The following is a 118,467-nucleotide window of genomic DNA, read 5'->3' on the forward strand; positions in this document are numbered from 1 at the left end:
GGCAGATAAACGAATAAATACTTAATGACACCTCAGTTATTGACCTCTTCTTCTCTTTTTTGTGGCTAGGAAGTACATTTACAGCTCAGTTACTGACTTCTTTTCTGTCTCTTTGTGGCTGGAGAATACGTTTATTGTTTGAAATTCAGGATATTTCTCGCTCCGAATCTTTCAAGACCAAAAGACAGTTAAACTGTTGGGGTACGGAATGCTAAACTGAGACCTAAAGCTGTTCCCCTTAGTAATGGGGTCTCTTTTTTTTAATTTTATTTTATTTATGGGATCCCTGGGTGGCTCAGCGGTTTGATGCCTGCCTTCAGCCCAGGGAGTAATCCTGGAGACCTGGGATCGAGTCCCACGTCGGGCTCCCTGCATGGAGCCTGCTTCTCCCTCTGCCTGTGTCTCTGCCTCTCTTTCTCTCTGTGTCTCTCATGAATAAATAAAATTTAAATCTTAATATATTTTTTAAAAAGGCAAAGGCATCTTACCCATAACTCTTAAAGCTTCTACATTTTTCAAAATTCAAGTTACAAAGTTTCAACAATTCTTTGTAATGGAAGTGCTTTGTTTGCTACAAACAATCCAGAAGACAGAATGTCCTGCTTCTAAGGGCTCCCTCGGGTCACCTAGGGTGGGTTTGAATCCGTCACCTTCTCCTGCTCCGAAGCAACCTGCCCCTCAGATGCTGGCACAGCGGGGACTGCTCCCCAGCACCCTCTAGTACCTTTGTCTCCCCACCACCCTTACCCCCTCCCAAGACCCCAGCACTGCTCCCCTCGGGGCTCTGCTTGGAGGGACTGTAGCCATGTCTCCAGTACCCCCAGCGCCTGGCGGAGCATGGGGCCATTCCCACATTGCAGAATCGGTGATTTGTGGCTCACTGAGTGGACGGACAGATGGCAGGAAGACCAGGACTCATGAGACCAAGGGACCTCCTGGCTGGGTGACAGGGACCAGAGTGGTCCACGTGTAAATGCATTTAAGTTCTTGCTGTCTCCCATCCAAGTACTAACCAGGCCCAACCCTGCTCAGCTGCTGCAGTCAGATGAGATTGGATCCCGCGCATTCAGGGTGGTATGGCTGTGGGCTAGATTCTTTCTGTCTGGGACCCAAAAATGTGGCTTCAGCATGGGAGCTGCCACCGGGAGCTAGAGACAAAGCACAGAGCACCCTGGAATGGATCGGGGAGGCGAGGAGGCGCGGGGCAGAGCAGAGGTCATGTCCTGGGAAAGACGCTAACACCCTGAGGTCAGGGAGACCGTGGGGGACCCCCGAAGGACTGTAAGGCAGGGGCTTCCCCTGGAACTCCCCCCACACTTACCATTCAGGTAACTCTCTGGGTCGAGCACCCTGCTAGGGGCCACGGTGACCCCAGGGACCACAGACGAGTGCCTCGCACACGACCCCCATGCAGAGGAGGCCGTGGGTGGGCAACTCTTCAGGCAAATCACAGGGCAGGTTGCAGGGAGGTCCAGGGAGGTCCTGGACTCGTCCAGGACGTGAAAATAGACTTCCCACCGGGGCCAGGCAGGCAGAGAAGGAAGGGGAGAGTGAACCAGGCACTCTGGCTGGAGACCACGGGGACCCCCAGTAGGGCACAGGGGCAGGGCAGCTCCAGGGGCACCCACCAGTCCCAGGCCATTCTTGGGTTGTTCCATTTGGCCTCTGAGGAGGGGTTGGCCTCTGGGCAGCCCCCAGGCGGGGCACATGTGGTGGGGCACACATGGCTGACCCATTCCGATGGCTAAGGAAGGACAGCTTGGTGACATCGGCAGGCTGGCCACAGTCTGCGAGAGTTGTTTCTAAGTCCCCTTCCTCCATGCACATCACGGGCTGGTGCAGGGCCGCCCACCTCTGAGGGAACTGATCACATGGGAGGTCAGATCTGCTCCTCTCCTACTTGGGGCTCCTTGGGGGGCTGGGCCTGTGTTGAGACCCTTCCCAGGGCCCCGCTGGGGTTCCCCCTCAGCTCTGCCCAGTCCCTCACTCCAGTTTCGTTCCTCCAGGAAACATTACTGAGCCCCTGCTGCAAAGCACAGCTGTGGGGCTGGAGGTTCAGCAGTGGACAGACCAGCAGCAGCAGTACCTGCTCTCGAGGTGCTTATGTTCTATTCTACCGAGAGGAGACAAACTGCAAATAGTCACGCCGAACAGCACGGAGCAGCTGCTGGTGAGCCTACAAAGCAGGGTGAGGTGGGGAGCAGGGTAGGCCTGATGGAGAGACATGGGGCCAGGAGGGGAGCTGTCAGACAGGATTTCCCACGCCTTGGAAGACAGATCAGCACCCTGACCGTTAGCACTGGCCAGGGCCCGGAGCGCGAGTTCTGTCTCTTCCTGGAGGTCGTAAGGGGGACCGTACATGAGGCTGAGAGGCCGCCTATCCCTGGCAGACAGGAACTGTGAAAACATGAGCAGGTCAGGGACAGGGGGTCACAGGGGCTGCTGGGTGGTCACAGAGGTAGTTGGATAAAAGGGCAGCTGGGGTGGTCACAGGTGCAGGTGAACATAGGGGCAGCTGGGTGGTCACAAGGGGCAGCTGGTGGCCAAGGGGCAGGTGGACACAGGGGCAGCTGGTTGGTCACAGTTCCTGGGCAGAAAGGGAGCTAGTGCAAAGCCAGGGGCCCTCACTACGCCACCTGGTCCCATGCAGGACCTTGCTCCTCCACGCCTCTCCAGGTAGCAGGGCCCCCACCAGCCTTCTGAGACCGGGTGCCCTGAACCCACTGTGCTGGTGGACAAATCCCCTGAACATTTCCCAACAGCATGGTTTTCCCCTCCTGTTTCAATTTCTTCTCATCTTCTGGAATGTCAACCTTCTGTGGTTTCTTCTTCCGTTAAGGGCTCCTCGCCAGGGCTCCCTGCTCTCCCCACTTCTCTCCCTGCAGCCACATCCATCCCTGGGCGCCCCCGCCCACCTGAATCTCTCTAGCCCTGGACCGTGAGCTCCAGCCCCAGGCATCCAGCTGCTTGCCCTCTTACAGGCACTCCTCACTCAACGTTCCAGTATTTACCAGACCGTGAATTCCTTTAAAGAAACACCTCGAAAAATGGGTTATTTCCCCAATGCCTGCTATTTTGCTTCTCCAACGTAAGCATTTAATAAACCTCAAATGACTCCTCTCTTGGCAACAGGCCCTGCCATTTGGGGGATTATCTAGAGTTCCCAGCTCTCAGCTCAACCAAAGCCCCACCTCCAGAGAACAGCAAGCGGTAAGGACAGTGACAGGAGGTCATGGCCTGGGCCAGGCAGCCAGCCATTCCTGGGGAAAAGCAGACTCAGAGGCTGCTCCCCGGTGAGGCCCCACCAGCCTTTGGGCAAGGGGCCCCGAAAACAAAGCATTCACAACTACCTGGCAGCCCAGGCCTGGACAGCAGGCCAAAGGGCATTCCCAGAAGTCAGGGCAGCCTGACCTCCCACCCCACCCACGGCTACTGCACACAGTCACCCTCACCACCCTCCACCTAGACCACTGCACATTTCCTGTACTGTCCCCTCAGGCTCCAGCTCTCCTCCTGCCAAGCCCATGGAAGACAGAGCCAGTCACTTCTCTCCACGAGGCTCAACTTTAAAGGAACCCTTGTCACCTGGAGAACAAAACCCAAACTCCTGAGCACAGCCTCCTGGCACCCCACGGACCTCCTGCTTGGGGCCACACCCACCCCAGTTCCAGCCCTGGACTGAAGTCACCTGCAGAGCCAAGCTCTCCTGGAGTTGCAACCACCCCGTCTGCTGAGCCACACTTTCTCTGCCACACAGGAGCCCAAGGACAACCATCTCTTGATCCCTATGAAACACCCCCATGCAAGTACATGCTAGCCCTCCAGCTCTGTGTCCTGCAAAAACGTAATACACGGGGCGCCCGGGGAGGGGGGGGGCTCTGTTGGTGAAGAGTCTGCCTTTGGCTCAGGTCATGATCCCAGGTCCTGGGATCGAGTCCCACATCAAGCTCCCTGCTCAGCGAGGAGTCTGCTTCTCCCTGATAGTGTGCATGCACGCACGATCTCTCTCACTCTCTCTCTCAAATAAATAAAATCCTTAAAACAAACCAACAAAAAAATGTAATACATGTCTAGACTCAAGCTGCTTACAGGGATCTTCAACAATGTCTGGAGCATACCCCAATCTTCTCCACAATAATCCTGATCATCACCCCCTGGGGAAGGATTATCAACTGCTTGGAGAATTTAACCAACCGTCCTGACACCTGGTCAACACTCTACCTTGACTGCTGAAGAGCTCGCTGAGTTCAGGTGCTCCCCACCCCATCTGCACAGCTAGCAATCCAGAAACCCAGAGGGGCTGGTCTGCACAGCCCTGTCTGGAACTGTGGACCCGTTCTGGCTCCCACCAATGATCTGTCCCAGGGTCAGGCCAAAACATGCTCTCATCACCCACTCTTCTGACCAGACCCTGGAACATACCATGACCACAATAAGGAAGTGCGCACGGGCAGGTAAGCGGAAGAGAACACGAGGTCGAGAAACAGACCCAAACACACTCAGAAATTCAGAATGGAACAAAGCTGATGCTTCAAATCAGGAAAAGATGGGTTCTTTAATACATGATATTTGGAGGGCAGCCTGGGTGGCTCAGAGGTTTAGCACTGCCTTCAGCCCAGGGCGTGATCCTGGAGACCCAGGATCAAGTCCCACATCGGGCTCCCTACATGGAATCTGCTTCTCCTTCTGCCTGTGTCTCTGCCTCTCTCTCTCTCTCTCTCTCTCTGTGTCTCTTATAAATAAACTCTTTTTAAAAAAATAAAAATAAATGACATTTGGACAAAACAGTAAAGTCAAATCTGTATCTCATGCTTTATGTCAGGAAAAATTCTAAACAGTTAAAGACTCACGTATAAAACTAAAACCATGAAGGAAAAAAAAAAGGGATGCCTGGGTGGCTCAGTGGGTGATCGTCTGCCTTTGGCTCAGGGCGTGACCCCCGGAGTTCCGGGATTGAATCCCACATCAAGTCCCGCATCGAACCTGCTTCTCCCTCTGCCTGTGTCTCTGCCTCTCTCTGTCTCTCATGAATGAATGAATGAATGCATGAATGAATGAATGAATGAATGAATAAACAAACAAACCCATGAAGAGGTGCCTACGGGGTTCAGTTGGTTGGCTGTCTGCCTTCGGCTCAGATCATGATCTCAGCGTCCTGGGATCAAGTCCCTGTGGAACAGGGAGCCTGCTTCTCCCTCTCCCCCATGCTCATCCTCTCTCACTCTCTGTCTCTCTCTGTCTCCAGCATGGCAGGAGCTACTAAATGAGGATAAAGACAGAAACAAACTGCCAGGAAGGAACTGCAAGTCTTGGAGACACAGGGCAAACCTCCTGACATATGAGCTAGGACACAACAGCTTACCCAGCCCAGCACGCAGATGTGGCCAAGAACAGGAAACCCAGAGACCGGAGTCCCTGGATGGAGGCTCACACTTTCTCCTAAGAGAAATGTCAATGCAGAGCACATGTGGGGGCAGGTCTGGGGCGAACTCTGAGACAACACTCCAAGTGAGGACTCGGAGACTCTGTTTCTAGCCATTGATCCCACTGGCAAATACTTGTGTGCACACGTCATCTGTACACATGTACCCGCCTCCTTGTTTTGTGGCAGCAAAAGCTAGGGAATGGACCTGGAGATTCGTCAGCCAGGGACCGGTTACAGACAGGATGGTGTATGCCCCCCACAGGCAGCGCCAGGAGACTCTGACCCAATACAGAATCACCTGCAAACTCTGTGGACTCTACCCTCAAACAGCACCCAGATTTCAACTACTTCTGTGCTGCCCGCCCCCATAGCCTGGCGTTGCTGCTCCCCGCCTGACCCTCCCTGGTGGCCACTTCCCCAGAATGGTCAGATGCTGGTCAAACAGAACTCCTACCAAAGGGGAGCCCCCATGCATAGCTGCTGGGAACACAAGCTGGTGCCGCCACTCTGGAAAGCTGAAAGTAGAGCTACCCTGTGATCCAGCCATTGCACTACTGGGTATTTACCCCAAACATACAGATGTAGGGATCTGAAGGGGAACCTGCACCCCAGTGTTCACAGCAGCCGTGTCCACAATAGCCAGACCGTGGGAGGAGCCACGATGTCCATCGACAGATGATGAATAAATGCTATGTACCTATAATACACAATGGAATTGTACCCAGTCACCAGAAAGAATGAAATCTTGCCATTTGCAATGATGTGGATGGAACCAGAAGGTATTATGCTGAGCAAAATATGTCCAGAGAAGGACAATTATCATATGATCTCACACATGTGGAGAATTTAAGAAACAAAACAGAGATCACAGAAGAGAGGGAAAAATAAAACAGGACGATGTCAGAGAGGGAGACAAACCATTAAAGACTCTTAATCATAGTAAGCAAACTGAGGGTCGCTGGAAGGGAGGTGATGGGGGGACGGGGCCACTGGGGATAGGCATGAAGGAGGGCACGTGATGCAACGAGCACTAGGAGTCATACATATAAGACTGATGAATCATCACTGACCTCCACCTCTGAAACCAATAATACACTATATATTGTTAGTTAAACTGAACTTAAAATAAAAATTAAACAAACCCCCAAAACTCCTATAATGTGGTCTGCCCCAACCCTCTGGGCCGCCCCCCTCACTGCCTGGCTCCTGCCCCAGCCTTCCTCCTTCCACCTTTGACCCCACCCTTTTCCACCCCACAGCCTCCCCGCTGGCTCCTTCCACACCCCAAGGATGCTCCCCCCACATCAAGACCTCCTTCCTGCTGCACCACTGCCTGGGAAACTCCCCCTGCAGACCCTTCTGTCACCTCCTTCAGGCCCTTACTCAGTGTCACCTCCTCGGGGAGACGCCCTCAACCATCCTACTTATAAAACACATGCGTACATGGATGTGGTCACATGGTAGGCACGTGGGCGCGCTTTACGGAAGTCCTTCCACTTTCATGGTCTGAAAATTCCCATCGAGCATTGGGAACACACCCACACACACCTATTCTCCTTGGCCCCCGCCCCATACTCGCACTCGGCACCAGCTCACGTTGTGCCAGATTACTGTCTGTCCCCTGCCCCACAGCACCTAGAACCAAAGCCCCACTGGGGGGACAGGGGATGAGAGGTCTGAGATTTGTTCACTGTTCTACCTCCAGCTCATGAAAACTGCCATCAAGGTACCAGCACCAAACCCTGGTCTCAACATTGTGCCCTAACTGCGCAGAGGCAACCATGGGGGGAAACAGGGGCCGCCCTCGCTCCCTCTGTAGGCCCTCCATCCTGTCCTGTGACCTAGGAGTAGCACTTCCAAAATGCACACTAAGGAGAGCACAGGGCCTACCAGGCCACCAGTGTGCAGCGTCTGACCAACAAGCAAATCCTGTGACTTGACAAAGTGGACTCATCCTAAGTGACAGCGCACCACTGTCTGTGTGAATGCCCAGGTCATACGGGCACTGCCTCCCTGCGGAGGCCTCCACACTGCACACTGGCAGACACACAGGGACGGGAAGTCTTTCCAACCAACCCCTTGCCCTCCTTAGTGCTGAACCATGTGGCTGTGTTATCTATGCAAAACACAAGGCAATCATGCAGTTTCTGTTCCAGCTGCTTCCTCAGGATCAGCACCAACTCTATCCACATACACTTTCTAGAATTTAGGCTGCACCTTTGTCCCTCTAGTGGTCCTTTTTATTGTTGTTAAGATTTTATTTATTTATTCACAAGAGACATAGAGAGGCAGAGACACAGGCAGAAGGAGAAGCAGGCTCCCTGCGGGGAGCCCAATGGGGGACTTGATCCCAGGACCCTGGGGTCAGGCCCTGAGCGGAAGGCAGATTCTCAACCACTAAGCCACTGTGAGGGGGCCTTCCCCCCACAAAGCGGTCCTGAAGCCGCAAGGGGCCCTCTGCATCTGAAATAACTCTTGAACACAGATAAAAAAATAGTAATAGTAAGATAAACAGCTACTAAAGACATCTGAAGAATAGGTAGGGAAATTTGAACATCACAGTCTATACATACTATTACTGACATGCTTTTCTTAGGTTTGATGGTGGTACGGTGATTGTGTAGAAAAACGTTCTTAATCTCAGGAGATGACGTTGAAGGATTCAGAGGGGAAAGGCCAGGTCTGTAGCGGACTCTTACATGATCCCACAAAAGAACAAATGTGGACAGGCACGAACATGCTGATTACGGGCAGAGATGCAGGTGCGTGTACAAATGCACGTGTCTAAACATGACAGTAGGGGATCCCTGGGTGGCGCAGGGGAACCCTGGGTGGTGCAGAGGTTTAGCGCCTGCCTTTGGCCCAGGGCGCGATCCTGGAGACCCAGGATCGAATCCCACGTCAGGCTCCCGGTGCATGGAGCCTGCTTCTCCCTCTGCCTATGTCTCTGCCTCTCTCTCTCTCTCTCTGTGTGACTATCATAAATAAATAAAAATTAAAAAAAAAATAAAAATAAAAAAATAAACATGACAATTACACAGAGATAAACACCAAGAAGGAAAAACGTTTGCAACTGTTGAGTCTACCCAAAGGTCACACACACTTCTTCCAGCCTTTCTGCAGGTTTGGAGTTCCTCAAGATACCAAGTCGGCAGAGAAGTTTTTTTAAACTTAAGTAAGTTGCCAAAAACTTGCTCCAATGTCACTAAAGAGGCCCTTCAGGATACACACACCTGGGAAACAGTGCTGCCCTTTCTGCAATTCCAAGGCACTTGACTACTGCAGCCGGAGTGCAACACCCCGCGGCGCCGACACCCTCCCCACACACGCACCCCCGGGCCCCGCACACACAAACTGCACGACAAGGCTGAGGGTAAATGTGTTCACGGGGACCAGACTGGTTGGGCCTCAGCCACATCTCAGTGCGGGGAGGAGAGCCCGGGTGAGCTTCTCAAGCTCCTGCAAGGTGTGGACACGGTCACTGGAAGGCCCAGCCCTGGAAGAGGGCGCAAATCACAGAGGTCAAGAACCAGGCTCCTCCATATCTTTCACGTTTCTCTAAATTCCATCACAACCAGCCTGAGCTCCTGGACCAAGGGGGTCGGTGTGTGTGCATAAGCACACGTGTGTACACCCTCACTCACTGGGACACGCGGCGCTCTGACCTCTCACACATTCCCACACATGGACCACACCCTGACAAGTGGCACCAAAAGGCCTTCCTTGCTGTCTTCACCACCCAAGCAGCCTGGCACGTGGAGCACCAGCAAGAGCAGACAGCCCACAGGGGGAAAGCCTGGTCTGAGCCTGCAGAGCGAGGGTGCACAGTCTGCCACCCCTAGGTGAGCGGATCCCCTTGTGGATGACGGAGACCCCAGGATGCCATGCACACACACGGGGAGCGCCATGGGTACCTTGTAAAGCCCGGCAGCTGGCAGGGCTTCTGGCCAGGGACGCACTTGTGCAAAAGGCAGAAGCAGCAGGTGTTATCCCAGGACATAACTTTATTGGAAACCGGGAGGGGGGGCGCCGGAGAGGACTAGGAATCAGGCTCTGTGGCCGGTGGTGGCTTGTCGTCATCAGGGGGACAATCGATGAAGTCAGCCAGCATGGCAGCCGTGTCATCCTGCTCCTTTCAGAGACAAAGACGTAAGGTTGGAAACAGGCACACGCACCGGACAGGCAGGCTGGGGACAGCTTGGCAGCTGCAGCCCACCCCACCTTCCCACCCAAGCTGCGCCCCCTGTCCCCCACCTTCTCCTGCAGGGCTGCCGTCTCTGCCTCCACCTCGGCCTCCACGTCTTCTGCCGCAGGCGTCTCCTGGGGGACTGGCACTTTGTCCCCCCCACTCTCAGTCCCCTCTTCCAGCAGAGTTGGGGGAGCTGGGGGCTCTTCTTCAATAAGCTCCTGAGGCGGCGGCACGGCTGGGGGGCTCCCCACCTCCCGCGGCCCCTCCCCCTGGGGGGGGAGGACCTCGGGGGCCAGCGTGGGGGCAGCCTCGGCCCCGGGCTCTTCCTCCGCTGCCGGCTCCTCTACCTCCAGCAGCAGCCCGGTCTCCCCTGGGGGCTCAGGCTGCATCTTGGGGGACTGGGCGGGGGGCAGGGCAGGGGGCGGGCTTGGGGGTGGAGGCCCGCCTTCCTCTGCTGCCCCTGCTGCTGGACCAAATGCCACCTCCTCCAGCTCATCCAGCTCTTCTTCCTCCTCCTCATCCTCCTCCTCCTCCTCCTCCTCCAGCTCCCCTTCCTCTTCCTCAAACTCCTCCTCAAACTCCTCTTCTTCCTCCTCTTCCTCCTCAAAATACTCTTCCTCCTCCTCTTCTTCCTCAAAATCTTCCTCCTCCTCTTCCTCCTCCTCCTCCTCCTCCTCCTCTTCCTCCTCCTCCTCCTCCTCCTCCTCCTCATCACTGCTGTTGATGTTAATAACCGTCAGGTCTTCCTCCAGGGCAGGGGGTCCTCCTCCACCAGGAGTCGCCTCGGGTACCAACTGCGGCGGCGGCAGGGCCACAGGGCCCGGCACAGGGGGAGGAGGTGGGGGGGGGAGGGGCCCCGGGGCCACAGGAAGCTCCTCAGGCTCCTCCTTGGCTGGCACAGGAGGGGAGGCCACTGGTGGCCCGGCTGGAGCCACGGGGGGTGGCGTAGTGCCTGAGGGCGGTGGGGGTGGCAGGGGCGGCAGCCCCTCGGGCACAATCACCACACTGTCATCAGAGTCGCTTTCCAAGGAGATCTCCACATCAGATGCCTCCTCCTTATCGTAGTGGACGAAGGCTGGCCTGGGCACTCTGCCCCCAAAAGTTTCATCTGGAGGGATAGCGGGGGGAGGAGTGCCACTAGGGGCAAGGACAGGGTCTTCATTTGAGCCTGCCCGGTGGTTCTCAGGACCAGGGATGAGCCGGGGGGGTACAGACACCAGGCCCGGGACAGAGAGGCCCAAGTGGTTGGCTGTGGCTGGAGGTCCAGGGCGTGTCGGGGCCATGGGGCCTGCTGGGGGCATGGGGCCCGCTGGGGGCATGGGCCCCACCGAGGGCATGGGGCCCACGGAGGGCATGGGGCCCGCCGAGGGCATGGGGCCGGGGGGATGGAAGGGAGGGGCCCTGAATGGAGATGGGGCCTCAGGAGGGGGAGCTGGGGCAGGCGTGGGGCAGGCGGGGCCCATGGAGCGCAGGGAAGGAACCCGGGGGTGGGTCAGGGCAGCACAGGTCACCAGTGCTTCTGAGCAGAATGACGACACCTAAGGCAAACACAAGGGCAAGTGTGAGTGTCAGACACGAGGGACTGCAAACTCCAGAGGTGGGCGTAGGCCCAGGGAGCAGTTACCTCGAGGCTGTCCTCTAGCTGGCCGAGGGAGAAGGCTTGCAGGGCACAGGCGAGGGGAGGCGGGCAGCGGGGGGAAGGTGCCAGCAGCAGAGCCAGCAGCAGGCGGTAGAGCTCCTGGCGGCAGCGCGAGCTGGTATACGGGGAGCTGCCTAGGACCTCGCCCTGCTGGACCCCCATGACCAGGGGCAGCACCAGGTCATGCAGCCTCTGTAAAGGACATGGCGTGCACACCTAGAGACATCGCCTGGATGACCAGACCCTCCTGCAGGACCAGCTCCCAGGACCAAACACCCCCTCTCTGGGGGCGGCCCCCACGTAGAGCAGTGCCCCCATCTCCACTGACCCTGTGAGTCTCCTCCTTGATGAGAGGCCCACACATGAGGATGGTCCGGCTGAGTCCTGGGGAAGGAGAGGAGTGTCTGAACGGCAGGCAGACAGAGCTTGGGAGCTCACACCTCAGGCTGGGCCTCAGCTCCACCTGACCCAGGAAAGTCCCCGGACTCCACCATACGGAACAGGGACCACGGGAGCACCTCTGGTGCCCGCGGCCGGGGCCCAATGTGAGACAAGATGAAAGAACACACTGTACATGTGCCCTATGGATTCAGGGATGGGGGCAGACCGTAAAACCCACAAGAGCCAAAAGGAAAGTGCTTGAGGAAGGAAGCCACAGGAGCTGACTCTCCTGACCTCGGAGGAGGCCCTACAAGCGGCCAAAATGGGAGAACAGACGCTCCACCAGGCAGCCCCCGCTGTCCCCAGCTGCCACGCACACAGGAAATGCAGACAACACACAGACGACACAGGCCAAGCTGAACAGGACCCTGCAGAGCCAGCGGAAGGGCCTGGAACCCCGCTGAAGGCAGGACCCCCACTCCCCAGCCCCAGAGCTTGGCTCCCCCTCAACCACACCTGGGGCCGCTCCCACCTCTCAGTGCAGCTGTGCACACATCACTGTTGGCGTTACTGTCTCCTTTCCGGTGGCTGGGTGGGGCCATGGCCTCCCCGACGTCTAGCTTCAGCTTCTTGGGAGCGCTGGGCTTCCCTGTCTGCAGACCTCCGTCCGGGCTCCCCCGCGGGCTGCGCAGCTGGTGGCAGAGGGAAATGTGAGTGACGGGGACAGATACAGAGGTCAGTGGCGCTTGGGGCAGCAGGCCTGCTCCAGCGAGGGTTGCTGGGGGACAGTCCTGGGCCAGGAGCACTCACCTTCAGAGTGTCAGCCGGCGGGGAGATATCACTGAGCAGGTGGGACAGCAGCGCCTCACCTGAGGACCCCCCCTGAAGCATTCCGGCCGAGGCCCCGCACACCTGCACCCACAGCTCCAACACAGCATATACCTTGGTCCGCACAGTGCTGTGGGGACGGGACAGGAAGGGAGCAGCCCATCAGGGGGGTGCTGCAGGCTGGGTCCTCCTCAGGGCCCCCAATCCACCCTCCATCACAGTCACCTGTAAGGCCTCTCCTGGCCTGGAGCGAGGGTGTCCCTGCCAAGGTTCCAGGCATTGAGGACCTGGGGAAGCAGGCGGCTGATCAAGGCCCCAAAGCGCAAGAGGCGGCTTCGACACCTGGGGGGAGAAGACAGAACAGTGACCCCCACTCCCGGCACATCCTCATCCCTTCACTCCACCCTGCCCCCTCTTACTCACGCAAGGATGAGCGCGGAGAGCAGGTCCAAGGCATCAAGGTGGATGGACGGCAGAAGCAGCAGCCGCAGGGGACCATCTCCAAGCAAGCTCTGCAGGAAGACATAGTGGGAATAAGGGACGGGGAAGAAAGGGAGCCATGGACGAACACGGACACGGAGCAGGTGTGTGAGACCAAACACACATACGCTCAGATGGCCCGACAACCAACCAGACCAGACCCCATCTTCCATCACGGACCCTGGGGAGGATGATGGGAAGCACAGCCAAACCCCTCGGCAGCAACCCAGCTAGGCCCCAGGTCCCCCCTCCCCTGGGGAAGCATCTGCCAGGTGTGCTTCAGAAGACCATGAGCAAATCTGCTCCCAGGGGCACATGTATTGGGACAGCCTCAGGGAGCCCCAGGACAGCCTCGGGGGGTACCCTGTATCTCCCACACTGCTCTCCTCCCCCCCAAGGGTCTGAGAAGGGGCAGAGAACAGAGCATAAGTGCCACTTACAATGTTCTTGGCGCTGATGCTGAGGGTCCGGCAGATGACATCCAGGATTTCCTGCACGGGGACGGACACGGGAGCCCCAAACTCAGAGCTAGAGAAGAAGAGCAAAGAGACCGTCAGCGCAGGCTCCCTGATGTGACCCCACAGCCCCCTGGCTCCTGCCCAATGAGGAGGACACCCTAAGCCCATCCTCCCCTGCCATAGGCCCTCCGCTCCCTTTGGCACTCACTCACACACCTGAGCATGAGCCCCAGGCAGCGGGCCAGTCCAGAGAATCGCTGCCGGAGCCGGAGAAGGACATGGGTGTCCCCATCCTCTGAGGGTGTAAGCAGCACCTCCACCCCAGGACCCTCGTACTGCACAGGGGCTGCATGTAAACACAGACACGAGGTACTCCCAGGCCCTTCATCCACCCACTTCTTCTTCCTTGTGGGAAGGGACCCCCCAGGACCCCCTCCCACCTACTGCCTGCTGGCCCAGCTCCTACCTGTCTCTGCTCCCTCGTACAGGGCACCCAGGAGGCTGTGCAGAGAGGCCAGCAGGCTGTGCAGCTCCTGCTCCCAGCTCTCCGTGTGCTTCAGACCCTGGGAGAAGCCGGCCCCTAGAGACGGCAGCCTGGAGTAACACTCGCAGGCCAACTGTAGAATAATGGTCCCCACTGGTCAGACAGGACTCCAGTACAGCCCCTGGGCTCCCCCCGCCCCATGTGCCCACGCACCAAGAAAGAGAGCTCAAAGGGGAGCAGAAAGGAAAGCGCGGCAGAAGGACAGGCAGAAGGACAGACGGGAGCTGGAGGCAGGAGTCATGCTGTGTGGATCTTGCGCATGAAAACGGGAGGAAGTGGCAACACAGAACAGAAGCACCAGCTCAGACCCCCAGACTCTCCACCTCCCTTTTCCCTTTACCTGCTGGAGCTGAGGGCTCAGGGCATCCACCCGGGACAGGAAAAATGAGGCCAGCTTGCCCTGAGTCAGGAAAAAGAGGGGAAGGAGCTATGGGTCAGCCGCAGGGGCCAGAGAAGAACAGCCCTGTCCGCAGACAGCAGCAGAAACCCAGCTGTCCGGGCTTCTGCTGCTGTGGCCCTTCTCTTCCTGTGGATGCAGTAGGCATGGCCCCCAAGGGGCTCCAGGTCCAGGAGCACGCAGGCTGCACACCAGCCCTCAGCCTCAGCCTGCTTCCCCGTTCGGCCCCAAAGACGCTGGGCTCCCTCCTGCCCATTTCTGCAAAATAACAGTCCTCTCCCTGCAGCCAGGAGGACAGAGCACTGGAAAGCAGCAACCGTCCCCCTCATCACAACCCGGCCGGCTTTGACAGGCCGAAGGTCTGAGCAGGAAGTGAAGCACCAGACAGGGATGCGAGGGCAGGACCAGGTCACCACAGATCAGAGCACCAGCCTGTCCACGGGCAAACACACACTTGGCGGAGCCACGGGTCACGTGGGGCTAGAATGAGAGGGGCCCGTGAACGTGGAAGGGAAATAAATGGTTCTAGCGCTTCACTAACCTGGAAGGGAAACACGGCGTTTCTCTGGACTATAAACGAGGACAGAGGCCACAGCAGTAGTGCCAGCCTCCCTGTCAGCCACCGGGAGAAACCACATGTTTGCAACTCATTAGTTTTAACAGGCATCCCAAAGCATGGGCCTCACACAGCACCGACCTGAAACTCCAGGAGCCACTGCACACACAACCTTGTCGCCTGCTGCGTTACCATGGAGCACGTGCAGCTCCACCACAACCATTTGAACATACACTGCAAGCAGCATCACTTTCCCTTGCAATCCCAGTTTGTGGACCCAAAAGCACTCTAGGAAGGAGCCCGCTGGACTGACGCATGTCAGAAGGCTGAAGGGGAGGCAAAGGAAGAGCGGACAGGACCCCAGCTCCAGGGGATGTAGGAGTGCATCGAGGGACGTGGGAAGTGAGCCAGAGGGGGTGCTTCTGGGTGGGAGGCAGGGTGGGCAGCAAAGCAGGGCTGAGGGTGGGGACCCACACCGTCAGGAGCACACAGAGGCTTCTGCAGTCCCAGCCCAGAAAGCACTGACTCGTGGAGGCATCTCACATGCAGGGGTGAACTTGCAGAGGGACTGTGGGCCGAGGCATAAGGCCCATGACAGGTGCTTCCAGAGAAGCTCCCGGGCCTCCCTCCCACCTGCCCTGTGGGGGGAAATGCGTGGGGTTTCCCACTTCACCCTTGAGGATCGCTGACCCCCCAGCCAAGTGCCACTCTAGCCAATCCCAAGGTGCAAGGGGGGGACCACTTCCCAGAGGACCAGGAGGGCATTTTCAAATCCAATGTGCAAGTGTTCGGAACACCTCAACCCAAAAACAGTCACGGCCCACAGGTGTCCTGATCACCTGCTTCCCTAAGGAAGACGTCTCCTAGAGAGCCGCCTAAGGCCCAAGTACAGGGTCCCCCTCTGCTCCCGCTCCCCAAAGTCTGCAGCGCAAACTTGAGCATGGCCCGGAGCACAGGTCTGCCCCCAGGGCCCAAGGCACCCCAAAGCAAGGGCTCATGCATGCAAACACATGTACACCCACATGGCCACAGAGCACAACACGGTGTCTTGCTCCGTGGAGTTCCTCGTCCACTCGGCAAGGGTGGAGCCTCTGCAGGACTGACTTCATAGCCCTGGAGCTCTGCAGCGCATCATTCGAGAGGAGGAAGACCACCACTGTCCCGAAGCTTCAGGGACAAGCCACACAGACACTGCAGTTGACACCTAGCAGTTCCCTCAGTCCCGGCTGCACAATCCACCAGATCCGCGCCACCCCAGAGCCTGTACGGATTTGCACCAACATGCTGGCAGCTGACAAAGCCCAAGCAGCGGACGGAGCGAAGCCCTCCAGAGGATGCTCTATTCTCAGCAAGGAAAAGGCATGTGTGCCCTGCACCAACACCTCCAAGTCCTGCTGTCAGCCTTGGAAGGGCCCTCAAAATTCTGGCCCAAACTTCACGAAGCCCCAGTCTGGGCAGAGGCGGTGACTCAGATGGATTCCCATCAGCGCTAACTGGGGACCTCAGTGTCCTCGACTCTCCAAATCCTGCCCAGGTCATGACACCATTTGCCCCTGTGCCTCACAGGCAGGGACTGAGGAGTGTGGGCAGACACAGAGAAGCCCACGGGGACCTGAGCCAACGCAGAGCCCTGCAGGAAGACCTCTTCCTCTGACCACAGACGGCTCAGGGACAGAGATGCAGTCTGTGTAGCCCCAGCAGCTCACTGGTTTGAGAAGAACAGTGGATTCTACTAAACTTACTAAAACTTAAACCCTGCACTTAAAACCATACCCTTACTCAACTGGAGTAAAATCTGAGTTGTTCCAATGGCCTCCTTGACAAAACCTTGCCCTGAACCTGAAGGTTCTACCTGTCGTTTGCATATTCCAGTGACTACACAGACCAACAAGGACCCGACCCCATGTGCACCAAAGAACAGCGTGCACTCCAGGCTGTTCTAGTATCTGCGGGACCCACCACTCAAGTCCCCGCAGACATGGCTCCCAGGTCCCAGCACGTCCGCCCGTGGGGCTCCATGTCTGGCTCTTGCTCCTCTGGCCAAAGACAAGCGATCAGAACTAGCATCTGTGTGGCAACCGTGTGACATCCGCATGGCATCTGCGTGGCATCCGTGTGGTAGCCCTTCGGCTCATCCAGGCTACATTCTTAAGAGATTCTAGGGAGTCCGGTTTAGTGGGAGGAACACAGGCTTGAGGGGCAAACAGACCCAGGCCACTTTAGAACCTAAGTCGTGGCTTTAGAACCACTGGGTCCGTGAGCTGGGGTAAAGGGAGTGACGCTGCTCTGGGCCTGTGTCCTCCTTAGTTCACTGACATCAAGTCCCCAGAACCCCCGTGACAATAAAGTGAGATGCCAGGTCTGAGACCCTCTGCTCGGTGCCCGGGCGCACAGTGGGTCCCTCCTGACCATCGTTCTCTTTCCCTTTCATCTACTGTCTTGACTTGATCACAGAACCGCGTGACCTACTTTCCACACACCTGGGATGGCAAGCTCCCCTTTAAATCGTCGCTCTGACAGTCACCAGCACACACAAGAAGTTACAGATTCGCCACAGATTCCCACCCTCCACAGCTTCGGTGCTCCCAGCCCAGCCCACCAGTCTGTCAAACAGCAACGATCACCTACAGAACCCCAGGGTTCGCAGGTCCTCGCTGGCACCCAGTTACACCGCCAACAATGCGCCGGTTCCCAAGGGCTCTCTGTGACTACACGTCCTGGAACAAGAAGCTCTACCCCCCTCGCTGACCTCCCCTCTAGCCTGACCACCTGCACCCTGCCCATGCTGACCGGAGACAGCTTCTCAGTACAGCCACCTCGTGCGGGTTATGATGGACAGAGTCTAGTCAGGAATACACACTGACAGGGAAGAAGTAAGTCAAGAAGGCTTCCTGGAGGAAACTACGAGGGCTTTAGAAACAGAGTAAAGCAGGACAAGGACGGCAGGCAAACGGGCAGAAAGGGAAGAGGTCCTGGGTTAAAAGCCCAAGCTTTGGCATTGCACATAGGTTCCAACTTTCACCGATCTCAGGTAAGTCCTTTTATTTATTGGTGAGCATGAAGTGAGGGTGCGTGTAAGTCCTACAACAAGGTGGCACTATCACACCCACGCAAACAGGTGGCTGTGCGCTGGGCAGAGGGCTGCTGGGGGGGGGGGGGGCGCCCACGGGGTCAGAGGTAAGACAGCTACCAAGGCCCCCACCCCCAACAGGAGGAGGAGATCCTGTGAACACTTACCTTGAGAGACCCACAAGCCCGAGGAAAGTAGGTCATGCAGGCCTTCATTCCCTCCAGCGCCGACAGCTCACACTATGGGCCAAGCAGAGCGTGAGGCCACAGCACCAAGGCCGAGGCGGAGAGCCCCTACCCCCACCATCCCTCGGCCCTTCCCCCGCCCCAGTCCAACAGAGGGGAAGCACTGGGGGCCCAGGAGAGTCTCACCTCTGGCCTGAGGCCCAGCAGGGAGGTAAGAAGGCCGGGGAGGTGATTCATGGAGATGTCCCGGAAGAGCGTAGGCAGCTGGGCTGCATACCGGAGCAAGTCTCTGAGCACGGCCACAGCCAGCTCCATTGTGGGGGGCGGGTCCTGGGACTGAAACAACACCTGTGAGGCCAACCTCGCCTCTGGGGTCACCAAGAGAAGGCAGCACAAGACTCAGAGCCACATGGGGCTTTTGAGAAACGCCACAGTTCATGTCACCGCTGCCCACAAATCCACTAAGCAAAGTGCACCAGCCAGGCTGGGTGCCTAAAGAAGCATGTCTGTGGACACAAAGAACATGTGTCTATATCTGAGTATCACAGGTACTTGGGTGTCCTGAAATCTGTTCAGAAAGGAAAGAAACAAAGCCATGCCTTTCAGATGTGACTATCTGACTACTCAGAGGATGTCAAGCCCCTGATGCTCCCGTGCCGTGGCCCCTGGAGGAATGCAGAACAGCACTTCTCACCCTGAAAAAGCCTCAGCCACAATGCAACTGCCCAGGTCACCAAGCTGACCTCTGCCCGCATCAGACCCACCCTGGACTCTCGGAGAAAAATACGATTTGGACTTAGAAATCTGAGGTCCCTGGAAAATCGCCATGTACTACAGAAAACAGTCCGCACATACCTCCTGCTGGACCAGAGGCCGTGTGGTGATGAAACAAGCAAGAAAGTGAGAAACTGCCCAGGATCCCCACCGCATCCATGTGCAGTCAGTGGAGGGGCGGGCGCCCCTCCACTCACACCTCCCCCACCACGGCCACTGTCACACACATACATACACACACACACACATACACCAGAAGCCCAGGGACAGGCAAGGGTCCCCGCCCAATCTGGAACCCCACCTTAGCTCTCTCCCTGCGGATCCCCTGCTTGAGCACTCATTCTCAAGTGAATGATTAAAATCTTCAAAGAAGAGACACCTGAGTGGCTCAGCAGTTAAGCATCTGCCTTTGGCTCAGGTTGTAATCCTGGGGTCCTGGGATCAAGTCCCTCATCCGGCTTCCCGTGGGGAGCCTGCTTCTCCTTCTGCCTGTGTCTCTGCCCCTCTCTCTGTGCCTCTTATGAATAAATAAATCAAGAAAATCTTTAAAAACAAAAACAAAAAAAGAGCCACCTTCCATGAATTCTGTGTTCCAAGAATAAAAACCAAGCTCCTTCACACGTCACACATGGTTTGGTCCCCACCTCTGCCCTTCCCCTCCACTCACATCTCATTAACCCCACCTAGCCACACCAGCTTGCTTATAATTCTCCGAATGGGGCAAACTCCCCTCAGGGCTTTTGCACACTTAGAACACGTCCTTAGCCCAATCTACCCTGAAAAGCCTGAACCACCGGCTCTGCTCATAAAACTACCCACAACAGCCCAGCATGGCTCCCATTCTCTGGGACATGTTCTGAGAATAGTGTCCTTTACCTTCACAATACTGGCTGCAGGGCATCTCACACTCACTGTGCATTCTTATTCTATTTGTAAAGAGGCTCCATGCCCAGCCTGGGGCTGGAACTCACGACTCAGGTTGCGAGGCACACAGCCTGAGCTGCGCCAGGTGCCTCATCTTACAATCATTCAAGCCAAGTCTCTTCCACTAGTTTGATCAGCAAACTGTATAGTCTGTGGGTGCCTGTTTTTGCATGGCCCACAAGCTAGAAATGAGGTTTATATTTTTAAAAGGTTGGAAAAGAAAAAAAAAAGAAACAAAATGCAACAGAAACCGTACATGGTTTGCAAAGCCTAAAACATTACCTATCTGCATCCCCGAGCTGGACCCACTGAACCCTGGAGCTGCTGGATACCTGACGCTAACAAAACACTGCGTTGTCAACTGCACTTCAACAATAAAAAGACAGGATAGAAAACTACCTTCGATTATCTTGACGGGGAAATAAAAGGAGCCATATGGAGATGACACGCAAAATAACTCACCATCAGCAGCATAATTCAGGGAATTTCTGAATAGAGAGAATTCTGATCACATTGAGGCCCTGGGTACCTACTCAGTGTAACCATCTGAGAAAGTTTTCAGTAGCTCAAAAATTCAGAAGCTGACTAAAACTGGCTGAGAGTTGTTAATGTATGTGAATAAAGGACAAGAAACTGCAAGAGCAACATGGATAATTATAATGCTCCAATTGCAGGGAAACAGAAACAGAAGCTCTATTACAAAGAAAAACAACTTTATACAACCCGCTGCCACATAAGTATGATTCACTGATCAGCTCTGAATGTCTTCTGAAAATACGAATACCAGCTACCTGGAGTAAACCACTAGGGAATGGTTTATGTGATGTATCTCTGAATAAGATTGTTTGTTTTTAATTTGCTACCTGCAAACATTTACTTCGTGTAAAGTTCCCCAACCCATGCGCTCGGCACCATATGAGCAGGGTCCACAGCCCCTTGACCATTGTTCCCCTGATAGCTCAGAACATTCTTACTGAAGAACTAAGTGGGGAGGTCAGCAGAGGATTTAAGAGTTAAAAAAAAAAAAAAAAAGTTAAAAGAAAAAGAAAGAAATGGCAAAAAAGATAATAAATATAAGCACCTGGAAAAAGGAACTTTTGAGATGTTGCTTGTTTGAAAAAGCTAGCAAGGAAGTGAAATCAGTCAGTGGTTGCAGTATGAGAAAGGTCAAATAACCCTCAGGATAAAAATATCAAGAAGTTTAAAACAGTGTTTGCATCTGAAGCTCACGTTCCCTGTGGTCAGGATGTGGCCTCTCATGACCCTGTCCTCAGAACTCCATGTCCAGAACATCCAGGACAAGCCGGGGTGTGGGGGCAAGGCAAGAATCCCTAAGCCCTACCTGCAGGACCTGCTGAATGCTCCGAAGCCAGGAGACACAGTGCTGCTGGAACATCTCCGTGGGGCTCTCCCCCACCAGCAGGGACAGCAGACACAGGCCCTCAAACCTGATAAGAGAGCAGCAAGTGATAGCACAGTGGCAGCCCCGCTCCAGAGAAAGCTGGACACTACTCTGGTACTCTCCCTGGGTGGGAGCAGAAGCTACCTCCACATCCTCAGTGTGTTCTAACGCCCAAAGTGCCTGGAGGGCTCGGCGTGAGTTGTGGGCAGCAAGGAAAGGGGTGATCCCAAGTGGGACAACTCAAGGGCTCACCCCAACACACCCCATGGAAACAAAACCGTCCAATCCCTGAACCAAGAAGTCTCTCGAGTGCCCGGGGTGCTGACATGGATGGATGGACAGAGGGACAGCCCACTTCTTAAGGAAACTTCCCCCTGGAGAAAAAAGAGGCTTCAAGACTCACCGAGTTTTGATGGAACCGAGCCGCGCATTGCTGAGCCCCACCAACGCTCCGACGGCGGACAGGTTCTGATGGAGAAGACAGGGGAGGAGTCGAGTCAGGACTAGGATCTAAGGAAGGGCCATTCCCTGAAGCCTCTGCTGGAGTAACACCCCCGTGGGGCCTGAGGCTCTGTTTTCAGCAGCTGACATGTGCCTCAGGCTTTCCTCCAGGCCCATCCTCCTGACCCTTCAGCCCACCTTCCACCCACCATGTTAGTGCCACCTGGAGGACAGCCCAACTCATCTCAGCGGCCAGACAGCACCCAACACAGAGCAGATAGCATACGTGCTCACTGGACAGACGCAGACCTTACCTGTCACCCTCTTCCTTCACCCCCAGACCCTCCTTGTCCTGTTCATGGCTTCCAAGAGCTCCAGTCGATGCCAATACAGCCCCAGTCAGCCAGAGCCTCCTCCTCTCCCAATCTGGGGGCCCCGGGACAGGTTTCCTCCTCGGCCCTCCCACGAGGGAGCCCTCCATCCCCCGAGAGGCCACATCCTCCCATGGCCCCTGGACCTCCCTAAACGTGCTCATCACTCCTTCTCCCAACAAACACATTATGCACGGGGTCAAATGAAGGAACCCAGGGCTGGATAAAATAAAAAAGATCCCTGCTCTCGTGAAGGGAAACGTTTATCCACTGACTCAATGTTTATTCAGCATTTACTTCACATGGGACATTGTTTTAGGTGCCAGGGAGCCTGCATTCTACGTAAAGGAGACAGACAATAAACAAAGGGCCAAACACACAGTACGTTGCACGGTGCTAAGTGCCACGGGGTGGACTAAAGCAAACTCGCGAAGCAAAGGAGGGAGGTTGTATTTCATGGGGAAGGGCCACCAAAGCCCTCCCTCAAAGGGCCATTTGAGCAGTGACAGCAAGACACATTCCTCTCTGCATGCCCTGTCGATGGGAATGTAAGATGGCACAGCCACCATGGAATGGTCTGGCAGCTCCTCCAAAGGTCATCTGGTCACCACACGACCCAGTGCTTCCACTCCTGAATACACGCCCAAGAGAACTGAAAATCTGTGTTCTCACAAGGACATACATGGAGCTTCACGGCATTATCCCCAACAGCCAAAACGTAGAAACAATCTGAGTACCCACCAACCGGTGAAGGAAAAACAAAATACAAGGGCACCTGGGGAAGGGTTCAGTGGGTGAAGAGTCTGCCTTCCACTCAGGTCATGATCCCAGGGTCCTGGGATTGAGCCCCCACATCAGGCTCCCTGCTCAGCAGGGAGCCCGCTTCTCCAGCCACCTGCCACTCTGCCTACTTGTGCTCTGTCAAATGGATAGGGTCTTTTTAAAAAAAAACTCTTTAAGGGCGCTTGCTTGGGTGCCTCAGTGGTTGAACGTCTGTCTTCAGCTCAGGGTGTGACCCCGGGGCCCTGGGATCGAGTCCCACATTGGGTTCCCCACAGGAAGCCTGCTTCTCCCTCTGCCTGTGTCTCTCCCTCTCTCTCTGTGTGTCTCTTTCATGATTAAAAAAAAAAAAAAAACTTTAAAAATACTAATAACAAAGATAAGCCAGATTGGTCATAGTGACAGTTGCACTACTCTGCAGATATGCTAAAGAACAGCAAGGAGGCAAACCATCGCTAGAGAAGAAGGAGCGAGAGGCCGAGGGAGGTCCCAGGCACAAGGCCAGAGCCCTCAGAGTCGTGTGAGCAACGGGTGACTTGTACTCTTTATAAGATAAAGGCCATGGAGGAAAGAGAACTGGGCAGAGAAGTGATATTATCTAACTTAAATTGTTTTAAATTCACCCACAACACTTGAGCCGCTTGCTGGGAGGTGGATGCAGCCAGGAGGAAGCCAGGGGATGGGTGCTGCTGCTTCACCTGCGTGGTGATGCTGGGCACACAGAGCATCAAATTCAGGATCTGTCCTGAAGGTACAGCCCACGGGATGTGGTAATAAACAGAAAATGGCGGGGAAATCCAGAGAAGAGGGAAAGATAATTCCAAGATTTAAATCAGAGCCTAGCTGTATAGGTGTGAGGGAAGGAGATTGTACATATATACATATCTAACTGAAACAAATAAATACATCATTTGAATATGGTATAAGAAAGGGCAGCGAGGGGCACCTGGGTGGCTCAGTCAGTGAAGCCTTCTGCCTTCGGCTCAGGTCATGCTCTCGGGGTCCTGGGATTGAGCCCCACATCAAGCCCTGCACAGCATCATGGAGCCCTGCTTCTCCCTCCCCTGCTCCCACTCCCCCTGCTGGTGCGGTCTCTGTCAAATAAAATCTTTAAAGGGTTAAAAAAAAAAAAAGGAAAGACAGGAAGGACAGCTAATCATAGGTGGTTTGGAAAGGTTTCCCAAAGGCAGTAACAAATAAGCACAGAACTGAAAAGATTTTTGTGAGAAGCAAGGAAGCAGTACAAGGAAGGATCCCAAACAGAAAACAGTAAGTGTAAAGGCCTGAAACCAAGAAAGCCCAGCTACTGAAGGATTTTTAAAATAAGGCAAACGGAATAGAATTTTACTTTAAAAAGCTTACTCCAGCTGCTGTGCCAGAACCGGGAGACAAGTCAGGAGACCTGCTATAGCCCACTCCAGAAACTGTGAATGGATCCAGTCTCACAGTGGAATTAGAGCTTACAGTACCTGCAGGAAAGCAAGTTGGTGATTCAGCCTAAACAGGTAGCCTAATCAACGGATCTATTTGTGTTTCCAATAAGCTCCAAGCCTATTTACTTACTTTCATTCCTCATCTCCACTAGCCCAGAAATTCTCCAAGGGAAAAAAGATTATGCCTTAGTGTCTACCTAGAAGCAAGACACAACAGCTAATGCACAACAGACACTCAACAAGTGTTTGAATGAAATGTTTGGAGAAGTTAAGAAAGCTCTCCAGATGGTACCATGTACAAAGGATCCAATATGAGAAACACTAGCAAGAAAAAAGGGAGGATGGGGCACCTGGGTGGCTCAGTGAGCATCTGCCTTTGGCTCAGGTCATGATCTCAGAGTCGTGGGATTGAGCCCCACATTGAGCTCCCTGATCAAAAGGAAGTCTATTTCTCCCTCTCCCTCCACCTGCTGTCCCCCCTGCCTGTGCTCTCTCTCATTCTCTAATAAATAAATAAAATATTTTTTAAAAAGGATATGCCCCCAAAATGTGGCACAGGCAATATTAAAGGGGGAGTCTAGTTTCCCACATCACCTTTAGCTTTGCTCAGAATTCTACTAGGCTTAGGCACTTGAAGGAAAAAACTAAGACATTAAGTTCATGAGCTTGCCTTGAGGAAAGAGGGAAAACTTGAAAGGGATGAGAGAAACCACACCAGTACGGGCAGAATAGACAGTACTTCAGAAATACCTAAACCCATGTGCATTAAGAGAGGAGGATTAGGAAAAAAAAAAAATGCATAATCAGCTCCCGCTTCCCAAAATGGGCTGAGATAGCAGAGGTACCATTCCATCACCCTCAATAGTGAGAAGTAATGTCAGTATCAACCATGAGACTGTCCCTGATAAATCTGGGGCTAAGATCAGAGAATTGCCCAGCAGGTTGGGACAACCCTCTTCCTGGAAGGAAGCACAGCACTGGGAAGGTCCCGGTAACAAGGACTGGACAAAGATCTCATGTATATGGATATTGAAGGATGGGTAAAATTGGGGGGGGGGGGACTTCAGGGGGGGAGGGTTAGGAGAGGAAGCAGAGAGGAGCTATTAAAAGAGCACCCACCCTTAGACAACATAATGTGGCACTGGCCATGTGTTCTTACAATCAGTGATTTCCCCTGGGAGCGGGGGAGGGGGGAGGGGAAGGATATGGAAAGGGGCAGGCAGATCTGAAAGCTACATGGATGATAAAATCAACAGGGCATACCAGAGCAAGAACATGTTTAGGATGACATCTGAGGAGAGCCCAGTGGCTCAGTAGGTTGAGCATCTGCCTTCAGCTCAGGTCATGATCCCAGGGTCCTGGGATCAAGTCCTGCATCGGGCTCCCTGCTCAGCGGGGAGTCTGCTTCTTCCTCTCCCTCTCCCTCTGTCCCTCCCCACTGCCCGTTCTCTAACTAAATAAACAACATCTCAATAAATAAATAAATAAATGAATGAATGAATGAATGAATGACATCTGGGTTTCTAGTTTGCACAACTGAAGGGATGCTGGATTCTTCTCCCAGCATATAACCCAAACGGCCCCTCCTAAGCCAGTCTACGAAGCCGTGCATGACGGTGCACGGCGCTCCGACCCCAGCAGCCTCGCCACGTCTGAGCCCCACACGCAATGCCCTTCTTGTCAGTTCCTTCCTACCACAGACCCTTCTCACATGAGCTTGTCCCGTTTCCCTCCCTAGCCAACCCTTACCCGCCCGGAGAAAGTGGGGGCGAGGAGGGGCGGGTGTGTCTCAGCTTCATCTCCAGTGCCTCAAGAAGACCTCTGCAATCCTCCAGGTCAGGACTGGCGTCCCTACGGCGCGATTCTCAGGGTTTCAAGACATCGCGCTCACCGCCATCGCAATCGTGAGCGGAGCGCCCGGGAATGAGCCTCGGTAACAGCTCAGCCAGTAGTTGTCGCCTATGTCCATCCACTCAGTCGAAACAATCCCCACAGCGGACACGCGAGGTGGGGGAGGGGAGGGGGGACCGTCCACCCAGGGAGCGGCGGGGCCTGGACTCGAACCCACTCCTGCGTGACTACCAAGAGCCTGGCGGCGGAGAAACTAGCACCTCCCCCCGCCCTGGGTTTCCGCCCGCGCGATGAATGGGGTCCAGACCCACACGGGGTCCGGGGGAAGCCCCAGCTCTCCCCGCCCCACGACCCCGCCCCCCGCCCTCCCCGCACGGCCCAGGGCACACCGGCCGCACTCACCTGGGCCCCGCCCACCGTCCCATGCAGCCGCAGAAGGCACATGAGCCCGGGCAAGTGCGGGGCCGAGCGCACCGGGGGATGCACGGGCGCCACGGCACTCCCCGCGCGCGGCTGCAGCAACCCGGACACGCTCTCCAGCAGCAGCAGGCGGAGACGCGGGCCCGAGCCCACCGCCGACAGACCCCCGGCCCCGCCGGGAACCCCGGCCGCGGAGCCCGCCGAGGGCCCACTCAGAACGGCTGCCGCCATCTTCACCCGGGCTCCGGCAGCGGCGTGGCGCGATGACGCAAACGCACCGCGACGGGCGCCTGCTGGGGAGGGGGCGTGAGGAGGGGGCCTCGGCCCTGCGCACTGGGAGGCGGGAGGCGGGGCTCCGGGCGCGGGCGGGAGGGAGCATGCGCGGGCGGGCGGTGCAGCACGTGGGCGGGACAAAAGGCGCCCGCGGCGGCGGGTTTGGTCTCGCGTCCGCGCTTCGGGCGGTATGTGCGTGGAGACCGGCTGCTCGGCCCGGACAGCCCGGCCTGTGCTCCCCAGCTCTCCCCCGGCGCGGGGCCGTCTCTCCCGCCCGGACTGTGCACACACCCGCGGGCACGTGGGACGGGGGCGGGCGCGGCTCCGGCCTGTGCACCGCCGCGTCTCCGCGCTCCTCTTGGAAGCTGCAGCCCGCGCGGGGCATGCACGCTGCACGCCTGCGGTTGCTCCACTGGATCACATAACCTGGACTGTCCTCCAGCACCGCGCTCTGCGTACCTCGGTGCACAGGGATGATCTGATCATTTGAGCTGGAGGAAAGTCCAGTCTGAGGATCACCCCTGTCAATGCCTCTCTGCCTACCCCTCTGTCTAGTCCGTCTTCAAGTCCTAAAGGCGTTAACCCCGTAAGGCTCTTTTTTTCTCCATTTCCCATGACCCTGTGGTCCTGGCCAGCATTCTCGCTTCTGGCCTCTCATAATGGCCTCTTCATATGGCTTCCCTCTTGGCCTTGTGTCGTCCCTTCTCTGCAAAGCAACCAGAGTGGTCTTTACAAGTGTAAGTCACTTCTTGTCACTCGCTTAAAGCTTTTCAGTGGCCTCTCCAAATATATGAATGAAGTCCCAACTTTTTGCCTTGGCTGCTAGGATCCGGGTGATCTGACAATAGGCAGCTCTCTGACCTGGACATGTACTCTCAGGCTCCTTGTTTTTCCCTGTCCTTGAGCCAAAATAGCCTTCTTTCTATCCAACAGCAAGCCCATCCCTACCGCAGAACCTTTGCATACGCTGCTGCTTCTGCCTGGAGACATTATTCTTTTATTCTCTGTGATTGATACCCTCTTGCCATCCTTTAAGAGGGCTCCTTATGGGCAGCCCGGGTGGCTCAGCGGTTTAGCGCCACCTTCGGCCCATGTCGGGCTTCCTGCATGGAGCCTGCTTTTCCCTCTGCCTGTGTCTCTGCCTCTCTCTCTGTGTCTTTCATAAATAAATAAAAAATCTTAAAAAAAAGTGGGGATAATCATAAAACCTTAATGCATAGGGCTGTATTAAGTAAATTGATATTTGTAAAGTGCCCGGAGCAATGTTTGGCACATGGTAAATACTCTAAAGTGCAAACCCTGGCATTTGATGTCTTAGGAGGCTTTTCCTAACCTCCAGGATTATAAAAATATTTTCCTGTTTTTTTTCTAATGCTTTTATCGTTGTATTCCATGCGTTTAGATCCTTAACCCATCTGGAATTTATTTTAAGGCATGAGATATGGAAACAACTTTTTTCTCCCAAATGAATAGCCAGCTGTCTCACCCCAGTTTAGTGAATATGCCATTCTTCCTTCATTGACTTGAATGCTATCCTGTGAGTCTATATCTGGACTCCCTATTTCACTGCTCTATCTAGTATTATCGCACCAATAACATAATTTTAATTAGTGTAACATAAATTACCAGTTAAGACAAATGCTTGCTTTATTCTTATTTATCAGAATTTTTCTGGCTATCCTTGTAAGTTGATTCTTCTGATTGGTTAGAATCCAATTCCTCTCCCCCGAAAAAGTCCCATTGTTATTTATTTTTAAGGACTAGTCAGGTGCAGTAGTGAGGATGGGGGAAAGAGTAGAAAGGAGTTCGATCTGTAACTGTGAACTATCACTTGAGATAACCTACTACCTTGGACCAGCCTCCCATTGCTACTTTGATATGGTGCTAAAATTATAGACAATTTGCAGAGAAATAACATCTTAATTTGTTTTAAAGATTTTATTTATTTATTTGACAGGGAGAGAGAGAGAATGTGCACACAGGGGAAGCAACAGGCAGAGGGAGAGGGAGAAGCAGGCTCCCCGTGGACTAGGGAGCCCAATGTAGGACTTGATCCCGGGACTCTGAGATCATGACCTGAGCCGAAGGCAGATGCTTAACCAACTGAGCCCCCAGGCGCCTGAAACATCTTTATAATGATGGTTTTTCCCACCTAGTATTTGGTGTACCTCTTTCATTCTTTCTAGCCTTCTTCAACATCTTCCTAAAATTGTCTTTATATTAGCTTCTTTTAACACATAGCATTCATGCCACACAGATCACTACCTTTCGGTTCCAAAATCACATTAGATATGTAGCAAGGTGTATCTCATTACCTTCTGGTCATGACCCTTTGACATCGTGATTCATGAGTCTAAAAGAAATGCATGATCAAAAGCTTGAAAGGGATGAAGGGTGAGCTTAAGAGGTGGTGACAGAACTGCCTCTGTTTGAACGTTAAAGATTATCCCAGAGACTGTCATTTTTTGGCAAATGGAACAGTGGGGGGATAAATGTGAAGTTAGTTCATTTGGGTGGGAAAGACGTGCAAGAAGGAGAAATACCTTAGCTCCTTAAGTCCAGAAATGTCAGGCACCCATCATCCTCTCCCCATCCCATCCACTCTGCCCTAGAAATGGCTCCTTCGCCTGGCCTCTCTTCTCCTCTTTAGTTTTAGCCTCGACAGCCTTGCCCCACTCTCTCCACCGTCCACATTGCCCAGGATTATCCTCCTGAAGGAGAAATCTCACTGTGCCATTCTTTAACTGGATCCACACATCCTGCTCCGCAGAAGACCTTGTCCCTTCACCTGCTATGCGGAATCCTTCACACCCTGTTCCAGTCCCCCTCTCCACCTCACCTCTCCTGCGGTGGAACCCCACAAACTCTTCGGAAGAGGACACGACTTGCCTTTCTGTGGCTTTGCAATACATTTTCTCAACCTCTGGCCACCCTTAGAAATATTGTCCTCAAATGTCTCCTCTTCTGGACTGCGTACCCTCCCTCCGCCCTTGCCCCAGTTAAGCGCTGGTAGTTGCTTTGCCTTCTGGGTTATACCTCCACTTTAGTGTTCTTGGGATCATAAGACCTGTTTTATGTGTCTCCCAAAGTGTCCTAGAAAGCAGGGGCCCTGGGAATTCGTGTCTGTGTCCCTATCGCCTAGAACAGTGACTAACACGAAATAGGCATGGATGCATGGATAGATGGACGGATGCACGCATAGACGGGAGCATAGGTGCATGGACGGATGCCGGCTGTGATGAGAGCAGATGGAAGAGATGGGTAGTCAGAGAACACAGGCAAGCAACCCTGCAGATGTGGGACAGACAGCAGAGGGAGCTGACACACCACAGTAAGGAAGCGGACGGACGAGCCGACGGAGGCTGAGAGCCTTGAGGTGAGCGGCGCGCGCGCCGGAGCGAGCATCACGCAGCTGGGGCTCCTCCCCCACGTGTGCATCCCCGCATCCTTCTCCCCACACCGCGCCGGGGCTCCTTCCACCGCTTCCACCGCCCGCGTAGCCCCCACTGCCTCCGAGAAAGCAAACAAAGGGGAGGGGACCCCCGAGGCGCCCTGGCCGCAGGGAGCCAATCACCGGGCCCTCGCCCTCCCGGCGGGCGGGCACCTCGGTTCCGGGGAGCCCAATCGGTTCCCGCCGGGGGCGTGGAGGGGCGGAGAGATGGGCGGGCAGAGCGGGCACCGGGGACCGCGCGCGCCGGAGGGACCCCTTGGGAGCGCGGGGCGGGGCCGCGGCGGGGCGGGCACGGGGGCGGAGCCAGTCGGCGCGGCGCGCGCGGTCTGGGCTGACGCATCGGGCCCCGGTTCCCCCGGTTCGGAGGGGGCTCGAGGGGCGGGGGAGGGAGCGAGCGCGGAGGGCGCGCGTGCGCAGTGGCGCGGGGAGGAGCAGGCACCCGGCGGCAGGCGGGGAGGCTGCGAGCAGCCGCGAACCGGGCGGGCGCGCGCACCATGGGGGAGAAACCGGGCACCAGGTAAGGGAGGTGGGGCCCCGCGGCGGGACGTGGGCGGCGGCGCGGGGCGGGGGCCGGGGCGGTCCTGGGACCAGGACACCGGGGGAGAGGACCGGGGGGCCGGGTCCCCGGGGGGACAGCCATCTGGGGCCGCGCGCGTCGGTCCTCGAGGATAATGAGGGGGACGCATGTGGGGCCCTTGCAGACGGCGAGGGCTGGAGGGGAGCAGGAAAGCGGCGTCTGGGTTCCCGCAGGGATGTGGGGGCCGGACAACCGAGTTCTCCGGTGTAGGCTGCGATGCAGGGGCGGAGGAAGGAGGAGCAGGTGGCCGCCCCGAGGGGTCGGGTATGGAAGGCTGGATGCTGGGAGGGGATCCCCCCTAGACTCGTGCCGAGCTGCGGGAGAGCCTCCTGGCCAATACCCCACAGGCGGTCGGGCTGTCCCAAGGGCCAGGTGGCTCTGCTTCCAAACTTCTGCCTTCCCCCAGGTTGCTAGGAGCAACAGCTTCATCTTGGGGGAGCAGAGTGCATGACGACCCCCCACCTCCATTCGGGGCCTTACCCCTCTTCCCGGAGGTGAGGGGAGACAGTATCTGCCCTGGGCACGCCATCCACTCCCCGGATGTTTTCTGTGCAATCGAGGCTCCTTCCTTCCACTGATACCCTGAGTTCTCTTTTTTGGTCTCTAGCAAAATCCACTTCCTGTTGTGGGCCAACACCCCCAGGGGGATAGTGGGTGAATGCCTGAGTCCCTGGGGAGCAGGAGCAAAGGAGGAAAAGATTGGGGCACTATGCCTTTATCCAGAAGGCATCAGGAACTGGGCCCTGGTCCCCAGACGCCTCTTTTTCTGCAAAACATTATCCTATCAGCCCCACCGCTCCCCACCCATAGAATAGGAGAACCCAGGTTTCTGAGCCTCAAGTCGAGTCATATCAGAAAGAGATGATCAGAGGCAGGACTGCTGGCCTGGATTAGGGCTTATAACACCCCCAAGAAAGGGGAAGTTGCTGAGTTGAGGGAGGCCCCCAATTTCCGTTATGTGGTTCAGGGAGGAGGATGGATGGACCAGAGGGGTACTGCTGACTTGGCATAATTCCTGCCACCCCCATCTAATTCTGGGCCACAGGAAATGGAGAGAACGTCTGCTGCTTCCAGCCCCCTCACTAGGCACCTCTGGGCACCCCCACACTCTGCCTCCTTGGCCAGCTGAGGCTCCTAAGAGCAGGTCACCCTGCAGCTGCTCCGGGGCAGTTACCCCAAAACTATAGTCCAGTGACTTTCTTCCTAATAGGAGAAACCCTGGGAAAAAAGGAAAACTAGAAGCAAAAGGGAAAGAGAGCTGGATGAAGCCATAGCTGTTCGCCCCCAGCTTGGGACAAGAGGTGGTGCTCATTGTAGCTGCCATCATTACCAACGTTTACTCTGCTTCATTAGGTTGGGATACCTGGGGACCCCCATACCCTTTGCCTCATGACCTTTGGACAGCCTGGCCTTCTGGGAAGAAGCAGCAAGTGAAGTTGTTAGAGCAGAACTGGTGGGGAGCGGGGGGCGGGGGGGGGGGCTGGAGGAAGGATGGCCTAGTTGGCAGGACCTCACTGTCTACTATCCGAGGACTCTGCCCTGTGATGGCCACTGAGGTATAGCGGATTGGGATGGGGAAGGTCCGACCTGCAGGTGGCCAGAACATAGGGGTCACCAGACACTTGCCTACCCTCTCAGCAGTGGGTAGAGCCCAAGCTGAGATTGTTTCAGCTCCAAGGCTGGGTGTTGGGGCAGGGAGTGGGGGCAGGGAGCTCTGGCAATTAAACAAGTTTAATGCCGATTGCAGAGACAGGAGAATATGAAGTTTTAGCGATAAAGAGCATGGGCTCAGAGCCACATTGCCTCTGGTCATCTGAGTCCCACCATTTACACCCTCTGGGGTCTTATGCTCAATCCTTCAGTCCTCCATGCCTTGGTTCCCTCACTTGGAAACTAGGAACATTGGGACCTCCGTCATTGGGTCGCTGAGAATATTAAATGAGATAATACACACGAAGCTCTTGAAACAGTGCTGAGCACGGGGCATTCACCCAACAAATGCCAGCCAATGTCATCATCTCTATCGTCCGGTTGCATGGCAGTGGCAGCCCGCCCCCAGGCAGTGTGCTGGGGGTGCTTAACTGAATAAAGCTTCTAATGAAGCATCGTCTACCTAGTGAGGCAGATGTTCAGATGATCCACAGCTCACAGCCTGTGCATGTTGTCACACCACCAGGAAAACACGAGGCAGTGTAACAGGAACACCCCTTCCTCCCCCAAAAAAGGAGTAACCAGGGTCCGGGCTGGATTTGCTTTCTAAAGGAGGTGATATCTGAGCTCAGCCTTCAAAGACAAGGAGGCTCGGAGGCCGCTGGGATCAGGGATGGGGACAGTTGGAGGTTAATGGAGTAGGGTCACACGTAAGTAGTGCCTACAAGTAGAAACCATTTCAGGGGCAAAAGCAGGGCCATTGCCTTTCTGGGTACTCCAGCCATCTTTGGAGCTGGAGACCGGAGAAGATGGAAGCAGGGCCAGGTCTGAGACAGACACTCCTACAACCTGCCCATTCAGGCCCCCTGGGGGGTGGGGGTTGCACTCTGAGAAGAGCCTGGGTGGTTCCTGCCATTGCCGTAGGAGGAGGGGAGCTAGTAAGGGTGGAACGGGGGCAGGGGTGCCCTTGCTGTGTTGGGAATATTGAGGACATGTGGTGTCCTTCCTCTGGGAAGAAGTGGGAGGGGTAGGGCTGGCAAGGCCCCACAGGCTGCAGACAGAACCCGGGGTGAGCCCTGCCATTCAGGGCAGCACGGGGGTCCCCGGTGTGGGGGTCCCTGCCGAGTCTGAGGGACGCAGTGGGGTTTCCCTTTCTGTTTTGTTAGGGTCTTCAAGAAGTCAAGCCCTAACTGCAAGGTGAGTCTCCCAGGCTGCTTTTCCTCTCTGGGCCCCTGCAAGGCCCAGCCTGCCCCTAGCCAATCCCCAACCCCTGGCTCCCCACTTCCTGTGACAGCTAAGAGCTGACTTCCTTCCCTCCTGAAGCCCCTTGCCACAAAGGCCGCTCAACCTGAGCCAGCCACGGGGCTGGGTGGGGAAGGTCTGTGTCCCTCGGCAAGATGCAGGGGGAGGGGCCAGGAGCCCTAGGCTGTACCCCTTTGAGGAGCCAGCTTTCCCAGGGCTGGGAAGGGTCAGCAGCTCCCCAGGCTATGGCCTGCGTCTCCCAGAGCCCCTGGAGGGGAGCCAGCAAGGCCATACCCTGCTCTCTAGCTGACCTACCTGTGGCCTGTCCCACCACTACCCCGCCCCACCACTCATACACACTTCACACTTGCCTGACTTATGGGCAGAGGTGTGAAGAGCTTCAAGGTTGGGGACCCTGGGAAACTCCACTGTTCTGCCCTTCTGAGCCCGCTGGGAGGAGACCCCAAGGATACTTCAGCCTGGAAGGACTAGGGGCAGGGCAGGCACCCTGAAGGGCTCTGATGCCCCTCAACCTCCCACCCTATCTTCCCTGTGCCCCTCTGTACCCTTAGCTCACTGTGTACTTGGGCAAGCGGGACTTTGTGGATCACCTGGACAAAGTAGATCCTGTGGGTAAGTGTGCCCAGAAAGCAGCAGCAGGTGCCCTGGGAGGAGGAGAGGCTCCTGGGCCCAGGGATAGTGGGGAGGCCCTGGCAGGAAACGAGCTCATGTGTTCCCCTCCCAGATGGCGTGGTGCTCGTGGACCCAGACTACTTGAAGGATCGCAAAGGTACTGGCCAGGTGGAGGGGGCCTGGGGAGGTGGGGTGCGCTGGCACTGACACGACCCCGGGGACATGGAGGGCCAATCCCAGACATGGAGAGTCGACTCCAGGGACACAGAGGGCAGGGACAGAAGGGGAAGTGGGTTTGGGCAGCTTTGATGCTGCTAGGGGCTGGGGGGCTGGGGCTAAGGGTCCTGACCGCCCCCCCTTGCCCTCCCTCTTAGTGTTTGTGACCCTCACCTGCGCCTTCCGCTATGGCCGCGAGGACCTGGATGTGCTGGGCCTGTCCTTCCGCAAAGACCTGTTCATTGCCACCTACCAGGCCTTCCCCCCCGGGCCCAACCCACCCCAGCCCCCCACTCGCCTGCAGGACCGGCTGCTGAGGAAGCTGGGCCAGCATGCCCACCCATTTTTCTTCACAGTGAGGATGCTCCTCACCCTGTACAGGGCAAGGGGTCTAGGGCTGAGCTTGGGGGGTGGGCACCTGTCACAGATGGATCTGGAAGAAACAGTGAGGACCCCCCTGCCCTGTCACTTCAGGGTCACCCAGCACCCTTGTCTCTGCATCCTCCCTGGGGTCCCCCCTTCCTTCTTCCTCTCTCACCCCCCCCCCCCGCCTCCTTTTCCAGACTCTTAGTTGGGATTGGGAGAAATTTTGGTGGCGGGGGGCTCTTGGGAAGAACTGAAGCCTCCCCTTGCCTCCACCACAGATACCCCAGAACCTGCCCTGCTCTGTCACCCTGCAGCCGGGCCCAGAGGACACGGGGAAGGTAGGGCAGGGATGGCTCTGAGGGCTCAGGACAGCACAGGGCCCAGCGGGAGCTGGGGATACCCCGGGAAGGGGCTGTTGGGGAGCAGCCTGGGCAGGACAGGGGATCCTGGACCCCGGGGCCGGGGGTGACCTTGCACAGACAGGAACAGTGCCCTGCCCAGTAGACTGGGTGTCGGGGGCAGGGGCAGAGGACGGAGCCCCCAGCCCTGTGTGCCTCACACCAGACTGCAATGGGGCAAGAACCCCCCACCCCCACCCCCGAGGCAAGGCGAGGGAAGAGGGAAGGAAGGGTGTGGTGGTGTCAGGAGCCTTGTGTAAGATGTGACCTTTTCTCCCTCCCAGGCCTGTGGAGTAGACTTTGAGATCCGAGCCTTCTGTGCCAAATCTCTAGAAGAGAAAAGCCACAAAAGGTGAGGGGATGTGAGTTCCCCTGTGGTCTGACCCTTCCCTCCCCGCTCCCCGGAGCCCCAGGCACCCCCGCCCCTCCATCAGACCAGCAGTGGGGGTCTGGGTATCTAAGGACCGGCCCCTCCCTCCCCTCCTCCCCACCCCCAGGAACTCTGTGCGGCTGGTGATTCGAAAGGTGCAATTTGCCCCGGAGAAACCCGGCCCCCAGCCATCAGCAGAAACCACACGCCACTTCCTCATGTCTGACCGGTCCCTGCATCTAGAGGCTTCCCTGGACAAAGAGGTGGGGTGCAGGAGGGTGGCACAGGTGCCGCAGCGTGCATAGCCCCCTGGCCGAGGCCTGAAGCTGGCTGCCAGGACCCCGGGTGTCTGTGTGTGGGGCAGGCGGGAGGAACGCTGATCATGAGGCTGGTGCCAGCAGACAGCACTAACTGGACCCTTCCCCTCAAAAGCTGTACTACCACGGGGAGCCCCTCAACGTCAACGTCCACGTCACCAACAACTCCACCAAGACCATCAAGAAAATCAAAGTCTCCGGTAAGCGGGGTGACAGAAGGGGAATTGAGGGGGGTTTTGGGGGTGCCCATGTGGCTCCTGGTCATGTTGGCCCCAGGGACACACCCCAGAATTAGATGCAGCCTGGGGTGGTGGGGGTGGGTCCCAGCGGGGCAGCAGCCTGAGCTTCCTGCACGGGTGCTTCACCACCCCCTCACCCCACAGTGAGACAGTATGCTGACATCTGCCTCTTCAGCACTGCCCAGTATAAGTGTCCTGTGGCTCAGATCGAACAAGAGTGAGTAGCAGGATGGCCAGAGCCCCACCTTAGGGCAGGACCATAGGCAGGGGTGGGGGGTGATGGGGTGAGGATGGAATGAACCCACTCTACCTACAAGGAAGGGGATTCCCTCCATCAGCAGGTGGCTCTGAGCACATCCTACTCCTCATACCTGCAGCCCAAACACAAAAGGGTGGGTGGTAGTGGAGAAGCCGCTGGGGGTGGGCATCTGGCCCCTCCTAGAGCCTCGTTCTCTTGCCCCCACCCCCCAGTGACCAGGTGTCACCCAGTTCCACATTCTGCAAGGTGTACACCATCACCCCGCTGCTCAGTGACAACCGGGAGAAGCGCGGTCTTGCCCTGGACGGGAAGCTCAAGCATGAAGACACCAACTTGGCGTCCAGCACCATGTGAGACCAGGCTGGGTGGGGGCGGGGGTGTGGGTGGGGTTTGGGGCGTCCCCCCTCTGCAGCCTAGGGCGTACATGCCCCTTCAGGGCCGGCTGCGTGTCAGGCTGTGTCCTGGGTGCCGGGGCTTGATCGGGGAACAGAGCAGGTGGAGCTTCTAGGCAGGGAAGACAGATAAGGGATGAGTGCTGAGAAGCAGCAGGTTAGAGATGGGAGATAGTAGGGGGCAGGGAGCGGGCAGGGTGCAGCCACTGTAAATAAAGTGGCTGGGGGAGGCATGAATTCTGAGTGGGGACCCAGAGTAAGTAGGTCACGTGGACACACAAGGAAAGCTCGTTGTGGGCAGAGGGATCTGCAAGCACAGAGACTTAGAGGTGGCCCAGGCCCAGCCAAGTAGAGAGGCATGGTGCCAGTGTGCCTGTGGGCAGGAGTGTCAGGCCTGGGCCCCCCCATCCCCACCGGTGCCATCATGCACAGTGCACACAGCAGAGTGCATACAGCAGGCCCGAGGCCCACGTGGAGGCCCAACCTCCAGAAAGCAGGGGGTGTGGCTGGGGGAGTTGAAAGCAAGACGGTGCAGGGCCCTGGGGTCACAAGGATGTCTGCTTTTATGAGACATGAGAAGCCACAAGCTGGTCCTGCTGAGAGGGGTGCACTGGGGTGCTCGGCTGGGAGAACAGCATAGCCTGCGCTGCTGGCTGGAGCACTGGGGTTGGGGGTCGGGGGTCAAGGGTCAGCCACCCAGAACCTGACAGGAGCCCTCAGGGGTGGGTGAGGGCATAGGCAGTGGGCTGCAGTCTAGCTCCTCCCCTGATTGCAGCGTGAAGGAGGGGGCCAACAAGGAGGTGCTGGGTATCCTGGTGTCCTACAGGGTCAAGGTGAAGCTGGTGGTGTCTCGAGGCGGGTGAGTGTGGTGGGGGAACTGTGGGGGGTGTGGTGGCCTGCCCGGGGCGTGGGAGTGTTGGCCCTTCATGCTGTCCCCCCTCCAGGGACGTCTCTGTGGAGCTGCCGTTTGTCCTCATGCACCCCAAGCCCCACGACCACATCACCCTCCCCAGGCTCCAGACAGGTAAGCACGGCGCTCCCCCACCCCCAGCCAGAAGAGCACCCCCCCAGCTGGGGGAGCACAGCTGGTCCTTCCAGCACCCACCCACCCCTTCCCTCTCCTCACCTCAGCTGCTCCTGACACAGACGCCCCTGTGGACACCAACCTCATTGAATTTGATACCAAGTAAGAGACCCCCCCACACTTTGTGACCTTTGAGCTCTGGACAGGGAATCCCCTCAGCCCTCACACCTGCCCTCACCCTCCTCTCCTCCCCCGGGGCACCAGATCCAGACCATTAGCATCCCTCAGGAGGCTGCCTGTCCTGTCCCTTCTTGCCCCCGCACCCAGCCAGGCTGCTGACCGCCCCCTGGCTCCGGGAGGGGCGCAGGGCGCCCAGAGGGGTTCTGGAGCCCTCACTTATTCCCTCCTGTCCATCCGCCCAATGTCAAGCTACGCCACGGACGATGATATCGTGTTCGAGGACTTTGCCCGGCTTCGGCTGAAGGGGATGAAGGATGAGGACTACGAGGACCAGTTCTGCTAGGAGGAGGGCTCAGGTGCTGCTGGGAGAGGGGGGTCCCCGCCTCTGCCCTCCCTCCACGCAGCAGCCTCCCCACCCCCCCAGCCGCCCCCAGACATGCACTGGACCCATCTCCGTGGAACGTGGGCATTACTTTTTCAACTCCAGCTGTGCCTCCCCAACTAACCAACCCCCCCCAGTGGGTGGCAGGCTGTGTTCACACCTACGTTTGTGGAGGGGGCTGCGAAAGAGACAGGAGGGAAGGTGGGGAGAAGGAAGCCCCATGTGCACCGTCACAGCAACAGCTTCCCTTCCCTTCCAGAGGACACCCTTCTGGGGGGGCAAGGCCACTTCTTTGTTTCTGAGCATAAAGAAGAAAATAAACCTTGGAATAGGCACGCGCATCCATGTCTCCTGTGCGGTGCTTGAGGAGCGGACAGTTGCTCATCTGCGGCTGTTCCCTTGGGGCTGAGTGCCCGGCAGGGGGAAGGACAGTGGGCCACCGGGCCCACAGGCTGGCCGTTGGTATCCCAACGCACGGGCTGTCTGTGTGGTCTAGGGGAACCCGGAAATGGAGTTCGCCCAGTCCACACTCCAGGGTGTGGCCTGCTAAAGCCACGGTGTCCCCGTGTGCATTTGCAGGGGAAACAGGAAGGCACAGCACTGTCCCTGGGAGCTGGGCAGGGCGGACACATGCGACCCGGTGGTGACCTGCCATGGCCGTGTGCCTGTGTTCACAGTGCCTTATGGATGCTGCAGCCACCCGATCCCGGGGCTTACTGGATGGAACCCGCGTGACATCCTGTGGGGCCTGGTGTCATCATTTCTGCCATGGAAGCCAAGGCTTGGGGCGCCTGGGGGCGCTCAGTCTGTGAAACAGCTGCCGTTGGCTCAGGTCATGAGCCAGGGTCCTGGGATCGAGCCCCACATCAGGCTCCCCACTGGATGGGCAGCCTGCTTCTCCCTCTTCAACACTTGTGCTCTCCTGCTCTCCCTCTCTCTTAAATAAATATTAAAAAAAAAAAAAAAGCAGCAGCAGCAGCAGCCCAGGCTCTGGGCAGCCCCAGGGAGTCACACCACTGAGAGCAAGTCCCAGAAGCAGCACCCTACCACCCTCCCCTGACATTCCTCAGGCACTCTCTAAACCCCAGGCTGGGCCAAGGGGGTGAGCGACACCCCACTGCCCTGCTCACCCCCCCAACCCACCCCCTCTCCCACCTCCCAGCCTTTCTCTCCTGATTCTCGTAAGGCTCATTCAGCCACTCTGCCAACAGCCTCGCTGCCGAGTCCCTGTGATGTGCCAGGTGCAGCAGAGGGATATGTGGTGGTGACCAAAGCCACCATTCACCACCCTTCTCTAGTGACTTAATTACAGGATCCATGCTCCAGAGGGGACATGCAGGAGCAATGAGAATACACGACCTACTGGAGAGCTCTGACCAAGCCTGGGGTTTGGGAAGGATCTCCCCAGAGGGAGGGAGCACCCTTTGCACAGAGAACCGGCAGACGAGCACAGGTTGGAACATTCTGGGCACTGCCAGCATTGCAGTAATTCCCGTGAGCCTGCTCCTTGACCTCTGCACTCCCAGCCCCTGGAGCTCAGCACTGCTTTGGGTGAACCCTCAGGGAGACACCATAAAGACGCACAGCCCAAGCTCTACCTCCTTCCGATCCCCCGGGGTCAGGAAGATCCACCAGTCTGCACCTCGAATTAGCACACAACTTGAGAAACAATGTCTTTTTTTTTTTTTTTTTAGCTTTTTATGCTTTTAATGTTTTTATGAAGGTCAAACATGCACAGGGCATGAAGAAAGAAATCCAAACTGCCTACAATAAACAGTGAAAAGAAGGCTCCCTCCTGCCTCCCATTCGTCATTCCCAGAGGCAACCACTATCAGCAGTCCCTGGAGTAGTCTCCCAAAGATATTGTTTGTTTTAAAGATTTTATTTATTTATTCATGAGAGACGCAGAGAGAGAGACGCAGAGACACAGACAAGGGAGAAGCAGGCTCCCTGTGGGGAGCCCGATGAGGGACTCAATCCCAGGACCCCGGGGTCATGCCCTGAGCCGAAGGCAGATGCTCACCCGCTGAGCCACCCAGGGGTCCCTGGATGTCATTTATTTTTACCAGTCTCCTGCCGACACACACGAAGTGAAGGAGGTCAGCTCTTCCATGAATGCAGGCACCAGTACAATAAGGATCCCCCAAGATAGGTCTTTTTTGCACACGTGAGCTGGGTCTATAGGACAAGCTCTTACAAGCAGACTTGCTGGGTCAGACAGTGAGACAGAATCTTTAGGATCCTGCCAATCAAGCAGGTGAAATATGGTATCATCTGAGTTTTAATTTGCATTTGATTATAAGTGAAAATAAAACCTGATTTATCAAAAAAAAAAAGGAGGGACACCTGGGTGGCTCAGTGGTTGAGCACTTTGGCTAAGATCGTGCCTTTGGCTCAGATCATGATCCTGGGGTCCTGGGATCAGTCCCACATCAGGCTCCCCACAGGGAGCCTGCTTCTCCCTCTGTCTGAGTCTCTGCCTCTCTCTGTGTGTCTCTCATGAATAAATAAATTTTTTTTGTTTTTTTTAATAAATAAATCTTTAAAAAAAAACAAACCTGATTTATCGGGGTACCTTTTTTTTTTAATGTATTCTCAGTGCTCTTTATACACTAAAGAAATGAGCTCTTTGTCATATATTTTGCAAATATTTTTCCTGGTTTGTCATTGTCTTTTTTTGTTTGTTTGTTTTATTTATTTATGATAGTCACAGAGAGAGAGAGAGAGAGAGGCAGAGACATAGGCAGAGGGAGAAGCAGGCTCCATGCACCGGGAGCCCAATGTGGGATTCGATCCCGGGTCTCCAGGATCGCACCCTGGGCCAAAGGCAGGCGCCAAACCGCTGCACCACCCAGGGATCCCTGTCATTGTCTTTTGAATTTGTTTCTAGGTTCGTATTTTTGGGTGCTTTTTTTTTTTTTTTTTTTTGGTTTAATATGGAGGTAAAATTCACATAACATAAAATTAACCATCTTAAACTGTACAGTTTAGTAGTTTAATGGCATTTAATACATCCACAATGTTGCTAAGCCATCACCTCTAGTTGCAAAGCATTTTGCTCTTGATATTTTTTTAAAGACTATTTATTTATTTGAAAGAGAGAGAGAGAGCACACAAGCAGGGGGAGGGATAGAGGGAGAGGGAGAAGCAGATCCCCACTAAACAGGGAGCCTGACATAGGACTCGATCCCAGGACCCAGGGATCATCACCTGAGCTGAAGGCAGATACTTAACCGACCCAGGTGCCCCGTTTCCGATATTTTTAATAATTCACTTTTTAAACTTTAAGGTACACAATCACAGTCACTTTTTTCAAAGTTTTTTTTTAAGATTTTATTTATTTGAGAGAGAGGACGCACAAGCGGGGAGAAGAGCAGAGGGAGAGGGAGAAGCAGGCTCCCCACTGAGCAGGGAGTCCAATGCAGGACTTGATCCCAAGACCCCTGGATCATGACCTGAGCCAAAGGGAGATGCTTAATCGACCCAGGTGCCTCTGCTCCTGATATTTTTCATAATTCACTTTTTAAGTTTTAAGGTAGACAATCACAATCACTCTTTTAACGGCTTCTTGGAGTATTTTTTTCTCCAAGCTCTTGGCCCTTCTGTTCCCTCGCAATCTGGCGCTTCTTTTTCCTTCCAGACTGAACTTGGAGCCCGCCCTACCCAATACAACCCCATCCGCTAGCTCAACTGCTCCTCCTGACAAACACCTGCTGTCAACCCCCAGCCCAGGCTCCGTCCCATTGCCCCCAGCCCACACCGCTCCAGCACAGGGCTAGCGAGTGCCGCCAGACTAAAACCACGGAATGCAACTGCACATAGCACACATTAGTTCACTCAACAAATACTTCTTGATACATCTGAGGTGCCAACCCCGTGCTGGGCGCTTGGAGACACGTTTGGGGCCACTGCCAACATACAGTCAGCTGGGCCCTTGATTCCCCAATGAGCCTCTGTCCCTCCCTACGCTCCTGGTCACCTCCCTCACTACATATTCCCAACCTTCCTCACACTCACGGTGATTTCTGAGCCTCACAGAGATCAGGCTGCCAGGGATGGTGATGTACAAACACCTGCATGGATCTGGGTTCTCTACAACCAAGGCCAAGCCGCCTTCTCCTATTCAGAGCTCACTCCTCCACCTCAGCTCAGACCTGTCCCCTCCTACCTCCTCTGAGACCTCAATTCATCAAACCACGCCCCCGACTTTGACCTCTACCTCCTTCTCTCTACTCGTTCTTCCTCCACAGCATGTAAACCCACACAAGTCTCTTCTGTCCAAGGAAGGAAGGAAACCAAACAGAAGACACTCCTCCACTCTCGGGCCTCTTCCTCATGAAGTAAATCTCTATCCATTTCTTCTCCACCGTTTCACCGTTTCAGAGTTGTCTACGCACAGAGTTGAAGGAGCCAGGGACAGTCACAAGGCCTATAGCCTATCCCTCTCCAGCTCAGTTCTCCGTAGAGGCAACCATTTTCACCTCCTTTGGATGCTTCTTCTGGTATTTACCTCCATGCCCCTGAACAACGATGTTCCAGATTTTTGTTCTAAGCATCCCCAGCGCCCCACCATTCAAGCTGAAGACTGAGTCCCTTCTGCCCCTCTCTGCCACAGTGGAACATGCACCATCCTGCCCCAGCATCCCATGCTCCCAAGAAAGTTGTATCAATGGGGGGTGAGGTCAATATTCAATATTTGCACTTTGCTGCCTACACATGACATATCCAGTTGTCACGCGGTATATGGATGACCTCTTGCACAAGGCCATCTTCCCTGAATAGCTGTCATTTTAGGAATCTGCTTATTCCCTGAGTTGCTCACTAATTCTGCCCTGTACTCTTCTCTGAAAGTCTATATATCCTCTCTATACCCTCAAAACGAAACAGATGTTCATCACTTACGTCTCTGTAAAGCTATCTCTCCAGAAGCCTTCTAGAACCACCCCATTCTGAACTGGGTGCTCCTCCTGCCTGCCACACTGGCGCGGCCTTCACCTGGTGTTCTCTCATTCGTCCCTTGCAGTGTTGAAGGCCTTACTCAGATTCTGTATCCTACATCTTCCTCTTCTGGGTCTACTCCTAGTAACCTCCTGAGAAAGGGAACTTGAGAGAGAAATCTGAGACCTCTGTACGTATCAAAATGTCTTTATTCCACCTCCATCTTAGCTGTTGTGAGAGTCCACGTCTCCCCTAAAATCTCTTCTTCCACGGCGCAAGACCAGGAGCTGGCCACCTAGGTAAAGACTGGGTTTCCTAGAACCCCAGAGTTGGGTGAGACCATATGACTGTTTCCTTCCATGGAATGAGAGTAGAAATTATCTGGGGGACACCTGGGTGGCTCAGTGGTTGAGCACCTGCCTTTGGCTCAGGGTGTGATCCTGCAGTCTCAGGATCGAGTCCCACATCAGGCTTCCTGCTTGGAGCCTGCTTCTCCCTCTGCCTACATCTCTGCCTCTCTCTTCTGTGTCTCTCATGAATAAATAAATAAAATCTTAAAAAAAAAAAAAAAAGAAATTATCTGGGCCACTTCCTGGTCACCTGAGCCAGGTGAGCCTCCTCCACATTTCCTCTTCATCCTTGCCGCCGCCTGCCTCTGACCCAGGAATGGTAGCAACCCAGTTTTGACAGGACGGACAGCACTGCCCCAGAGCAGCGGTCTTCAGATTTCACTGTGCAGACAGATCACCTGAGGATCTTCAAACACAGATACTGATTCAGAAGATGTGCTTGGGGCCTGCGACTCTGTAGTTCTAGTGAGCTTCTAGGTAATGTCAATGCTGCTGGCCTGCAGACCACACTCTTGAGTACAAGACCCTACAGGCTGGCAAAGCTGCACTTTTAGCCTTGATCTTCGTATGACCTGTGGAACATGCTGAACTACCCACGCTGGGCTGTTTTTTGGGAAAAAAAAAAAATTAAGTTCTATGTTATTGAATCGTTGCATTTTTAGCCTTCATCCTAGCACCACTGGGGTATAGAATTCCAGATTAGAACAACTTAGTAAATAAACTTTCATTTAATCCCTATTTTCTCGTTTTAGTTCTAAGCTTTTTTTTTTTTTTTTTTTTTTTAATTAATTTAAGTAATCTCTACACCCAACATGGGGCTTGAACTCACTACCCGGAGATCAAGAGTCACATGCCCTTCTGACTGGGCCAGCCAGCTACCCCTAATCTCTGTTTTCAATACAACTGTGCCCAGTGGGGCAGGGGCAGGTGGGGAGGGCCTTCCATGCCAAAGGCCCTGTTTTCCACCTTCAACAACAACAACAACAAAACCTCCAGTATTTGATGGGTTGGAGCTGAGTGGTTGTACAGAGATATATACAGCAAAGGAGAAAATCTGGGGAAGGGGTATCTATTTCAAATAATCCTCCTCATTTTAGTATCACCTACATCCCAGTTGTACACGATGCCACTAAATTAAGAGTAAATCATGTTGCTTTGAAGCTTTCTCCACTGCTGGCTTAATGACCACTTCACTGCTAAATCAGTCACCACTTTCCCTCTGTCTTCCAGCTTCTACTTAATTTTGCTATTAATTCCTATCCCTGGAACACCTGGGTTGCTCAGTGGTTGGCCATCTGCCTTTGGCTCAGGTTGTGATCCCAGGACTGGAGATGGAGTCCCACATCGGGCTCCTTGCAGGGGGCCTGCTTCTCCTCCCTCTGCCTGTGTGTCTCTGCCTCTCTTTCTGTGTCTCTCATAGATAAATAAATAAAATATTTTTTAAAAATTCCTCTCTCTCTCTGACCCCTTAATAAAAATTCCCTTGCTGTTACTTTATTAGGATTTTAAAAAGGAGTGAAGTTCCATGCGAGGTCCCTCACACTGAACTCAAAGTCTCCATTCATCTGCTATCCCTGAGCCAACCAGCTTCATTCCCAATCTTCCAGAGGCTGTCCCCCTCCCCCGCCAAAGGTACACCTGGCCATAACACACTTCTTGTTATGAAGATCCTTCAAGGGTTCCCAAGGGCTTCGGGAGCAAAGTCCAAATGACTTAGCTGGGAAGCCCCTTGCTGATCTGGCTCCAACTCCATCAAGCCGCTGCCACATTGCACTGGCGGCTCCCGTCAAACTGGCTCCCTGGCTGCACCGGCGCTGCACCAGGCACCCCCTTCCTCAGCACCATGCACCCGCTGGGGCCGACCCCCTCTTCCACTGCAGCCTCTCGTCCACCTGATGATCCCTAAGCTCGTCTCCAGCAACGCTTATCCCCTCCACCCCCGCTCCAATCCTCTCTCTGGGCTCCCGGAGGGCCACCTCGCTGTCACGTGACAGTCCATCCCATTCATCCCGCAGCCCCAGACCCCACCTGTACCAGGCAACCAGAAAGGGAAAGGGGGAAGGCTGAAAGGAGCCAGCTCCTGTGAACAAGCTGCAAAGCCTGGGTGTCAGCGGGGCTCCCGCCCGCGGGGGGAATCGCTGGGGCGATGAACAAGGCGACACTCACCGGGTCAGGCCTCCCCAGGCCCCGACGGACGGCGGAGCGGGCCGGGCAAGCAGAGCATCCCAGAGCTCCCACCATCATCCCCCAGCACCAGCAGCCGCGCGGGCGCTTCTCGTAGAAGAAACCAAATACAGACGCGCCCCCACCCGCCACCCCCGCTCCGGGAATGTCGCGAAGGCTGCGGGCTGAGGGACCTCGGGCGGGGAAGCCAGGCTTCACGACCGCCTCTTACCACAGTTGGTCGCGAGGTGGCGGTGGCGGTGGCGGCGCAAACCGGGGAGTGCGCACAACACCCTGGGAGTTTGTAGTCCCCCCGCCCCCCGCCAGGCGAGACCGCGCCGAGCATCCTGGGAATTGTAGTCGCAGCCCGAGCACGCCCTGCGCAGGCGCACACCGACAGCCGTTTCCGGGCTCCCGCGTCGCGTCTCGCCGAGGAGAAAAGCCCGTGGAGGGCTCACCGAACGACGATGGCTACCTACAGCCTGGCGAACGAGAGGCTCCGCGCCCTGGAGGACATCGAACGGGAAATCGGCGCCATTCTGCAGAACGCAGGTTCGGGACGCGACGGCTGGCGGCGGGGAGCGAGGCGGGGCAGGGCTGCACCTGTGCCTGCCGCCGCCCCTCAGCAGGGATGAGAGGGCCCCCCCCAGAGGGACTCCCCCAGGTGGCCGCGGTGGGGGGTGGGGCAGGCAGCACGGCTCGCTCCGGCTAGCGCCGGCCCTGTCTCCTCCCCCGCAGGGACCGTGATCCTGGAGCTGTCCAAGGAGAAGACCAACGAGCGGCTCCTGGACCGGCAGGCGGCGGCCTTCACGGCGTCTGTGCAGCACGTGGAGGCGGAGCTGTCGGCTCAGATCCGCTACCTCACCCAGGTGTGTACGTGGTGGGGTGCTGGCCCCCTCCCGCTCTCCGCCCCTGCCCTGGCCGCCGACACCGCGGGCACCCCAGACCCCACCCTCTATCCCATCCCCCCATCCTACCCCCCTCCCAGCCAGCCAGCCAGCCAGCCAGCCGAGACCCGGGACTGGGTGACCCTTCCAGACCCAGCTTCTCCTTCCTGAAGGAAATACTTAAAGGTGGCCCTGCCCAATTCACTGGTAAGCGCTACGAGAGCCGCTGGACAGGGAAGCCCTGGGAAAGAATCTGTGAACCCTGCCAAAGCCACAAGAGTTTGCACTCAAGACACTTGACCTGACCTTGGGGCCCTGAAGTGGCAACGCCCTAAGAAAAGGGACAAGGTTCAGAGGGTTCTGGAGTCTTTTTTTATAACAGCAACCGCCCTGCATTAAGTTTTTACAATGTGTCAGAGATTGCAACAAGTCTAGGAAGTAGTTACTGTTGCCCACACTTGATAGATGAGGTTAACAAGTGAAGTGATTTACTCTAGGTCAGCCAGCCACCTCCCCAGCCTTAAAGGCTTCACACCCAGGGAAGAAATGAGATGGGAAAGCCGCTACTTGGCTGGGGAGATGGGGAAGGGAAGGGGTGCCTCACTGACCCATCTGAATATCCTGTAGGTGGCCACGGGGCAGCCCCACGAGGGCTCCAGCTACTCTTCCAGAAAGGACTGTCAGATGGCCCTGAAGCGAGTGGACTATGCTCGCCTCAAGCTCAGTGATGTGGCCCGAACCTGTGAGCAGATGCTGGAAAACTAGGCCAACCTAGCAAGAACTTGGAGACCACCACCGGCACTCTGGACAAAACCTGGAGACCTGTACAGTGGGCAGTAGGGGCTGCCACACACGTGCCCTACTGGACTGAGTATGCAAGGGCTGAATGGCAGAAAGTGGGAACGGAGAATCTTGTGAGACCAAGCCTGCCCACAGTGATGCCCTGGCTCCTCCAGCAGGGTGCTCTGCTCACCACAAAACTGCTGACAAGTTCAGGCAGAGGGGAGATTCAGACACCAATCTTACTTCCTCAAACCTTTCATGTCCCTACCCCAGGCTTCTTCAGACTGGACTAATGGAGGCACGTTCTTTTTCATTGAAAGAGACAAAACCAGAACTAGGGGCTTTAATAATAAAAACAACAGCAATGAAAGCAAGGAGCTCAGACTCTCACTGGAACATATGTGGGTGATATGAACAGGGATTGAGGAAATAAAACCCAAGTGCATGGCACCTGCTGAGGAACGGTGGGAAGGCCCACCCCCGCACTGTGGGGGTGGAAGGAGGAAGCAGGAGAGGCCTGAGGCTGGGGAGGAACAGCTGGTGTGTGATGAGAGACTGGGACTAGGGGGCAGTGGGATCCTCAGCAGAGAAGCTGAAGCCAGGAACCATGGTAAGGGGCAAGGGCATGAGGGCAATGTCTGCAGAAAAAAGAGCCAATAATTATAAAAATAATCTTTAGTAATAAAATGCACATAAAGAATTCCTCTAAGGTATTACATTAAAAGGTAGACTTTACAGGATAGCATAGAAAATAAAAGACCAGGAAAGCTCCACAAGAGGGCACTGGCTGGTTATTTGTATGTTAAACATCAGATAGCTACAGAGTGCCTATTAAGTGCCAGAGATTATTCTAAATTATACAGGACTGAATAAATCACAATGTGTACCCTCACAGGCTTCCGCTCTTAGCTCACACATTGGAGTCTGATGCCACGGGTGTGTAATGAAGCTGCAGATCTGAAAAAGATATGGAAATTAATATACCAGCTCTGAGATTAAGGAAAGCTGGGGGAATAGCTTGAACTGAGGAATTAGACCCCAAAACATTAACCATAGGACTTAGAACATTAGGTGCTCAATACAGATTTGTGAAATAAATGAATGGCCCCCACCGTCCTCCTCTGGTTCATCTCCCACTAGCCTACCCCAGCCACCATCCTGATGTTGCTCCAAGCCCTGCCCAGCTTTGAAGGTCAAGGACAGGTCCCTGGGCCTGAGATGGCTTCCCTCCCTCCTTCCCTATTCCGTAAATGTCTCTAACTGACTCTTATCTCATTGCCTATGGCCCACGGTGTAGACCGCCTTCATATTTGTCTGCCTGGGGTAGGTTTCGACACTCGGGAGCTACTGGGGGCAGGATCCCTGCCAAGGAGGCTATGGTCCCTGGAAAAGAGGGGCCCAGAGGCCCAGCTCACCTGGAGGGTGCTGCAGTGACTGCTCCCTCCTCTTGCAAAGAACATATAGGAGGACTCCGGTGAGAATGAAAATGATGCCCAGGAGGGACAGCACAGGCACCATGGCTGATGTCCCAGCCGTAGGCTCCACTCTTTTAATCTGCTGCTTCTGGCTCTCCCCAGCCTCAGACCCAGTCCTAAGACTGTGGCCCACAGTAGATGTAGCGATTTCACTGGTATGGGTGAGCTTTTTCTCCAAAGATAGTGTCCCTGCTGGAAACACGGGCTGCCTGGTGGACTGCAAGGCAGTTGGCAGGTATGTAGACCGCCAGGCGGGTGGCAGGTATGTCTGAGCAGGGGAGCCCATGTCTAAAGGCGCCCTTTCTGTGGGCTCAGGAACCTGGGTGCTGAGGGGAGGTAACTGCTCCTGGGGGGCCACACTTCTGGAATCAGCAGAGCCACATTCTGGAGAAACAAGAAGTAAGGAATCAGAGCTAAGAGCTGAGGATACAGGGGATCCCTGGGTGGCTCAGTGGTTTAGCACCTGCCTTGGGCCCAGCCCAGGGCGTGATGCTGGAGTCCAGGGATCAAGTCCCACATCGGGCTCCATTCATGAAGCTTGCTTCTCCCTCTGCCTGTGTCTCTGCCTCTCTCTCTGTCTCTCATGAATAAATAAATAAAATATTCAAAAAAAAAAAAAAAAGAAAGAAAGAAAGAAATGAGCTGAGGATGCAAAGTGAAAAAGTAGTTGAAGGGTAGTGGGTCTAGGTCACAGCTTAAGGCCCTGAAAAGGAAGGCAGACACAGGGGTGGGGGGTGGAAAAGGAAGTAAGCTGAATTCGACAGGGAAGTGCTGGGATAGGCTTGTGTCCAGAGCTGGCTCTGCTTCCGAGCAGTCTCATGCACAACCTTGTCCCTTGTCTCTTGACCCCACTCCCTGAGACACTTTGCTTTCAGCTATAAAGCAGGATTTTAGTACCGAGGGCCACGGTAGCTAGAAGGATGGAGTGCAATCCTGTAGGCAGGCCTTTCTGTAGCCCACGGAACAGTATGCACACCAGGGATGCTCCAACAAGACAACTTCAGCTGCAACGTGTTAGAACATTTTGTGTTTTAACGGTTGTGTATTTATTTTAGGAGAAAAATACAGCCGGCGCCTCAAATCTGTGGCTTCACAGATGTTATTGCTTAGGACAAGCTGCTAGTTAAGTTTTTCCAAAACCGGCTTGTGTACACATAAGAACTTAACTCGTTTCACTGTACGTGAATTTTACCTCAAAAGAGAAAAATCAACAATAAAGTGCTGATTTCTACTTAACAATACACAGTCTGAGATGTGTGAGGATGAAGTATGGTCGAGCCTGCAACTAATTTGGAAATACATCAGAAAATAAGGTGGGGCGCCCTGATCTGAGGGTTCTGGGATCCAGCCCCACATCGGGCTCCCTGCTCAGCAGTGAGTCTACTACTTCTCCCCCTCCCTCTGCTCTTCCCCTTCTCATGCACTCTTCTCTCTCTCTCAAATAAATAAAATCTTTTTTTAAAAAAAAAAAAAGGCGGATTGATGATGGATAGAAACATAGATGGGCGTGAACTAAAACGAATATAGTCAGCATGCTGTAAACTTGATATTGTAAAACACACGCATTTGCTGTGTTCTCTGCCTACTACACACATTACATAAAATATAAACATTAAAAAGCCAAAAAGCGTGGAATCTAGGTGGTGGGCCTACAGATGTTCACTGCACTGGTCTTTCAACTTTTGTGTATGTCTTTAGATCACCACAGTCAAACACCAGAAAACAAAAGCAGTGCCTTGGTTTCACGAAAAATATTAAGGAAATAAGAGCACAGGTAACAGGATGGATTGGCCAAAATCATGACAGTGATGGTGAATGACACGGGGCCAACAGGGACCTAAGGGGCTTTGGCTGGCACCAGCTACAAGAGGAATGCCAGGTGTCATTGGGAGGGGGCCCCTGCCCTGAAGACAGACCTCAGGCAGGAGAGGGAAAGCCAGTACCTTTACGATCCAAGCAGCTCATCAACTGTTGAACCCACGGATCCTTGCTGCCGCCACACACGCTCCGCATTCGTAGCTGAAACCTAAGAAGGAAGACTTGGGATTTTGACTCTTTCCTCATTCCAAAGACCTGAAGTCACTGCCAAAAGCAAGCAGGGCCCTTTCTGCCCAGACTGGGGAATTCCCAGGTGGTTGGGACAGGGAAACAAGGGCATGGAGAATTAGGGGGAAGGTAACCCTGAGAGGGGGCCAGGTGCCCCCAGGAGCTCCGGGTGAACCAGTGAGGTCCTGGAGGCCCCAGCAGCGCCGCCCTCCCGGTGCTCCGTGAGCTCACCTGACGTAGGAATTACAGCGCTGATAGACTCGCAGATGTTTTCGGAGATGAGCCATGAGCTCCGCGGTCGGAGGGGAGCCGGAAGAAATCGCTTTGTCGCAGTAACAACTGCCAGTGACGCTGCCCTCGTTGCCATCGCCTGGCAAGGGTACCGGCGGTCAGCGCCAGATCCCAGCTCGAGGGGCTCCCCAGCGTCACCGCGCCTCCTCCTCGGATCCCGGATCTGACCCCCAGACCCACAGGGCGCTCCCACACACACGCCCGGACCCGGGTGCCCCTAGCCTGTCCCCTACCCCGGGGGGACCCCGGCTCCGCCCCCTGCTCCACACTACCCCGCGGCCCTTGGCGCCCCGGTCCCCCATTCCACTCCTCGACTGGGGCCCTGGACGAACCTGGCCGAGTCAGCAGCGCCAGCGCGGCAAGCAGCACGAGGGGCCCGGCCCCCATGTCGGGGGCCAGGCCGGACCGCAGCGCGGCGTCCAGCTGCTCCCTCCCGGGCCCGCCGGGACGCCGGGCAGCCGCGGCCGTCGGGGTGCGAGGGTGGGGGGTGCGGCGCGAGCTGGAGGCGCCCTCCTCCCGAGCTCTCACCTTCCGAACCGACAGCGCGGTCGGTACTGCGGGCCTCGCGGCAGCTGCCCCCCACCGCCACCGCCGCGGGGAAAGTCCCGGAGGCGGGGCCCCGCGCCCCCGCGCCCCCGTCCCCCGCGCCCCCGCGCCGAGGGAGCGGCCGGGAAGGAGCGCGCAAAGGCAACACGAGCTCGGCCCCGCTCGGGGATGCCCGCCCAGCCGCCCCAGGTCAGGCGGCCCGCCCGCCGCCACCGCTCCTCCCGCCCTCCGCCGCCACCACCTCCCAGGGCGCTTTCGCTTCCCCGCCGGGCGCCGGCACTGGGTCACATGCCGGGTGAGAACCGCGGGAAAGTCCGTGAGCCCCCGACGGGGGCGGGGTCTCGGCGGGGGGCGGGGCGCGGGCTCCCGCGGCCCTGACGTCACGCCCACCCACCCCCATCCCCCCGGAGCCCCGAGGTATTTACCTTCGAAAAGTGGTGGCGGCTGCAGGTACCGGAGAGGCGGAGCGGCCGGGAGGGACTGGGTCCACGGGGACTCCCCGCCGAACCGGTCCAAGGCGAGGGGATGCCCCCGCTCCGGTTCCCTCCTCGCACATCCCGCAGACGGATCCAAAGTAATCCCCGCTCGCCAAACCCTTCCCCGTGGGATTAGCCCTCCAAATCTATCCACAATTCAGACCTTACTCTTGAGGGTTTGAGCCTCGGATTCTGAGCCCCAAATACCATCTCACTCCCGACTACTCATCTGAAACCCTGCTCTCCCACTTCCATGCCTGCCCCAGTTCTCAACCTGAACTCCCACCCTGAGCCCCGGAAAAGTAGTCTCAGCTCCTCACACTCATCCAGAGGCCCCACGTTAGTGAACCTCAAACCCACACCCTCCCCATTTGGTGACCCAGCCCCGAACCCCCCCATTGCCCTCTGCCTTACCATACACCCCTTCCTCTGCTTAGTCTGGGCCCAGACCCCGTGCCCCTGAAGACATGGAGTTTGTGTCTGGATACAGAGATGAGTTCCTTGATTTCGCTGCCCTCCTGTTTGGCTGGTTCCGAAAGTTCGCTGCAGAGCGCGGGGCTGTGGGGGCCAGCCTTGAGAGCCGCTGGCGCCAGCTGGAGGCTCAGATCAGAAGACTGCCCCAGGACCCTGCCCTTTGGGTGCTCCATGTATTGCCCAACCGTAGTGTAGGCATCAGCCTGGGGCAAGGGGCAGAGCCGGGCCCTGCACCAGGCCTGGGTGCTGCCTGCTTCCTGGGAGACGAGCCCCCACTGCACCTGCGAGACCTAAGCCCCTATGTCAGCTTTGTCAGCCTGGAGGAAGGGGAGGAAGCAGAGGAGGAGGAGGAAGAGGAAGAGAATAGAGAGGAGGAGGGTACAGGTGTGGAGAAGGTAGATCCGGAGGAGGATGGGGAGCCGGGCCCCACCAGCAGGGAGTCCCCCCAGGAAGCAAACCCTCCAGGGGAGACCGAGGAGGCTGAGCAGGAGGCAGGAGGCAGAGGCAGCGAGGAAGGCTGCCGAGAGGACAAGGCTGAGGAAGAAGCGGGCCCTGACAGGAGGAAGGGGCGGAGAAGCGGTAAGATCCTGGGGCTGCCCTGTCTGACCCCTGCCTAGACATTCTCCCCTTTGGAAGACCTCCTCTACCATGCAGCCCGGCCAGGAGTCACCAGTGGGTGGCCTGCTGGCCAAGCTGGCCCAAAAGGTGTTTTCATTGACTCGCAGTGGTTTTTGTTTTTCAAACTTTGAGCCAACATTTATACAATGAAAGAAAAAAAAAAAAAGATTCCAGAAGTCAAAGGAAAACTTTCAAGTTCCAGCAGCAGGCCAACACTTCTGTGTGGCGCAGGTGGCAGCACCGTGTAGCAAGTATCCTCTTTCCATGAGGCATCCCCTCTCTACCCGTTCCCCTCTGTTCATTTAGTTGACCCGCCTAACTCCTGTAGGCATGATTTTCATACCTTTGACTCTGCCCATCTTTGCCACTCCCCACCTCTGACTTTCCTTCCCCAGAGGCTGCCCCCCTGCACCTTTCCTGCCTCTTACTGGTGACGGATGAACATGGCACCATCTTGGGCATTGACCTGCTAATGGATGGAACCCAGGGGAGTGCATGCAAGGGCTCAGGGACAGAGAACCTGGCCCCTCGCGCCTATGCCCTCCTCTGCCACAGCATGGCCTGCCCCATGGGCTCCGGAGACCCTCGAAAGCCCCGACAGCTTACTGTGGGAGACGCCCAACTGCATCGGTACAGAAATCTGGTATCTGAGGTTGGGGACACCTAGGGGTCTGGACTCCAGAGCCCACCAGACTGACACTGCCTCCACCCCCATTCAGAGAGTTGGAGAGTCTGGTCCCAAAGCTGGGAGTGAAGTTAGCCAAGACACCTATGCGGACGTGGGGTCCCCGGCCGGGCTTCACATTTGCCTCCCTCCAGGCTCAAACCTGCCATGTTTGTCACAGGCACAGCTTTGAAGTGAAGCTGACACCTTGGTGAGCTGCCTGAAAGGTGGGGGGGGGGGGAGAAGGAAGGAGACCCCAACAGTCAGGGCAAGCTGAGAAAGCTGGTTGGCGAAGGTGGGTGGGGTGGGGTGGGGCTACCAGACAGGTGTTAGAGACCTGGGAGTCAGAGGAGGAAGAAAGCAAGCTGTTAGGAGCAGAGTATAGAGAAAAACAGACTGAACGATACATGGGCAGTGGCGGGGCAGACAAACAGCAGACGGAAGACCTACAGAGATTAATCCTGGGTGCCCACCACCCCTGTGACCCCAGCCCCCAGTGTAGTGCCGTCTTGTACTGTGGAGAGGCCTGTCTCCGGGCCGACTGGCGGCGATGCCCAGATGATGTGAGCCATCAATTTTGGTGTCCAAGGCTTGCAGCCTTCATGGAGCGGGCTGGAGAACTGGCAACCCTGCCTTTTACCTACACTGCAGGTACCACAGGAGATGGGAATGGGGGAGAAAGTGAAACCAGGTGTTGGGGGCTGCAGGCCAGGTTCTGGGCCTGCAGGAGACATGTCTGGGGCTGGATCCCAGGTGTAATGCCTGGATGCTGGGGATTTAGGGCTGGGGGCCCAAGTCCTGGGGCTGCACACCGGATCTGGAGCTGAGGATTGCATGTCTGCGCCCCTGAAAGAGCCCAGGGGGTGCAGGAGCAGGGGTGCAGGCGCTTGCTGCCCAGCTGCACCAGGAACTGGTGACCAGAAACAAATCATGAATTGTTACAAAGATTCTGTGGGCTCAGTGCCCGCTACGCTGTAGACACTCAGAAATATTCATTCTCTCCAGGCCTAGAATCAGGTTCAGACCCAGGGGCCATGAGAGAAACTGAGATGATCTATATCTGGGGTCCTAGCCCCCAGACCCTCCTCAAACCCTCCCTTCCTCCTTCCCCAGAAGTGACCAGTGAAAGCTTCAACAAGGAGGCCTTTCTGGCCTCACGGGGCCTCACTCGTGGCTACTGGACCCAGCTCAGCATGCTGATTCCAGGCCCTGGCACCCCCAGGCACCCCCGGGCCAGCACACCAGCCCTCAGCCTTCTTCTCAGTGGTTTGTGGGGCCTCTCTTCAGGCATGGGCCCCTCAGCCTAGAGAGAAGGATGGGGGAGAAAACAGTTGTCTGGGTCCTAGGTCACACCTCCACCCTATACACCCAACTCTACCACCACCACCACCAGAGCCATTTCAGGCCTTGCCCCAGTTCTCAAAGAAGTCACCCCTGCCCACCCCGTCCAAAAGCCCCATCTACAGGGAACCTCCCATTCCTCTTGCTGTAGCTTCAGGGAATACAGCTCCTTTGGGAGGAAGAGGGGGTTGGGCCGGGTAACACCATGTTACCCATGATCCCTGACACCATGATCCTCTTCTTTCATCCTTTCAGGAGATCCCTATCAGCTTCTCCAGGGAGATGGGCCTGCCCTCATGCCTCCTGTGCCCCCAGATCCACCCAGGGGCCTCTTTGGTGAGCTGGAGGGGCCCTTCAAGAGCTAGCAGACAGGGTTGGAGGGCCAGCAGTCTGAATGGCTGTGACGAAGGGATGCTATTAGACAGGACAGGGCTGAGATCCAGGCCCGCTCAGTCCCCCAGTAACCCACTCTCCCCAGGCTCGTGGCAGGATTACTACACGTGGAGAGGCCTCAGCTTGGACTCCCCCATGGCTGTGCTTCTCACCTACCCATTGACCGTGTACTACGTCATCACCCACCTGGTGCCCCAGTCCTGTAAGGAGAGCAGAGCAGGGGGAGATGTGCTGGGGACATAGTGGTGGGAGGTGGGCGGGGGGCCACAGGGGGATAAGAGGAAGGAGGGGAGGCCCTCTTCTTAAGTGGCCAGCTTCTCACCCAGTCCCTGAGCTCAACATCCAGAACAAGCAGTCACTAAAAATCCACGTGGTGGAGGCCGGGAAGGAGTTTGATCTAGTCATGGTGTTTTGGGTAAGTCCCTCCAGGACAGAAGTGGCACTTGGGTGTGGAGATGGACGTGTTGGGGGGGTACCTGAGCTGTCCTCTCTGTCCTTCAGGAGCTCCTGGTCTTGCTCCCGCACATGGCCCTGGAGCTGCAGTTTGTGGGTGACGGCCTGCCCCTTGACAGTGACCAGCAGCATTTTACCCTGCAAAGGGTGAGGACTGGGGGCTGCCCTCCTACCTCCTGCTCTCCCCTGTCTTGCCTTCCGCATGGCCCAGTCCCCTAACTTCCAGCCATCTCTCCTCTCTGCTCCTGGCTTCCTAGGATGGCCCAGAGGTTTCTGTTCGTCCTGGTTCCGGAGTGTCTGCGCGGCTCAGCTCCGGGACTAAGGAGAAGGGGGGCCGCAGGGACCTGCAGATCAAGGTGTCCGCTAGGCCCTACCACCTGCTCCAGGGGCCCAAGCCTGACCTGGTCATCGGTAAGAGTTGGGGGTAGGAGTGTGGGGACTGGGACAAGGCCACCCGCGACCTTCTGTCCACTCCCCCTCTGTCTGCAGGATTTAACTCCGGCTTCGGTCTCAAGGACACTTGGCTGAGCTCGCTGCCCCGGCTGCAGGTGGGGGATGGCCCAAAAGGGACCCGTTCTCCCCTCCTGCCTCGAACCTGCTTTGCCCCCTTCATCCCATCCTTTGCTCCAGACCCGGGGCGTGCCCCGGGGCCCCCCAGACCCCGTGTGTCTGTCTGCGCCCCTGGCGCCTGGGGAGGGGCTGGGCGGAGAGTCAGAGGCCCCGCCCGCTGCAGTCCCTCCGAGTGCCGGCCTTCTTCACCGAGAGCAGCGAGTACGGCTGTGTGATGGACGACCAGACCATGGCGGTGGCCACGGGCGGGGGCACCAGCCCCCCGCGGCCCAACCCCTTCCGCTCCCCCTTTCGCCTCCGAGCGGCCGACAACTGCATGCCCTGGTAAGGCCCGGGGCCCGCGCGGGGTCCTCCGCCCTCCGGGTAGCCCTCTCACTCCGCCGACCCCTTGCCCCCCTCCGCGGGTCTCGAACGCGCGCACACACAGCCGACGGGATCCAGCTCCCGGGACCCGGGCCGGCCGGCCCCCGCCGAGCCCCGCCCATCAGCCCCGCCCCCAGCCCCCGCCCCTGACGACGCCCCGCCTCCTCAGGTACTGCAACGCCTTCATCTTCCACCTGGTGTACAAGCCCCCGCAGGGCAGCGGAGCCCGCCCGGCGCCCGGCCCAGCGCCCCCGGCCCCGACCCCCGCCGCGCCCCCCGCCCCCGCCCGCCGGCGCCGCGGGGAAAAGAAACCCGGGCGGGGGTCCCGCCGGCGCAGGTGAGGGCCCAGGGTGGCCGCCCAGCCCTCCCCAGCACGCCCTCGGAGGGAGAACTGAAACGCGCAGGGCCAGGGGGAGGCGGGTTGGCGGAACTCGCAGAGGTAAATAAAAGTACTTGTTTGAAACCACTGAGTCACGAGCCCTCTGGTTATACGCCCGTACCCGGGTCATTAAACGTGGAGCGGAGAGGAGGATTTGGGGCTGACTCCTTTTCCTCCAGCTCCTGTCAGCCCCTCCCCGGCTGTCCCGTCTTCCGTGCGGCTCCGACCCTCTCTGATGACCCTAAACTCCTGGTGCATGTGTGTAAGTCATCGTAGGCCTCAGTAGGGCAGCCTGGGTGGCTCAGGTCATGAAACCCGGGGTCCTGGGATGGAGCTCAGTAGGGCAGCCTGGGTGGCTCAGGTCATGAAACCCAGGGTCCTGGGATGGAGCCCCACCTCCGGCTCCTGGCTCAGCCTGCTTGTGAGTGCTCTCTCTCTCTCTCTCTGTCAAATAAGTCAATAAAAACTTTAAAAATAAAAACTGGAGGCCCCAGTAACCCTCATGGACTCACGCCAAGGCAAAGCAAGACCCAGAAGCAGACAGAGGCTTCTCCTTACGAGGATGCACACAAGCTCCTAGGGATGCACAAACCATGGTTTAGGGGGCCGCGGAAGGCCCCAAGCCACCCAACCGTGGGCCATCCTTGTCTCCACCTTCCACCTCTCCTTTCTCATACTTCTGCTGAGTCATGCTGCTCAAGTCACTTGGATCCGCCAGTTCATGTCCACTCTCACTGCCCACTCTCCATTTCAAGCAGAGAATTCCTTCTACCACGTTGCCGTCCTGCCTAAATCCCTCGGGTTACTTTGTTCCACTCTTAAAATCCCGAGTATGGGCTGGGCATAAGTGACTCAGTTAGCTAAGTCTAGAAACGGAAAAGCAGTGAAGAAACTTGGCAGACACCACCTTACCCAAAGGATCAAGGTTAATGAGATTAAGTCACGTCACGTTGACATCATGCACTCTCTGATGCGTGGTGATGAGAAAGCCGCCTCACCCTTGTATTCTTCCCCCAAATCCATAACCTCGGTGTGATCGTGAGGACACATCCGATAAGTCCCTACTGTGGGACAGTCTACCGTGCTTCTTCCGAAGTGTCAAAGTCACAGAAGGCAAAAAAGGACCAAGAAATTGTGACAGACTAGAAGGGCTCCGGAGACAGGACACCTATGAGGTGGTCTCCTGGATTGGATCCTGGGGCAGGAAAAGGACATTCGTGGAAAAACTTGGAGGAATCCAAATAAAATCTACAGAGTTTAGCTGATGGTATTTGTGTCGATGTTAATGTCTTCGTTTTGATAAAGATGCAGCGTTAGAAGAAGTTGGGGGAAGGGTATATGGGCATACTGCGTAACTTGACCAGGAATCTAAAACTATTTTGGGGCACCTGGGTGGCTTCCTGGTTGAGTATCTGCCTTTGGCTCAGGGTGTGATCCCAGGGTCCTGGCATCAAGTCCCACATCAAGGGGAGTCTGTTTCTCCCTCTCGCTCTGCCCATCTTCTTGTTCATGCTCTTTCTCTTTCTCTTTCTCTTTCTCTTTCTCTTTCTCTCTCTTTCTCTTTTTCTCTTTCTCAAATAGAAGAATCTCCTTAGTGAAAAGGATGATGGGAGAGTGTCTTGGGTTATTAATCATAAACCCTTCCAACCTTATCTGAGTTGATGCCAGTGAGGTCACCCTCACTATTTAACTTGATGATAAGGGCTGTTGGCTAGTAATGGTATGAGTAGAGTGCTAGAACCCTTACCCCACCCAGCAGCCCCTGGAGAGGGGCCAGGGGAGCTAGTAACCAAGTTAATCACCAGGATTTAATCAATCACTCCTACATAACAGAAGCTCCACAAAAACCCCTAACCAATGGGGTTCAGAGCATGCCTGTGCTGGGGAGCCTACTGAGGTAGTGCTTGGGGGTACGGCCAGATGGCATGGGGGCTCTCCCTGCCTACCCCTCACGCCTTTGCCACGTGCATCTCTTCCGTCTGCCTGTCCCTGAGTTGCACCGCTTGTAATCAATCAGTAATAGGAAACTGTTTTCCCGAGTTCCATGAGCTGTTCTGGCAAATTATTGAACCTGAGGAGGGGATTGTGGGAAGCCTCAATTTATAGTCAGTTGGTCAGAAGTACGGGAGGCCCCAGGGCTCAAGACTGGCTTCTGAAGTGGGGGTGGCCCTGGGGGGATTAAGCTCCCTCCAGGGACTCCTCGGTGCCAGACTTGTAGAGAGTAGGACACAGAGTGAAAAGCTCCACTGGCAAAGCAATTTCCCAGCCCATCCCCCCATCCTCCCACCACTCCACCCAAGTATCTGGGCAGTTGGAGCACCTGTTGGTGTGGGGAAATACACACACACACACACACACACACATACACACACCTTTGGTGTCAGAAGTGCTCAGAGTAATAACAGCTAAAGTATGGGTCAGAAGTGTCTATGCTGACCTTGGCTCACACAAAGATGTGGTTTGGGAAGAGACAGGAGGAAGGGTAGAGAATGAGGGACCTTTCCTTTCTGGGCGGCCCATGGTCACTCCTGGTGTGAACAGCAGCGGTACCTCGCGCTTAACCCACTTACCAAAGCTAAAGTCACCCATGGAATTCAGAACCGGACCCAACTCCCAGGGAGCTGGTCCCCTGGCTGTGCAAGGAAATGCAAACTAATAAGAAAAAAGGGGAAAACATCCCATCCCTTGGTTATGGTCCCTAATAGCTAAAATGAAATTTAAAATTTATTTTTTTTAGAGATTTTATTTATTTATTCATGAGAGATACAGAGAGAGAGAGAGGCAGAGGGAGAAGCAGGCTCCATGCAGGGAGCCCGACGTTGGAGTCGATCCCAGGTCTCCAGGATCACACCCCGGGCTGCAGGCGGCGCTAAACCGCTGCGCCACCGGGGCTGCCTGAAACTTAAAATTTAAAAGGAATTCTGGGGACGCCTAGAGGCTTAGCGGTTGAGCGTCTGCCTTGGGCTCAGGGTGTGATCTTGGGGTTTCAGGATCGAGTCCCACATCGGTCTCCCCACAGGGAGCCTGCTTCTCCCTCTGCCTGTGTCTCTGCCTCTCTGTCTGTGTCTCTCATGAATAAATAAATAAAATCTTAAAGGAAAAAAAAAAAGACCGTAAGAGCGACTAATTTAAGGGCAACATCCTTGGCGTTAAACGCTGCAGGATTGGAGAGCGTGTCTGGGTTGAGGAAGGACCCACAGCTCCCTCTTAAACAACAACAATCCAGCCACACAGGATGTTATTCCTAGGGAATAACCCTGAAGCCATCCAGAGGCCACCAAGAGTCACCTCATTAGCACACACTCAGTGGAAAAAGCCTGATGTGAATAACCTAAGACCCTCTTCTCTCCCATATCACACGGGAAATTCCAAAATGTTGAGAAGCACAACCCAGAACGGGGACAAAGAGCAAATACATATTATTGTGTCACAAGATCACACCCACAGCTTTTTTCTGGGGGGTTCAAGAGCACATAGCGGGGGATCCCTGGGTGGCGCAGCGGTTTGGCGCCTGCCTTTGGCCCAGGGCGCGATCCTGGGGACCCGGGATCGAATCCCACGTCGTGCTCCCGGTACATGGAGCCTGCTTCTCCCTCTGCCTATGTCTCTGCTTCTCTCTCTCTCTCTGTGTGACTATCATAAATAAAAATTTAAAAAAAAGAAAAAAAGAGTACATAGCGGAAAGTTGGGCGTCTCCCTCCTGTGCATCTATGACTATTAAGGGCTCGTAAAAAAGGTAACCACCATGCCAATATCGTGTCCAACAAAATTAGGATGTAAATAAATAAAATACCCAGTTCACAGTCCAATTTCTTTGATAATCTCAATGACGGCTTTTACAGCTGATTTATTTCAAGGAATAAACAAGGTCCTCATTTGGCTTTGGCCGCTGTGTCCCTTCAGGGTTTTTTTGTTTTTTATTCTGTGATAGAATTTCCTCCCTTTTCTTTCTTTTTTTGTTGTCATGCCCCTGATTGGATGACAAATGGCATCTTCCTCTTGTAGCATCTTCCTCATTCTGGATCTGGCCAAAGCTTCCTGGGGATGTTTTTTCCCCGAATGTCCTCGTTTATCTTCCTTGGTTCCTGTAAGCCGGCGGTTACATGTCGCTGGGCAGGCCCTTCTGCGGTGGCCTGTGCGGGCCTCGGCCGCGGGGGGCTGGTCTCATGCTACTTTCCACCTCCTTTCTACCCTCCAGCCAGATGCCTCCAAACAGACGCTGTTCTCTCTCATCATGAAACTTCCCCATTTTCTTGCTCAACCACCAATGACGCCTCTTCAGCCTACACATCACTTCCTTAGGAAAGGAGAAGCTCCCTGACTCCCTGATAAGGAGGGACTGGCCCCCACCCCCACCGGAGGAGCCTCCTAAGACCCCAAGGCCATAAAAGGGAAGCCCAGGTCCCCCGCGAATTAAGGGGAAATAGCATTTTTTACCACTCCCTTGGCCAGAAAATAACCTTTCCCTGAATTCCTGTCATCTGCCTCATTCAAAGTAGGAAAGGATATGGTTATCTGTGAGCCGCAGGCACACTTGAGGATTCGTGTGCTCACTTGGTCTAGTGGGGTTGCTCGTTTGGCTGCTATGAGGATGCAGCACTTGTGTAAGAAGAATGTTTAATTTACAAACTGCTGTCTCTAATAATTCACTTACGAACTATTGCTTGGATGCCAGTGAGGCTCTAGGTAGTACTTTCAAGATGTGATAGGGGGAAAACAGACTTACAGTCTGCCCCAAGGAGGGGTCAATACACTGTGGCCTCCAGCCAAAACCAGCCCACCACCTGTTTTCTGTTTTCCCCAGCACAGCAAGCCAAGACCAAAAGGAGAAGATGTTGTGATGTGAGAATGACATGAAATGCAAATGGTGGTGTCCATAAATTTACATTGAAATAGGCCCACAGCTGTTTACTTATGTATTGTCTGTGGCTACTTTCTTGATACAAACAGCAGGGTTCTGAATAGTGTGCTCATAACAGAAACCATAGGGCCCTGCAAAGCCTGAAATATATCCGCTAACAGGCTCTTGGTAGAAAGTAAGTACTCTGACTCTGGCCCTCTTGTTAGGGCAAGAGTTTATTTCTCTCTCTCTCTCTTTTTTTTAAGATTTTATCTTATTTATTTGAGAGAGAGAGATCACGAGTGTGGGGGGGGAGCAGAGAGAGAAGCAGACCCCCTGTTGAGCAGGGAGCCTGAATCAGGACTCCATCCCAGGAGCCCAGGGTCACGCCCTGAGCCAAAGGCAGATGCTCAACTACTGAGCCACCCAGATGGCCCTAAACATTCTTTTTTCAATGAAATAGAATAGATTAAAAATATTAGGGATATCACATGTCATAACAGTCAGTACTATTTTGTGAGACAATTGGTTCACTTATATCTACCATATATGTTTGTAAATGTGTGTGTGTGCGCACGTGCACTGCATCTGCAGTATCCCTTACCGTAGACCACGGTCAAAATATCTGAAAGTCACAGGTTTGGAGGGAGGCCAGGAAGACATGGAGAAGTCACTGGAAAGTTCTAGTCCAATTAGTTCCACAGTTTATGTGATGCTGAAAAGTTGCAGATTCTAGGACGCCTGGGTGGCTCAGTGGTTGGGTGTCTGCCTTTGGCTCAGAGTGTGATCCCGGGGTCCTGGGATCGAGTCCCACATCAGGCTCCCTGCAGGAAGCCTGCTTCTCCCTCTGCCTGTGTCTCTGCCTCTGTGTGTGTCTCTCAGGAATAAATAAATAAAATCTTAAAAAAACAAAACAAACAAACAAAAAAAAAACCTGGCCTTGGATGAAGCCAGCTCGCCCCTCGGCTCTTCCCCTCCACAAGCTTCACCAGTGCTGGTGGCGAGACCACTCGACGGTGGCAAGTATGAGAACTAGAGTGTGCCAGGCCTAACTAAGTACCAGTCCCAGCCGCGTGGTCTCAAGCAAGTTACTTGGTCTCTCTGAGCCATTCACACTCATTCCGCCAACCCTTGCAGAGTGCCTGCCTTACAATGGCGGTGCCCTGCCGTGCCCCCCATGAGGGTTGTATAAGACAAATTATGACACGTCTGTGGCCCCAACCCTGACCAATCCTAAGTGCTCAATTGGGTGGTATTTGTGCTTCATGTTTTGCCATGACCTATGCTCCCTGTTTGTTTATAATCATCTGAGTTTACAATTGGAATTTTCTCATTGAACAAAAAATTATTTAGGACTCGGTAAGGGGGCACCTGGCTGGCTCAGTCAGAAGAGCGAGCGACTCTTGATCTCGGAGTCCTGGTTTGAGCACCGTGTTGTATGTAGAGATTACTAAAATAATAATAATAATAATAATAATAATAATAATAATAATAAACAACTTTTTAAAAGTATTTAGGACCGTTTGGGGGTTCTTATTTTTTTATTTTTTTATTTATGATAGTCACACAGAGAGAGAGAGAGAGAGGCAGAGACATAGGCAGAAGGAGAAGCAGGCTCCATGCACCGGGAGCCCGACGTGGGCTTCGATCCCGGGTCTCCAGGATCGCGCCCTGGGCCAAAGGCAGGCGCCAAACCGCTGCGCCACCCAGGGATCCCGAGGGGTTCTTATTTTTAAGAATTTATTTATTTATATAAGATAGAGTGAATGATAGAGAGGAGAGAGCAGATGAGCAGAGGCAGAGGGAGAGGGAGAAGCAGGCTTCCCACAAAGCAGGGAGCCCAATGTGGGAGCTCAATCCCAGGACCCCAGGATCATGACCTGAGCCGAAGGCAGATGCTTCACCCACTGAGTCCCCAGGCCCCTGTTTTGGGGTTCTTAAAGGCTTGGGTTTTGTTACTTAAACATTTGGGAGTTTCAGGTTTCTTGCACTGTGGATAGGAGAATGTGGCCAGTACAATTTCAGGTTTGAGGAACTTGGTATTTCTTTCAGAGCCTAATATTTGATTCATATTTGTTACTGATTCGTTGCCATTGAAGAGGGTGTGGTCTCCATTTATGAGATACAAAGGTCAATAAATATCAGCTGCATACAAGCTCCAGGATGAAGCCTCGAAGTTCGCTGCTATCTTCCCAGGATCCGGCAGCAGGCCTGGGGCACATCATACACATTCAATAAATATTTGTCGAATGAGTGGCTAATTAATAAATCAACCCTATTATCACTTAGATCCTCAATACCTTTGTACCTTTGCGTATCTTTTTCCTACTTTCTCCACTAAAGGCTGCTGAGTTACACCCACAGTTCCCCATCCTATTATATTTCTGACAGCTTCCCAGGTCATCTCTAACTATTTTGGCTGTATATGTCTTTATACGTTTCCTACAGTATGACCTGTGCCTGAAGCCTTAGGGCTATGACATAATAATTGTGAATATGCCCCATCCCGACTTAAAAAGACCCTTTGATAAAACACTATCTGTACAATGTGGTTTAATTTTGTTACACAGGGACGCTTGGAGAGCTCAGTGGTTGAGTGTCTGCCTTCGGCTCAGGGTCAGGGCATGACCCCGGGGTCCTGGGATTGAGTCCCACATCAGGCTTCCCACAGGGAGCCTCCTTCTCCTTCTGCCTGTGTCTCTCTGCCTCTCTGTGTCTCTCATGAATAAATAAACAAAATCTTAAAAAAAAAAAAAAGCCATTCTGTTATGCATTTGTTATTTTGAAGTAACAACACAGTAATAAAAATCCAAAAGGTAGAAAAAGAGCCTTTTCACGAAAGGCAAAGTGTGAGTCCCCTTCCCCTCTCGTGTCCCATCACCCTGCCCCTCCCCCAGGCCAACGCCACTGACACAATTTGGCCAATTAGTTCCATATGAAAATATTAATTTTCTTTTTTATGGAGGAGTTTAAAATACTTACAGGGAGGAGATCCCTGGGTGGCTCAGTGGTTTAGCGCCTGCCTTCAGCCCACCCAGTGTGTGGTCCTGAGGTCCTGGGATAAAGTCCCACATCGAGCTCCCTGCATGGATCCTGTTTTTCCCTCTGCCTGTCTCTCTCTCTCTCTCTCATGAATGAATAAATAAAATCTTTAAAAAAAGAATACTTACAGGGATTGTTTTAACCTATGTGTTTCACATAACGAGTGACCTTGTTTTATGCTTTCTGTTTTTCCCCTGTGCTTTATCTTCTCCGTGAATTGAGTTTGCTTTGCTTCCATCTCCTCCGGTGCTCTGGAAGGCACACACCTCATTTCGTGTTTCTCTAATGTCTTCCTTTAAAATTTTAAAAGCATTTTTTAAAGATTTTATTTATTTATTTGAGAGAGAGAGAGAGAGAGAGCATGAGCAAGGAGAGGGGCAGAGGGAGAGGGAGAAGCAGGTTCCCTGCTGAACAGGGAGCCCACAATGGGGCTCGATCCCAGGACCCTGAGATCATGACCTGAGCCAAAGACAGACACTCAACCCACTGAGCCCCCCAGGTGTCACCTTAAGAGCATTTTAAACTTATATCTCTTGGTGCAAAGTTAAGAATAAAATAATGCGCCATGAGTCTCCCCAATTACAAAATCAAGAAATTAAACATATTGTCTTCCTGCCCTCCCCAGATAATGTTGATAAAATTCAGATGCATGTGGCCATTATTATTTCGAATGCAGCCCCACAGTTGTCAGGAAGGTTTTCACACCTGTGAGGGCCCAACTGCGACTCCTGAAAAGTCGCATGTGAAAGTCCCAGCCCCCAGGACCTCAAAACGTGGCCGTATCCAGAGGTGGGGTTTTTACCCAAGATAGAGGTCATTCATCCACAGTGACTGATGTACTTGTAAAAAGGGGGAATTTGGACACAGACGCGTACAGAGGAAAGATCACTCGAAGACACGGGAGAAGGACCCCAGAAGAAGAAGACTCAGAGGAAACCAGCCCTGCTGACCCCTCTCGACGCCGGCCTTCGGGCCTCCAGAGCAGTGAGAGTAAATTTCTGCTGTTGAAGCCCTCAAATCCAGGGTATTTTGTTAGGGTGGCCCCCGTGGATGAGTATGTGGCCCCGAACAACCAGCCAGAGGGGACCCCCAGGAGGGGCCTGAGTGTCCTGCCTTCCCAGCTAGGCTGCCACCTGCTGGCAGCTCTTCCCGCTGCTCGGTGGCCCCCAAATTGGGATGGGATCCACCCCCCCTCAGATGGCACTGAGCCAGGAGTGACCCCGAAATGAAGATACAAAGGTCTATGCAGCCCCATTTATACGCGGTTTTTTTTTTCAATAAATACAGTACAGAGCGTATTTTTCTTACGGTTTTCTTAATCATGTGTTCTCTTACTTTCTTGTAAGAATACAGTGTAGAATATAGAAAATATATACTCATGCACTGTGTCATTTCTTACCTGGACTGTGACAGCCTCCCGACACCTGGTCTCGCTGCATGCACCTTCCCCTCAACAATCTGTGCTCAGGACACCGCTGAAATGGTCTCTTTAAAAATAAATAGAATTGAGACCCTGGGTGGCTCAGCGGTTTAGCGCCTGCCTTTGGCCCAGGGTGCGATCCTGGAGTCCCGGGATCGAGTCCCACATCAGGCTTCCCATAGGGAGCCTGCTTCTCCCTCTGCCTGTGTCTCTGCCTCTCTGTCTTTCATAAATAAATAAATAAATAAATAAATAAATAAATAAATAAATAAAATCTTTAAAAATAAATAGAATCGGGGGCCCCTGGAGGGCTCTGTCGGTGAAACATCTGTCTTTTAGAAAGAAAAAGAGGGGATCCCTGGGTGGCTCAGCGGTTTAGCGCCTGCCTTTGGCCCAGGGCGTGATCCTGGAGTCCCGGGATCGAGTCCCACGTCCGCTCCCGGCATGGAGCCTGCTTCTCCCTCTGCCTGTGTCTCTGCCTCTGTGTGTGTGTGTGTGTGTGTGTGTCTCTATGAATAAATAAATAAATAAAATCTTATTAAAAAATGGAAAGAAAAAGAAAGAAAACATAGGTCCAAGCACGTGGAGGTTCATGGGTGGCCAAAATTCGGTGGCACCCAGGATGCCCCGTAGCAAGTGCTTGGATAAATAAGCCATGGTCCATCCAGACAATTGTTTAGGACTAAAAAGAAATGAGCTTTCAACCCACAAAAAGATGCACGTGAGACTGATGTGCGTGATGCTATGCGAAAGAAGCCAAACTGAAAAGGCCACGCGCTCCATGACTCCAGCCCCAGGATGGATTGGAAAAGGTAAGACTCTGGGGCTGTAAAAAGGGCCATGTGTGCTGGGGGGTCAGGGGAGGGGAGAGGGATGGATGGACTGAGAAGAATGGGTATTTGGGGCAGTGAAATTATCCTGTGTGACGCTCTCACGGCGGATCCATGTCACGATTCACATTTGTCAAAACTCTAGAGTAAACCCCGCAGTGAACTACGGCCTGGGGTGATAATGACAGGTTTTGTGGGTTCGCTGATTGTAACATGTGTATCACTCTGCTGTGGATAGTGTAAACAGTGGGGGAGGCCCTGGCAGTGTATGGCAACACTCTATACTTTCCACTCAATTTAGTGACCCTAAAACTGGTCCAGAAAAGAAGTCTGGTTTTCATTTTTTTATTTTTTAAAGATTTTATTTATTTGTTCATGAGAAACACAGAGAGAGAGGCAAAGACACAGGCAATGGGAGAAGCAGGCTCCCCATGGGGAGCCCGATGCGGGACTTGATCCCAGGACCCCGGGGTCACATCCTGAGCTGAAGGCAGATGCTCAACCGTTGAGCCACCCAGGTGCCCCTCAGATGTGTCTTCTACAAATATTTTCTCCCAATCCATGGCTTTATCTTCTCATTCTCCTGGCGGTGTCTCCTGCAGACCACAAGCTTTTCACATTAATGAAGCCCAGCCTATCAATTACTTCTCTATGAATCATGCTTGAAGATTAGTTTCACCTTTGGACGTTTTGATTACCTGAACCAATGAATTCCCTTCTGACTTCAGTAGAGTTGGGTTTTCTTTTACTTCATATTTATTGCCTCAAAATAGAACTCTGGACAGAGTAGACAATAAACAATGGACGTTTTTACTACTATTGTCAGAGTAATTTTTAGAATTTCTCTTTAAAAGGCTTTTTTGGGCGCCTGGGTATTCAGACCATTAAGCGTCTGCCTTTGGCTCAGGTCATGATCTCAGGGTCCCAGGATCGAGCCCCACATTGGGCTCCCTGTTCAGCAGAGGAGTCTGTGTCTCCCTCTCCCTCTGCTTGTCAGCCCTGCTCATGCTCTCTCTCTCTCTCAAATAAATAGACTCTTTAAAAAAAAAAAAAGGCTTTTGATTTTGAAACTGACGTTCAATTTCATGACTAAATTTACAAAAATTAGAGTTATGTCTAGACTTTCCCATTGGGGCTTTTTCCTTCACTACATCTCTTGGTGACATAAAATATTTTTAGAAAGATTTTTAAAAGGAGAAGAAGAGAGACACCGTGGTATTTCAAACCCAAGCATTCTCAGAAATGTGATTCTTTTGCCCTTTACACATGCGAAAAAACACCTCAGATACTCATACAATAATCGGGATATGGGGCAGCCCCGGTGGCGCAGCGGTTTAGCGCCGCCTGCAGCCCGGGGTGTGATCCTGGAGACCCGGGATTGGGTCGCGCGTGGGGTTCCCTGCATGGGGCCTGCTTCTCTCTCTGCCTCTCTCTCTATGTCTCTATGAATAAATAAATAAAATCTTAAAAAATATAATAATCAGGATATGGTGCTTGTTTTTGGTTTTTTGGTTTTGGGGTGGGTTTTTTTGGGGGGAGGTGGGTTTTTTGTTTTGTTTGTTTGTTTGTTTGTTTGTTTGGCTTTCAGAACCATAGACGCTGCTCTGAATGCCACAGAGAAATCTCGGAGCTGGACCGACTTTTGTTCCTCTCTAGGTGACCTTTACTTCTGCATAGACGTATCGTGGAATGACAAGGCTCTTCAGGATGAATCTAGGTTCAGTTTGCTTTTGACATTTTACCTGGGATATGGTGTGCCTTTCAACCAGCAGAGGCAGGAGCACCCACGGCAGACTATGGACCGTGGCATCTCAGCCACCTGGCTCCTTATGTGGCATCGCAGTTCCAACCTCTTCCCCATGGCTGCTCCTTTCTCTCAACCTTTAGACCTTTCCTGCCTATGAGGGATTTCTGGGGCTCATCCCCCTACACTCTTCTCTCACCCTCGGCCCCCTGGCAGCCCCATTCTCCCCGATTCCCCTCTGTGCATTTTGAGGTTCTGTGCAATTCTTCTTTTTTCTCCCCCAAATACATGATGGCCCTTTCCTCCTTTCTTACAATCCTCTGCTCCTACTTCCAGGAGATTCTAGTGAAAATCTTCCTGAAGATCCCACCCAAATCCTACTGTCCTTATTTCTCCAGCATGTGTTTCCTTCTCTCCATCTTCAGGATGATGAGCCCTTTCTCTCGGTTTGCAGAAAACTTTCCAAATCCCTATGATTTTTTTTGTTTTTTTACTTAATTAATTTTTTAAAAAATATTTCATTTATTTATTCATGAGAGACACACAGAGAGAGAGAGAGAGAGAGAGAGAGGCAGAGACAAAGGCAGAGGGAGAAGCAGGCTCCATGCAAAGAGCCTGACGTAGGACTTGATCCCGGGTCCCCAGGATCAGGCCCTGGGCTGAAGGCAGTGCTAAACTGCTGAGCCACCCAGGCTGCCCTGTTTTTTTCTAAAGTGTATTATTTTTTAAATAATTGTGCTTTTAAGTTTATAATTAAAATTTTTTAATGTTTATTTTTTAGTTTATTATTTTGTAAAGATTTTATTTATTTATTTTTATTTTTTTAAGATTTATTTTCTTTATTCATTCAGAGACCGAAGAGAGAGGCAGAGACACAGGCAGAGCGAGAAGCAGGCTCCATGCAGGGAGCCCGACTCGATCCTGGATCTCCAGGATCACACCCCAGGCCGCAGGAGGCGCTAAACCGCTGCGCCACCGGGGCTGCCCAAGATTTTATTTATTTATTTGAGAGAGAGAAAGAGCCCAAGTAGGCCGGGGGGGCAGAAGGAGAGGATCTCAAGCAGATTCCCTACTGAGTATGGAGCACAATGCGGGGCTCAATCTCATGACCTGTGAGATCACAACCAGAGCTGAAACACAAGAGTCAGACACTCAACTGACTGAGCCACCCGGGCACCTCTAAAGTTTATTATTATTATTTTTTAGTAACCTCTGAGCCAGCATGGAGCTTAAACTCACAACCCTGAGACCAAGAGTCGTGTGCTCCCCAGGCTGCCTCAGCCAGGTAACCCCTCATTATTTCAGGCACATCCAATTGTATAAATGCAACATAAGGAACACCTGTGGCCCACCCCACACATACTTCTTTGTCTCTTTACTCGCCTAAAACGCAACAGCACCACTCAGACTCTGCATCCCGCTCTGCCCACCGGGATGGGGTTGAGTCCCCTCTCGGGGCCATCAGTGTGACCTGACGTTGCTCTGACAGTGACCATCACTTCTTCTGTGAGCTATAAAGCCCAGCATGGGAAACTGCACCGAACCCCCTCAGAGGGCCTTGCAGGGATGGAAGGCAGCCCAAGGCTTCTCAGAAGGAGACAGGTGACAAGTGAAAAGACACTCCTGCAAAGCTCACAGGATTTAGGATCCACCTTCTAAAACACAAGAGAAGGGATCCCTGGGTGGCGCAGCAGTTTGGCACCTGCCTTTGGCCCAGGGCGCGATCCTGGAGACCCGGGATCGAATCCCACGTCGGGCTTCCAGTGCATGGAGCCTGCTTCTCCCTCTGCGTGTGTGTGACTATCGTAGATAATTTTTTTTTTAATTTAAAAAAATAAAAATAAAATAAAACACGAGAGAAGGGGCTGCCTGGGTGGCTCAGCAGTTTAACGCTGCCTTTAGCCCAGGGCCAGATCCTGAAGACCCAGGATCTAGTCCCACGTCGGGCTCCCTGCATTGGAGCCTGCTTCTCCCTCTACCTGTGTCTGTGTCTCTGTCTCTGTCTCTCTCTCTCTGTGGCTCTCATAAATAAATAATCTTAAAAAAAATAAAACACGAGAGTGTAAAAAATAAATAAAATTAAATTAAAAAAATAAATCAACAAAAAGAGACAGAAAAATCAATGAAAAGACACATCAGAAACAACATGGAAGTGTTTTTAAAGCGTTCGGCAAAACTGAATACCAGTTGTCACAATAATCACAATTATCGTCCACAGGTCCTGTACCACAGAGTTCCGGGAGGTTCAGAGAAATGTCCTGTTCCAGGCATCCTCTGGTTCCAGTGGCAAAGCCCTTGTAGGCGGTGCTGAATCCAGCTGTGTTGTCAATGGGGGGAGGCCTCCCCGATTCTTCATTCTTCTTGAGTGAAAGGACTTCTCCACTGTCAGCATTTCCACCATGGTTTCAAGGGGCTGCTGGGGTCCCTGGCTGCACACCACCCCCTGGCCTCTGCACCCTACAAGGGCCTTCACCTTCATCCTGGCACCTAGGCCCGCCTCTGACTCACAGGGGGGCCTCACAGTCTCCAACCATGGGCCCTGTGCACAGTGAGGACTTCGTGAATCCCTCTCTGTATCGGAAAGGACTCTCCATGCCGCCATCAACAGAAGCGCCCCTCCAACTGGTTTGCTGGAAGACAGAACCTTGGAGGGATTGATCAGGCTTCAGGCGTGGCTGGATCTGTCAGCTCCGATGGTGCCAGCCACACCGTCTAGACCCCTCCCGGTCTTTGCTCTTCCTCTTGGGGGCTTGGCTCTCCTGCAGGCCCTCCCTCATGGCAAGGCTCTGCCACCAGGAACTTCAGCCACCCCCAACAGAACCAGAGCTTCTTTGACCACAGGCTGACCATGACCCGAGTCAGGAATTGATTCTCACAGGACTGACCCAGGTCCTGTGGCCATCACCGAATCACATACTGAGGCGGCAGGGGCAGCATGTTCGCATCAGTCGGGCCTCCTTGCTGAGAGACAGGCAGTGGCCTCAGCAGAGGAGGGCTTTTTGTTTTTATTTATTGATTATTGTTTAAGATTGTATTTATTTATTTGAGAGAAAGAGAGAGAGCTTTAAGTAGGGGAGAAGCCGGCTCCCCACTGAGCAGGGAGCTTGACTCACAACTTGATCCCAGGACCCTGGGATCACGACCTGAGCCGAAGGCAGATGCTTCACCCACTGAACCTCACCCTGGGCGCCCCAGGGGGAGGGATCTTTAAACCAGTAATGACAGAAGAAATGAGAGCACAATGAGGGTTCGCCACCATCCTTTTAGTTTCCTTCCAGAAGGGCCCCTCAGCCTGGGACCCCTGGGAAGGACAGGGCACCCCAGCTCACTAACTGCTCCTCACACGGGCCCAGGTTGTCCCCAGCACCTGCCACCAGGGAAGGGGAGTCACTACAGCTCTGGTGCCCCCGAGGCAGCAGGGACTTAGAGGCGTCAGGCTCTCGGCTGAGGCACAAAGCAGGCTAGCGGCCCTTGGGGGATGGCCGCAGGGGCAGGTGCAGGTGCGGCAGGAAGGGAGAAAGAGCACCCCAACCTCAGGCCACTTCCTGCGTGTCAAGCTCCTTGCCTCCACCCCCACACCCCCAGCTCGAGGGCAGCGGCCCCTCCACCTCCTCTTTGCGGTGCTCCTGCCTGTCTCTCCCTTATCTCTCCCCGCCTGATGCTGCCACTCCTCTCCAACCTTTGTACCTTGCTCCAGGCTTGTTTTTATTCTGGCCCCGGATCGGGGCTCACTTTCACTCGGGACTCGTAGGGGTGGCTGCCTCACCATGTGCACTGGGAAGTGCTCCCGCTTCGTGGGGCTCTCCCTCATCCCCCTGTCCCTGGTCTGCATGGTGGCCAATGCCCTCCTGCTGGTGCCTCAGGGCAAGACCAACTGGACAAACGTCAGCAACCTCAGTTTGCAAGTGTGGCTCATGGCTGGCTTCGTCGGAGGGGGCCTGATGGTGAGCGGGTGGGCGCCCCGCTGTGGGGTCCTGGGCTCGAGTGGGGTGGGGTGGGGGGTGGGGATGGCAGTCTGGAGGGACCTGGGTCCTCCCACCGCCCTCAGACACCGAGGGCCTGTGAGTCCTGGGGGAGGCCCAGGGGCCTGAGCTGAACATCCAAAAATCCAAGGGTAAAGGGAAGGAAGGAAGGAAGGAAGGAAGGAAGGAAGGAAGGAAGGAAGGAAGGAAGGAAGGAGCCCCCACTCCCTGTCCCTCCCTGCCCTGCGGGGGCGTGGGGAGGGTGCCACGGGCAGCAGGGCAGCAGATGCTATCGCGCATCCCTCCCTCTCCCTCGGAGGCCAGAGGGAACAGCTGGCCCTGTGGGTGGTGATCAGGGCTGGATGATAACGGGCATGGAGGCTGGGTGTGAGCACCTGGAGCCAGGAACAGGATCACAGCTCTGTTCATCCTGCCTGTTCCGCCTCCCCGTGGTCCCTCTACTCTCCGCTCACACTTCTGGATGCCCCCCTCCATCCTGGGGCTGCCTCGACTCAGAGCTCAGGTGTGCATGGTGGGGAGGGTGCCCCTGCCCTCGGCTTCCTGGAGACTCAGATCTGTCAGGAGTGGGGTTGACGAAGGGGGGGGGACGACACACACCTCAGAGACCTCTTCATCCCCACCCTGACATTTCGGGGAACTTCAGGGTAGGTTAACATGGCCATGGGATGTCCCCAGCTTGGCTCCTCACTCCTCAGAGGACTCACGGGTGAAACTCCCCAGGCAGGGCTCCCCTGGGCCTCTCTGGACACAGTGACTGTCCTCCCTGCACCCTCACTCAGCACCACACTGTGCCCCTTCTCCAGCCCTGGCCACCCCTATCTCCCCATGGTCTAACTGGCCTGCCTCAGGGGAGACCCCCCACGCTGCCAGCACCCCTGCCCAGGACATTCCTGGCCCCTCTCTTCCCACCTCCATGCCCCAGCTGCTCTTAAGGAGACTTTCTCGCCTGTGTTCGCAGAGTCCCTTAGGCACCGCGGGGACTAGGGCCACGGCCCTGCTCTCCCTGGAGCTGGCACTCCCTCTAGGACACATACAGCATCCAGAGAGCGCGAATGCAAGCCCTGTGGCTAACCAGTCCTGCCCAGTACTTGACAGGCACTCGGTTAATAACCTGTGAGCAGTACACAAAGGAGTAAGATGATTTCAGGCAAGACAGGCCCTCCCCACCCCCAGGAGACCAAGCAGGTGTGATGGCAAAGAGCTCCTTCCTAGGGCAAGGGGGGTTGGGCGTGGGGTGGGGAGTGGGCAGTGTTCATAGCATTTTCTTTCTTTCTTTTTTTTAAACATTTTTTTTAATTTTTTTATTTATTTATGATAGTCACAGAGAGAGAGAGAGAGAGAGGCAGAGACAAAGGCAGAGGGAGAAGCAGGCTCCATGCCCCGGGAGCCCGACATGGGATTCGATCCCGGGTCTCCAGGATCGTGCCCTGGGCCAAAGGCAGGCGCCAAACCGCTGCGCCACCCAGGGATCCCTCTTTCTTTTTTTTAAACATCACTTTCTATCCCTTTGAATTTCATTTCTAGGTAAGAGAATGCTTTTTTTTTTTTTTTTTTTTTTTTTCAGATTTTATTTTTTATTCCTGAGAGACACACAGAGTGAGAGGCAGAGACACAGGCAGAGGGAGAAGCAGATCCCTTCGGGTAGCCAGACATGGGACTCAATCCCAGGACCCTGGGATCACGCCCTGAGTGGAAGGGAGATGCTCATCCACTGAGTCACCCAGGCACCCGGAGAGTATATATTTTTGAAAATTTTAAAACTTTTTTCCAAAGAGAGGAGGGGAGGGGTCAGGGGAGGGGCAGGGGGAGATGGAGAGGGAGAATCCTAAGCACACCACCCCCATTCCCACCCCAATGTGAGGCTCAGTCCCATAACCCTGAGATCACGACCTGAGCCCAAATCAAGAGGCAGATGCTTAACCGACTGAGCCACCCAGGCACCCCAAGAATATACTTTTAATTTTTTTTAAGTAAACTCTATGCCACACATGGAGCTCAAAGTCATAACCCCAGGACCAAAAGTGGAGTGCTGTACCCACCGAGCTGGCCAGGCGCCCCTGTTTATAGCATCTTCAAGGAAGACCTCAGTGAGGTGACATCTGAACTGGACCCCACAAGACAAAACGAAGGAAGCTACACCACAGCCGAGGGTGGGCAGGTGGCTGGCAAGTACACAGCCTAAGCTGGCACATCTGAGGATCGTGTGGGCAGCCGGGGCAGTGGGGGTTTAATGAGATGAGCCCTGAGGCAGGCATGGGCCAGAGCATGTAGACCCTTGTGAAGAATGGGGATTTTATTATAACTGCAACAGGAAAGGTGCCCCGGGTGGGGGGGGGCCTCAGTCGGGGAACATCTGCCTTCTGCTCAGGTCATGATCCCAGTGTCCTGGGGTTGAATTCTGCATCTGGCTCCCTGCTCCGCGGGGAGTATGCTTCTCCCCCTGTTGGTGCTCCCTCTCTCTGTGTCTCAAATAAATAAAAAAACAAACAAACAAAAAAGTACAACAAGAAACTATAGAAGGACCTTTTACCTTGTTTTGAGCTTTTGAACTATTTTAAAAAAGATTTTATTTCTTTATTCATGGGAGACACAGAGAGAGAGAGAGAGACAGGCAGAGACACAGGCAGAGGGAGAACCAGGCACCATGCAGGGACCCCAAAGCAGGACTTGAACCCAAGTCTCCAGGATCACGCCCTGGGCTGAAGACGGTGCTAAACTGCTGAGCCAATCAGGCTGCCAGCTTTTGAACTTTGTTTTTTTTTTTTTTTTTTTTTTTTTTTTTTAAGATTTATTTATTTACTTATGATAGACATAGAGAGAGAGAGAGAGAGGCAGAGACACAGGCAGGAGAAGCAGGCTCCATGCCAGTAGCCCGACGTGGGACCCAATCCCGGGATTCCAGGATCGCGCCCTGGGCCAAAGACAGGCACTAAATCGCTGAGCTACCCAGGGATCCCCTGAACTTTTTTTAAAGTCATACGGACGAGCGCCCAGATCCTTAGCAGACAGCCCAGCAGATTTTTACAAAGCGGACCTCCCCATGCACCCAGCACTCAGACCAAGACACAGTTCATTACCAGAATCCCAGACGTGCCTCCCATGCCAGGCACGACCCCCACTAGAGTCCCCACCACCCTGATTTCTAACCCCATGGGCTAGTCTTGCCCGTTCAGCGCTTTATATGAATGGAACCCTGCAGGGTAGCAATTTTGTGTCTGGCTTCTCCAGCTCAACATATGTGTGTGAGGTTCATCCGTGTCATTATACAGAGGCGTAGTCTGTTATTTCTTGTGCGTTCCAGGGTGTGCATACACTGCAATTAATTTAAACATCCTACCATTGATGGGTGTTTGCATAGGCCCCAACTTGGGTTTATTGCAAATAATGGTGCTATGGACATTCCCACAGATGTTTTTAGGCGAACTTCTGTTTGCATGACTGTTGGATGGATACTTAGGAGTGAAATGGCTGATTCCTTTCTTTTTTTTTTTTAAGATTTTATTTATTTATTCATGAAAGACACAGAGGAGAGAGAGGCAGACACACAGGCAGAGAGAGAAGCAGGCTCCATGCAGGGAGCCCGATGCGGGACTCAATCCCAGGACCTCAGGATCACACCCTGGGCCAAAGGCAGGCGCTAAAACACTGAGCCACCCAGGGATTCCCGAAATGGCTGATTCTTAAGGTGCGTGCAGGCATTCAGTGCTCATGGATATTGCCAAAGGGTTTTCTGAAGTTCTTTTTTTTTCTTTAAAGATTTTATTTATTGGGCAGCCCCGGTGGCGCAGCGGTTTAGCACCGCCTGCGGCCCAGGGTGTGATCCTGGAGACCCAAGATCGAGTCCCATGTCGGGCTCCCTGCATGGAGCCTGCTTCTACCTCTGCCTGGGTCTTTGCCTCTGTCTCTCTCTCTCTCTTTCTCTGTGTGTGTGTGTGTCTCGCATGAATAAATAAATAAAATCTTTTTTTTTCTTTTTTTTTAAGATTTATTTATTTATTCATTCAGAGAGAGAGGCTCCCTGCGAGGATCCAAGGCAGCCACTCAACCGCTGTGTCTCTCATGAATAAATAAATAAAAATCTTTTTTAAAAAAAGGAACTAAACACTTTGGCTAAGAAAATAGAAATCTCAAAGAGGTAGGTCAATGGAAATTGGTAAACCCCAAAAGCAATTCTAGGTGTCTTTGGATCTGGGGGCTTTCCAGTTAAGCATCCCACCCAGAGGGCCACTGCTGGTTCTGCTGGGAGACATGGAAGAGCAGACAGGGAGTATCTGGAAGAACTCTACTCACTTTGGCAGGTGTTTCTATGACGTCACGAGGAATGAGATGACAGAATTAAACCCTCAGCCCCACCCGTAGAGAGGAATGAAATGATGCCTGGTACACTGTGTGCCACACAAGGCACAGAGAGGCAAAGATCAAGACAGCTGTGGAATTCCAGAGATGGGCAATAGGCAAAGAGCCTGGTGTGGTGCAACAAGATAAGGCCAGAGCCAAAGTGAGCAGCCTCGAACGCCTTCCCCAAGCTCAATCTCTCTCTTTCTCTCTTTAAGATTTTATTTATTTATTCCTGAGAAACTCAGGGAGACAGGCAGAGGGAGATAGCAGGCCACCTGCGGGGAGCCTGATGGGGGACTCAATCCCAGGACCCCGGGGTCACGACCTGAGCCGAAGGCAACCATTGAGCCATCCAGGCATCCTTCTTTTTCTCTTTTAAATATTTTATTTATTTATTATTTTAGAAAGAGAGACAGCGTGTGCAAGAGTGGGGGGAGGGACACAGGGAGAGGTAGAGGGAGAATCTCAAGCAGACTCAGCACTGAGGAAGGAACTGGACATGGGGCTCGATCCCATGACCCTGGCTGGGATCATGACTTGAGCTGAAACCAAGAATTGAGTCTCAACCAACTCAGCCCCCCAGGTGCCCCCTCCTAGAATTCAGACTTTATGTCTCCCTGAGGAGATCCTGAAGGATTTGGGCAGAGAAGAGACCAGTTGAAAGCTAAGTTCACTCTGGTGGTAGCAACGTAGGATGGAGTGTGCGGCAGCACGGGAGCAAGAGATTCAGACATCTCACAGAAAGGTGGAGAAAATGTCATCCTTCGGGGAGGTGGTGGGGGATTGATCGTCCAGACAGGTTCAAGAATCATTAAAGGAAAACTTGAGGGGCACCTGGGGGGCTCAGTGGTTGAGCATCTGCTTTAGGCTCAAGGCGTGATCCCAGGGTCCTGGCATCAAGCCCCATTGTGGGCTCCCCACATGGAGCCAGCCTGTGTCTCTGCCTCTCTGTGTCTCTCATGAATAAATAAATAATTTTTTTTTTTAAAAAAAGGACCAAGATTGTAGGTTGGGGGTCCCTGCACTGCCCATCAGGGCATTCACCAACATTCTCCCCATCCGCTCCACATAATCCCAGCTCACCAGACACTCCAACACCATTATTCCTTTCTGCCACGGAGATTTATTGTTATTGAGCATGTACTGAGCCACTCTTGACCTGAAGTCGATCTGGCATTTCATTAAATCCTGAGAACAGCCCTGTGAGGTGGGTTTTGAAGACCCAGAGAGATGAGGCCATCCCTAGAGTGTGAAGTGAGCACAGGGTTGGCATTAATTGACCCCAGGCCCTCTGACTACGGTTCAGCTGGGCACCTACCAGGCGCCAAGATCTATGGAGGATATCGTACATTGGGCCCTACCCTCTTGGAGGCTGCAGATAAGTAGGCACGTCAATGATGATATAAGTAAAGGCAGGAGGGAAGCGCGTTCCAGGAGTCAGGGAGATAAGGCCTTCCTACAGTCCAAAGGGCTGATGGCATCCCAGGCAGCTCCAGGGGGAGACTAGCGGCCCGCGACACCCCTGCAGTAAGGTGTGGAGGATGTGGGGAGCGGCGGGGGGCCTGGCTGTCATACTGATCCTCCTCTACAGGTGCTATGTCCCGGCATCGCGGCTGTTCGCGCAGGGGGCAAGGGCTGCTGCGGCGTGGGCTGCTGCGGAAATCGCTGCAGGGTAAGATTCAAACGAGGGCGGGATTGGGAAGACCCTCTGCATGGATCTTCGCAGAGCCACACCTGTGGCCACGGTCCCCCACCAGCTGCGGGAGCTCCTCCTCAGAGTCCCAGCTACGCCCCTGCACTTGGCCTCAGTGGGCATACAGAGGGGCGCTACAACTTCCGACCGACCTCCGCAGCCTCTGGCTCCAGGAGCAGCTAAGGCCCAGCCCCCGGGTTTGCAGGGAGGGTTTTTTGTTTTGTTTTGTTTTTTTAAGATTTTATTCATTTATTTGAGAGAGAGAGAACGAGCACGGGAGCACGAAAGGGGGCAGATGGAGAGGGAAAAGCAGGCTCCTCGCTAAGCAGGAAGCACCACTGGGAGCTCGACCCCAGGACCCACGACCATGACCCCAGTCGAAAGCAGATGCTTAATGGACTGAGCTCCCCAGATGCTCAGGGAGATGTATTTTGCATGCGCCGGGAGCCCTGCGAGGTAAGGTGCAGGCGCAGGAGAGGCGGCCTGCTCACTTCTCCTTCCATGGCACATCCAGATGCTGCGCTCCATCTTCTCCTCGGCCTTCGGGGTGCTGGGTGCCATCTACTGCCTGTCGGTGTCGGGAGCCGGGCTCCGAATCGGACCCATTTGCTTAATGAACGGCCAGTGGGAATATCACTTCAAAGACACCGAGTAAGGCTTCGCTTGCCCCTCTCTGCCCCGCCTTTCCCACCTGGATGCCCAACCTGCAGTGGGGGGGATGCACCTGCGCCAGGGCCTCCTCCACGTGGGCCACATGAGTAAACCTCCCTGGACACCTGCACAGGGCTGCAGGGAGGGCACACCCTCTCACGTGACCCTGCCCCCCCTCACCCCCACCCCGCAGAGGCTCTTACCTGCTCAACCATACTTTGTGGGACTTGTGCGTGGAGCCACCAGGTGTGGTCTCCTGGAATGTGACTCTCTTCTCGCTGCTGGTGGCCGCCTCGTGTCTGGAGGTCGTGCTGTGCGGGATACAGCTGGTGAACGCCACCCTCGGTGTCTTCTGCGGCGATTGCAGGAAGAAGGAGGTGGGGCATAGTGGGGGTGGAGCTGGAGCGAAAACCCCCTTGCTCCCTGGCTGCGTCCTCACTTTCTCTTTTCCGCAGGGCACCCCTCAATGAAGTTCCACTGATGTTGTGCTCCCTCCTGGATGCCCGACTGGCCCACCTGAACCTGGAATAAACTTTTGAACTCTCTGTTCGGGTCTCAGATGATGCCCTCTGTGCATGGAGGGCCCCAAGGCCTCCAGCCACACAGGGCCTCCGGGTGCTCCTGTTTGGGAACCCCCCCCAAGTGTCCTTAACAAGTAGTTATTGGCCTGTTAGAATGCGCTCACATACAGTGCCAAACAAGACAGGCAAGTTCCATATGCCCAAAGAATTTAACAACCCAGGGGTGTAAGAAGGGTACACATTTTTTTGACAGCCAATAGATTACTTCACTTTTTTTTTTTTTTTTAATTTTTATTTACTTATGATAGTCACACAGAGAGAGAGAGAGGCAGAGACACAGGCAGAGGGAGAAGCAGGCTCCATGCACCGGGAGCCCGACGTGGGATTCGATCCCGGGTCTCCAGGATCGCGCCCCGGGCCAAAGGCAGGCACCAAACCGCTGCGCCACCCAGGGATCCCAGATTACTTCACTTTTTAAAAAAACACGCTGGTGATGGGATAGGTATTAGCTGATGGAGGGACTTTTTAAAATAAAATAAAGTCCAAGAAAGTGAAATCAGAGCCGAAGTCTGGTAAATGGACAAGCCATCCAGGTAGCTGGGGGGTTACAGGTGGAGACCAGCAAGGACAAAGGTCCCAGGCAGAAATCCGTACGTGGAAAAGCCACTTTCATTTTTTTAAAAAATACTTTTTATTTATTAATTTGAAACAGATAGAGAGAAAGAACAGGAGCAGGGAGAGAGGGAGAAGCAGGCTCCTCACTAAGCCAGGAGCCTGTTGTGGGGCTTGATCCCAGGACCCAGAGATGTAACCTGAGCTGAAGGCAGATGTGTAACCATGGGAGCCCCCCAGCTGCCCCAGAAGAGCCATTCTTTAACTTTTGTAGGAAAGAAAAGGAAACGGTGAAAAAGACAAATTAGTCCAAACTCTAGAAAATGAAAGCTTAGGGTGTTCTAATGTTGCTGGCTCCTAATTTGGTAGACATTTCTCAACCTGAGGTCACTGATGGTTCAGAAAGGAAAGACCCTGAGCTCTTAACGAGGACAATATGTCTGCAGACACCACCATCAGACGCAAAATTGTGTTCAAGGGCACTTTTTCTTTTTTTAAAGATTTTTATTTATTAATGAGAGACCAAGAGAGGCAGAGACACAGGCAGAGGGAGAAGTAGGCTCCATGCAGGGAGCCTTAGGCAGGACTCAATCCTGTGTCTCCAGGATCACGCCCTGGGCAAAAGGCAGGCGCCAAACTGCTGAGCCACCTAGGCTGCCCTCAAGGGCACTTTGCTGGATGAAGAGTCCGTGACTTTCAGGGGCCTGCCTGGCCTCCTGAGCCCAAACCCAAATTTAGGCCTGACCCAATGTCGAGCTAAGAGGAAGACAAGGAGACGCAGCTTCCTACCTCTAAAACAAGCGAGACCACAGCAGAGACAGAGAAGCTATAATAGGGAGGGAGCGCGGTGGGACTGGCGGGGGGCCGGCGACCTCCTTAACTGCGGCAGCAGAAGAAGCGCACGTCGTTGAGGGCGGTGTCATCCTGGAGGCCCATCGGGGGCTCCACCTTGGTCTGCAGACCGCACACGCCTTTGGGGCAGGGCTTACTCCATTTCCCAAAGTCACCCCAGGCCAGGCCGGGCCTCTCCAGCTCCGTGCTGTCGGAGCAGCGGAAGCGTACGTTGTTGGCAGCCGTGTTGTCCCCGAGGGTCTGGCGCGCCTCCACCCTCAGCGAGAAAGCCACCAGAAAGCCACCGCCAGGGCACCACAGGGGCTCACTCCATGAGCCCCACCTACAGGGCAAGGGGAGAAGCACAGGGTCTGAAGTCCCCTACCCCGCCCCTCCATCCCTACTCGCCCTGGGGGCTTCTCAGCGGGGGGCTGCACCACGGGGGTAGGGGGGTGGGTTTCCTCACCTGACCTCCAGCAACTCCCCACCCACTCCTCGGAGGTCTCAACTGCCCCACAGCCCTGACCTTTTACCCTGTTAGCTAGAAGGGTGTGTGTGTAACAGAGAGGAAGGGGCTTATCCACATCCTCTGGGGTCCTTGGCCCTGGCCCCACACCTTCCAGACTGGGACTCCACCACCTGCGTGTTGCGCTCCGCATTCCCCCGTGAGCAGTGCAGTCGAATCCCGTTCAAAGCCGTGTCATCTCTGGAAATGCCTTGGGGGGGCTCTTCCTGGGCAGGGCAGGGAGTGGGGGGAACGGAGGGGTAAGGACCCGTGAAAAGATTGCCATCCTCTGTTCCTGTGCACACGTGCACAGGGTCCTGCGTCTCCTCCCCACTCCAAGACCTAGGCCTGAGCCCCTACCTTGAGTGAGAACCCACTGGCAAAGAATCCATCAGGACACATCTCCGGCCAGGCCCAGTCGCCCCAAGGTCCCCCATTGGTCACCTCGATGACCGACGTGTAGTCACTCAGGTGGTCAGCTTGTGCATTTCTGCAGCAGGTGCCCCACAGCAGCACCAGCAACAGCAGCTTGGCTGCGGCCCCCCTCTCCATCCTGTGGTCTCGGTGAGCTGAGCTACTTGTGTGCATTTATAGCACCACTGCGACTGAAGACTCTGATTACGGAAGGGCCTCCTGGATTAAGTGACACCCGAAACTAATCCATTCCAGGAACCCTGCAGACTCCACTTTCTATTCCGCAGATGATGGGACTGGGGCTTAGAAATGGCAAGCGACTTGCCTATGGTTGAGGTCAACAAGCCTGGAACCGCTCCCACACTAGGAAGCAGGAGCTAAAGTCCAGGGAGAGAAGTGATGGACAGGATTGGTCAGAAGCAACCTCAAGGACTCCAGAATTTGAAAGAGCGTTAGAGGGAGAGATGGGACAAGAATCCAGGAACTGGGGGAGGTAGAAAGCTTCTTCTTAGTAATTGGGGCCCTGACTCCCAGAGAATCCGGGGCACCCCTTCCCCCAAAGAGAAAATATACACAGAAACGATTCTAGGTAGTTTACAAGGAGGGGATGGAGAACGCCTAAGAGCAAAAGATGCTGTTTCTTCCATCACTTCCATGTCCTTTCCCTGAATGTTTTCCTAGCTATGACCACCAGGTGGAATCCTAATTTGGGAAGGAAAAAAAAAAAGACCTGAATTTGTCAGGGGGCGAACCCCGATTTGCCTGCTCTTCACACTCTCCTGTCTTCATGGGAGCCCACATCAACGTGGGGGAAACAGAGGATACATTTTCCAATGGACCTTGAGTTCTGTGAGGGCTCTTTTGTCTTCTTGAGAACTAGTACAGGGCATGGATGCAAAAATAGTTCATAAGGTTTGGTTTGAAGAATAATGTGGGTGGCATGCTTGCCCAGAATATGCAACTCTTGATCTGGGGGTCATGAGTTCAAGCCCCACATCAGGCAAAGAGATTCTTTAAAACACACACACACACACACACACACACACACGAGATGAATAACTGAAGAACCAGAAGCAATCTGGAGTTAAAAAAAAAAAAATGAAGCCACAAAAAATATAAACATTCAAAGCCTAAAGTAGGGATGCCTGGGTGACTCGGGGGTTGGGCACATCTGCTTTTGGCTCAGGGCTGATCCTGGAGTACCCGGATGGAGTCCTGCTTCTCCCTCTGCCTATGTCTCTGCCTCTCTCTTTCTGAGTCTCTCATGAATAAAAACAAATAAATAAAGCCTAAAGTCTAAAGCATCCAGATGGAGATAGGTCCCTTGAACACGGAAGAGTGAATTTAGAAGTGGGCGCTTCCTGGAATCCCAGGTGCCCTATGTTTGAACCTAACACGTTAAGATTTATGGAGCAATTGTGGTAAACTTTTGCATTTACAGTGTTGGCACATACGTTATCATTTAATCCTCAGATGCGATCGACAAAGTACCTATTATTGTCCTCAGTTTACAGTGGCCAGAATTCAAGCCCAGAATTAATGTCGGGCCCCCACCATTGCTCAGTGGGGAAACTGGTTCTCGGGGCCTTTCTTCCTTCTTCCTACAACCTGGCCCTACACGGAAGGCAAACGCAGAGATGTGTGGTTGGTGCTGAATCCCCCCCCCCAATCTTCTCCATTCCGTGAGTCCCCCCAAATCCTCTCCATCCGGTCCTTCATCGCTGGGATGCTGCCCTCTGGGGCAAAGGGCGCCGGGGAAGGGGACTTGGTAGGTTAATTATTAATTAACCCTTAGCACCTCAGCGTACCTCGGGCTTCTCCCGAGGAGACGGAGGGACAAGGGCTGGCTGGGGGCCGGTGAGGGGCGATGGCGCCAGCAGCAGGTACTGGGGTCGCGATGCTGCCGCTTGTCTCGCGGTGCTGGTTCCGCCACGCGATTCCCCTCGCGGTCCTCCTGCTGCTGCTGCTCTACGTCTGTGCCTGGAGCCTGCGTGAGTGTCCCCTGCCCTCGGCTGCCCTGGGAGGAACCGGGAAGCTCCGCGCGGGCGCCCCGAGCCCCCTCCTCACTGCTCGGCCTCGCCCCTCCCCAGAGGTCCTCCCGGGCTGCAGATCCGGGGCACAGTGGTGTGTCCCCCAGGGCCCACCGCCGGCCCAGGTATGCTGGGGACGGGGGTGGGATCCGGATCGCGGGGAGCCCGGCCAGGTCTAGGATCCGGGGAGGGGGTTGGTCCTGCTCCCAGTGTCCCCTTTCCCGTCAGCAGCAGGAGAGACGCCAGGCCGACTTTAGGAGTCACGTCTGCAGGGCGCGCCCGGGCTGCTCCGCGCAGGAGGCCCCGCAGGCCAGGGGTTCTGCTCCCGCCCCCTCCCACCCGTGTCTGCCCCCAAGGTCCCGCGGCAATCGGGCCCCCCGGAGGCCCCCGAGTGGGAAGAGCCTCAGTGCGCGGGCCCCCAGGGAGCGCTGGGCCGCGTGGTAGGGCCGTTCCGAGCCAGCCTGCACCCCGAAGGCGATGTGGCGTTGCCGCAGTACCTCGCGGGATGGAGGGCGCTAGTCAGGTGAGTGGCCTTGGGTCCTCCACCCCGGGGCCCGCCTCCCGGGGCCTCCCCCGCCCGCTCTCCAACCACGCTCTGCCTGCCCCCGAACACACAGGTTCCTAGCTCCCCTCGGCTCCATCTTCGCCTTCGCCACGAGCGAGGCCTCTGCCAAAGTGATGGCCCTCGAGGCGCGGGTGCACGGCCCGGAGGCGGCGCACTACTCGTCGCTGGCGGCCATGGCGGCGTGGGAGCGGCGGGCTGGCCTGCTGGAGCCGCACGGGGTCGCCCCTCGAGACCCCGCCGGCTCCTCGGGCTCGCGCACACTGCTCCTGCTGCACCGAGCGCTGCGCTGGTCCCAACTCTGCCTCCACCGGGTGGCCACCGGGACGCGGGGCGGGCCGGACGCCGGCGCGCAGTGCAGCGACGCGTACCGCACGGCGCTGGCCCCGCACCACCCCTGGCTGACCCGTCAGGCCGTCCGCCTCGCCTTCCTCGCCTTCCCCGGCCGCGGCCACTGGCTAGAGCTGGCGTGCCCGGGCGCCGGGGAGGCGGAGGCGCGGGCCGCGCTGGCCCGGGCGGCGGGCACCCTGGGGGATGTCTACAATCGCACGCAAGGCTTGCTGGCCAAACTCGACCTGCTGCAGCTGGCCTGAGGCCCCCGGAGCCCCAAGGGCCGCGCGTCCAGCCAGCCAATGCCCCGGAGGCGGGCCAGGGGCGGGGCCGCCGAAGCCACGCCTCCCTGTGACGCCACCGCCTGGAGGGCCCGCCCCTCCCGCTCTGCGCAGGCGCGGGGCCCGGGGAGGTGCCGCGCGGAATAAAGAGCATTCCTAGCGAGCGGTGGTGGATTTAGGGCGTCTAGTGTGATGACAGCAGGCGCTTAAGGGAAATAGAAAACAATGAATGTGGGAAGATGTGTCATCCCTGTTCCCGGCAGCCGAGCGACTCACGCCAACCCCCCCCCCCCCCCCGCCCCGGGGCCGCTCCCAGCCACTCCCAAGGCTGCCGTTGCCCACTGCGTGCCAAGTCTCCGGCCCAGACCTGCGCCCTGAGCCCCCGGCCGCGTCCAGCCGGCTCCTTCCTGAACGCCTCCATAGACGCCGCAGGTGCGGCACGTCCAAGCCCTGCACCTCTGCGTGTGTCCCCCGTCCCTGCCCATCACTAGCACCCTCCCCTGTCTGCTACCCAAGCCTAACACACCTGTGCGTCAGGCCTCACACCGGAGCAGGCAGAGCAGGTGCTCAGCTCATAACGTGTGTTCACGAAAACACGTCCTTGGGCACGCCCACGAGAGTGAGCATGAAAGCAGATGGCCGTGTCACACGATGAGAGCTCTCAAGTTGGGAGTCCAGCCCACTTTCCCCTGCACCCCAGAATCCTATACATGCACCTCCTGATTAGATACCTTCGCCTGGATTTCTGCTAGACATAACAAGCCTAACATGTCCAAGACTGAGCTGCGCATACCCTTTCCTCCCCGCCCCCACCCCCCAAATACTTCCTTCGCGGCGGAGTCTTTGCCAACTCAGTAAATGACCATTCATTCCATTCTTCGAGGTCCTTAAGCCAAAAACTTTGTAGTCATTCTGACTTCTGTTTCTCTTGCATCACACCTTCATCTAATCTGTCAGAATCTCACCGTTTCCCACGATCTCCGCTGCCATCACCCTTGCCAAGCCAACTTTATTGCCTGGATTATTACAGTAGTCTCCTAATGGACTCTCTGCCCCACACTTGATTCCCCTATTGCGTATTTTCAAAATAACAGCCAAAGTAATCTCTTAAAATATAGATCCTATCACATCACTTCCCAGCTCAAACCTTCCAGTGGCTTCCTATTGCACTCAGATAAAAAAAAATTTTTTTTTTAATTTAAGCAGGAAATTTTCTGGCTCGTATTTTCAATTGAGAATGATGAAAAGCTTCATAAAAGTCCTGCATGATCTGACTCTGTACGAGCTGAGTTGAACTCTTCCGAATTTCATTCAATATTTCAGGCACGATCCTGCCTCAAGATCTTTGTACTTGCTCTTCCCTCTGTCTAGAACGCTTTTCCCCCAAATAAAGAAATTACTTCTCTCCTTATATCCTTCTGGATTTTACTCAAGTGACTCCTCAGGGAGACCTTCCCTTGTTATTCTTTCTAAATTTTACACACACACACACACACACACTTCCTGTTTCCCTTCTCTACTTTTTTTTTTTATTAATATGAGTCACTATGTAATAACATGCTGTATATTGTACTTCTTTGTTTTGTTTTGTCTCCATTAAGAAATGTAAGCTGCATGGAGCTGAGAACTTCTGTCCATTTTGTTCCTCCATTGCTTCAAACAGTGCCTGCCACCTAGTAGACATTCAATAGCTTTTTGTTAAATGAATCTATGAACATTCAAAATGGTTCTGATGGCTGGAGCCAAGAGTCAAAACGAAAAAAGGAGATTGCACAAGGATGCAAATGTACTTAATGCTGCTGAATCAGACTTCAGAAATGCTTAAGATGCAAAATGGTATATGTTATTTATATTTTACTACAATAAAAAATTTTAAAGTAAAGAGGAAATGTGATTCTGGACAGTTGGTCAGGAGCCATTTCAACGAGGGTGTTATGTGGTATTTAGAAGACTATTGTAGATTCATAGGAAGACCGCTTAACACAAGAACAGCAAAATACACATTCTTCTCAAGTGCACATGATATCCTCCAAGAGTGACCATATGTCAGGCCTCAAGAAAGTCTCAATTTTAAAAGATTAGGGAGGCCTCAGTGGTTCACTCGGTTAAGTATCCGACTCGATTTCAGCTCAGAGTCCTGAGATCAAGCTGTGTGTTTGCCTCTGCACTCAGTGGGGAGTTTATTTGAGATCCTCTCTCAATCTCTCTCTTTTCACAATTTTTAATAAAGATTTTATCTGTTTGACACAGAGAGAGAGCACATCCAGAGGGAAGGGGTAGAGGCAGAGGAAGAAGCAGGCTCCACACTGAGCAGGGAGCCCAATGCAGGGCTCAATCCTAGGACCCTGAGATTATGACCTGAGCGGAAGGCAGACACCTCACCCAGGCACCCTCAAAAAATAAATCTTTTTTAAAAATGAATTTTAAAAGATTGAAGTCACAATAACTGAAATGAAATGAAAGTAGAAATCAGTAACAGGAAGGGATTTGAGAAATTCACATATAATGTGGAAAAGAAACAACATACTCCTGATCTTTTCAAAGACCCAACTTCTGTTTTATTTTATTAAAAAAATTTTTATTTACTTATTCATGAGGGACACAGAGACAGAGAGAGAGGCAGAGACACGGGCAGAGGGAGAAGCAGGCTTCATGCAGGGAGCATGACGTGGGACTCCACCCCAGGTCTCCAGGATCACACCCTAGGCTGAAGGCTGCACTAAACCACTGAGCCACTGGCGCTGCCCCCAACTTCTGTTTTAATTGGTTCCATTGTTTGCCTTCTATTTCATCTATTTCCACTCTGATCTTTATTATTTCTTTCCTCCTGCTTTTCTTTAAAGTTTTAGTTTGTTCTTCTTTCTATAGTATCTTAAGGATTTTAAAATAGGCCTTCAGAGCGACAAGTTTCCATCTGAGTACTGCTTATGCTGCACCTCTAAGTCTTGATATGTTTTATTTTCATGATCACTCATCTTAAAATATTTGCCTTGTGATTTCTCCTTTGACCCACTGGTTGTTCAGGGGTATGAGGAAGTGAAAAGACAATCTATAGATGGGAGAAAATATTTGCAGATCCTGTCTGATAAAGGCTTAGTATCTACAATATAAAAAAGAACACTTATGATTGAACAATAAAAAGATAACCCAATTTTGGGGCGCCTGGCTGGCTCAGTCGCTGGAGCATGCGATGCTTGATCTCCAGGTCGAGAGTCAGAGCCCCGCCTTGAGTGTAGAGATTACTTTAAAATAAAATAATATAGGGCACCTGGGTGGCTCAGTGGTTGAGTGTCTTTGACTTAGGTAATGATCTTGGGGTCCTGGGATGAATCCCGCATGGGGCTCCTTGCAGGGAGCCTGCTTCTCCGCCTGCTTATGTCTCTGCCTCTGTGTGTCTCTCATGAATAAATAAAATCTAAAATAAATAAAATAAAATAGGCTAAGGATTTGAATAGATATTTCTCCAAAGAAGATATACGAATAGTCAATTAGCATATGAAAATATGCTCAACCTCACTAATCATTAAGGAAACGGGTGGGGAAGCTATCCAAGATGGCATTTCACGCCCACAAGGATGGCTAAAATTAATTCACAGTGACCATGAGTGAGATGTGGAGAAATGGGAATGCTCATGCACACACACTGGGTTGGCGGGCCATCCCACGGGGCAGTTGCTATGCAAAACTATCATTTCATCAAAATACAAAGTATAGATGCAAAGTATAGAGTCCCTACACGACCCAGCAGTTGTACTCCTCGCATACAGAGCTAGGTATACACCTAAGAGAAAGCAGAGGTGCGCTGTCATTGGCATTCAAAGACGCTCAGGGCGTCCCCACACTCTGAACTACAACTCCCATCAGGTTACGTCAGCCCCGCGACGCTCTATGGGAAGCGTAGGCCGCGCACCCGGTCCCGGGAACTTTTCGGTTTGTAGGCTGTCCACAATGCCATCAAGCGCTCACTGTCGCAAAAGAACCTCACCTGTACGATACTTTTTCCTCCCGCCGTCAAGCGTGACTTAGCTGCGTCCACAGACTGCTTCCCCGCGGGACTGAAGAGAGTGACGGGGCGCTTTACGACAGTTGCTTTGTGGCACTGCCGGGAGAGGAAGATGGCGGCCACCTTGCTAACCGCTCGAGGAGCGGAGTCCGCGCCGGCCTGGGGTGCCGAGGCCATCACCCCGGACTGGGAGAGCCGGGAAGTCTCCACAGGGGTGAGGAGGCACTCGGAGTCCAGGAGATGCGCGCAAGGCGTGAGGCGAGGGAAGGCGGAGGCCTGAGAGGGTTGGAGAGCTGGAGGGCGGGGGCAGGGACGACGTATCCTGAGGATGCCGGTGACGAGTGTGGTACCTTAGGGGCGGGAGGTGGGAGGGAGGCGGGAGCGCGGAATCCTGGGCCCTGCGGGACGAGGGTTTAAGGCCGGGAGGGGCCCTTGGGGATTTGAGGATGGGCGTTGTGGTATTCTTGGGGTGTTGGGGGACCCCCGGGAGATTGGATAGCGTGCGCCGGGGGCTGCATTGAGTGGTCATTGGAGGGGTGTGTGCTGGAGAATGGGAAGGGGCCCACCGTCACCCCTTTCTCCTTTCTCCCAGACCACCATCATGGCCGTGCAATTTGAAGGGGGCGTGGTTCTGGGAGCCGACTCCAGAACAACCACTGGGTGAGCTCTGGACGCAAATCGGCAGGTCACCCCGTCTTTCCCTTCCTTCTTCGCCTAGCAGTCCATCCTTACCCTATACAGCGCCCTGTGGGAAGGGAGGGTTCTCCCCTCCTTGGACTTGCGGATGTATTCCAGCTCCTACTACTTTTCAGGCCCCCACTCACCCTCTGGTGAAACTTTTGTAAAAGTCTGCCGTCTGCCGTCCATCTGGCTTCAATTTGGCAGGAAGCTAATGGCAAATGCTGGAATTTCGACTCCAGAGCCCCTGGAGTAGGTAGAAGCTGGATGGAGGTGGGAGACAAGGGGGATCGCTCCCTCACTGTCCTGCCATCCTGCAGGTCCTACATTGCCAATCGAGTGACAGACAAGCTGACCCCTATTCATGACCGGATTTTCTGCTGCCGCTCAGGCTCAGCAGCTGACACCCAGGCCGTAGCCGATGCGGTCACTTATCAGCTTGGTTTCCACAGGTACTTGTGGGCAGGGGAGGAGCCAGTATGTGCTGAGAGTGGGGACCTGAGGGGCTGAATGGTCTGACTCCCAGGTCCTGATGCTGCCTTTGGTGTCACTCTCCTCACCCCCTAGCATTGAGCTAAATGAGCCTCCACTGGTACACACAGCAGCCAGCCTCTTTAAGGAGATGTGTTACCGATACCGGGAGGACCTGATGGCAGGAATCATCATTGCGGGCTGGGACCCCCAAGAGGGAGGGCAGGTAAGAAACTCTACCCCCACCAGAGTACTGGACCCATGCCTTTGATCCTTTCCCCACTCCAGTCATTTCCGTTTTATTTTTTCTTTCTTTCTTTTTTTTTTTATAAGACTTTATTTATTTATTCATGAAAGACACAGAGAGGGAGAGGCAGAGACACAGGCAGAGGGAGAAGCAGGCTCCATGCGTCCCCCAATGCGGGACGCGATCCCGACTCCCCAGGATCATGCCCTGAAGGCAGCACTAAACCACTGAGCCACCCGGGCTGCCCCATTTAGGTTTTCTTCCCAGTCTCTACCTCATTTACTCTTAACTGCCCCCCCAGGGATCCCTGGGTGGCGCAGCGGTTTGGCGCCTGCCTTTGGCCCAGGGTGCAATCCTGGAGACCCGGGATCGAATCCCACGTCGGGCTCCCGGTGCATGGAGCCTGCTTCTCCCTCTGCCTATGTCTCTGCCTCTCTCTCTCTCTCTCTCTCTCTCTCTGTGACTATCGTAATTAAAAAACAAATAAATAAATTAAAAAAAAAAAACTGCCCCCCTAGACCAATCCCACATGGACCGCTGTATGTACATGTGTTGCAGAGGGTACAACTGGTGACTCTGTCCTCCTTCCATCCGGCAGGTGTACTCGGTGCCCATGGGGGGTATGATGGTAAGGCAGTCCTTTGCCATTGGGGGCTCTGGGAGCTCCTACATATATGGCTATGTCGATGCTACCTACCGGGAAGGCATGACCAAGGAGGAGTGTCTGCAGTTCACTGCCAATGGTGAGAACTTGGGGTTTTGGGCCTGTGAACTCCAACCCTTATGTCCAAACCAGGCCAATATTCCTCATTTCTTATAGCAATGCCAGGATCTGAGTCTGACCGTAGATTTCTTCTTTTGTTCACAGCGCTCGCTTTGGCCATGGAACGGGACGGCTCCAGCGGAGGGGTGATCCGCCTGGCGGCCATTGCAGAATCAGGGGTAGAGCGGCAGGTACTTTTGGGAGACCAGATTCCCAAAGTCACCATCGCCACTTTGCCACCTCCCTGATTCCTGGAATCCTAGGCTACAGTAAGCGATACCCCATAGTGACGTAAAATTCAATAAACAGTTTGTCTAAAAGAATCTGCTTTGAGGATCTTTTCTTCACCTCGAGCCTGCATTTGTTTGGCCCACACTGGTGTATATGAACCTCTGCTCTGAGCTGGGAGGCAGTTGGAGACAAGCCTTTGCAAAAGTGATTTTCCAGCCTCCTTTTCTTTCTCCCCACTCGCTTTTCTTCACCATAGCCAGGTCCTTAGGATACCAAGGTGTGGTTGAAATAGGAGCTCCTGGGGATCCCTGGGTGGTGCAGCGGTTTAGCGCCTGCCTTTGGCCCAGGGCGGGATCCTGGAAACCCGGGATCGAATCCCACGTCGGGCTCCCGGTGCATGGAGCCTGCTTCTCCCTCTGCCTGTGTCTCTGCCTCTCTCTCTCTCTCTCTGTGACTATCATAAATAAAAAAAAATAAAAAAATAAAGAAAAAAGAAATAGGAGCTCCCATCCCCTTCCCTGCTCCATCCCAGGGGTGATCTCAGAATCCTGACCGAGACCGAATCACTTCCCCTAGGCCTGCCTCCTGCTTGTCATCATGGGTAGCTCCTGACCCCAAGGCCAGAGGACACCGGATGTCCAGCACAAGTTCACAGTCCCCTCTGCCCACATTTACTCTCTGTCACCTCATCTTGTCAGGAGCAGCAGTGTGACTACGTTGGCTTTGAGGGGAAAGGTGGACTTTGTTTGCAAATAGAGTCCGAGGTGAATGTCAGGTGGGGAGGGGGCCCTGAAAGCTGTCATTCCCTTGGCAATGTGATGGTGAACCAGTCTTCAGCCCCTACGACGGGGGCTGCGAGTTGACTCTGGCCCCCCAAGGCCGTCTGCATTCAAGCCGGGGACCTAGAGGAGCTCAGCAGTGTTCATTCATGGTGCTCGGTGTTCTCGGTCTCCCCTGTTTTTCCTCCACTCCATGGATAAGGGAACTGTACAACCACATTTGAAAACTTTGTTCTAGAATGTGATCCAGCTCTGGAGGATTTTCAAGGTTACAAGAGAAGCTTCCTGAGGAGGTGAGGGGTTCTGGATTAAGCGAAAAAAAATAGAGGGTGTCTGATCCCAAACATGTACCTCAACCTTAACCGTAGAGAGGGACACCGGGGTGGCTCAGTCAGTTAAGTGTCTGACTCTGGATTGAGGCTCGGGTCATGATCTCAGGGTCATGGGATCAAGCCCCACATCAGGCTCTGCTCTGAGCGGGGTGGGGGTGGGGTGTCGACTTCTCTCTCCCTCTTGCCACCAATCCCCCCCCCAACATGCCCATGCTCGCTCCCTTGTTCTCTTTTCCTCTCTCTCTCAAAAATAAATAGATCTCTTAAAAAAGTAAGTAAATAACCCATAGAGAGAAGAGAAAACCTTTGATTTTTCTGTAAAACCTGTTCACCCAGCTGTCCCTTAAGGTAGGTGTCTTTGATTCCTCCCCCCCACCCCCAGCTCTGCGTTGAGCCCAACAGTTGGTCCCTCAAACTCTACCCACTTCTCGCCTTCTGTACGTCACTCTTCCGTAAGTGATGCTACATAATTTCAGGTGTGCAACATAGTGATCCTAAACAGCGTTACTGTGCTCACTCCACACCCCTGTCTTGACCCAAGCTGCCATCAGGGCTTGCCTGCAGGATGGCAACAGCCCCCTCCATGACCTTGCCGCTCCTGCATCTGCCCTTCGGCAACCTTTTCACATAGAACTACCGGAGGGATCTTTAGATGTAAGGCAGAGCCTGTCGCCCCCTGCTTGACCTTCCTTGGTGTCTTCCCATCCCATCTGGGATCTAGGATCATATTTTAGGTCCTTATCATGGCCCTGCTGACCCAGCAGTTACCCCCAGTGTTGACGCTCTGGTCACTGGCTTTTTTTTCTCTTCCCTAGGACCTCAGGGGTTTTGCACTTACATTTCCTGTTTTTCCTGCCCAGGACTCTTCCGTGATTTTATTTTATTTTCTTAAAGATTTTATTTACTTATCTATTCATGAGAGACACACAGAGAGAGGCAGAGACAAAGGCAGAGGGAGAAGCAGGCTCCCTGTGGGAAGCCCGATGTGGGACTTGATCCCAGGACCAGTGAGCCACCCAGGTGTCCTGATTTTTTTTAATAAACTTTTTTTTTTTTTTATGTTCATCTCTCCACTCACAACTTGAACTCACAACTCGAGATCAAGAGTCACATGCTCCACCAACGGAGCCCGCCAGGCATCCCATAAAATAAACTTTAAGAGCAGTTTTAGGTTGACAGCAAAACCGAGCAGAGGTTGCCCGCCTGCCGATGCCTGCCTTCACGCTCAGCTAGCTACGCCCCCACCCCGCCCACCATCCGTCACTGTCACTATCGCTGTTGCCATCCTGAACCAGTGCATTGCAGCCATTACAGCAAATCCGCACGACACAGGGCTTCCCAATTTTCACAGGCTCCTTACCATTCAGGTCTCAGCTCAAATGACCCCCTTATCAGAAAGTTCCTTCTCGACTACCTGGGGTTCAGAAGCATCCCCTCCATCCTGCCCTCCCAGCACCGTGTAATTTGCTTCCTAGCATTTACTGTTCTCTCTCCCGGCTCGTGTGTTTATTTACTGTCTGAGAAGAGGAGGTTCCCTGCCTGGTCCACTGAGGCAGCTTCATTGCCTGCGGGGCTCCAGCCTTTCCACACTGCTCACCACTCTTAACCCTGGGCTCGATTTTGGCACACCTGCTTCAGCCAGCTCCACCTGGGCCCCGTGTTACATGAGCTGCGTCATGTTTACTCCCCACTGCGTCCGCTCCCGTGGGTGCTGCACCCCCAGCTCAGCATTGCGACCCAGCCCCAGGGCCTCAGGCTCCAGCCACTCCCCGCACCCTAGTACGCTCACGTGCACACAACACTTGGTAACTCTGGGTACATTTAATGACAACGTCACGGGGAACCTGGGACCACACGGATCATGGAGAAGCCTGGGGAGGCAGGGTGGCAAGGCGCCTGCTTGTCCCCATCAGATGGTAGAGTCGTTGGCAGATGCTAGGTCATGCAGCTGGTGGCGGAAGGAGAGTCGGGCTTTCCTGGTGAAGTAGGCGCCAGACCCTAAAGATGGAGTCCCTCCCTCGGCCACAGTGGGGGCAGGAGCCGGGCTGGGATTTGGGTCTGGAGGGACAGCGGGATCCAGGCCTGAAAGGGAGATTGGAAGGGGAAGAAGGGTGTCGTGGGTCAGTGTCCTTCCTTCCGCAGTGAGGAGGGAAGAGGCCAGGGGGTCCTGGGGCAAGGAGTGGGGATGTTGAGACAGCAGGGCTGCTTTCACTGCCTCTGACCTATGTACTCACGCAGAAGGGCCCCCGATGCCCTGCTGTCACTGTCTTGAAGGTGTTAATATATATATATTTTTTAACCAGGGGCTTCACCTCCTCATTTTGTACTGGGCCCTGCAGGGTATTTAGGCAGTCCCATGGGAAAGTCCACCTCCCCCCAGGGAAACAAATGATCCTTTTCCCTTCACTGGTTTAAACATTTACCTTTCTCCCCAGACAGAGAGAGCCCCCCGTTCTCCCCAGCCCCCCCCCATACCTGCTCCTCTTTGAGTCCCCTGCTGTCTCCGGCACCCACACCATGGGAAGCACCATGCCCACTTGAGACCCATCTCAACAGTGGAGGAGACCCGGGATGCTGGCAATGGCCAGGAGGGCCCCAGGGGGAGGGGTGTGGTTTCCAAGCCCCCCCCCCGCCCCCCACACTGTGGGCCAAACTACCACTTAGCCTCAGACCGCCTGGTGATTATAGGCGCCAGGGGGTGGAAGGAGGAGGAGAGGGAGGACAGAAGAGGTGGACAGACACCCCATTCAAACACCTATCCTTTTGTGCCCCCTTCATTTGCGGGCACTCTCTGATCTCCAGGGAGAAGCAGGAGGACGCCAGAAGGGGGGTGGAAGCGACAGATGGACGGACAGACACACAGATGCAGAGGAAATCCACTGTAGCCATGCCTGATGACTCGGTGCCCACCTGGATGCTGCCTGGGAGTCATCTGTGTTCTTGAATGAGAATTCAGAATGCCCAAGTTGTAAATAAAATAAAATAAAATAAAATAAAATAAAATAAAAAATTTAAAGATTGTATTTATTTATTCATGAGAGAAGCAGAGACTCAAGCAGAGGGAGAAGCAGGGTCCCTGGGGGGAGCCCGATACAGGACTTGGTCCCAGGACCCCAGGATCACCCCTGAGTGGAAGGAAGGGAGATGCTCAAATGCTGAGCACCCCAGGTGTCCATTTCTTATTTCTAAAACAATTTGAAGTGAAAATTTCCACGCAGTTGAATACTCACTCATCTGTGTACAGTTCTCTGAGTCCCAGGGCATAACTGCCCCAATCAAGATACTGGTCTTGTCACTAATGTCCCTCGTGTGTCTCACTGTCAATCTCCTCCCCACCTCCTGCCACAAGCACCTACTGATCCCAGTTCGATCAGTGTAGATTGGTTTTGCCCATTACAGAACTTTATATAAATGAGTCATATCGTATTATGTTTTTTTGTCTGGCTTCCTTCAGCATAACGGCCTGGAAGTTCACCCCAATTGGAAGTATTTGCAGTTTACTTGTGTTTCTTGTAATATTAGTTTTATTGATATAATGACATGCTGTAAAATTCATCCATTTAAGGTATAGGAGTCAGTGGTTTTTACTGGATTCACGGCTGTGCAAACATCACAACTAATTGTGTGACATTTTCATCACCTTCGAGAGAAACCCTATGCCCGCTGCGAGTCACTCCCCTGTTCTTTCTCCCCAGCGGGTGGCAAACACTAAAATACCTTCTGTCTCTACAGATTTCATAGAAATGAAATCATACGATATGTGGTCCTTTGTGTCTGACTCCTTTCACTTAGCATTGTGTTTTCTTTTTTTTTTTTAAAGATTTTATTTATTTATTAATGAGAGACACAGAGAGGCAGAGACACAAGCAGAGAGAGAAGCAGGCCCCCTGTGGGGAGCCCAACGTGGGACTCGATCCCAGGACCCCGGGGTCACACCCTGAGCCCAAGGCAGATGCTCAACTGAGTATACCCCCTGTGCTGAACAGAGTTCAATCTCAGGGCTCTGAGATCATGATCTGAGCTGAAATCAAGAGTCAGACTTTCAACCGATTGAGCCACACAGATATCTATGTTCATTTTGTTTTTTAGATTCTGCATATAAGTGAAATCATATGATATTTGACTTTCTGTCTTATTTCACTTAGCATCATAACCTCTAGATCCATCCATGTTGTTACAAGTGGCAAGATCTCATTCCTTTTCATGGTTAATATTCCGGTGTGTGTGTGTGTGTGTGTGTGTGTGTATTCCACATCTTCTTTATACATTCATCAATCCAAGGACATTTAGGTTGTAAAAAATGCTGCTATAAACATGAGGGTGCATATCTCTTTTCAAATTAGTGTTCTTCTTTTTTAAAAAATACTTTATTTATTTGACAGAAAGCATAAGCAGGGGGAATGGCACAGGGAGAGGGAGCAGCAGATTCTCTGCTGAGCAGAAAGCTCTATGCAGGGGTCCATGTGTGGCTAGATCCCAGGACTCTGGGATCATGACCTGAGCCCAAGGCAGGTGCTTCACGGATGGAGACCTCCAGGCGCCCCTAGTGTTTTCATTTCTTTTTTTTTTTTTAATTTTTATTTATGATAGTCACAGAGAGAGAGAGAGGCAGAGACACAGGCAGAGGGAGAAGCAGGCTCCATGCACCGGGAGCCCAACGTGGGACTCGATCCTGGGTCTCCAGGATCGCACCCTGGGCCAAAGGCAGGCGCCAAACCGCTGCGCCACCCAGGGATCCCTGTTTTCAATTCTATGGATAAATACCCAGTAGTGAAATTACTGGATCATGTCGTATGGTCGCTCTACTTTTAATTTTTTGAGGACCCTCTCCGTATTATTCCCCAGTAGCCACAGCAATTTACATTCCCACCAACAGTGCATGCAGGTTCCTTTTACTCCACATCCTCACCAACACCTGTTATTTCTTATCCTTTTTATTTTAGCCATTCTGACAGGTGTGAGGTGGTATCTCATTGTGGTTTTGATCTGCATTTCCTGATGATGAGTGATGGCGAACATCTATCTTTCCATGTGCCTCTTGACTATTTGTATGTCTTCTTCGGGAAAATGTCTATTCAGGTCCTCTGCCCATGTTTAAATCAGATTATGTTTCTTGGTGTTGAGTTGTAAAAGTTGTTGGCCTGGCATGGAGGCCGACTTGGGGGTTGAACTGAAGACCCCGGGATCAAGACCTGAGCTGAAATCAAGACTCAGATGCTTAAAGAACTAAGCCACCAGGCACCTGTATAAGTTCTTTATATATTTTGGATACTAACCCTTTATTGGATATGTCACTCACAAGTATCTTCTCTCCTGTTCAGTAGGTTGTCTTTTAGTTGTATTGCTTGTTTCCTGTGCTTCTCATTTTGACAAAATCCCAATAGTGTATCTTTACTTTTGTTTCTCTTGCCTCAGGAGACATATCTAGAAAGAAGTTGCTACACCTGATGTCAGAGAAATTACTGCCTGTGTTCTCTTAAGGGTTTTATGGTTTCAAGCCTCACATTTAGGCCCTTCATCCAGTTGAGTATATTTTTTGTGTATGGTGTGAGAAAGTGGTCCTGTTTTCCTAGCACCATTTATTGAAGGACTATCTTTTTCCCATCAGATATTCTTGCATCCTTTGTCACGGATTAATTGACCACATAGGTGTGGGTTTATTTCTGGGCTTTCTATTCTGTTCCATTGACCTCCATGTCTATTTTTGTGCTAGTGCCATACTGTTTGGATTATATAGCACTCAATGCTTAACATCTGAGGAACTGTCTTCCAAGGTGGCTGTACCATTTTATACTTTATTTGCTTTCATAAATGAGTCATAGTATATTACCACAAATTAATCATAATTAAAAACTTCTTCTCTTTAAAAAGCACCATTATTTTATTTTTTTTAAGATTTTATCTATTTATTCGTGAGAGACAGAGAGAGGCAGAGACACAGGCAGAGGGAGAAGCAGGCTCCATGCAGGGAGCCTGATGTGGTACTCAATCCCGAGGCTCCAGGATCACACCCTGGGCCAAAGGCAGGCACTAAACCCTGGAGCCACCCACGGATCCTCAGCACCATTATTTTAAACACAGAAGCCACATCCTGTGAAGAAGTGTTTACAACACCCATATCTGATAAAGGATATGAATAGAAAATATAGGGGTGCCTGGCTGGCTCAGTTGGTAGAGCCTTTGACTCTTGGTCTCAGGATCCTGAGTTCAAGGCCCATGTTGGGTGTGGAGCCCACCTAAAAAAACAAGAAAATAAAGAAAAAAATACAAAATGCGTAAAGAACTCATAATTCAATGATAAGACAACGTGGTTTTTAAAAAAATTAGCCAAAAGACTGGAACAGACACTGGGCAAAAGAGGATACACGAATGGCCAATATGCACAGGAAACATGGTTAGCATCAACTGAGCATCCAAGGAATGCAGATAAAACCACAGTGATTTTCTACTTTACACTCAAACCCCAAATACACGTACTACACCACCCGGCAGCTCCACTCCTAGAAACGAAAACCCGTTCACCCCCAAAGTTAGGAGTCTTCATGTTCTGTCTCCCTTTCTGATATTTCCTATCCATTTCTTCTCCCTTCCCTTCTATTCCCTTTCACTATTACTTATATTCCCCAAATGAATGAGACCATACAATGTTTGTCCTTCTCCGATTGACTTACTTCACTCAGCATAATACCCTCCAGTTCCATCCACGTCGAAGCAAATGGTGGGTATTTGTCGTTTCTAATGGCTGAGGAATATACTGAGGGGGCGGGGGGCACTTGACGGGATCAGCACTGGGTGTTATTCTGTATGTTGGCAAATTGAACACCAATAAAAAATAAATTTATTATTAAAAGAAAAGAAAGAAAAGAAAAGAAAGAAAAGAAAAGAAAAGAAAAGAAAGAAAAGAAAAGAAAAGAAAGAAAAGAAAAGAAAAAAGAAAAGAAAAGAAAAGAAAAGAAAAGAAAAGAAAAGAAAAGAAAAGAAAAAAAAGAAAAGAAAAGGCATAGTTACCCAAGACTTACACAGGAATGTTAATGGGAGTTTTATCGCAACATCCGAGAAACAACCCGGATGTCCATCAAACCGGGAGACAAGGAGACCTGCATTCTTAAAAAGACGGTAGATCTTGTCTTTCAGGGCCTGAGAGCCTCGGGTCTGCCCCCGGAGCGTCGGGCCCGGGAGCCGGCGGGGCTGCGGTCTGGGCCCCGAGGCCCGCGCGGGGTCCGGCACCGGCCGAGGGCGCAGGAGACGCACGCAGGCGGGCGCGCACCCCCGGGCCCGGGGCTGCCAGCCCTCCCGCCCCGCCGCACCCCCCGCTCTGTCACCCCCCGTGAACCCCCCTTGTCCGCCCCAGGGGCTGGGCCGGGCGGGAGCGGGCGGCGCGGCGGCGGGGCCGACGGGGCGGGCGCGGAGGTGAGGCGGGCGATCCGCCCCCGGGGGCCGGCCCTGAGCGCCCGCCCCGCCCCGCCCCGCCCCGCCGCCGGGTGTGGGCCCCGCGGGCCGCGCCGCTCCCTCGGCTGGCGGACCCGCACGGGCACCCGCTCGGGCTACGGTGAGGGCGGGGGAGGGGCCCGCGGTGGCGGGGGAGGCGGGCGCCGGGGGGGCGCGGGGCTGCGGACTCAGCCGCACGCCGAGATTTCGGGGTTTCCCTCCCGGGCGGGGCGCACGGAACTTCCTCCTTGCCCCCGGACCCCTCTTGCTGCCCGCCCGGCCCGGCCCGATCTGGCCCCCGGCGGCCCCGGGCCCCCGGCGACCCCTTGGCCTTGGCTTCTGCTCTGCTCCGGTTCGGGGGTGGGGGGCGCCCCGCGGGCCTGGTGGGAGTTCCAGGGAGCGCCGGGTCCGGGCCGGGAGGCGGGGCTGAGCGGTTCTGGATGCGGGAACCGGGTGCCGGGTGGAGATCAGAGGCGGGTTGGCGGGGCGCTGCACCCCGACTAGGAAGCGGGGCTGGGGGGGCGGAGGCGGGGCTGCAGGGCTGATCGGCCCCCTGAGGCCTCCCCACGCTCCTAGGATGGCAGCCACCCCCGACAGCCTCTTCCCCTCCGGGGGCGACCTGGACTCCAGCCAGTTGCAAATGGAGCCGGATGAAGTGGACACGCTGCGAGAGGGCGAGGACCCCGGTACGCGGTGGGTGGGGGGCACGGCACAGGACGGGAGGGCCGAGACAGACCTCCCGGGGTCTACACTCCTGCACTTTTTCTCCTAGCTGACCGGATGCACCCTTTTCTGGCCATCTATGACCTGCAGCCTCTGAAAATGCACCCGCTGGTGTTCGCCCCTGGGGTCCCCGTCACGGCCCAGGTGGTCGGCACTGAAAGATACACCAGCGGATCCAAGGTGGCCGGGCTGGGAATGGGGGGGCTGGGAATGGGGGGGCTGGCCAGAGGAGGGGCCCGCCACCCAGGCCCGGGCCCACCACTCAAGTTGTCCCTCCCCCCAGGTGGGAACCTGCACTCTGTATTCTGTCCGCCTGACTCATGGAGCCTTTACCTGGACCACCAAAAAGAAGTTCCGTCATTTCCAGGAGCTGCATCGGGACCTTCTGAGACACAAAGTCTTGATGACGCTGCTCCCTCTGGCGCGGTAAGGGGACCGGCCTGCTTCCTGGCAAAGGCAGGTGCCCCCGCGCCCCTGCTTTCTGCCTGTCGCACCCCCAGGCCTCAACTGGCCCGCCCCAGCTACTTAATTCCCCCATCAGGCCGCCCGGCCCCTTCCCCTGCCCCTCAGTTACCAGGAAACCTTCCCAGCCCAGCTCTCCCTGCCCATGATGCTGTGCCAATATCTCAGCCGGGCTGGATGCCCAAAATGCCCTTGGCAGACTCCCTCCTTTTCTTGTCTCTGTTTTCAGGAAGGGGGCCTTCTGGCAGCCTCTGGGCCTCCCCCTGGATCTCTAGGGCTTCAGAAATACAGGCTCCCAGCTGTCCCACTCCTCCTTGACACCTCCCCCACCATGTCATCCACAGCTTTGGCGTGGCCCATCCTCCTGCCCGGGAGGCAGCAGCCGACCGAGAGATACCCTCTCTGCCACGAGTAGGTCCTGAGGGCTCCACCAGACATGCGTCCAGCAAACAGGTGCAATCAGATGCCAGGTCCTCTGGGAAGGCATTTGGTGTGCAAATGGTTCTGGTTGCATCTGTCTGTGTCTCTCACTCCTGCTTCAGAAATACCTGGAGAATTATCTCAACCGCCTCCTGACCATGTCTTTCTACCGCAACTACCATGCCATGGTAAAGCCCCGGGGGGTGGGTACTTGTGCTTTTTAAGGGGGAGCGGTAAAAGCAGACCTCCGCAGGGAAGGGACAGAGGACCCCGGGCTGTCGGGTCTGCAGAGCTGAGCCCCACAGTCTCTCCTCTGAACCTCTGTCTTCCTCTGCAGACAGAATTCCTAGAAGTCAGTCGGCTGTCCTTTATCCCAGACCTTGGCTCCAAGGGACTGTGAGTGTCCGACACCCCTCACCCCACCCCCCTGAACCCTGTGGATCCCTGACTGCCTGAGGATGGGGAAAGAATTGCAGGGTAGGGGGTAGAGGGGTGGTAGCAGGGCTCTGGATTCCTTTTCCGGGCACATCTCCTCCTGATTTTTGGGCAGCATCTCCTCCTGATTTTCCCCACAGGGAGGGAGTGATCCGGAAGCGCTCAGGTGGCCACCGAGTTCCTGGCCTCACGTGCTGTGGCCGAGACCAAGTTTGTTATCGCTGGTCCAAGAGGTGGGTCCCAGAGTGGAGCCCCTGGGCAGTGGGAGGGGTGAGGAAGGAGAGCCCTGGGGCCGGGAGGAACGGATGGAGCCCTTCCGCTCCAGGTGGCTGGTGGTGAAGGACTCCTTTCTGCTGTATATGTGCCTCGAGACGGGCAGCATCTCCTTTGTTCAGCTCTTCGACCCCGGCTTTGAGGTCCAGGTGGGGAAAAGGAGCACAGAGGCGCGCTACGGGGTCAGAATTGACACCTCCCACAGGTAAGGCCTCCCAGTGTGCGCGGACACCTGATGAGCAAACAGCCCTGGTGGAGGGGGGCAGTGAGTGGAAGGGAAGGAAGGAAGGGTTTCCACCCATGGAGCTGGCCCTGATTTGTAACCAAGGAACTGGTCTGGCCACATGCCTGGGACTGCTCTTGTGAGCCAGGGGCCCAGAGAGAGGGGGTTGAGTATAAACACTGGCCTTCCCAGAGAGACTCTTGATGCAAAAGAAGAGGGACTCCATTTATTCATTCATTCAACAAACCCAAGTGCCGGGTGCAAATCTCAGTCCATGCCAGCGACCCAGCTGTGTATAAGGCAGAGACGTGCCTTGTCCAGGTAGAGTTGTGAACGAGGGATTCCAGGAGGAATGGGAAAGAGGGGACAGCCCAAAATGGCAGGTGTCTCCCTGGGAGGGCCAGGGGCATTAAGGGTGAGGGCTGGGGTCCATCTCGATCTTTCTGCTCAGGTCTCTGATTCTCAAGTGCGGCAGCTACCGGCAGGCCCGGTGGTGGGGCCAGGAGATCACGGAGTTGGCCCAGGGCCCGGGCAGAGACTTCATACAGCTGCACCGGCATGACAGCTATGCCCCACCTCGGCCTGCGACCTTGGCCCGGTGGTGAGACACTGACATCCCTCGGAGCTTCCCTGTGGGCTTCTGGACGTACTTGCTGTTTTCTGAGTCCTTGGTCCTCTTTCATCTCCTCTGACCTCCATTTGACCTCTGACCACACTGCAATCTTATTTCCCTCCAGTCTCTCTGACCCCCATACTCGGTAATCTCTTGTGATCCTGACTTCTCTGACCTCCTGTGACCCTTTAAAAAAAAAATTTATCTGAGAAAGAGAGACAGCAAGAGAGAGCATGAGTGGGGAGACAAGGGAGAAGCATATTACCTGCAGAGCAGGGAACCCAATGTGGGACTTGATCCCGGGACCCTGGGATCACAACCTGAGTCAAAGGCAGATGCTCAACCACTGAGCCATCTAGGCATCCCTCCTGTGACCTTATTTATTTTATTTTTTAAAGAGATTTTACTTATTTATTCATGAGAGACACACACAGAGAGATGCAGAGACACAGGCAGAAGGAGAAGCAGGCTCCATGTAGGAAGCCCGATGCGGCACTCAATCCCAGGACCCCGGGATGACAACCTGAGCCAAAGGCAGATGCTCCACTGTTGAGCCCCCCAGGCATCCCTCCTGTGAACTTTTTTTACCACCTTTGTGCCACAGTCTCTCTCTGTGCCTTATGATCCCTCCAAAACTCATTCATTCATTCAATAAACATTTTCTAAGCACCTACTATGTGCCAGGCCTGGTGGCAGGAATAAGACTCCCCACTAGGTGATTCAACATGAAACACTGGAAAGTTGCCATTCTGGAGGTAGATGCGGGACACTGAGCATAGAGGGGAACCCCTATTCCCACAGGGGGAGAGTGGAGCTGGGGCAGGGGTTGCTGAGCAGAGGTGACTGAGCTTCCTCACGAGCAGAAGGGAGGCAGGGAAGCATTTTCTCCTGGACGTGGTATTGACATTTAGTTAGATTTATTTATTTGAGAGCGAGTAAAAGAGAGCAAGAGCACGAGCGGGGGGAGAGGGAGAGGAAGAAGCAGACTCCCCACCGAGCAGGGTGCCCAATGATGCGAGACTCAATTCCAGGACTCCAGGATCATGACCTGAGCCAAAGGCAGACGTGTAACGGCACTGAGCCCCCCAGACGCCCCCCTGACATTATTTTTATTTTTATTTTTTCTGACATTTATTTTTTAACACAAGAACTAACAGCGGATACTTAATTTATGATGCCCTTACCATGTGCTGGGAAGTGTTTGGGTGTTTTATGTGTATTATTAAATCCTCATGTGAACCCCGTGAGTGAGGCACGTACAATTGTTACCTCCATTCTACAGATGGGAACATGGAGGCAAGGAGAAGTTCAGGAGCTCGCCCTTAAGGAACTTCACCTCGTGAACTGTGGAACTGGGGTTCAAATCCAGGCAGTCCCAGCCACGACCCTGCTTGTCACCATCACACTAGACTACTAGTTCTTAAAAAACCAAACAGGGGGCACCCGGCTGGCTCAGTTGGTGGAGCGTGTGACTCCTGTCTCATAGTCGAGAGTTCGAGCCCCATGTTGGGTGTAGAGATTGCTTCAAAAGAGAAAATCCTTAAAAAATACAAAAATGAAAAAAAATACAAAAATGAAATAAAAAGTCAAACAACACGGAAGCATATTAATTAAAACATTTAAGTTCCTGTTGATTGAACAACTGATACGGCCCAGCCACTTCTCCCTACGCGTCCCCAACAACCCATTTCTCTCCCCAGAAGTAATCCTCACAGTAGTCTCGTATTTATCTTCTCAGCTCTTTGCCTGCATGGGCTTATCCATGCATGTTACTTTTTGTTTTACTGTAAATAAGATCACGCACTTGCTTATGTGGAGCTTTTTTTTCTTTTTTTTCCATTTGTGTGTTAGAGGTTAGGCATTTAGGTTATTTCTCATTTTATTTTGAAGATTTTTTTAATTATTATTTTTTTATTCGAGAGAGAGTGAGCATGAGTGGGGCAAGAACAGAGGCAGAGGGAAAAGCAGACTCTCCGTTGGGCAGAGGTCCTCCACACAGGACTTGATCCCAGGACCTGAGCTGAAGGCAGATGCGTCACTGACTCAGCCACCCAGGCAGCCTGGTTATTTATCATTTTATTTTTATTTTTTTTAAGATTTTATTTATTTGTGAGAGACACATAGACACAGAGGCAGAAACACAAGTAGAGGGAGAAGCAGGCTCCCTTTGGGGAGCCCAATGTGGTACCTGATCCCAAGATCCCAGGATCATGCCCTGAGCAGAAGGCAGATGCTCAACCCTTGAGCCCCCAGGCGTCCCTTATTTCTCATTTTAAACAATGCTGCAGTGAACACAATCTTTGTCTAAGCATTTATTAGGATGCATTCCCAGAAATAGAACGACTGTGTGCAATGGTATTAAAGGGTATGTGTGTTTGATATTCTGAGAGACCGCCAAAGGGTCCTCTAAAAAGGCTATAACCAAGGTATATTCCCATAGTCTATGAGAACACTCACTATTCCACATGCTAATATTGAACTCTGTGCTAATCTTGTGGACTAGAGACATCTTATTTCCTCTTATTATCAATTTCCTTCCTTACTAACGAGATTGAACATCTTTTCCTATGGCTGACCATTTTAATTTCCTCTGTGAACCGACAATTCGTATTCTTTGCTCACTTTTCAGTTTGCTCGGATGTCTTTTCCTTATTGACTGGTTGGAACTCTTTATGTATGATGTATGAACCCTTCCAATCTTTAGTCATATTCTTCAGCTTATTGTGTCTTTTGTAATTTTTAACTTCATTTAGCTTATTCTGGCAAATCTGTTGTACCTTGATACATCCAATACCACCTTACTTCTCCGATCACTCTTGGTCTTTGACCCTGCTGTCACCTCTGATCCATGGCTGTCTTCTGGTCTTCACTATCCAGAGCATTCTGGCTTCTGACTCCCCTGACCTCCTTGGCTTGGCCTCCCCCCAGGTTTGTGAATGGGGCAGGTTACTTTGCTGCTGTGGCAGATGCCATCTTGCAAGCTCAAGAGGAGATTTTCATCACAGATTGGTGGTGAGTAAGGGAAAAGCTCCAACAGGAAGGGGGCAGGATAGGGCCTGCAAAGGGAGGGGACCGGGCGGAGTGGCTGCTTGCTGGGGCTTAGCCTGCCCCTTGCCCTCTGCTCTGGATCCCAGGTTGAGTCCTGAGATTTACCTGAAGCGTCCTGCCCATTCTGATGACTGGAGACTGGACATTATGCTCAAGAAGAAGGCGGTGAGGAGAGGAGTCAGGCTGGAGAGGAGGCGTGCGGGGGGTGCCCTTGGGTGGAGGTGGGTTAGAAGGGACTGCAGCGTGGGAGAAGGTCGGGAGTCTGAGGCTTTGCGGGAGGAAACATGTCTCTCCTGGCTCGGTGTCTGGCACATATCACCTCTTTTTCCTCCCTGAGGAGCACGTACGCCTCCCTCTTCACCTTCTTCCTCTACCTGGTGTAGACTTCTCTCCCAGGACGTATTACACTCTGTTGCATTAGCTAGGGGTGTTCATATCTGCCTTCCTCACTGCACTAATATCACTAGATTCAGTCCAAGGCACGATGTCTGCCATTTGGGGGACATCCGTGGATGTTAATGGCCGGACAGAAGGAGGATAGCGAGTGGGGGCCGGGGGATGGATGGATGGATGATGAAGGGGAGATGGATGGAAGGATGAGAGGTTGTTCAGGGAGGAGGCAGTCAACAGGACCGGGGCGGGTAGATGGATGATGGGCGGTACACAAACCGGTGAGTAAATGGTTGGGAAGATGGGTGGTGAGATCATGAGAGGCAGGTGAGGAGCTGTATGGATGGGTGAGCAGGTCAGGGGGTCAGCGGGTCGCTCAGCCCCCATTGCTAAGTTTGCTGTGAGCGTCAAAGCAGGGTATGAGCAGGGAGGGACATATGGGAACCCCGAGCACAGGGCAGGGCTTGTGAGGATGGAAAGGGGCCATTGTGAGAGAGGCATTAGGATCTGATCCCCCCTTCCACTTGCCACCAGGAGGAGGGTGTCCGTGTGTCCGTCCTGCTGTTTAAGGAAGTGGAACTGGCCTTGGGCATTAACAGTGGCTATAGCAAGAGGGCTCTGATGCTGCTCCACCCTAACATAAAGGTGACCTTCGGGGCTCAGAGAACCCCCCCAAAGTACAGCCCTCCTTGTCAGGCTCCTGTGTCCCCTCAGCCTTTCCTTTCCTTGAACATCCCATCCTTCCATCATCCTGTTCTCCCTCCTGACACCTCCTGTCTCCTCTCATCTTGGCCCACCCTCATGAACTCCTGCACATCTGCTCCAGGTAATGCGCCACCCGGACCAGGTGACACTGTGGGCCCATCATGAAAAGCTCCTGGTCGTGGACCAAGTAGTGGCCTTCTTGGGGGGGCTGGACCTCGCCTACGGCCGCTGGGATGACCTACACTACCGACTCACTGACCTCGGGGACCCCTCTGAACCTGCTGCCACACAGGTAACCCTCTAGGCCTTCCTATGCACCTCACCCCTACCAAACACAGCCTTGCATTGATGCACACCTCGTCCCCCTCCAGTCATTCCAAGTGCTGCCCATGTTGGGTTGCTCTTCCTGGGACTCCAGGAAGGTGATTCGAAGTAGACCCAGTCCCACCTGACCCCCATGACCCCTCCAAGCTCCTCTAGGGTAGTGAATGCAGCTGAAGGGGGGCCCGGTCCCACTCTCTCTGTCTCTCTGTCTCTTGGTGCTCCTCCCTTCTCTCTGGCCCGGGCTCTGTGTGGCCCCCATGATCTCTCCTTGCCTCTGGCATGGGTATGTCCCCCTACAGCCTCCCACCCTGGGCTTGGACTGTCCTGGCACCCCAGACCTCTCGCAAAACCGATTCTTCTGGCTGGGCAAAGACTACAGCAATCTTATCGTTAAAGACTGGGTGCAACTGGATCGGCCTTTTGAGGGTGAGGGTCCCCTCCTCCAAAGCTCCCAAGAGCTGGGACTAGGGGTAGACGTTGGGGCTGGGACTGAACAGGATGAGCTGGGTCAAGGCTCCTCATCCTCCCTTTCCTGATGGTCTCCAAGAGACCATCTCCGACCTTGCCCCTGATTCTTCTGGGACCCCCAGATTTCATTGACAGGGAGACTACCCCCCGGATGCCATGGCGGGACGTTGGGGTGGCTGTCCATGGTCTGCCTGCCCGGGACCTGGCCCGGCACTTCATCCAGCGCTGGAACTTCACCAAGGTGCTCTCTCCCTCCTGGGGGGCTGGTTCTGGGAAAGACTCACGCCCCCACTGACTGCCATCCCTCCACCCAAGACTACCAAGGCCAAGTACAAGATACCCATGTATCCCTACCTGCTGCCCAAATCCACCAGCACTGCAGACCAGCTCCCCTTCACGCTCCCAGGGGGGCAGTGCGCCACCGTGCAGGTGAGGCTCCCTGTTTCAACCGGTCCTCATCCCTCCCTCCCCTTCAGCCCAGTGCCCCCACCCATTCTCCGGGACCTGAGTGCCCCCCCGGGGTCGGGAGCCACATCATATTCTCTGTCCCCCCAGGTCTTGCGGTCAGTGGACCGCTGGTCAGCGGGGACTTTGGAGAGTTCTATCCTCAATGCCTACCTACACACCATCAGGGAGAGCCAGCACTTTCTGTACATCGAGGTGTGACGGGGGTGGGGTGGGGGGCAGAGAAGGAAGGGGGTGTCCGAGGAGAGGGACGAGGCTAGCTGTGGAGTCAGCCCTGGGAGGCGAGGGGAGTTGTGGGGGAGTAGCTGGTGTGGCGGGAGCCTGGGGCTGGGGCAGTGGCCCCACAGCGGACGCCTGTTTTTGCTCCCTGCCCCAGAATCAGTTCTTCATCAGCTGCTCCGATGGGCGGACAGTTCTGAACAAAGTGGGCGATGAGATTGTGGACAGAATCCTGAAGGCCCACAAGTAAGGTGGACTCTGAGGGAGGATGGGCTGTGGGCGTGGCTTGGTCTGGTCCCGCCTCTGACCCCGCCCCCTCCCACAGACTGGGGCAGTGCTTTCGTGTCTACGTGCTTCTGCCGCTGCTGCCGGGGTTTGAAGGTGACATCACTACAGGTGGTGGGAACTCCATCCAGGCCATTCTGCACTTCACTTACAGGTGACTCTGCCTCTCCGTGGCCGTGCGCCCTGCCCCGACTCTGCCCCGATCCCTTTCTGCTGGACTGTTGAGGTCCACCCTTCTCCGACATAACCCATCCACCACCGCGCCCTCGCCGCCCCCCCACCCCCCGCAGCCTCCACCTCTCTCACCCTCTCTTTTCCCTCAGGACCCTATGCCGTGGGGAATATTCGATCCTCCATCGCCTCAAAGCAGCCAGTGAGTGCTGGGGGGCGGCGGGGCGGGGGGTTCAAGCCCTGGACCCCTGGGCGGGGAGGGGCCTCCTGTTCTTGCAAGGTTCTGGGGCTGCTGCTCTGAGACCACAGGTAGCATTTGACTTGTAGGGAGAAACGGGGAGGTAGCTGGGACGGGGTTCCACCTGCGCATGAGGGGACGTCTCAGCATCCCCCCATCTTTCTCACAGTGGGGACAGCGTGGCGGGACTACATGTCCATCTGTGGGCTTCGCACACATGGAGAGCTGGGCGGGCACCCAGTCTCGGAGCTTATCTACATCCACAGCAAGATGCTCATCGCGGATGACCGGACCGTCATCATTGGTCAGTCCTGCATCTGGACCCCTGACAGGGACTAGAGGAGGGTGGGGAGAGGTGGAGCAGGGCCCTCCGGGGTAAAGGGGCGATGGAGACTGGCTAGTCCTCTGGTAGAGGTGATGGGGCAGGGGCCGCCCTGGGCTCAGGCAGACGCAGTGTGTCCTGTGCCCATCCCAGGCTCTGCCAACATCAATGATCGGAGCTTGCTGGGGAAGCGGGACAGTGAACTGGCCGTGCTGATCGAGGACACGGAGATGGAGCCTTCTCTCATGGACGGTGCAGAATATCAGGCCGGCAGGTTTGCCTTGAGCTTGCGGAAGCATTGCTTCAGGTAGAACGTCATGTGGTGCTGTGGGCATGTGGTGCTGTGGGCGGTGCAAGCCGGGAGGGGGCGGTCTGCCTTCTGAGTAGGTATGAGGATGGCTTACAGGTAGTATGGAGGCCCCCCCGCTGGTTTAGGGTACCAGCAAAGTAGGTCTAAAAAAAAGAGAGAGAGAGAGAAGATAATTTTTTTTAAGTGTCAAAGTAATGGCCAGAGACTAAAAAGTTCTACTGGACTCGTTTACACTTATTTTATTGTTTAACAGTGTGTTTATTTCGAATCACCTGGGCGGGCACCACAGAACTTTTCTAGCATCCAGGCTCTCCAAGGGTCTTCCTTTGACCTTGTGGGGACCCTTTCCCGTAGTGTGATTCTGGGGGCAGATGCCCGGCCAGACCTGGATCTACGAGACCCTGTGTGTGATGACTTCTTCCAGCTGTGGCAAGACACAGCTGAGAGCAATGCCAACATCTATGAGCAGGTGGGCACTGGGGGGGGAGGGGGCTGGCTGAGCGGAAATCCAGGAATTATCGTGTTCAGAGTGGAATGGAGAGAGCCCCGCCCCCAGCCAGTCTCAGGAAGGGGATGAGGGCTTGCGGGCGGGGGTCATGTCACAGGATTCAGTGGCTCAGGTCAGGGTATGTGGTGTGGGGACTGGGGGCATCCGGCCCAGGCGGGCTTGGACCCTTGGCAGGGTCTCTCCAGGCCTCATTGGCTTCTGTGCCCCACTGATCCCCAGATCTTCCGCTGCCTGCCATCCAATGCCACCCGCTCCCTGAGGGCACTCCGCGAGTATGTGGCCGTGGAGTCCCTGGCCACGGTCAGCCCACCTCTGGCCACGTCAGAGCTCACCCAGGTCCAGGGCCACCTGGTGCACTTTCCCCTCAAGTTCCTGGAGGATGAGTCTTTGCTGCCCCCACTGGGGAGCAAGGAAGGTGTGATGCCCCTGGAAGTGTGGACATAGCTGAGGCTCCAGCCGGAGACAGCTCACCAGCGGCTGCGCTCCCCCGAGGTGGCTCCCTGCCTCCAACCCTCAGGACTGAGGGCCGTGTCCTTTGACACCCGGGGCGGGCAGGCATGCCTGAAGGGGACCGGAGAAGTCACAGCGGACCCTCCCTTGAGAAGCAGCCGGAAGAGGACACTCCCTAGCCTGGGCCGGAGAGGCAGGAGAGAGTCCTAGGGAAGTCCATCCTGCTGCTGCCCCATTGAAACCATGGTCCTGGAGGAGAAGCCAACCTCCTGCCCAGGCTGCATGCCTGGGGAGCCTGTCACTGTAGGGGCAGCAGGCTGGGGCCTGGGCCTCCCCGTCTGTCCCTTCCTCCCCTTCCCTCAAACCCCTCCCTGCCACACCCACAGCTCCAGGGGTGGAGGGAAGCATGGAGCCTCTCCTGGCTTCAGCCCCATGGGTGGGGAGGGTGGGGTGGGGCACACACTAACTCCCTGCCCCTCCACCTGACAGATCACTAGCTTTGTATCCATTCGATAAACATTTCAGAAATAAAGGCATAGAACAGGTCCCCCGCCTCTCCCTCAGCCAAACTGGGAAGTGAGGGTTTACCTCCCACCTCCCACGCACCTGGAGCCCTGCAGCTGCGCACCTTCTCTCCTGTCCAGCTCTTGTCTCTTCCTCTGCTGCTTTGTCTCCCCTGTACTTGTGTCCGTAGTTTCAGGAGCTTGGCCCCCCCAGCTGCTGGGACCTGGGAGCTGGTGCTCACCTGCACAGGGGGAAGATGAGGATGCACAGAGAGGGGCTGGAGGGGCTGGGTCTTGGTCCTCCAGTGGCAGCTGGGAAGAGGCTCAGGGAGGACCCTTTGGGAATGGCTTGAGGGCAGGAAGGACTGGGCCCCGTATCTTGGGCTTGTCATGTGTGACCTAGCTGACCTTGTCAAGTCATATCATCTCCCAGGCTCAGGGGTCCTACCAGGAAAATGGGAATAGTATTTCACATAAATGGCTTGCTGTGAACATGTAGTCCCTGATTTAAGTATTTATTGAGCATCTACTATTGCCCAACACGGGCAAGTGCTCTGTAGCCACTTGCAGCTAGGGGTTAGCGAATGGAACAGTGCCGACAGAGGCGCTTCCCGTGACCACACGAAGTTCTGCTGGCCAGGGCCACTCCAGGGGGAGGAGACACTGCGGGTCGGGTTCAAGACCACCGCTGGGAAGCCAGCCCGGCAGCAAAGTGAGTCATGTGAAAGTTCTTGGCTTCCCAGGGCCTGTTGTGTTCACACTCTTCATCAATTTTACTTTCATGTGCTAAGAAGCGGTTTTCCATTAGGTAAACATTGCTGCACCCATGATGTTGTCTGGCTCGGTATTAAAATAGACCCACGGGAGGGGCACCTGGGCGGCTCAGGGGTTGAGCATCTGCCTGAGGCTCAGAGTGTGACCCCAAGATCCTGAGATTGAGTCCTGCATCAGGACTTCTCCTGATGCCTGTGTCTCTGCCTCTCTCTCTGTCTCTCATGAATAAATAAATAAAATCTTTTAAAAAATAATAAAACAGACATACAGGAGCTCCTGGGTGGCTCAGTGGGTTAAGGACTGATTTGGTTTCAGCTCAGGTCATGATCTTCATCAGGTCAGGAGATTGAGCTCGCATTGGGTTCCATGTCCAGCATGGGGTCAGCTTGAGGTTCTCTCTCTCTCTCTCTCTCTCTCTCTCTTTCTCTCTCTGCTCCTCCTCTGCCCCTATTCACACACACTCTCTCTCTAAAATAAACAAAACATTTAAAAAATTTAAAAATCTAAAAAATAAAGACACATACATGCCATGACATACTAACATCATTTTCAAAATTGTTACAAGATACCACACTCTATTTAGTGTGCAATAACATTATGTTTAAAAAAATGTATATACCTTCATTTAAAAATATTGCTGGAGCACCTGGCTGGTTCAGTCAGAGGAGCCTGTGACTCTTGATCTCAAGGTTGTGGGTTCGAGCCCCACGCTGGGTGCAGAGATCACTTAAATAAATAAACTTTAAAAAATAAATATTGTTTAAAAATGCTAAACATCATTTGAGCTTTCGGTGAGTCATAATCACTGACCACAGATCCCCACAGCACATATAATAATAATGAAAAATTCTGAAATATTGGGAGAATTACCAAAATGTGGCAGAGAGACACGAAGTGGGCAGATACTGTTGGAAAAACAGCACCCACAGACTCGCCTGACACTGGGTTGCCACAAACCCTCCATTTGTAAAAAATACAATACAGCTAGGTGTACCTGTAAACGATATGGATTGGAAGAGAGCATTACACACACTGGATTCAGGAGGGTGACCTCCTGGAGCAGGTGGAGTGAAGGGCATAACAGAGGGGTATACAGAGAGGGCTCTTCACGGAAATTGGTGGCATTTCTTTCTTTCTCTTTTTTTTTTTTTTAGATTTTATTTATTTGAGAAAGAGCAAGGGGAGGGACAAGCGGGGGGAGGAGCAAAGGGAGAGGGAGAAGCAGAGTCCCCACTAAGCAGGGAGCCCCACAGCACATGGGGCTTGAACCCCAGACCCTGAGATCTGACCTGAGCTAAAGGCAGGTGCCTAACCAACTGAGCCACCCAGGTGGCCCAGAGGCATTTATTTCTTAAGCTGAGCAGTGGGTAGATATCTTTCTATGTATCTGAAATATTTTGCAATCAGAAAAAAGCTCAGCATAGGTCCTGCCTTTGCCCATCATTCCCTCAGCCTTGCTTCCCAGGCTGAGAATTGACCCCAGGAGCAGGAAGAAAGGGAGAGGAACAGATGGAGGAGCTGAGGAGGACTTTCTGGAAGCTGGGTGTGCAGGCGGGTGGCAGTGTGGAGAGGGGGGATGCAGTTGGTCTTGCTGCCATCCCACGAGTCCATCCCTCCTTCCCTCTGAAGAAGCCACTTGCACACAAGAAATCCTCCCCTCCCACATACAGTGGTCCCCTGGTACTAATTGGCATCCTGCTAATTAGCCTCATTGTCAGCAGTAAGTGCCTCTTTCCCTAAGGGACCGGTTCCTCATTAACTGCGGGGGGGGGGGGGGTGGTAGGGGGTAGGGGGTGGAGGTTGGGGAGGAGGTGGAGGTGGCAGCCCTCTGGAGCCGGCTAGGTGGGCCTCTGCTTCACACTCTCTTGATCTATCTGCACCCCCCACCCCGATTAATCCTAGACTTTACTTTTCTTTTCTTTTCTTTTCTTTCTTTTCTTTCTTTCTTTTCTTTCTTTCTTTCTTTCTTTCTTTCTTTCTTCTTTCTTTCCTTCTTTCTTCTTTCTTTCTCTCTTTCTTTCTTTCTTTCTTTCTTTCTTTCTTTCTTTCTTTCTTTCTTTCCTTTTCTTTCTTCTTTCAAGGTTTTATTTATTTATTCATGAGAGACACAAGGAAAGAGGCAGAGACACAGGCAGAGGGAGAAGCAGGCTCCCTGTGGGGAGCCCGATGTGGGACTCGATTCCAGGACCCTGGGGATCATAAATTTGTCTTATTTTTAATATTTTAACTTTCCTCGGGGCGCCTGGGTGGCTGAGTCGGTTGAGCATCCGACTCTGGATACCGGCTCAGGTTATCATCTCAGGGTCATGACATTGAGCCCCGTTAGGCTCTGTGCTCAGCGGACAGTCTGCTTGAGATTCTCTCCCTCTCCCTCTGCTCCTCCTCTGACTTCTAAACAAGAAATTTAAAAAAAAATTTTCAAATAATAAAAATGTTTTTAAACAATGTATTTTAAAATATATTTTAAACAATAAATGAAAAATATATATTTCAACTTTCCTTGATGCCCAATCTGGGACTTTCTCTACCACATCAATTCTTTTTTTTTTTTTTAATATTTTTATTTATTTATTCATGAGAGACCGGAGAGAGAGGCAGAGACACAGGCAGAGGGAGAAGCAGGCTCCATGCAGGGAGCCTGATGTGGGAGTCGATCCTGGGTCTCCAGGATCACAAACTGGGCTGAAGGTGGCGCTAAACCGCTGAGCCACCCCGGGCTGCCCTACCACATCAATTCTAAGTTTTTATTACGGACAATTTCATATATACAAACATAAAAGACAGTATGAACTGTCATGTATCCAAGTGTCCATAGTCCAACTTTGATAATTACGAACATGAGGTCAGGCTGGTTTCTCTGCTCTTCCTACTTTCTGGATTGCAGCCTCTTGGCCAGCCTACCTCTGTAATCCTCACCTGCTCACTCACTGTTTCTGTATCTCTTTATTAAACATTGACTGTGAGTCAGTAATAAGCAAATTTGTTAAGGATCTACTATGCCAATCTACATATCTAGTTTTATTATATCCTAATCTTTCTATTATCTCTATTTTATCAATGATAGAATTGAACCTGATTAATGACTTGCCCGAAGGACTAAGTTCAAATTCTGTGTTTTTTCGTACAATTCCATGTTTTTTTAAAAAACATATTTTATTTATTTACTCATGAGAGACACAAGCAGAGGGAGAAGTAGGCTCCCTGTGGGGAGCCGGATGCGGGACCCGATCCCAGGACCCTGGGGTGACACTCTGAGCCGAAGGCAGACGCTCAACCGCTGAGCCCCCCAGGTGCCCCCATCCCATGGTGTTGATCTTGTGTTAGCATATATCACAGGGCCTGCCCAGATAACAGAGTCCTTCGTTCACTTAGTGTGTTACTGAACCTCTAATGGGTGCCAAGACCTGCACTGAACAAGGCTGTCTTGATTCCTGCCTTTATGGGGATGCGGCAGACATTTACAATTCAAAGTGAGTGTTCTCATCAGTTTAGGCCAGGTGGTTAAAACAATATTCAGCTTTAGTGAGTCAAGGAAGGCTTCGTGGAGGAGTTGATTCAGACCTGTAGGACAAAGCAAGGGGCAGTCAGAGTGGGCATGGTCAGAATATTCCAGGGAGAGGACATAGCAGATGCACAGGCTGGGGGAGGGTTTCTGGGGTTCTGGCCACAGTGAGGAGACAATTTCAGGATGCCTGGAACATGTGAGATTGAACCGCACGGTGTTGAAAAACAAGGCAGGAGAAGCAGGTGGAATCTTGAAGGGTCTTCGACGCCATACTTTATTCAAAACTGGGGTCGCAGTGGAAGCTCTCAAACAGGGGTGACACCAGGTCTGAATTTTAAAAACCTCTGTGGGCACGGAGAACTGGCTTAAGGGAGTCCTGGAAGGCAGACCAGGCAGGTGGCTGATAAAGAGCAATGGAGGTCAAGCGGCGATTGTGCCCCGGACAAGGACAATGTCATAATGAACAGGAGGGGTGGAGGCAAAAGTGGACGTGCATCCAAATGCGCCAAAGAGAAGAACTCAGAAAGGGGGGTGTCCACCCCTTTCAAGGACTTTCCGTGCAAACTCTCCTAAGTGGTGTGTGCATGGAGACTGGTGGTGGGGTCTCCTGATCAGAGACACTGTCACCGCTGGAAGTGACCTCAGGGAGCAAACAGCCTTCTTCTTCAACTTCGCAGGCAAAGAAAAGCCCAGAGAAGCAAAGCAATGGGCTTAAGGTCGCACAGCACAGCAAAGGCAGAACATGACTCCTGGTTCTTGTCATAGCATCATCCAGCCTCCAGTGGGGTAATGGCTGGGGCTGCTGTGCCAACCCCAGACCTAAGTGACCCAAGCACGATCCGAAGAGGTTGGACGCAGGGTCCTCAGCGTCTCCCTGCCCCACCTTCCACTACACTCGGCTCCAGGGATTGGTCAGCGAATAATTGTTGAAGCAGCTTCCTCGTGCAGGGCAAGGTGTCCGGGAGGATTTCCCCGTCCTGCGGTCGCGGGTCCCCTCCTCAACACCCCCGACTCCGGCCAAGGTGGGGCGTGCAGGGCACCCCCTGAGCCCCCAGCCTCCCTCCCACGTGGGTTCTCGAGCCACATTCTCACCCCAGGCCCCTCCCTCGGCGGCTCCACTGTTGCCATGGCAATGAGGTGGGTGGACAGCCCATCCTATCTAGAGGCCACCCAGCCCTCGCGTGGGGTGTTACCATAACAACCCCCTAGTAATAGGGGGGCTGGGCCCCGCCCCCTTCCCCCGCAAATAGATGTGGGTGGCTTGATTGGCATCTGGGCACACGAAAGAGGGGGAGGGAAAGGGAAGGAAAAGCGTCAAAGCTGAGCGGAGAAGGAAATGGGGGAGAG

General features: G+C 54.0%; 11 protein-coding genes and 2 long non-coding RNA genes across 25 annotated transcripts; 7 read left to right on the plus strand and 6 right to left on the minus strand.

The window, feature by feature from the left end:
- Positions 1 to 9,409: 9,409 nt before the first annotated feature.
- Positions 9,410 to 26,802, minus strand: PELP1 (proline, glutamate and leucine rich protein 1). The gene is made up of 17 exons (XM_072821459.1): positions 26,531 to 26,802; positions 21,656 to 21,720; positions 21,193 to 21,298; positions 18,339 to 18,488; positions 18,135 to 18,206; positions 14,285 to 14,344; positions 13,867 to 14,017; positions 13,617 to 13,746; positions 13,383 to 13,470; positions 12,886 to 12,974; positions 12,688 to 12,804; positions 12,445 to 12,592; positions 12,167 to 12,326; positions 11,582 to 11,637; positions 11,239 to 11,445; positions 9,680 to 11,152; positions 9,410 to 9,557 (listed from the first exon to the last, which is right to left on the minus strand). Exons 1-17 carry the CDS (start codon positions 26,777 to 26,779, stop codon positions 9,465 to 9,467), a joined length of 3,414 nt encoding a protein of 1,137 aa, XP_072677560.1. The 5' UTR covers positions 26,780 to 26,802; the 3' UTR covers positions 9,410 to 9,464.
- Positions 26,803 to 30,667: 3,865 nt separating this feature from the next.
- ARRB2 (arrestin beta 2) lies at positions 30,668 to 40,303 on the plus strand. Of its 6 annotated transcripts, none has more exons than XM_072821465.1 (16): positions 30,668 to 30,789; positions 33,666 to 33,696; positions 34,314 to 34,374; positions 34,487 to 34,531; positions 34,749 to 35,035; positions 35,235 to 35,294; positions 35,639 to 35,706; positions 35,852 to 35,987; positions 36,157 to 36,241; positions 36,425 to 36,497; positions 36,752 to 36,889; positions 37,707 to 37,790; positions 37,876 to 37,955; positions 38,063 to 38,117; positions 38,385 to 38,491; positions 39,097 to 40,303. In XM_072821465.1, exons 1-15 carry the CDS (start codon positions 30,767 to 30,769, stop codon positions 38,476 to 38,478), a joined length of 1,320 nt encoding a protein of 439 aa, XP_072677566.1. In that variant the 5' UTR covers positions 30,668 to 30,766; the 3' UTR covers positions 38,479 to 38,491; positions 39,097 to 40,303. The 6 variants fall into 6 exon arrangements, with proteins under 6 accessions (XP_072677566.1, XP_072677567.1, XP_072677570.1 ...); XM_072821466.1 differs by having other exon boundaries at positions 39,195 to 40,303; XM_072821469.1 differs by having other exon boundaries at positions 34,749 to 34,945; positions 39,195 to 40,303.
- A 1,111-nt stretch (positions 40,304 to 41,414) lies between these two features.
- On the minus strand, positions 41,415 to 46,322 carry LOC140630755 (uncharacterized). The gene is made up of 2 exons (XR_012028464.1): positions 45,972 to 46,322; positions 41,415 to 44,408 (listed from the first exon to the last, which is right to left on the minus strand). It is a non-coding gene; the product is annotated as an uncharacterized lncRNA (long non-coding RNA).
- Positions 46,323 to 46,331: 9 nt separating this feature from the next.
- MED11 (mediator complex subunit 11) lies at positions 46,332 to 48,008 on the plus strand. 2 transcript variants are annotated; one of them, XM_072821471.1, is made up of 4 exons: positions 46,334 to 46,520; positions 46,707 to 46,837; positions 46,957 to 47,062; positions 47,483 to 48,008. In XM_072821471.1, exons 1-4 carry the CDS (start codon positions 46,436 to 46,438, stop codon positions 47,581 to 47,583), a joined length of 423 nt encoding a protein of 140 aa, XP_072677572.1. In that variant the 5' UTR covers positions 46,334 to 46,435; the 3' UTR covers positions 47,584 to 48,008. The 2 variants fall into 2 exon arrangements, with proteins under 2 accessions (XP_072677573.1, XP_072677572.1); XM_072821472.1 differs by lacking the exon at positions 46,957 to 47,062 and having other exon boundaries at positions 46,332 to 46,520.
- A 290-nt stretch (positions 48,009 to 48,298) lies between these two features.
- On the minus strand, positions 48,299 to 52,588 carry CXCL16 (C-X-C motif chemokine ligand 16). The gene is made up of 6 exons (XM_072821470.1): positions 52,422 to 52,588; positions 51,783 to 51,978; positions 51,391 to 51,529; positions 51,057 to 51,139; positions 49,054 to 49,497; positions 48,299 to 48,595 (listed from the first exon to the last, which is right to left on the minus strand). The coding sequence occupies exons 2-6, from the start codon at positions 51,835 to 51,837 to the stop codon at positions 48,549 to 48,551; spliced, it is 768 nt and encodes a 255-aa protein (XP_072677571.1). The 5' UTR covers positions 51,838 to 51,978; positions 52,422 to 52,588; the 3' UTR covers positions 48,299 to 48,548.
- ZMYND15 (zinc finger MYND-type containing 15) lies at positions 52,437 to 57,814 on the plus strand. Of its 3 annotated transcripts, none has more exons than XM_072821460.1 (14): positions 52,437 to 52,570; positions 52,910 to 53,525; positions 53,960 to 54,194; positions 54,284 to 54,439; positions 54,719 to 54,879; positions 55,342 to 55,494; positions 55,825 to 55,905; positions 56,048 to 56,164; positions 56,289 to 56,377; positions 56,464 to 56,562; positions 56,673 to 56,826; positions 56,905 to 56,963; positions 57,149 to 57,309; positions 57,518 to 57,814. In XM_072821460.1, the coding sequence occupies exons 2-14, from the start codon at positions 52,940 to 52,942 to the stop codon at positions 57,687 to 57,689; spliced, it is 2,223 nt and encodes a 740-aa protein (XP_072677561.1). In that variant the 5' UTR covers positions 52,437 to 52,570; positions 52,910 to 52,939; the 3' UTR covers positions 57,690 to 57,814. The 3 variants fall into 3 exon arrangements, with proteins under 3 accessions (XP_072677561.1, XP_072677562.1, XP_072677563.1); XM_072821461.1 differs by having other exon boundaries at positions 56,467 to 56,562; XM_072821462.1 differs by lacking the exon at positions 55,342 to 55,494.
- Positions 57,815 to 73,300: 15,486 nt separating this feature from the next.
- Positions 73,301 to 80,813, plus strand: TM4SF5 (transmembrane 4 L six family member 5). The gene is made up of 5 exons (XM_072821481.1): positions 73,301 to 73,547; positions 79,516 to 79,596; positions 80,132 to 80,268; positions 80,462 to 80,645; positions 80,724 to 80,813. The coding sequence occupies exons 1-5, from the start codon at positions 73,371 to 73,373 to the stop codon at positions 80,736 to 80,738; spliced, it is 594 nt and encodes a 197-aa protein (XP_072677582.1). The 5' UTR covers positions 73,301 to 73,370; the 3' UTR covers positions 80,739 to 80,813.
- VMO1 (vitelline membrane outer layer 1 homolog) lies at positions 78,315 to 84,917 on the minus strand. Of its 2 annotated transcripts, XM_072821480.1 has the most exons (5): positions 83,098 to 84,917; positions 82,849 to 82,964; positions 82,191 to 82,575; positions 80,472 to 80,620; positions 78,319 to 80,226 (listed from the first exon to the last, which is right to left on the minus strand). In XM_072821480.1, the coding sequence occupies exons 1-3, from the start codon at positions 83,323 to 83,325 to the stop codon at positions 82,278 to 82,280; spliced, it is 642 nt and encodes a 213-aa protein (XP_072677581.1). In that variant the 5' UTR covers positions 83,326 to 84,917; the 3' UTR covers positions 78,319 to 80,226; positions 80,472 to 80,620; positions 82,191 to 82,277. The 2 variants fall into 2 exon arrangements, with proteins under 2 accessions (XP_072677580.1, XP_072677581.1); XM_072821479.1 differs by having other exon boundaries at positions 78,315 to 80,226; positions 80,472 to 82,575.
- Positions 84,626 to 88,243, plus strand: GLTPD2 (glycolipid transfer protein domain containing 2). Of its 2 annotated transcripts, XM_072821477.1 has the most exons (4): positions 84,626 to 85,142; positions 85,242 to 85,306; positions 85,538 to 85,704; positions 85,799 to 88,243. In XM_072821477.1, the coding sequence occupies exons 1-4, from the start codon at positions 85,019 to 85,021 to the stop codon at positions 86,334 to 86,336; spliced, it is 894 nt and encodes a 297-aa protein (XP_072677578.1). In that variant the 5' UTR covers positions 84,626 to 85,018; the 3' UTR covers positions 86,337 to 88,243. The 2 variants fall into 2 exon arrangements, with proteins under 2 accessions (XP_072677578.1, XP_072677577.1); XM_072821476.1 differs by having other exon boundaries at positions 84,626 to 85,306.
- A 2,099-nt stretch (positions 88,244 to 90,342) lies between these two features.
- PSMB6 (proteasome 20S subunit beta 6) lies at positions 90,343 to 92,839 on the plus strand. Its single transcript, XM_072821478.1, has 6 exons — positions 90,343 to 90,571; positions 90,950 to 91,017; positions 91,356 to 91,487; positions 91,603 to 91,732; positions 92,352 to 92,496; positions 92,622 to 92,839. The coding sequence occupies exons 1-6, from the start codon at positions 90,470 to 90,472 to the stop codon at positions 92,762 to 92,764; spliced, it is 720 nt and encodes a 239-aa protein (XP_072677579.1). The 5' UTR covers positions 90,343 to 90,469; the 3' UTR covers positions 92,765 to 92,839.
- A 2,821-nt stretch (positions 92,840 to 95,660) lies between these two features.
- C3H17orf114 (chromosome 3 C17orf114 homolog) lies at positions 95,661 to 96,406 on the minus strand. Its single transcript, XM_072821482.1, has 2 exons — positions 96,334 to 96,406; positions 95,661 to 95,940 (listed from the first exon to the last, which is right to left on the minus strand). The coding sequence occupies exons 1-2, from the start codon at positions 96,404 to 96,406 to the stop codon at positions 95,768 to 95,770; spliced, it is 246 nt and encodes an 81-aa protein (XP_072677583.1). The 3' UTR covers positions 95,661 to 95,767.
- A 3,306-nt stretch (positions 96,407 to 99,712) lies between these two features.
- LOC140630762 (uncharacterized) lies at positions 99,713 to 102,535 on the minus strand. Its single transcript, XR_012028468.1, has 4 exons — positions 102,343 to 102,535; positions 100,878 to 100,962; positions 100,530 to 100,658; positions 99,713 to 100,094 (listed from the first exon to the last, which is right to left on the minus strand). It is a non-coding gene; the product is annotated as an uncharacterized lncRNA (long non-coding RNA).
- On the plus strand, positions 101,326 to 112,884 carry PLD2 (phospholipase D2). Of its 3 annotated transcripts, none has more exons than XR_012028465.1 (25): positions 101,326 to 101,407; positions 101,863 to 101,972; positions 102,059 to 102,189; positions 102,293 to 102,435; positions 102,816 to 102,924; positions 103,014 to 103,079; positions 103,229 to 103,287; positions 103,467 to 103,559; positions 103,652 to 103,804; positions 104,274 to 104,423; positions 107,364 to 107,447; positions 107,570 to 107,648; positions 108,408 to 108,518; positions 108,700 to 108,870; positions 109,202 to 109,328; positions 109,493 to 109,611; positions 109,686 to 109,799; positions 109,926 to 110,030; positions 110,212 to 110,300; positions 110,380 to 110,493; positions 110,663 to 110,712; positions 110,918 to 111,052; positions 111,224 to 111,377; positions 111,634 to 111,849; positions 112,108 to 112,884. XR_012028465.1 is itself a non-coding variant. In XM_072821475.1 (25 exons), the coding sequence occupies exons 2-25, from the start codon at positions 101,864 to 101,866 to the stop codon at positions 112,330 to 112,332; spliced, it is 2,805 nt and encodes a 934-aa protein (XP_072677576.1). In that variant the 5' UTR covers positions 101,337 to 101,407; position 101,863; the 3' UTR covers positions 112,333 to 112,884. The 3 variants fall into 3 exon arrangements, 2 of the variants coding, with proteins under 2 accessions (XP_072677574.1, XP_072677576.1); XM_072821475.1 differs by having other exon boundaries at positions 101,337 to 101,407; positions 111,735 to 111,849; XM_072821473.1 differs by lacking the exon at positions 109,686 to 109,799 and having other exon boundaries at positions 111,735 to 111,849.
- Positions 112,885 to 118,467: the final 5,583 nt, after the last annotated feature.

The sequence above is a fragment of the Canis lupus genome, chromosome 3 (assembly GCF_048164855.1).
Source record: "Canis lupus baileyi chromosome 3, mCanLup2.hap1, whole genome shotgun sequence".
NCBI classification, from domain to species: domain Eukaryota; kingdom Metazoa; phylum Chordata; class Mammalia; order Carnivora; family Canidae; genus Canis; species Canis lupus.

Excerpts from the sequence above, each read along its gene's own strand:
- PELP1 (XM_072821459.1), bottom strand. The coding sequence starts at position 26,779 with ATGGCGGCAGCCGTTCTGAGTGGGCCCTCGGCGGGCTCCGCGGCCGGG. Across the intron at positions 18,489-21,192 it reads GCATTCAGCAGGTCCTGCAG|TCCCAGGACCCGCCCCCCAC; the intron begins GTAGGGCTTAGG and ends GTGTTGTTTCAG. Across the intron at positions 9,558-9,679 it reads CGGCAGCCCTGCAGGAGAAG|GAGCAGGATGACACGGCTGC; the intron begins GTGGGGGACAGG and ends TGTCTCTGAAAG.
- ARRB2 (XM_072821465.1), top strand. The coding sequence starts at position 30,767 with ATGGGGGAGAAACCGGGCACCAG. Across the intron at positions 33,697-34,313 it reads AGTCAAGCCCTAACTGCAAG|CTCACTGTGTACTTGGGCAA; the intron begins GTGAGTCTCCCA and ends CTGTACCCTTAG. Across the intron at positions 37,791-37,875 it reads CTGGTGGTGTCTCGAGGCGG|GGACGTCTCTGTGGAGCTGC; the intron begins GTGAGTGTGGTG and ends TCCCCCCTCCAG.
- MED11 (XM_072821471.1), top strand. The coding sequence starts at position 46,436 with ATGGCTACCTACAGCCTGGCGAACGAGAGGCTCCGCGCCCTGGAGGAC. Across the intron at positions 46,838-46,956 it reads AGATCCGCTACCTCACCCAG|CCAGCCAGCCAGCCAGCCAG; the intron begins GTGTGTACGTGG and ends CCCCCCTCCCAG. Across the intron at positions 47,063-47,482 it reads TGGCCCTGCCCAATTCACTG|GTGGCCACGGGGCAGCCCCA; the intron begins GTAAGCGCTACG and ends AATATCCTGTAG.
- CXCL16 (XM_072821470.1), bottom strand. The coding sequence starts at position 51,837 with ATGGGGGCCGGGCCCCTCGTGCTGCTTGCCGCGCTGGCGCTGCTGACT. Across the intron at positions 51,140-51,390 it reads CGCTGTAATTCCTACGTCAG|GTTTCAGCTACGAATGCGGA; the intron begins GTGAGCTCACGG and ends CTTCCTTCTTAG. Across the intron at positions 48,596-49,053 it reads GTCACTGCAGCACCCTCCAG|ATCTGCAGCTTCATTACACA; the intron begins GTGAGCTGGGCC and ends TATCTTTTTCAG.
- ZMYND15 (XM_072821460.1), top strand. The coding sequence starts at position 52,940 with ATGGAGTTTGTGTCTGGATACAGAGATGAGTTCCTTGATTTCGCTGCC. Across the intron at positions 54,880-55,341 it reads GCCTTTTACCTACACTGCAG|AAGTGACCAGTGAAAGCTTC; the intron begins GTACCACAGGAG and ends CTCCTTCCCCAG. Across the intron at positions 56,827-56,904 it reads CAAGCCTGACCTGGTCATCG|GATTTAACTCCGGCTTCGGT; the intron begins GTAAGAGTTGGG and ends CTCTGTCTGCAG.
- TM4SF5 (XM_072821481.1), top strand. The coding sequence starts at position 73,371 with ATGTGCACTGGGAAGTGCTCCCGCTTCGTGGGGCTCTCCCTCATCCCC. Across the intron at positions 73,548-79,515 it reads TCGTCGGAGGGGGCCTGATG|GTGCTATGTCCCGGCATCGC; the intron begins GTGAGCGGGTGG and ends CCTCCTCTACAG. Across the intron at positions 79,597-80,131 it reads GCTGCGGAAATCGCTGCAGG|ATGCTGCGCTCCATCTTCTC; the intron begins GTAAGATTCAAA and ends TGGCACATCCAG.
- VMO1 (XM_072821479.1), bottom strand. The coding sequence starts at position 83,325 with ATGCACACAAGTAGCTCAGCTCACCGAGACCACAGGATGGAGAGGGGG. Across the intron at positions 82,965-83,097 it reads CCAGTGGGTTCTCACTCAAG|GAAGAGCCCCCCCAAGGCAT; the intron begins GTAGGGGCTCAG and ends TGCCCTGCCCAG. Across the intron at positions 82,576-82,848 it reads GTGGAGTCCCAGTCTGGAAG|GTGGGGCTCATGGAGTGAGC; the intron begins GTGTGGGGCCAG and ends CTTGCCCTGTAG.
- GLTPD2 (XM_072821476.1), top strand. The coding sequence starts at position 85,019 with ATGGCGCCAGCAGCAGGTACTGGGGTCGCGATGCTGCCGCTTGTCTCG. Across the intron at positions 85,307-85,537 it reads AGGGCCCACCGCCGGCCCAG|GTCCCGCGGCAATCGGGCCC; the intron begins GTATGCTGGGGA and ends TCTGCCCCCAAG. Across the intron at positions 85,705-85,798 it reads GGATGGAGGGCGCTAGTCAG|GTTCCTAGCTCCCCTCGGCT; the intron begins GTGAGTGGCCTT and ends CCGAACACACAG.
- PSMB6 (XM_072821478.1), top strand. The coding sequence starts at position 90,470 with ATGGCGGCCACCTTGCTAACCGCTCGAGGAGCGGAGTCCGCGCCGGCC. Across the intron at positions 91,488-91,602 it reads TATCAGCTTGGTTTCCACAG|CATTGAGCTAAATGAGCCTC; the intron begins GTACTTGTGGGC and ends CTCACCCCCTAG. Across the intron at positions 92,497-92,621 it reads TCTGCAGTTCACTGCCAATG|CGCTCGCTTTGGCCATGGAA; the intron begins GTGAGAACTTGG and ends TTTTGTTCACAG.
- C3H17orf114 (XM_072821482.1), bottom strand. The coding sequence starts at position 96,406 with ATGGGTCTCAAGTGGGCATGGTGCTTCCCATGGTGTGGGTGCCGGAGA. Across the intron at positions 95,941-96,333 it reads GGGGACTCAAAGAGGAGCAG|GCCTGGATCCCGCTGTCCCT; the intron begins GTATGGGGGGGG and ends TCTCCCTTTCAG.
- PLD2 (XM_072821475.1), top strand. The coding sequence starts at position 101,864 with ATGGCAGCCACCCCCGACAGCCTCTTCCCCTCCGGGGGCGACCTGGAC. Across the intron at positions 102,925-103,013 it reads GACATGCGTCCAGCAAACAG|AAATACCTGGAGAATTATCT; the intron begins GTGCAATCAGAT and ends CTCCTGCTTCAG. Across the intron at positions 103,080-103,228 it reads ACCGCAACTACCATGCCATG|ACAGAATTCCTAGAAGTCAG; the intron begins GTAAAGCCCCGG and ends CTTCCTCTGCAG.